Source organism: Scyliorhinus canicula, chromosome 14 (assembly GCF_902713615.1).
Source record: "Scyliorhinus canicula chromosome 14, sScyCan1.1, whole genome shotgun sequence".
In the NCBI taxonomy this organism is placed as follows: Eukaryota; Metazoa; Chordata; class Chondrichthyes; order Carcharhiniformes; family Scyliorhinidae; genus Scyliorhinus; species Scyliorhinus canicula.
In genome coordinates, this window is record NC_052159.1 from 99,176,746 (window position 1) to 99,285,905 (window position 109,160).

The window sequence follows — 109,160 nt, forward strand, 5'->3', positions numbered from 1 at the left end:
CCTCCCTGCTTGAATAAAGGAGTTATATTTGCTATTTTCCAGTCTGATGGAGCCTTTCCATAATCTAATGAATTTTGGAAAATTAAAATGAACACATCTCCTACATCATTAGCTGCCTCATTTAAGACCCTTGGATGAAGCCTATCCAGAGACTAGTCAGCCACAGCTCCATTAGCTTGCTCAGTTCTGCTTCCCTGGTGATTGTAATTTCACCAAGTTCCTCTTTTCCTTCCACCTCTTGATTTACAGTTATTACCCAAATGTTTTTGTATCTTCTTTTGTAAAGACAGAAGAAAAATATTGGTTAATTTTGCCGCCATTTTCTTATTATCTACGATTAAGTTTCCCATTGTCACTCTCTAAAAGACCAACACTCTCTTGATTTATTCTTTTCCTTTTCAAGGACCTGTAGAAATTCTTGCTATATATTTTTACATTTCTAACTAGACAGCACTAATTGGTATATCATCTTGAACCTCAAGACTAGAACTTATCTCAACCACTTACCAGGCACTTATCAAACAGCTAGCTCCTTTCCTTGTAGTAGAGTTAGAACTGGACAGCACGATGGCACAGTAGTTAGCACCACTGCCTCACAGCTCCAGGGAACCAGGTTCAATTCTGCCCCTGGTTGACTGTCTGTGTGGAGTTTGCATGTTCTCCCCGTGTCTGCGTGGGTTTCCTCCGGGTGCTCCAGTTTCCTCCCACAGACCAAAGATGTGCAGGTTAGGTGGATTGGCTATGCTAAAAAAATTACCCCTTAGTGTAATAAGACGTGCAGGTTAGGTGGAGTTATGGGGATAGGGCAGGAGAGTGTGCCGAGGTGGGATCTTCTTTCTGAGGGTCAGTGCGTACTCGATGGGGCAAATGGCCTCCTTCTGCACTGCAGGGATTCTATAGAACAAATTCCTACAGCATAAGAAAGATATGGAAGGGAAAGAGAAAGGGAAAGGAAATGGTAAGGAAAAGAAAGGGAAAGGAATGCCTCCTTCCATCAGCCTGACTCCCCAAACTCTCAAGTATGCACTCAGTTTCTGAGCTGCACTCATTACTGTACTAAATAATTCTGGATCTGTCATCAATGGAACTGGGTCTGGTAAACCAGATTCAACTAATTAACTAATCATCCTCTTAGCTGAGTGTGTTTACTTATCTAAGATTGGGAGAAGGAAATTTAGTCAACTTATACAGTATTTTCCAATTACTGCTAATTACAAACAAAACTGGATATTTCAAAACTTCACCAAACTCTCATGGCTGCACACAGTTCCTCAGCTGCATTTGATTTATCAATTGAATTTAATTATTACTGAATAAAAGAGTCAAGCTATCAAAGGTTTACATCTTGAACTCATCAACATAGCTCACAAGAACTTTCCAACAGTAACAAAGAACAGCCATCCAGCAGAGGGCAGCAGAGCAGAGCTGCCGATTGGCTGTTGCGGAGAAAATTTGCATCAGTGCATTGTGGTCACTGTATCTAGAAGGTGGTTTGTGGAGGAGCTGTTGTCAAGTGAATAACAGGTAAGCTCTTTCTTTCTTTTTCTTGTTTTATCTAGAGGGGTTGGCAGGGAAGGCAGTGTAATGTTCCTCCTGCAGAATGTTTGAGGTGAGGGACGCCATCAGTGTCCCTGCTGATTTCACCTGTGGGAAGTGCACCCATCTCCAGCTCCTCAGAAATCACGTTAGGGAACTGGAGCTGGAGCTGGATAAACTTCGGATCATTCGGGAGGCAGAGGTGGTCATAGATAGTAGCTTCAGGGATGTAGTTACTTCAAAGAATCAAGATATATGTGACAGTGAGAGGGGCTAGGAGGAAGCAGTCAGTGCAGGGATTCTCTGTGGTTGTTCCCTTCAGTAACAAGTATACCGTTTTGGATACTGTTGAGGGGGAAGACCTATCGGGGTAAGCCATGGTGAACGGATCTCCAGCACTGAGTCCATCCCTGTGGCTCAGAAGGGAAGGAGGGAGAGCAATAGTTATTGGGGACTCGATAGTTAGAGGGACAGATAGACGGTTCTGTGGCAACAAAAGAGACTCACGGATGGTATGTTGCCTCCCGGGTGTCAGGGTCCGTGACAAATCGGACCGTGTTTTCAGAATCCTTTAAGGGGAGGGGGAACAGTCACAAGTTGTGGTACACATCGATACTAACAACATAGGTAAGAGAAGGGACGGGGATTTAAAACAGGAATTTAGGGAGCTAGGGTGGAAGCTGAGAGACAGGACAAACCATGTTGTTATCTCTGGTTTGTTGCCGGTGCCACGTGCTAGTGAGGTGAGGAACAGGGAGAGAGTGCAGATAAACACGTAGCTGCAGGGATGGTGTACGAGGGAGGGTTTCAGTTACGTGGATAATTGGAGCACATTCTGGGGAAGGTGGGACCTGTACAGACAGGACGGTTTGCACCTGAATCAGAGGGGCACCAATATCCTGGGAGGGAAATTTGCTATGGCTCTTCGGAGGGGTTTAAACTAATTTGTCAGTGGGATGGGAAAACGAGCTGTAGTCGAAAAGCCAGTGTTGAGAGTAGTGAGGTACTGAGGAGGGTATCAAGGTCGCAGGAGTATACCGGCAGACAGAAAGGTGGGTTGAAATGTGTCTAATTCAATGCAAGGAGCATCCGGAATAAGGTAGGTGAACTTGGATGATGGATTGGTACTTGGAACTACGATGTTGTGGCTATTACGGAGACATGGTTAGAACAGGGACAGGAATGGTTGTTGGAAGTTCTGGGTATAGATATTTCAGTAAGAGTAGGGAAGGTGGTAAAAGAGGTGGAGGAGTTGCATTGTTAATCAAGGATAGTTTAACGGCTGCAGAAAGGCAGTTCGAAGGGGATCTGCCTACTGAGATAATATGGGCCGAAGTTAGAAATAGGAAAGGAGCGGTCACGTTGTTAGGAGTTTTCTATAGGCCCCCAAATAGTAATAGAGATGTGGAGGAAGAAATTGCAAAACAAATTATGGATAGGTGTGGATGTCTCAGGGTAGTTGTCATGGGTGACTTTAACTTTCCAAATATTGATTGGAATCTCTATAGGTCGAACATTTCGGATGGGGCAGTTTTTGTACCGTGTGTGCAGGAGGGTTTCCTGACACAATATGTGGATAGACCGACATGAGGGGGGGGCACATTGGATTTGGTACTGGGTAACGAACCGGGCCAAGTGTTAGATTTGTTTGTGGGAGAGCACTTTGGAGACAGTAACCACAATTCAGTGTCTTTCACTATTGCAATGGATAGGAATAGGCAGGGCAAGGTTTATAATTGGGGGAGGGGTAATTATGATGCGATTAGGCAAGAATTAGGGAGCATAAGATGGGAACAGAAACTGTCAGCGAAAGGCACAGATGAAAAGTGGAGCTTGTTCAAGGAACAAATACTGCATGTCCTTGATAGGTATGTCCCTGTCAGGCAGGGAGGAAATGGCCGTGTGAGGGAACCATGGTTCACAAAAGAGGTTGAATGTCTTGTCAAGAGGAAAAAGGAAGCGTATGTAAGGATGAGAAAACAAGGTTCAGTTAGGTTGTTTGAGAGTTACAAGGAAGCAACGAATGAGCTTAAAAAAAAGGGATTAGATGAGCTAGGAGGGGGCATGAGAAGTCCTTGGCGGGTCGGATCAAGGAAAACCCCAAGGCCTTTTCCTCATGTGAGAAATAAAAGAATAACCAGGGTGAGTTTAGGGCCGGTCAAGGACAGTAGTGGGAACTTGTGCATGGAGTCAGGAGAGATAGGAGAGGCATTGAATGAATACTTTTCTTCAGTGTTCACCAAGGAGAGGGCCATATTTTTGAGCATGAGAGTGTGATACAGGCGGGTAGGCTGGAGGAGGTAGATGTTCTGAGAAAGGATGTATTAGCAATTTTGAAAAACCTTAGTATTGACAAGTCCCCTGGGCTTGATGGGATATATCCTAGGATTCTTTGGGTGGCAAGGGATGAGATTGCAGAGCCTATGGCTTTGATCTTTGGGTCCTCACTGTCCACGGAGATAGTGCCAGAGGACTGGAGAGTGATGAATTTTGTTCCTCTGTTCAAGAAAGGGAATAGGAATGACCCTGGTAATTATAGGCCGGTTAGTCTTACTTCGGTGGTAGGTAAGTTAATGGAAAAAGTCCTGAGGATAGGATTTATGACCATTTGGAAAGATGCAGCTTAATCCGGGATAGTCAACACAGATTCTTGAAGGTAAGTCTTTCCTCACAAATTTGATTAAATTCTTTGAGGAGGTAACTAAGTATGTAGATGAAGGTAGAGCAGTTGATGTCGTATACATGGAATTTAGTAAGGCATTTGATAATGTTCCCCATGGTCGTCTTCTGAAGAAAGTAAGAAGGTGTGGGATCGAGGGAAATTTGGCCAATTGGACAAGTAATTGGCTATCACATAGAAGACAGAGGGTGGTGGTGGATGGAAAATTTTCAGACTGGGGACCAGTCACCAGCGGTGTACCACAGGGATTGGTGCTGAGTCCTCTGCTATTTGTGATTTTTATCAATGACTTGGAGGAGGGGGCTGAAGGGTGGGTCAGTAAATTTGCTGATGACACCAAGATTGTTGGAGGAGTGGATGAGGTGGAGGGCTGTTGGAGACTGCAAAGAGACATTGATAGGATGCAGAGCCGAAAAATGGCAGATGGAGTTTAACCCTGATAAGCGCGAGGTGATTCATTTTAGTAGAAAAAATTTGAATGCGGATTACAGGGTTAACGGCAGGGTTCTGAGGAATGTGGAGGAACAGAGAGATCTTGGGATTCATGTCCACAGATCTCTGAAGGTTGCCACTCAAGTGAAGAAGGCTTATAGTGTGTTAGCATTTATTAACAGGGGGCTTGAGTTTAAGAGCCGGGGGGTTATGCTGCAACTGTACATGACCCTGGTGAGACAACATTTGGAGTATTGTGAGCAGTTCTGGGCACCTCACTATAGGAGGGATGTGGAAGCATTGGAAAGGGTGCAAAGGAGATTTACCAGGATGTTGCCTCGTTTGCAGGATAGGTCTCATGAGGAAAGGTTGAGGGAGCTAGAGCTTTTCCCTTTGGAGTGGAGGAGGATGAGAGACGACTTAATAGAGGTTTATAAGATGATGAAGGGGATAGATAGGATGGACGTTCAGAGACTATTTCCTCGGGTGGATGTAGCTGTTACAAGAGGGCATAACTATAAGGTTCAGGGTGGGAGATATAGGAGGGATGTCCGAGGTAGGTTCTTTACTCAGAGAGTGGTTAGGGTGTGGAATGGACTGCCTGCTGTGATAGTGGAGTCGGACACTTTAGGAACTGTCAAGTGGTTATTGGATAGGCACATGGAGCACACCAGAATGATACGGAGTGGGATAGCTTGATCTTGGTTTTGGACAATGCTCAGCACAACATTGAGGGCTGAAGGGCCTGTTCTGTGCTGTACTGTTCTATGTTCTATGTTCCATACTGCATGTGAAGTGAAGAGAGTGCTGATTGGCTGGCAAGTGGACTCTGATTGGTGAGGGCAGAGCCTTGAAAAATGCAGCATGGACCAGTTAACTGTCCAGTTTTGTTCAAATTCAAATCAGACAGGTTCACTCTGATTGGTCAAGACATTGTCCTGGGGAATGACCATGAGAATGGCTGTTGCCTAAGCTTTTGTTTCATTGAAAAAGGTGCAAGGTGTGGACATTTTCCTTCCTTCTGCTGGCAAAGAACAGGGCACTGTGTGTGAAAATATGTGGCTTATAGCATGCATTAGTGAGCTACACTGGGCGGCTGGCTGTCAATCTTAAACTGGTTTGCAGTGTAATTCTTAACATAATCAGGATTATTTAGTGGGTGTTGTCCAATTGCAGAGTCACATCTAATGTTGGATTACACTTGGGTTTTGCAAGCATAGGCTGGTTGGGTACAAGTATTTTGGCTGTTGCTAACAGCCAAAATGATGCGCTCCTTGATATGATGTACATTCTCTGGGATGTATGGCCTATGTTCCAGGCATCACATGAGTACTGAAATTCATATACCATATTGCTTATTTGATGATAGACAGAGTATCTTTTTGGTTAGATGGCTGCATCCTGTTAGTTACCACTTTTGGTTGATGCTGCGCAATGATAGTGTGAAACAGCTAGCTTCACCTGTTGTTCAAATTTTTGAGACATCGTGCCCTTCCTTTTCTGGTTCAAAAGTGACGGCCTTATGCCCATTCATCAGTTTGTGAAATATACAGCAAGCAATGAACTGATCGGAGTAGCCATTATCCTACTAAATGGTTTTGATGTGCCCTACTTCAGCCTCAAGCTTGTATGGTGAACAAATGGCTTGGACCCTGTTTACAAGATTGTCAATAAGGCCAGAAACATATTGGTAAAGAAAACAAGCTGGTCAAAACGAATAATTGGATAATACAACACAGGAGTCTATTCAGCCCATCGTGTCGTTGCCAGCTCTTCAAATTAATAACCCAATTAGTTCAATTCTTCCCATAGTTCAATTCACCCCACAAATGTTTTAGAAACATAGAAAATAGAAGCAGGAGAAGGCCATTCGACCCTTTGAGCCTTCTCCTCTATTCATTATGATCATGGCTAATCATCAGGTTCAATACCCTGATCCTACCTTCCCCCCATATCCCTTGATCCCTTTAGCCCAAAGAGCTATATCTAATTTCTTCTTGAAATTATATAACATTTTGGTCTCAACTATTTTCCGTTGTAGTGAATTCCACAGATTCATCACTCTCTGGGAGAAAAAAATTCCTCTCACCTCAGTCCTAAAAGGTTTATCCTTATCATCAAACTATGACCCCCAGTTCTGGACTCCCGACCACCGGAACATTCTTTCTGAATTTTCCCTGTCTAATTCTGTTAGAACTTTGTAAGTTTCTATGAGATCCCCTCTTTCACTTCAGATAATTATTTAATTATTTTTTGAATGTTCTTGTTGAATATGCTTCCAACATCTGTTCAGATCATAACAACCCACTGCATCAAGGAAATCTCCTCACCCCTTCTCTGGCTCACCATAAATCTGTCTCCTCTGGTTGCCAACCCTTCCACCACTGGAAGGAGTTTCTCCTTGTTAGCTTTATCAAAGCCTTCATGATTTTTAACACCTACATTAAATATCTCCATAACTTTCTCTGCTCCATGATGACATCTGATGAAAAGTCACATTCCTGAAACATTGATCCAAATTTTTAGAATGCAGGGAACACATCCCCGCCAGCTCCATCAGCGCTGATGCTATATTGCGCTCTAATTTTGATTGGCATTAGGCGGAAGTTAGAATTATAGAATCCCTTCAATGCAGAAGGGGGCCATTTGACTCACCAAGTCTGCACTGACCCTTTGAAAGAGCACTGTACCCACTCTACCCTGCCCTATCCACATAACCCCATAACCTAACCGACACACCCCTGCAAACTAAGGGGCAATTTAGCATGGTCAGTCCACCTAACCGTCCTGCCCTTGACGATTGGCTGGCAGCTCTTCAGTCCCTCCAGGCACAATGCTGCAGTTGTTGGCAGAGGCACATTACGGAGTTACCTGGATCTAAGTCCCGGGATACGGTCAACAGGTAAGTGGCAGGGTCCTGGGGAGTGGAGTATAGGATAGGGTTTTCCAAATTGCAGGTCACGGAAGGGTGATGGGAGGGATGCGGAGAGATGAGTGATGGCATTCTGGCAGTGGTCCCAAGCACGGGAGGAATGCCCAATGGCTACTACCACCATTTTTATTGAGAATGGCAGCTGCTGTGGGTAGTCTTCTGCCCAGCAGCAGCAGTGAGCAGGTCATGTGCTCTGCACGTACGCTTGATGTCAAGCGCCCTGTATGTACGTGCTTTTGGTGCCAAATCATGAAGGAGCAATTCTTCCATTTCATAGCTGCTGGCAAGCAAGGCAAGAGGACTGTGAAGATGGATCATTTTCTTACAGGAAAGAGAGGACCAGAGAAGCAAATAGGTAGTGTACCTACTGGCCAGGATTTCACATCTAAATCTGCTGGAGAGAGCTGCACAGGAGAGTCCACAGCAGGGCACAGCAATGCTAGTGGTAGCTCTGTGCAAAGCTCCAGGGCTTCTGGTTAACAGCATACAAAGAAGTAACTTAATTTGGGAACAAAGCAGTATAAAGATGATTTATTGAGGAATGGTTTTGTCAATTGTGCCAATGCAAAGTCGATGTGTGTTATATGCAGAGAAGTACTGGTAAATGGGAGAAGTGAAACCTATCCCTTGAAAACCAGAAAGGATTAGCAAAGACCTTGAAGGCTAGTTTAAAGCAAACTGCATTGGAGCTGTCAGCAATGACAAAAACACTCCCTGATACAAACAAACATTTGAAAGAGCAACTACTTGTCCTTCACGGGCAGATTCAAATACAGTGCATTCCCCTTCAGCAACGCAATGAAATGGCAATGAGGGACAGAATGGCAGGACAAGCTCAATGAGACTGCTAAATTACAAGAAAACTCAAGACAAAGCACTGAGCTGCTCAAGAGAAAGGAAAACCTGCTGAAGGATTTGCTGAGTGCTAAAGGGATCGCTCAGTTCTGAGTTTGTTCCCATGTAACATTATAAAGCGAGACACAACAAATTTGCTGTCACACTGATGAACTGATGGCCCAGTTTTCATGGAAGACTCAGGAATGTTCATTATTCTGGGAAGAAGTCAAGAGAAACAACAGTGAGACTGCAAGGTTGAAGGAATCGGTTGCACATCTACAAGGAAACTTGGCCGGGATTCTCCCCTACCTGGTGGGGCGGGGGGTCCCGGCGGGACGGAGTGGTGAGAACCACTCCGGTGTTGGGCCTCCCCAAAGGTGCGGAATTCTCCGCACGTTTAGGGACTAAGCCCTCACATTGAGGGGCTAGGCCCGCGCTGGAATGGCTCCTGCTCCACCTGCCGGCGCGAATGGCCTTTGGCGTCCCACCAGCTGGGCCCGAAAGGCCATTGCCGGCCGGCGGAAGTCTGCACATGTGCCGGTGCGTCAGCGGCTGCTGATGTCATATCTGCGCATGCGCAGGAAAGGGGGTCTCTTCCGCCCCCGCCAAGGTGAAGGCCATGGTGGTGCGGAAGAAAAAGTGTGCCCCCACGGCGCAGGCCTGCCCGCTGATTGGTGGGCCCCGATCGCGGGCCAGGCCACTGTGGGGCACCCCCCAGGGTCAGATCGTCCCTTGCCCCCCCCCCCCCCAGGACCCCAGAGCCCGATGGCGCCACCAATCCCGCCGGAACCAGAGGTGGTTTAAACAACGTCGGCGGGAAAGGCCTGTCAGCGGCGGGACTTTAGCCCATCGCGGGCCGGAGAATCACCGCGGGGGGCCTGCCGGCCGGCACAGCGCAATTACCGCCCCCGCTGACCCCAGGGGGGTCGGAGAATTCTGCCCCTTGTAACAATATTGCATTCCCAAAGAGATCTAAAAACAGCTGAAGATGAAAAACATCGAATCCAAGCAAAGGTTGAAGTTTTCACTCTTGAGCTCTTGCAAAACTCAATCGACACGATATGTGCATTTGAAAGGTTTCTGAAAAGAATGCCAATGAAGGCAGCATGGTGGCGCAGTGGGTTAGCCCTGTTGCCTCACGGCGCTGAGGTCCCAGGTTCGATCCCGGCTCTGGGTCACTGTCCATGTGGAGTTTTCACATTCTCCCCGTGTCTGCATGGGTTTCGCCCCCACAACCCAAAGATGTGCGGGGTAGGTGGATTGGCCACGCTAAATTGCCCCTTAATTGGAAAAAATTAATTGGGCACTCTAAATTTTTTTTTTAAAGTTTTAAAAAAAGAATGCCAATGAAGAACCTAACAATGGGGAGAAAATGTCATGGGGCAGTAGCCAGCACTAAGTCATATTGCAGCCGGAATGGCATCCTCCAGAAGGCTCAAGCACAAATCTACATTCCCGTATTGACTTTGTTTGTAACCTCTCTTCCCAGTTTGCCATTTGTTCTTCTCCTTCTCAGGTCTCCGACCAAACCAAGGGCTGGACCGGCCCACAGCACAGGAGGCTACCACAAAACACCAAGTGGAGATGACAGAAATGCCAGAATGGTGTCCAGCAGTACCTCAGACCGCCAGTGACCACGGTTGTCAGTTGAGGTGACGACTAAGCAACTACCAGCCAGTATGATGAAACCACAGAGCGCACTGGAACCAGGTAACAGCCCGACACAAACAGTACTCAGTGAAGGTGAGCTGCCTCTCCATTCTTCTCTCATCCACAGGACGGCTCAGCCTCAACCCCAACATGGTTTCCAGAAGCAAGAAAAAAAGGGATGCAACCGACAACTGGATGGATACCACTTCCATCCTCCTAGAAAGAAACAACCACTACGCACGATACCAAATTACCACCGCAGACAGCCCACTGAACAGGTATGGTGCATCACACACCAATGGAAGAAGTACACAAAGCAATGCCTGTACCTAGCTCCAACCAACGATCTACCACCAAGATCAGCAGTCTCTGGAGCCTACCACTCCAATTAGAAATAGAAACAAAGAAACATAGAAAATAGGCGCAGGAGGAGGCCATTCAGGGAGACCCTTCAAGTTTGCTCCGCCATTCATGGCTGACCATCAAACACAATAGCCTGATCCTACTTTCCCCCCATATCCTTAGATCCCCTTCGCACCAAGTGCTATATTTAACTCCTTCTTGAAAACACGTTTTGGCCTCAACTACTTCTTGTGGTAACAAATTCCATAGGTTTACCATACCTTGGGTGAATAAATTTCTCATCTCTGTCCTAAATGGTTTACCCCCTACCCTCAGACTGTGACCCCTGGTTCTAGACATCCCCACCATCAGAAACATCCTCCCTGCAACTACCCTGTCTCGTCCTATTAGAATTTTATAGTTTTCTATGGGATACCCCCTCATTCTTTTGAATTCCCAACAAATACAGTCCTAACCAACTCAATCTCTCCTCATATGTCAGTCCCCCCATCCAGGAATCAGTCCGGTAAACCTTTGCTGCACTCCTTCTAGAGCAAGAACATCCTTCCTCAGATAAGGAGACCAAAACTGCGCACAATATTCTAGGTATAGCCTCACCAAACCCCAGTATAATTGCAGCAAAACACCCCTGCTTCTGTACTCAAATACTCCCGCAATGAAGGCCACCATACCATTTGCCTTCTTTATACTTACTGTGCCAGCATGCTTACCTTCAGTGGCTGGTGGACACCCAGGTCTCTTTGCACATTCCCCTCTACTAATTTATGGCTATTCAGATAATAGTCTGCCTTCTTGTTTTTGCTACCAAATTAGATAACCTTGTATTTATCTAAATTATACTGCATCTTCCATTCATTTGCTCACTCAACTTGCCCAAATCACACTGGAGGATCTCTGCATCCTCCTCACAACTCACCCTCCCACCTTGGTGTCACCTGCAAATTTGGAGATATTACATTTTGTTCCCTCATCTAAATTACTAATATATATTGTGAATAGCTGGGGTCTTAGCACCAATCCTTATGGTATACCATTAGTCAATGCCTGCTAATTTGAAAAAGACCCGTTAATTCCTACTCTTTGTTTCCTGTCTGCCAACTAGTTTTCTATCCATCTCAATACACTGTCCCTAATCCCATATGCTTTAATCTTACACAAACTATCCCTGATGCAGGACTTTGTAAAAAGCCTTCTGAAAGTCCAAATAAACCACATCCACTGGCTCCCCCTCATCAACTCTACTGGTTACATCCTCAAAGAATTCCAGTAGATTTGTCAAGTATGATTTGCCCATGCTCACTCTGTCCGATCCTATCACTGTTTTTAAGTGCTCTGCTATAAAGTCTTTGACAATGGATTCAATCGTTTTCCCCACTACCGACATCAGGCTCAATCGTTTTCCCCACTACCGACATCAGGCTTACTGGTATGGGAACAGAGGGACAGAGGAATTAGGAGCAAATTAGGCAATCCAGCCCTTCGAGCCTGCTCCGCCATTCAATCAGATCATGGCTGATCTCTTCCTGGTCACAAATCGATCTCCCCACCTTTTGCCCATATCACTTTAACCTGTTTTTTATTTATCATAAATATATCTATATCCTTCCTGAAACCATACAATGACTCATATTTCACTACACTATGGGGCAGTGAGTTCCACAAATTCACCACCCTCTGCAAGAAGTAGTTCCTCCTCATCTCAGTTCTAAATCTACTGCCCCTCAACTAAGACCTCTCATTATAGATTAACCCACAAGGGGGAACATTTGGTCTACGTTTACTTTATCAATCCCATTTAGTATATTCTGCACCTCGATTTGAAATCCTCTCATCCTTCGAAGCTCCAGCGAGTATAAGCCCAAACTGTTTAATATCTCCTCATATGTCAACCATTTCATCCCCGGAATCAATCTGGTGAACCCCCTCTGAACTGCCTGCAATTCCACCACATCCTTCCTCAAATAAGAATACCAAAACTGGATACAATACTCTCGATATGGTCTCACCAATACAACACTTTTCTCCTTTTATACTCCAGTCCTTTTGCAATAAATGCTAACATTCCATTTGCCTTTTTAATTAAATGCTGTACCTACATACTGACTCTGTGATTCATGAACAAAGACACCCAGATCCCTCTGCCCAGGCCCATCTTGAATCTGCTTTCCATTTAGATAATAATTTGCCTTTCTATTTTTTCAGCCAAAATGGATAACTTCACACTTATCTACATTAAACTCCATCTGTCAAACTTTGGCCCAACGTCCTAGTCTATTTATATCCGTCTGTAAAATCTTTATTCCTCTTCATTGCCTGCTTTACCACCAATTGTAGTATCATCCGCACATGTTGCTATGTTACATTCTGTTCCTACTTGCAGATAATTTATGTAAATTGTAAACAGTTGAGGTTCGAGGACTGACATCTGCAGCACCCCGCTGGTTACAGTTCGCTAGCCACAGAAGATCCCATTTATCCCGACCCTCTGCTTTTTGTCAGTCAGCCAATCCTCAATTCAATCTAGTACTCCAGCTCCAATCCCCTGCAATTTCATCTTCTGGATCAGTCTTTTATGCGGCACCATATCAAACATCTTCTGTAAGTCTAGATATACCACATTCACAGGTTCCCCGTTATCCAACTTGATGGAACTCAATCAAGTTTGTCAAGCCTGACTTACCTTAATAAAACCATGCTGACAATGGTGGATTGAGTTTTATCTTTCCAAATGTTTAGTCATCGCATCCTGAATGATTGATTTCAGCAACTTCCCCACCACAGAGGTCAAGCTAAATGGTCTATAGTTTCCTACTTTTTGCCTCTCTCCCTTTTTGAATAGGGACATCACATTAGCATGTTTCCAATCCACCAGAACCCTTCCAGAATCCAGGGAATTCTAAAATATCATAACCAATGCATCTACTATCTCCACTACCACCTCCATTAATACCCTTGGGTGCAGGCCATGAGGTCCTGGAGACTTATCTGCCCTTAATCCCATTAATTTATTCAATACCGTTTCCTTAGTGATGGATATTGCACCAAGTTCTTCTGCATTAACTGTAATTTTTGGAAAAAAATTTATATCTTCTACCGTGAAGACAAAGGCAAAATATTGGTTCAGTGCCTCCGTCATCTCTGTGTTCCCCATTATTACCTCAGCTGTATCATCTTCTAAAGGGCCAACATTTACTTTAACTATTCTCTTCCTTTTTATATATTTATAGAAGCTTAAGGTATCAGTGTTTACGTTTTCTGCTAGTTTCCTTTTCCTTTCATAGTTCATCTTAGCTTTTTTGATTTTATTTTTAGTATCCTTTTTCTGAACCAGCTTACCACTAGCCTTTGCAGTATAGTATACGCTAGTTGTTGCCTTTATGGATTCCTTGACTTCCTTGTTTATCCATATACTGTTTCTCTCCTTTTTACAATTCTTCTTTCTCTCAGGAATATACTTTAACTGAGTGGTATTTAATATCTCCCTGAACATCTGCCATTGTTCCTTAACTGTCTTGCCCTCAATTATCTGTGCTTGGGCCAAATCTTTCCTCAGCCCTGTACAATTACTGCTGCCGAACACTAAAACTCTAGTATGGCACTCTGTCTTCTCTTGCTCACTGTTCCGGAGTCTATACAATCCTGAAAGATGACCACCAATGCATCCACTATTTCTACAACCATTTCCTGTGATGTAGATTATCAGACCCTTGGGATTTATCAGCCTTCAATCCCATCAATTTCCCCAACACCATTTCTCTAATAATACTGATCTCCTTCAGTTTCTTTCTCTCACTAAACCCTGCGTTCCCCAACATTTCTGGTATTTTATTTGTGTCCTCCTTTGTGAAGACAGAACCAAAGTATGTATTTTGTTGCACAGCCATTTCATTGCCCCCTATTATACATTCCTCTGTGCCTGAATGTTTCTGATATTTGCCTCCACCAATCTTTTTCTCTTAATAATAATAATAATAATAATAATCGCTTATTGTCACAAGTAGGCTTCAATGAAGTTACTGTGAAAAGCCCCTAGTCGCCACATTCCGGCGCCTGTCCGGGGAGGCTGGTACGGGAATTGAACCCTTCATGTACATATAGAAGCTTTTACAGTCAGTTTTTTTGTTCCTCGCAAGCTCACTCTCGTACTCTATTTTACACTTCTTAATTCTAAGGTGTTTCCAATCCTCAGACCTGTTGTTTTTCTTGGCCAATTTGTATGCTTTATCCTTGTATTGAATATTATCTCCAATTTCCCTTGTATGGCATGGATTGGCCACTTATCCCGTTTTACTTTTGTGCCAGACAAGAATAAACAATTGTTGCAGTTCCCCATGCGCTCCTTGAATGTTTGCCATTGCCTATCCACTGTCATCCCTTTAAGTAACGTCCCCCAATGAGATGGGACAGGGGTATGAGACCTCCAGACTGCCTCAAAACCATGATTTTAATGTCTTGAAGAGGGGAGATGGGGTAGTATGAACCATGGTAATGCATGCTGTTAATGCTGGAATGTTAGACATAAAGTAGCTTAGAGCTTGAGCAATTATAGTTACAACACTGGCATAAAGTACAGAAACCTTATGACAACAAAAGACTTGATTCAAACTGTAAGTAACAATTGTCAGGCTACATCCAGGGGACAAAGACTTGGGGGCAAGTGTAGAGATTTTGGTACTTTAAAGGTTAACCTGGGACTGAGTACAGTACCACTTACCAGTGATGTAAAAGGCACTTGACCTAGACCAATATAGAGATAGGTAGCAATGTGTAAAGACATGACATGGAGGCCTCTCCACACCTGTACCCTCAACTATAAATATGTACATAGTTCAGTAATGTTAATAAAGACTCCTTAGTAACTTCTATAAGACTGCTTAATGAAAAAATGAAAATCGCTTTATTGTCACGAGTAGGCTTCAATGAAGTTGCTGTGAAAAGCCCCTAGTCGCCACATTCCGGCGCCTGTCCGGGAAGGCTGGTATGGGAATCGAACCGTGCTGCTGGCCTGCTTGGTCTGCTTTAAAAGCCAGCGATTTAGCTGAGTGAGCTAACCCAGCCCCTGGTAATGGTGCCTAAGCAGGTACACACCGCAGGTAGCAACAACTCAACAAAACACTATCCTCCACACTGCGTACTACATTTCTAATTTGTGTCATTGACTAACTTACCAGGGATATTTGTTTCTGGAATCGTTGCTGTTTTCTGTGGGTTGGGGTTCTAGCACAAGTTATTTCAATCTGTTCACAGGTCACTCCCCAGGCTGAAGCCTCATCTTCCACGCAAATCACTGTTTTTATCTGCTTGATGTCGAGACACATGTAAGAAAATTCAAAAGGTTGAACAAAGAATTTTGGCACTATACTCCAACTATTGGAACATATCACGTGTTTCTATGTGGTCCATTTGCCTGAGGAAGGCAGAAAATTGTACATGCTATCGGACCATAACTTGAGCTCTAAGTGTCTGAAAATAATTATTAAGTATAAAAGGTCAGTACTTGATACAAATGGCATGTTTACAGTAATTACAAACTTCAACTAATTTCAAATTGCCAAAAACAACAAACATCTCCTGCCCTAACTCCAAACAACAGACAAAAAATACAGCCTCGTATAGATTACATAGCTACTTTCTTGCCCACATTTCATGATTCACAACGTTAGATTAACTGATCTCTGGCTACAACCTGGCTAAACTATAGTCAAAATTCCTTTGAAGACAAACCAAAAGAAAGAACATTAAAACTGTATTTCTCATAACTACATGTAGCGAGACACGCACATAATTCAAAACAGAGAGCCGCTTTCAAAATAACAGAACTTTTAAAAATAACCATGGGTCTTTGAATTGACCGCCTTCAGTCTGTAAGAAAGTGTCTTGTTCCACTTAAATGCTGCTGAAAAAATCCAATTAATAAATTTCAGTAGCTACATTGAACACAGTGGACCAAGCAATTAGGTAAAGAAAATCGGTATAGAAATATGTGTGTGTATATTAATAATTGGAAGACTATTGCCTAGCTTCATCAAAAAGCATGCGCCTTTTTCTTTCAGTGAACATTTGTTTTGAGCTTGTTTGTACTTTAGCCAGCATGACAGAATCCAATAAATAATCCATCAAAGACAAAAATTCTTCATTTTTGTCACATAGCCAAACACACTTTTCTAATCATAATACAATTGAATTCCATATTAAATTTGAGTGTGACATATTTGAGAAAAAACAAAAATCTTAAACTTAAACAAAGCCAATTATCAGGTTGTGAGGGGAGAAATGCCTCAGGTTGATTGGATACATAGACTAAACAGTGTAGCAGTAAATAAATAGTGCAAAGCATTTCAAGAAATTATTCAAAATTTAAAACAGATATATGTTTAATTAGAGAAAAGGAAGTCAGTGAGAAAAATTAACAGGGAAGTTAAGGATAGTATTCAATGAAAAGAAGAGATTAATAAGATTCCAAAGAATAATAGTAGGCATGATGATTGGGAACATTTTAGGAAGCAGCTAAGCGTGCCCAAAAGGTTGATTAAAAGGGGAAGAAATGACAGTAAACTAGCCAGGAATATAAAACAGATTGTAAACAAGTTACAAGTTAGTTACTTGCAGCCTCTTCTTACCAGAAGAGATTTTTTATAGAAGGGCTTGGAATAGGAATCAGGCTGGGAACCATTTTAGATGGAACAATCTCCAGGTTTAAAAAGGAGAGTCTAATGTCTTTGCTGCGCAGATTTCCTGTAGCTGGTGGTTTGGGTGGACTGATTGTTTATTCTGGTGCTGGTAATAGATTTGTTACCTGTAACCAGCACATGACCAATGTTTCTATTGTTCACATAATGTGTTGAGTCAGGGTGATTGATAGTTAACAGGGCATGATTGGTAACCCACCAACATAACAGCTATGATTAGCTCATTGTTAGACTTTATTTGATATTTTATCCTCATGGCTCCAACACGTCTGGCAGCTATTGTTCAATCTCTTCCATTGAGCTCAGGAGGGTCCCTTTGCTCCTCAGAAACCCATTTACGTTTGAGAGCTTTCCAAAGGCATTTTCAGAAATATATCAATCCTTTGTTTGTGCAAAAATTGCAAAGGTCACTTGATCCTTGACAGCCATCTTATAAATAAAAGACAATTATATACTGAGTGACAGTCCACATTTGAAGTTACAAATAGAACATGCCTTCACTGCATGACACAGTCATCAATAAATGACGGAAGATGTTATCAACACCTACTTGTGGTGTAATCATAACTATCAGCATTCAAAGGGTTAATGTAGTATCAAGGGTAGCCACTAGAGGGAACTGCAGATACAACTATATAAGGCAGTGATGCTGGGCCTTATGGGAGGAGTGTATGCAGGAGAAAGCTAGTGAAGGTCATAAGAGCAGATAGTGTGAGTTAGGTTAGACTATAGTTTATACCAGTAGTGAGATTAGCAGTAGATTAGTGTAGTTTGAGATTATTGATCCATTGTGTATTCTTAAGGACTAAGTGCTGAATCTCAGTTTAATAGTATAAATAAAATCATAGCTTTATTTCAGTTAAAAGCTATTCTGTGGTATTTGTGAACACTACGCCAACCAAGCAACACAAAGAACACCACATGGCACCAGGGGTCTATTCCTTATATGAAACAGCAATTAGATTAGGTTAAAATAACATTGGAGATTGAAGAAGCAATCCAGAAGCTACAACTCAGAAAAAATATACGGTAAAGACTGATCAGAAGATGGAGGTCTCAAGAAGCCTGACCACTTCAAGACACATGATAAACTACGCAGAACTGGGCTTTCTTTGAGCAACAGTTTGAAGTTTTATTTCTACCTCCGCGCTTGAATATGCCACAGACCAATGGAAAATAGCACTCTGAATAAATTTGGCTGGACCGCAAGCATTGGAGCTTTTTAATTAATTTGAATTCAGTGCTGATGAGGATAAAAATAAACACAACGTGGCGCTCTAGCGATTACTAATCCTGAAAAAATTCTTTGAGCACTACATGTTAAAGAAACGGCTGCAGTTCAGAGGAGTGTCTGTAGATTCATTCATCACAGCTCTAAAGATGTGAGCGCAGTCTGGTAATATTTCCTCAGCCTTCAAGTCTATGCTGCAAGATAAAGTTGTGTTCGGAATAAATGATGAACGATTGTGCAAGACAATGTTAAGAAGACTGGTTTTATCGATTGAAGACGCTATAAATATGTGTAAGGCCAGTGAACAGGCATTGAGCGAATATGCCAAGCTTGTGGCAAAGGAATAGAGCGCGAAATTGGAAAATGTGGCTGATGCCATTAATGCTGTGTTGCAGCATAGAAAACTGCGTACATCGGTCAGCGGCCATTTTTAAATTGACACCATGAGCGTGATAACGTGCACACGCTGTGGCCACGCCCACAGTCAAAAGAAATTGTCCGGCTAAAGGAAAATATTGTTCCAATTGTGGCAAACTGAATCACTTCACAGCACAGTGTGATTATAAGCAACTGTTCCAGTAACCAAATTTAAACAGTTCTATAGTGATTGCAGACGGATCCAATGTGTACAGAGTGCAGAGAAAAAAATCCAACATCGTAGCGGATAGAGAGGATTGCTCACCATATTCACTTTCGGATACCTTCATGATAGAAACTATCACTAGAGTTGATTTACTCGATCAGTAAAAGCACTCTCAAAGATAATTATGGAGTGGACTGTCTCATTAGAAATAATTGGAGAAGGCAGCACAGTGGCGCAGTAGTTAGCACTGCTGCCTCATGGGGCCGAGGTCCCAGGTTCGATCCCAGGTCACTGTCCTTGTGGAGTTTGCACATTCTCCCCGAGTTTGCATGGGTCTCACCCCCACAACCCAAAGATGTGCAGGGTAGGTGGATTGGCCATGCTAAATTGCCCCTTTATTGGAAAAAATTAATTGGGTACTCTAAATTAATTTTTTTTAAAGAAATAAATGGAGAATTGATCCCCTTGAAGATTGAAACAGAGCGCATGCAATTATTATCACGTACCGATCTTTAACGCAAGCAATTGTAAAGCCTCTGATAAAGCATTCCGCTTGTAGGCTTACAGATTACAATAGTAACATGATAGCCACAAGGGTGCCATGCTGTCTCGTTGTGAAGAATGGGAAGATTGTGATACCAATCGACTTTGAGGTGGTAGAGGGTGAGAAATCATCATTGATTGGAGTTGATGTTTGTGAAGGATTGCAGCTAATTGAAAGGATTCACTCAAACAGTACTTCAGATGACCAAGATGACGAGTCCAGGGAAGACTCAGGTGTTGTGAACAACCTCTCTAAAAAAACAGGGCAACCACTGATGCTGAAACATCAGAATCCAAGTTAATCCGAAGAGTGGAACCTCAAGCACATTTAATTTCTGAGATACTACCAGTATCTGATCGCAAACTACAGACCATAAAAGCCAAAACTGAAAAGGACTTGATGTTCCAGAAGGTGAAACAATACCTAAAAGAAGGATGGCCTGCTGGATGCAAATCACCCTTTCGAGATAGAAGAGATGATCTTGCTACGATTAATGGTGTCCTACTCAAGGGATCAGTTTACGTTTAGGGATTCTGCAGCAGATTCACGAGGGTTATCAAGGCATCAAAAGATGTAGTAGGTGAGCCAGACAATCGGTGTATTGGCCGGGAATAAACAGAGATATCGACCAGTATGTTCAAGCAAGCCCAATTTGGCAGATGCATCAGCCTGCACAGAGCAAAGAAACCATGTAACAGAGGGAATTCGTCACTAGTCCATGGAAGAAAGTGGGCCTGGATCTATTCTAATTCCAGAGTCATGACAACTTGATAGTCATAGACCATTACTCCCAACTTCCCAAAGACAATGCTGCTGAAAGATTTGACTGCCAGATCAGTAATAAAGGCAACAAAATCTATTTTTGCATGCCATGGGATATCTTTTCACGTTGTCTCTGACAATGGTCCATGTTTCTCAAGTCAGGAGTGGACACAGTTTGCAGAGCGATATAATTTCAACCATGTAACATCCAGCCCATGTTATCATCAGTCTAATGGGAAAGCAGAGAAAGGAGTAGGGATAATTAAGAGCTTATTCCGCAAAGCGAGTGAAGATGGTCAAGTTGTGTCGTTAGCGTTGTTAGCACACTGTGCAACACCAATATCTCTCACCTGCTCAAATGTTGATGGGGAGAAGACTAAGAACCACTTTACCAGAAGTCATCAGTCAAGAAACTATTAATAAAGAGATGCGTGAAAGAATCACGACATCAATAAAGAAGCAACAAGAGGTCTACAATAGACATACAAACCTGACTGAACTCCAGGAAGGTGACTTTGTGAGAATTCAGAATCCAGCAGGTTCTGAAACAGGTAGCACCTAGGTCCTACTTAGTACAAATAGAACTGGCATCGCAGTTCAGGAGAAACAAATGAGCATTGCTGCATGTCAAGCATAAGGTTCAACCTCAATGTTCTAATGTTGTACCGCGTGGCGGCGTATTCAAGGACATTGCCTTTCCAGATCCTTACTTAGTGCAGACACAGCGAAGAATGGGGATGTGGTATTATCATAAGAAGAGGATGTGGTATTATCATAACTATCAGCATTGCACGGGTTAATGTAGTGTCGAGAGTAGCCACTAGAGGGAGCTGTAGATAAAAGGCAGTGATGCTAGATCTTAGGGGAAAAGTTTATGCAGGATATAACTAGCGAAGGTCACAGGGGCTGGTTTAGCTCACTGGGCTAAATCGCTGGCTTTTAAAGCAGACCAAGCAGGCCAGCAACACGGTTCGATTCCCGTACCAGCCTCCCCGGACAGGCGCCGGAATGTGGCGACTAGGGGCTTTTCACAGTGACTGCATTGAAGCCTACTCGTGACAATAAGCGATTTTCATTTTTCATTTCATTTTCATAAGAGCAGGTAGTGTGAGTAAGGTTAGATTATAAATTATACCAGTAGTGAGATTAGCAGTAGATGAGTGTCGTTATATGTTATTGATCAGTTGTGTATTTTTTTTTAATGTTTTTTATTGAGTTTTCATATTCTATATCCAACAAATTACAAATTATTAGAAAAAAAACACGCAAAAATTAACATGTATATTTACAGGTAAGCATCTTCATAATAACAACTGTGGCCGCCCCCTTTAGCCGGCATACATAATTTACATTCCCCAATATGGCCGAGGCACATGTTTATAGGCATTTATTTACAGTTTGGTTTTGGGCCTTAGCTAGCCATCAAACCCCCATAACGAACCCGTAGCAACCCCCCCCCCCCACCCCCCCCCCACCCCCCCCCACCCCCCCCCCCCGCTACCTTCCCCCGATTCCCGTCCATTTTCCCCTGATTCCTGGCCACCCGACTATTCTTCCTCTTCTTCGTTGGCCACAAACAGGTCCCAGAACAATTGCATGAATGGCTCCCACGTTCTGTGGAAGCCGTCGTCTGACCCTCGGATGGCGAATTTGATTTTCTCCATTTGGAGAGATTCCGAGAGGTCGGACAGCCAGTCTGCAGCTCTGGGAGGTGCTGCTGACCGCCAGCCAAACAGGATTCTACGGCGGGCGATCAGGGAGGCAAAGGCAAGGGCGTCCGCCCTCCTCCCCAGGAATAGATCTGGCTGGTCTGAAACCCCGAAGACCGCCACTATCGGGCATGGCTCCACCCTCACCCCCACCACTTTGGACATAGCCTCGAAGAAGGCTGTCCAGTACTCCACAAGTCTGGGGCAAGACCAGAACATGTGGGCGTGGTTGGCCGGGCCTCTTTGGCACCGTTCACATCTGTCCTCCACCTCCTGGAAGAACCTACTCATACGGTTTCTTGTTAAGTGGGCTCTATGTACCACTTTTAGTTGCGTCAGGCTGAGCCTTGCGCACGTGGAGGTGGAGTTGACCCTATGCAGTGCTTCGCTCCAGAGTCCCCACCCTATCTCAATCGCCAGGTCGTCCTCCCATTTCATTCTTGTTGCGTCCAGTACGGTGTCGTCCCTTTCTACCAGTCGGTCACATGTCGCTACAGTTCCCTTTCTCTAGGATACTTGCGTCCAGTAGGTCTTCCAGTAGTGTCTGTCGTGGCGGTTGTGGGTACGTCCTTGTCTCCTTTCGTAGGAAGTTTTTGAGCTGCAGGTACCGTAGCTCGTTCCCCCCAGCTAGCTGAAATTTCTCTGTCAGTTCGTCCAGTGTTGCGATCCTGTCGTCCGTGTATAGGTCCCTGACTGTCAGTGTCCCCCCGTCCTGCCTCCACCTTTTGAAGGTGGCGTCAGTCAGTGCTGGTGTGAACCTATGGTTGTTGCAGATGGGAGCCTTGTCCGACATTTTGGTCAGGCCAAATTGCTGCCGCAGTTGGTTCCAGGATTGGAGGGTGGCTGTCACCACTGGGCTGCTGGAGTGTTTTTTGGGTGGGGATGGGAGTACTGCCGTGGCGAGGGCCCGGAGGGAGGTCCCCATGCAGGAGGCCTCCTCCGCACGCACCCACTCGGCTTCTGGCTCCTGGATCCATCCCCTTACTCGCTCGGCTATTGCCGCCCAGTGGTAGAATTTTAGATTCGGGAGGGCTAGCCCCCCCCCCCTGGATTTTGTTTTTTGGAGGACCTTCTTTGGGATCCTAGCATTTTAACCCCCCCTCCCCCCCGCAAACGAACGCCATGATAAGTTTGTCCAGCACTTTGAAAAAGGCCTTGGGGATGTAGATCGGAATGGATCTAAACAGGAACAGGAACCTGAGCAGTACGTTCATTTTGATCGTCTGGATTCTCCCCGCGAGGGAGAGTGGAAGTGTGTTCCATCTTTGCAGGTCCTTTTTTACTTCCTCCGTCAGGCTGGTGAGGTTCCATTTGTGGATCCCTTTCCAGTCATGGGCTATTTGGATCCCCAGGTAGCGGAATTTGTGTCGGGCGTGTTTGAATGGCAGCCCCTTTAGTGCTGCCCCCCACCTTGCGGGTGTACTGGGAAGATCTCACTTTTGCTCATGTTGAGTTTGTAGCCCGAGAAGGCTCCAAACTCTTTCAGGAGCGCGATGATTCCGTCCATGCTGCTTTGTGGGTCCGAGATATAGAGGAGCAGATCATCTGCATAGAGTGAGACTCTGTGCTCTCTGCCTCCCCTTCGGATCCCCCTCCAATTTTTTGCTGCCCTGAGCGCAATTGCTAGCGGTTCGATTGCTAGTGTGAACAGCAGCGGGGACAGTGGGCATCCTTGTCTGGTGCCCCTGTGCAGCTGGAAGTATTGGGAGTTGGTATTGTTGGTCCGTACACTCGCCATGGGAGCGTTGTATAGGAGCTTTACCCAAGCGGTCAACCCTGTTCCAAGCCCGAATCGCTCCAGTACCTCTATGAGGTATTTCCATTCGACTCTGTCGAAGGCCTTTTCTGCGTCCAGGGAGACGATCACCTCTTATGTTCTCTCCCCGGAGGGGGTCATTATCACGGTCAGCAGGCGCCTGATGTTCGAGGTAAGCTGTCTACCTTTGACGAAGCCCATCTGGTCCTCTGTGACCACTTCAGGTACACAGTCTTCTAGCAGAGATATGGGTCTGTTTGACCCCCATTCCGTTGGGTCTTTGTCTTTCTTAGGTATCAGCGAGATTGAGGCCTGTGCTAACGTGGGTGGCAGTGTGCCCCTAGCTAGCGAGTCCGTGAACATCTCCCACAGGTGCGGGGCCAGCGCTGTCGCAAATTTTTTGTAGAAGTCCGCCGGGAATCCGTCTGGTCCCGGCGCCTTCCCCGTCTGCATGGAGCTAATGCTGTCCATGATCTCTCCCAGTGCTAGTGGTGCTTCCAGGTCCCGTTTTCTGCCCTCTCCCACGACTGGTATGTCCAGTCCATCAAGGAACCGGTTCATCCCAGCCTTCCCCGTTGGGGGCTCTGAGGTGTACAGCTCTTGGTAGAAGGCCTTGAAGGTTTTGTTAATCCTCTCTGGTTCTGTTTCCAACGTGCCTCTGGTACCCCTGATTTGCGCAATTTCTCTGGTGGCTGCCTGCTTTCTCAGCTGGTGTGCCAACAGGCGGCTGGCTTTGTCTCCGTGTTCGTACAGGGTCCCGCGCGCCTGGTGGAGTTGGTGCACTGCCAGTTGTGTATTCTTAAGGACTAATTTAGTAGTGTAAATAAAATCATAGCTTTGTTTAAGTTAAAGTTATTTTGTGGTCTTTGGGAAGGCTACGCCAACCATCCTGAAATAAGCAACACAAAGAACGCCACACTACTCACCAATAACCTCATAGTTGATGTTCATTTGGGTTACCCATAGGGTCATAGAAGGAGGCTGATCGGCCCATCATGTGTATGCCAGTTCTCTGCAAGAACAACTCACCTGGTGCCATGCCCTCACATTTTCCCACACCCCGCAAATGTTTCCTCTCCAGATAATAATTGAATTCTCTTTTGAAAGGCACGACTGAATCTGCCTCCTCCACACTCTCAAGCAGTTGCTTTCCAGATCCTAACCACGTGCTGTGTAAATAGGTTTTCCTCGTGTCACAATTTGCGTCTTTTGCCTTAAATCGGGGTCCTCTGGCTCTGAACCCCACACCTTGTCACAGCTTTGATCCAGACATGCACACATAAGATAAATGCAAGAGGAGAGGTGGGAAGAATTTTTTCTTTTCAAAGTTCACCCATCGTTTATATTGCTGGTAAGACCAATATTTATTCCCAATTCTGAATTGTGCTGAAGGAACTAGTGGTGAGCACCTTCTTAAATAACTCTGGAGTCCATGTGGTGAAGATACATGCACAGTGCGATTCGGTAAACACTTCCAGGGTTTTGACATGGCAATGGAAGAATGGTAATATATTTTCAAGTCAGGATGGAGCATGATTTTGAGCATGACTTGTAGGTGGGGGCATTCCCATACCCTTCTTAGCTTTGTCCTTCTAGGTGCCAGAGGTTGTGGGTTTGTAAGGTGCTGTCAAAGAAACGTTGTCAGTGGAGCCATTGTGCACTGGTGGTGGAGGGGGGGATGTTTAAGCTGGTAGATGGGATGCTTTGTCTTTGATGCTGTTCAGCTTCTTCAGTGTGGTTGGAGTTGTATTCATCTAGGCAAGTGGACAGTATTCCATCATACTCCTGACTTGTGATTTGTAGATGATGGAAAGGCTTTGGAGATTCAAGTGAGTTACTCAGCGCAAAATACTCAGACTTTGATCTTCCCTTGTGACCACAAAATTTACATGGCTGAATTCAGACCTTTGGTAAACTCCAAGATGATGATTGATGGTTCAACAATGGCAATGCCATTGAATGTCAAGGGACAATGTTCATCCTCTCCCTTGTTGGAACAGTCATTGCTTATCACGTCTGTGGCACAACTTTTATTTGCCACTTATCAGTGCATGGCTGGATGTTGTCTAGGTCTTGCTGCATGTCAGCATAGGCTACTTCATTATTTTATGAATTGCATTGGAACTAAATACTGTGAAATCATCAGTGACCATCCCTACTCCAGGCTTTATGATGGAGGTAGGCACATCGACAAAGAAACTGAAGATATTTGGGCTGAGGACATTCTCCTGAGGAACTCCTGTAATGTTGGCTTGGTATTCAGATGATTTGCCTCCAAGAATCAAAACCATCTTAGGAATGACTCCAGCCTGTGGACAGACTTACTTTGGATTACCATTGACTTCAATTTTGACTCCTTAATGTCACACTCAGTCAAATGCTGCCTTAATGTCAAAGGTCATCACTCTCCCCTCAGCTCTGGGATTCAGCTCTTTTGTCCATATTTGCCATCAGCATCAAGGAAGCATTCAATCCTAATCAAAACAAGTTTAGTAAAGCATCAAAGGCACAATGGGCGAGATTCTCCGACCACCCGCCGGGTCGGAGGATTACCAGGGGGCGGCGTGAATCCCGCCCCTGCCGGCTGCCGAATTTTCTGGCACCGGGGATTTGGCGCGGGCGGGAATGATGGCATGTCAGTCGGCGGCCGCTAGCAGCGGCCCCCCCCAGCAATTCTCCGGCCTGCGATGGGCCGAGTGGCCGCCCGTTTTAGGCCGGTCCCACCGGCATAAATTAGAGTAGGTACATACCGGCGGGACCTGGCTGTGCAGGTGGTCTCCGGGGTCCTCGGGTGGGGGCGGGGGGGGGGGGGGGGGGGGGGGGGTGCGGGGTGGCCTGGCCCACGATCGGGGCCCACCGATCCGCGGGCGGACCTGTGCCGTGGGGTCACACTAGTCCTCCACGTCAGCTGCTGTGGACCTCCGCGATGGCCAACGCGAAGGTGAACACCATGCATGCGCAGGGATGACGCCAGCACACGCTGGCGCTCTCGTGCATGCGCCAACTCGCGCCGGCCGGCGGAAGCCCTTCGGCGCCGGTTGCCGTGGCGCCAAGCCCCTTCCACGCCGGCTGGCGCACGCAAACCACTCCGCCGCCGGCCTAGCCCTTCGCGCCGTAGTTGCCCACCCCGCTAATTCCCGCAGAATCCCGCCCAATGTCTTTATTGGCTGGAGTCATAACTAACAAGCAGGAAGGTAGGCCTGCTTGTTAGGAGCAAAACAGAGTAGCCCCGGACTTAACTACAACAATTTTTCCTCATCTCAACCATCTTCAGCTGCTTCATCAATGATGTTCCCTCAGACATGGTCTGGGCCGGTAATTCTGCAGTGTTCATCCAGTCAAACTCCTCGCATAATCAAACAAGACACACTTGCCTATAGTAAGACCTGGTGATCATTGAGCTTTGGGCTGACAATTCAAAAATAATGGTCGGAATTCTCCATTTTGGAGATTATAGGCTGGATACTCCGTCTCATGATGTCGGAAAATCGAATTGCAATCAGGCAGAGAATTGAGCATATGTCCAAAACTATGGTCCATGCCATGCACCGGCCCCTCACTGTTGCAAAAATTAGGTTTGCATCCTGCATCGTCAGCGTCATGCAAAACCAGCAATTGCATGCATTTAAATGTGATGAGCGCATTTGACCCACGATGTTCCAGCCTCCACGGTGTTCCGCCCCTCTCAGGCGGAAGACAAGACGGCCCAATTTACGACAGGTATTTACAAAAGGTGACAATGGCTACTGAGGGGGAGAGAGAATGTAAGCAAAGTTTTAAAAAGTGTTCAAAATTGTCGTGCTTGCTGCAAGGTGGCTGCTAGGGCCGGGGGGAGTAGTGGGAACGACTTAGTGACAGCTGCGTGGATTTGGGGTGTTCCCCCTTGGGATCGAGGTGGCCTGGCTCAGGCTGCCATTGCCGCAGTATTTGTTTTAAATGCACCCATTTGGTCTAAGATACAAGTCCCTGGCTTCACACTCTGCTCACTGGGTCCTGTAAATGTTCACAGAGCCTCTGGTCATTAGGGAGCCCACCCAGGCCGCTCCTCTGGAAACCCTCAGAGCCCAGCTGACCCATCAAAGGGATGGGCGTGGCCAAGCTCAATCAGTGGCCCACCAGGTGCTGACACTCCTCAGTGCACTCATCAGAAGCACAGCCTCACTGCAGGGGATGCTGGGAATAGCAGAGCTCACCTCCAAAAAAGGACATGTTCACCGTGGCCTTTGACACCCTCCCTGGCACACTGACCCTCTTGGGACAGAGGCCTCAGTGACACTATCAGCTGTCTCACTCCGCAGGACCACCAACTGTTTCCAAGCCATGTCTGCCCACTATGCCCCTGCTTCCATCTATCCTGCCCCATCACAACGTGTGTGTCGCACCCAGGACCCACATCACACTGCAGCTAAGTTCCCGGCAGGCGCACACATCCCTCACTCACCCTCATCTGTAGGCTGCCCATACACAAGCCTCTAAGCATGGAGGTGATTGGTGACACACGGTGACCGTCTCCACCACATAACCGGGTGCCACGCTGCTGGTGATAACACACGGCCCACCCAATGTGGACACCCACAGTGGACCACACCGGGGAGACAGGACAGGGGCCACAGAGCCTGTCGCTGACACGGATTGCGGCACCCCCGCTGATAGGGGGAAGTGGTGAGGATAGAGGCTTCCTGGAGACAGGGCTGAAGTGTGGAAGGCAACATATCGGGGATAAAGGCTGAGGGGTGGGGGTAGGTTTGAATGATGGAGTGCCCTTCATTAACAGGAAGGGGTTCCACTCCCTGAATGTTCAACTCGTGTGCGAGCACCACCTCCATATTATGCTAGTGTGTGCATGCTTTCCAGGGACAGTGCATGACAGCTACATCCTGGGATATTTGGAGATCCCTGATGTCTTTGAGGACCATCCCAGGTGCTGGGTTTGCTTTTGGGGGTTAAGGGGTACCTGCTGAGGTCCTGGTTGATGACGTCAGTGCAAAGGCCGGAGACCGAGGCGGAGACACAAAACAATGAGGCCATGTTGCCACCCATACTGTCACTGAGCGGTGCATTGGACATCTAAAAATGTAGTTCCGATGGCTGGACCACTCTGGTGCTGCCCTGCAGTACATCCCAGAGAGGCTCCAGCTTTGTGGTGGTCTGCTGTGCCCTTCACAACCCAGCACACCAATGGGGTGACATGCTGGAGGAGGAGGAGGAGGAGGGACATGCAGTCTTGTCAGAGTTAGAGGAGGCAGACCAGGAGGGGATGGTGGACGGGCCAGGGGAGGGCCCCCAGGAGAAGCCGGAGGATGGAGGACAGGCGGCGGCAAAGGTCCGGCATGCTCGGACCAGGTAGGCCCCATCATCGTCCAATTCTCATAGGGTGAGGCTTTGTCCATCAACACACCCCTTCCCCCCACTCCCCTCCTTTCCCTCCCACCCTCCCGCATTCCCCTCCTTACCCCGTTATAACCTGCACGGATCTCACTGGGTAAGGATGATTCACTACCCGAAGTGGCTGGTTTAGCACAGGGCTAAATCGCTGGCTTTGAAAGCAGACCAAGGCAGACCAGCAGCACGGTTCAATTCCCGTACCAGCCTTCCCGAACAGACATCAGAATGTGGCGACTAGGGGCTTTTCACAGTAACTTCATTTGAAGCCTACTTGTGACAATAAGCGATTTTCATAAGGGAGCACGGTCCCTTTGTATGAATAGAGTCAGCCAGTCAGGAAGACCCAGTAGGGAACTACTGGAGTTGTACATAATAGTTAACGTGTTAAATAAAATAAGTTTTGTTTTTCTCATTAACTCGGTCTGGACTAATTTTGTTGCCCTCACAAACCCCCCTCATTCCCCTCTTTCCTCACCCCCCCCCTCTGCTCCTTCCAAGCCCATTCCCCTCCTTACCCCCCAATCCCCTCCAGCACCTGATTCCCCATCACTTCCCCCCCCCCCCACCCCCACTACCTTGTTCCCCCCTCCAATGGTCTGTGTAACATCACCCCAGGATGACGGGCCTGTGGTGACGCTGTCAGCGAGCGGGTCAGTGTACAAGGCAGGAAAGTGAGGAAAAGCTGTGAGGAAAGCTCTGGTGCCCCTCAGTGCCACGCATTGTCAGCATCACCTCCTGCACCCGCAGCCTTTGGAACTCCTCCAATCGGCTTTGGACTCACTAGAATGTCACTGAGATCCCCTCCTGAATGTCATGGCCGTGGCCTAGCATTTGCATCAGCTCTGGAATAACCTTGTCCAGAGATGGGACTCAGCTGAGTCCTGGGTTCCAAAAGACCTCTGACTGCAGACTCCCTTGGACGTTCCTGCCTCCACCTGATGTGCATCAGCAACTGTGTGAAGGTCACCAGGTTGTGCCGCAGAAGCCTGACCACTAACGTCACCCACTGAGGTGAGTGTCTCTGCGCTGGTGGAAGGTGGGAGTGATAGCTGTGTGGTCTCCTCAGAGCTCTTCTCCAAGGTGGCCTCTTTTTTTAAAATATAAATTTAGAGTACCCAATTCATTTTTTCCAATTAAGGGACAATTTAGCGTGGTCAATCTACCTACCCTGCGCACCTTCGGATTTGGGGGTGAAACTCACCCAGCATGGGGAGAATGTGCAAACTCCACAGGGACAGTGACCCGGGGCCGGGATAGAACCTGAGACCTCGGCGTCATGAGGCAGCTGTGCTAACCACTGCACACCCGTGCTGCCCACTGAAGGTGGTCTCTTGGGCGGCAGGGAGGAAATAGCTCCAGGTGGCCTGGCCTTATCAGATAGAGATCTTGTGAGACATTGGACATGTAGTCATTGAGAGGGAAAGATCATTTTGTCCGACATGAACAACTCACTTGAGACAGGTCATCTGGGTGAAGGCATCTTCACTTCTGTGACATTGGCCAACATCTCGTCTCCACAGCATTCAGAAGTCTGGCCAAGTTGGCATTCCCAAAGCGTGGAGCAGGCCTGCATGTTGCAATAGTTGTCTGCTGACTGGGGGTGAGTGGTGAGGGAGCGTTTAAAAGCAGCTATCCCTTGTTAGCAGCGATACGCTGAGGGGCGAGCCTGGCGAATCAGACAGAGGCAGCCAGTAATGGTGAGAAGCTCGTAGGGGCTCATTTCCCCTCGTGATAGCTATTTCCACCCTGGGGAAAAGTCTCTGACTATTCATTCTATCCATGCCTCTCATCACCTTGTACACCTCTATCAAGCCATCGCTCTGCCTTCTTCGCTCCAATGAGAAAGCCCTTGCTCCCTCAAACTTTCTTCATAAGACATGCCCTCCAGTCCAGGCAGCATCCAGGTAAATGTCCTCTGTACCCCCTCCAAAGCATCACATCCTTCCTATAATGAGGTGACCAGAACTGGCACAATATTCCAAGTGTGGTCTAACTAGAGTTTTATAAAGCTGCAGTAAAACCTTGCGGCTCTTAAACTCAATCCCCCTGTTAATGAAAGCCAACATACCATATGCCTTCTTAACAACCCTCTCAACCTGGGTGGCAACTTTGAGGGATCTATGTACGTGGACCCCAAGATCCCTCTGTTCCTCCACACTTCCAAGAATCCTGCCTTTAACCCTGTATTCAGCATTCAAATTTGACCTTCCAAAATGAATCACTTCACATTTCTCCATGATGTGGAGATGCCGGCGTTGGACTGGGCTGAGCACAGTAAGAAGTCTTACAACACCAGGTTAAAGTCCAACATGTTTGTTTCAAACACTAGCTTTCGGAGCACTGCTCCTTCCTCAGGTCTCACCTCTTCATTTACCTGAGGAAGGAGCAGTGCTCCGAAAGTTAGTGTTTGAAACAAACCTGTTGGACTTTAACCTGGTGTTGTAAGACTTCTTACTGTTCACATTTATCAAGGGTGAACTCCATCTGCCACTTCTCAGCCCAGCTCTGTATCCTGTCAATGTCCTGTTGTAACCTGCAACAATTCTCAACACTATCTACAACTCCCCCAACCTTCGTGTCATCGGCAAACTTACTAAACCACCCTTCCATTTCCTCATCCAAGTCATTTATAAAAACCACAAAGAGCAGAGGTCCAAGAACAGATCCTTGCGGGACACCACTGGTCACTGACCTCCAGGCGGAATACTTTCCATCCACTACCACTCGCTGTCTTCTTTTGGCCAGCCAATTCTGTATCCAGACAGCCATATTTCCCTGTATCCCATACCCCCTAACTTCCTGAATGAGACTACCATGGGGAACCTTATCAAATGCCTCACTGAAATTCATATTCACCACATCCACTGCCCGAACTTCATCAATGTGTCTCGTCACATCCCCAAAGAATTCAATGAGGCTTGTGAGGTATGACCTGCCCCTCACAAAGCCATGCTGACTATCTTTAATCAAACTATGTTTTTCTAAATAATCATAAATCCTATCTCTCAGAATCCTTTCCAATATTTTGCTATTCCCTATTTCCCTATTCCCTTTCTTGAACAGGGGAACAACATTCACCTCCCTCCAATCATCCGGTTCCACCAACTGTTCTGGCTTGAGACAATTCACACCTCTTTAACCTGTGATTATCCCTCTCTCTGCATCTGTAATGATTTGATTACCTGCAACTTCTCGCATTCCAAGCATTGTCCGGCATCGCTGACTTTGTCTATATAAATGTTTCTGGATCATACCTCTCCAGTCACCTGAAGAAGGAGATGCGCTCCGAAAGCTCGTGTTTGAAACAAACCTGTTGGACTTTAACCTGGTGTTGTAAGACTTCTTACTGTGCTCACCCAAGTCCAACGCCGGCATCTCCACATCATGTACTCCAGTGGAGAGTGAGGACGCAAAGATCATCGCCAACGGCGCAGCAATCTCCTCCCTCACTTCCTGTAGTAACCTTGGGTATATCCTGTCAGGCCCAGGGGACTTATCTATCCTCATGCTTTTCAAAATTTCCAGCACATCCTCCTTCTTAATATCAACCTGTTTGAGTCTATTAACCTGGTTCACACTGTTCTCATGGGCAACAAGGCCCCTCTCTCTAGTGAATACTGAAGCAAAATATTCATTTAGGGCCTCCCCATCTCCTCAGACTCTAGGCACAAGTTCCTTCCACTATCCCTGATTGGCCCTACTCTCACTCTGATCATCCTCTTATTTCTCACATAAGTGTCGATCGCCTTGAGGTTTTCCCTAATCCTTCCCGCCAGGGCTTTTTCATGCCCCCTTCTCGCTCTCCTCAGTCCATTTTTGAGTTCCTTCCTGGCTACCTTGTAACCATCTAGAGCCGAGTCAGATCCTTGCTTTATTAACCTTATGTAAGCTTCCTTCTTCCTCATGACTAGAAGCTCCACTTCTCTTGTCATCCAAGGCTCCTTCACCTGACCATTCCTTCCTCGTCTCAGTGGGACAAAACTATCCAGCACTCACAACAAGTGCTCCTTAAACATCCTCCACACTACTGTTGAGCATTTCCCCAGGAACAATTGTTCCCACTTTATGCTCCTCTTACTAATCAGCTCCTGTCTAACATCTGCACAATCCGAACTTCCCTCATCCACTGGCAGATCAAAGAATAAAGAACAAAGAAAAGTACAGCGCAGGAACAGGCCCTTCGGCCCTCCAAGCCCGTGCCGACCATGCTGCCCATCTAACCTAAAATCATCTACACTTCCGGGGTCCATATCCCTCTATTCCCATCCTATTCGTATATTTGTCAAGGTTCCCCTTAAATGTCACTACCGTCCCTGCTTCCACCACCTCCTCCAGCAGCGAGTTCCAGGCACCCACTACCTTCTGTGTAGACTTCTATCAGTTCGCCCCTCAACCTCCGTCATTCCAGTGAGAACAAACCAAGTTTATTCAACCGCTCCTCATAGCTAATGCCCTCATACCAGGCAACATCCTGGTAAATCTCTTCTTCACCCTCTCTAATGCTTCCACGTCCTTCTGGTAGTGTGGCGACCAGAATTGAACACTATACTCCAAATGTGGCCAAACTAAGGTTCTATACAGCTGCAACATGACTTGCCAATTCTTATACTCAATTCCCCGGCCAATGAAGGCAAGCATGTCGTATGCCTTCTTGACTACCTTCACCACCTGTGTTGCCCCTTTCAGTGACCTGTGGACCTGTTCACCTAGATCTCTCTGACTTTCAATACTCTTGAGGGTTCTACCATTCACTTTATATTCCCTACCTGCATTAGACCTTCCAAAATGCATTACCTCACATTTGTCCGTATTAAACTCCATCTGCTATCTCTCCACCCAAGTCTCCAAACGATCTAAATCCTGCTGTATTCTCTGACAGTCTTCATTGCTATCCGCAATTCCACCTACCTTTGTGTCGTCTGCAGAACATACTAATCAGGCCAGTTACATTTTCCTCCAAATCATTTATATATACTATGAACAGCAAAGGTCCCAGCATTGATCCTTGCGGAACACCACTAGTCACAGTCCTCCAATTAGAAAAGCACCCTTCCATTGCTACTCTCTGCCTTCTATGACCTAGCCAGTTCTGTATCCACCTTGCCAGCTCACCCCTGATCCCGTGTGATTTCACCTTTTGTACCAGTCTACCATGAGGGACCTTGTCAAAGGCCTTGCTGAAGTCCATATAGACAACATCCACTACCCTACCTGCATCAGAGCTGTGACCTCTTCGAAAAACTCTATCAAGTTAGTGAGACACGACCTCCCCTTCACAAAACCATGCTGCTTCTCACTAATACATCCATTTGCTTTCAAATGGGAGTAGATCCTGTCTCGAACAATTCTCTCCAGTAATTTCCCTCCCACTGATGTATGGCTCACTGGCCTGTAGTCCCTGGATTATCCTTGCTACCCTTTTTAAACAAAGGAACAACATTGGCTATTCTCCAGTCCTCTGGGATATCACCTGAAGACAGTGAGGATCCAAAGATTTCTGTCAAGGCCTCAGCAATTTCCTCTCTAGCCTTCTTCAGTATTCTGGGGTACATCTCATCAGGCCCTGGGGACTTATCTACCTTAATATTTTTTTGACGCGAGAGCGAGGTCAGTAATCAAAGGCTTTAATATACAGAGAACAGGACTGCATTCGAGAGAAGTGTGCTCGCCACATGGAGCTTTATCCTATATACTGTTTCCTGAGGGCGTAGCCAGAGGCGGAGTCCCCCAGGGTTCCAAGCCTCTTAAAGGGGCAAGGTATTAAAGGTAAATACCGATCATCACATTGACCCCCTGTTTTAAAAAAAACACATAGTCCGTCGGGGGTGAAGTGTTTTAAATTATAAGTTCAGTCTTTGTGGCGGTCTGATCGTCCGTGCTGACTTTCGCTGCTCCGGTGGTGGCGCCGTGGATGCGGTCGGTTCCGATGGTGGTCTATCCGGGAGCATGGTTGACTGAGCCTTTGCCCGCCTTGGAGGGGTAGGTATCAGGGGTGATTAGGGTGGTCGGTGCCGGTGCCGGCTGGGGGGCAGGGGGCGCTATGGGGGGGGCGCTGTCAGAGTCGGCGGTCGGTGCAGGGCGGGGAGCGTCGCTAGAAGGGGGGGGTCGGTGGGGAAAATGTTGGGGTCGGTGGGAGAGTCGGTGGGGTCGGTGGGAGAGCCAGCGGGTGCCAGGTCTCGCAGGGAGACAGTATCCTGCCTGCCGTTGGGGTGCTCGACGTAGGCATAACGAGGGTTTGCGTGCAGCAGGTGGACCCTCTCGACTATGGGATCCGTTTTATGGCTCCTCACGTGCCTCCGGAGTAGGACTGGACCCGGAGTCGTCAGCCAGAGTGGAAGCGAGACCCCAGAGGTGGACTTCCTGGGGAAGACAAACAAACGATTGTGAGGGGTCTCGTTCGTGGCCGTACAGAGGAGCGACCTAATGGAGTGCAGGGCATCGGGTAGGACCTCCTGCCAGCGGGCGATAGGGAGACTCCTTGACCGTAGGGCTAGGAGGACAGCCTTCCAAACTATCGCGTTCTCCCTCTCCACTTGCCCGTTTCCCCGCGGGTTATAGCTCGTCGTCCTGCTTGAGGCGATGCCCTTGCTGAGCAGGTACCGACGCAGCTCATCGCTCATGAACGATGTACCCCGGTCACTGTGGATATAAGCGGGGAAACCAAACAGTGTGAAGATGCTGCACAGTGCCTTGATCACGGAGGCCGAGGTCGTATCGGGGCAGGGGTCAGCAAAAGGGAAGCGGGAGAATTCGTCGTTGACAGGGAGGAAATAGATGTTGCGGTTGGTGGACGGGAGAGGCCCTTTGAAGTCCACACTTAGTCGCTCAAAGGGCCCAGAGGCCTTTATCAGGCGGGCCTTGTCTGGTCGATAGAATTGCGGTTTGCATTCCGCACAGATCTGGCATGTCTTAGTCATGGCCTTGACCTCCCCTGTGGAGTAAGGTAGGTTGCGGGACTTGATGAAGTGGGCAAGCCGGGTGACCCCAGGGTGGCAGAGGTCATCGTGGATGGATCTCAGGCAGTCCAATTGCGCGTTGGCGCACGTGCCGCGAGACAGGGCATCTGGGGACACGTTGAGCTTCCCCGGGCGATATTTAATATCGTACGTATAGGTGGAGAGCTCTATTCTCCACCTCAGAATTTTGTCGTTGTTTATTTTGCCCCGTTGTGCGTTATTGAACATAAAGGCGACCGACCGTTGGTCGGTGACGAGGGTGAACCTCCTACCGGCTAGGTAGTGCCTCCAGTGTCGCACGGCCTCCACTATGGCTTGTGCCTCCTTCTCGACTGCAGAGCGACGAATTTCCGAGGCGTTGAGGGTTCAGGAGAAGAATGCTACTGGTCTGCCCGCTTGGTTGAGGGCAGCAGCCAGGGCGACGTCTGATGCATCGCTTTCTACTTGGAAGGGAATGGCTTCGTCCACCGCGTGCATGGCGGCCTTGATGATGCCGGCCTTGATACGGTCGAAAGCCGACTGGGCCTCATCCGTCAGGGGAAAAACCGTGGTCTTAATGAGTGGTCAGGCTTTGTCCGCATATCGGGGACCCACTGGGCGTAATAGGAGAAAAGCCCCAAGCACTGTTTGAGTGCCTTGAGGCTATGGGGGAGGGGGAGTTCCTTAAGGGGACGCATGCGGTCGGGGTCCGGGCCTAGGACCCCGTTTTTCACGACGTAGCCGAGGATGGCTAGCCGGGTTGTGTGGAACACGCATTTCTCTTTGTTGTACGTGAGGTTGAGGGCCCGGGCAGTCTGGAGGAACTTCCTCAGGTTTGCGTCGTGGTCCTGCTGGTCATGGCCGCAGATGGTGACATTGTCCAAGTACGGGAAGGTAGCCCGTAAGCCGTACTGGTCCACATTTGATCCATCGCCCTCTGGAAAACGGAGACTCCGTTTGTAACACCTGATGTACCATCAATTGAACGCGAGAAGTTGCTGGACAAAAGTATGGCTTTAATCAGCTAGATGTTAGCCATGCAGTCGATTACAGTATAAGGACGACCGCCGGGAGTACTGGGTATTTATAGCCCGCCCTGGAGGCGGGGTTAACTCAGCCTCTCGACCAATCGGGGAGCCGTCACATGACTGGTCTCAACCAACCGGTCGAGAGGTATATGACCTACCAGGGCCAATGGTAAGCCGGTGTTCTGCACCAATGGCATGCAGCTATGCTAATCATACCACCACAACACCAAAGGGGACCCTGAGGAAGTGAAACAGCCGACCGGCTGCTTCAAAAGCCGTGTAGGGGCGGTCCTCTGAGCGGATAGGGAGTTGATGATAGGCCGATTTTAGGTCAACCGTGGAGAATACCCGATACTGGGCGATTTGAGTCACCATTTCTGCTATGCGGGGAAGTGGGTAAGCATCGAGTTGTGTAAAGCGGTTTATGGTTATTGGCTATAATCCACTACAATTCGTTGCTTTTCCCCGGAGCGGACTAGGAATACTTGAGCCCTCCAAGGGCTGTTGCTGGCCTCTATGACCCCCTCTTTTAGTAGCCGCTAAACCTCTGACTTGATAAAAGTCATGTATTGGGTACTGTACCGGCGACTCTTGGTGGCGACAGGCTTACAGTCGGTAGTGAGGTTCGCGAAGAGGCGGGGTGGCGCCACTTTGAGTGTCGCCAGGCTGCATACTGTGAGTGGGGGCAGGGGTCCGCCGAACTTCAGTGTCAGGCTCCGGTGGCTGCACTGAAAGTCTAGGCCAAGCAGCAGGGGGGCACAGAGTTGAGGAAAGATGTAAAGTTTAAAACGGGAGTATTTAGGGTCTTGAATTGCGAAGTCAGCGACACAATAATCCGTGATTTGAACCAAATGGGACCCTGAGGCGAGGGCGATAGTTTGGGAGGCGGGGCGGGTGCACAGGGAGCAGCGCCTTACCGTGTCTAGATGGACAAAGCTCTCCGTGCTCCTGGAGTCGAATAGGCAGGGAGTGTCGTGGCCGTTGATTCGCACCCGCATCATTGAGTTTCGCAGGTGTTTCGGCCTCGATTGATCGAGTGTGATTGCTCCTAGTTGCGGGCCGTCAGAGTCGAACTCCCAAAATGGCCGCCCGGAGTTACAAGATGGCTGTTGCCGCCGGTCGAACGTGTCGGGTTTCGAGGATGGCCACCGCCAAGATGGCCGCTCCCATGACTCGCACAAGATCGATGACGCGTCGGAAGTGGGCGTGCCCGGCCGTAGCGTGGCCGCGTTGCGGGGTCTGTGAGGCCGGGAGCTTGATTTCTGGGCCTGATGAGGGTTTTGTTTGTGGCCTTTGGGCCCAGCCAGGCAGACTTTCCGGAAGTGCCCTTTCGTCCCGCAGTCGTTGCAGATCGCGGATCGGGCCGGGCAACGCTGATGTGGGTGCTGGCCTTGCCCACAGAAATAGCATAGGGAACCCCCGGAGTGAGTGGATCGTCGCGTGGCACAGGCCTGTAGCGTGGCCGAGTCTGGAGGGGATCGAGAGGGGTTCGCAAGGTCCGCGGAGTACGTACGGAGGTTACGGTGGGCCGTTTCTAGGGAAGAGGCGAGCGTTACCGTGCCCTGGAGATCCTTTGCCCCGTCTTCTAGGAGCCGCTGCCGGATGTACGAGAACCTGATACCAGACACAAAGGCGTCGTGGATATGTAAGTTCCTATGTTCTTCTGCCGTCACTGCTTTATGGTCGCAGTTCCTCGCGAGCGCCTTGAGTCTTTCCACGAACTCGTCCAGCGTTTCCCCGGAACGCTGGCTGCAGGTTGAGAGCAAATGTCTGGCGTGTACCTCGTTAGTAGGTTTTATGAAGCGTTTCTTCAATATTTCGACCGCCGCCTTATAGGTCGTAGCGGTTTCGATCACGGCGGAGAGTCGGTGGCCCACCCGGCCATGTAGTAAGCGCAGCTTGCGAGCGCTGTCGGCGTCAGTCGTTGAGGAGTCCAGATAGTCCTCGAAACACCGGAGCCAATGTTTAAAAATTTCCGGGTCTTCCGGCGACCTGCCGTCCAGGTTGAGTTTCTCCGGTTTTAGAGCGCTGTCCATCTTGATGTGTCTGTATATTAAATTGAGGCACCCTCAATTACGACGCGAGAGCGAGGTCAGTAATCAAAGGCTTTAATATACAGAGAACAGGACTGCATTCGAGAGAAGTGTGCTCGCCACATCGAGCCTTATCCTATATACTGTTTCCTGGGGGCGTAGCCAGAAGCGGAGTCCCCAGGGTTCCAAGCCTCTTAAAGGGGCATGGTATTAAGGGTAAATACCAATCATCACAGTAATGTATCACAGAACAGATATTTTTAACTTAGTCAGCCAGATGACTAGGCCGCAGTGTCGACAGCGAGGCCATAATAACAGCCTGTATGTAATGTTGCAGGCACATGTGAGCATGGCAGAGCTCCAAAATCTTGAGACAAGAGTGGGAGCTCCTGGAATGTCAGGAGCATGCTACCCAGTATTTCCCAACTAGACAGAACTGGGAACTCAGAAAAGTCATGCTGCCTTCAATAGGTTGCAAAAATATACAGATCAAGTTTGTCTTTCTCATCCCTCTCTGGTGCTTTCACTTGAAGCACAATATGATCACTGTGTGCTGCCATTAATTGGACATGTTTACTGGCATTAGAAATATAGGTTCTTAAAATTGCCAGTAAAGTTGCAAATGGGTTGCACATGTTGCAGGTGCCATACCCAGGTACGCAGCTACACACACCCATTGTAGTGGCTTGCCAAATAAGTTGCACCTTTATCACCTATACTTCAGAGAAAGTTTCCTGTAGGTTGAGTCATGCTCTTCGTGTGCCACCTTGCACAAGTACCAGGTTGCCTTAAACACCAGGTTAAAGTCCAACAGGTTTGTTTGGAATCACTAGCTTGCGGAACGCAGCTCCTTCCTCAGGTGAGTGAAGCAATGGGTTCCAGAAACACATATATAGACAAAGTCAATGACACAAGGTGATGCTTTGAATGCGAGTCCTTGCAAGTAATTAAGTCCTGAAGGCACGCGACAACGCAGAATTGCCAAGCAGAAACTGATAGCCAAGTTCTGCACACATGAGTACGGCCTCAACCGGGACCTTGGATTCATGTCGCTTACATTCACCCCTCCCCCGCCATCTGGCCTGGGCTTGCGAAATCCTACCAACTGTCCTGGCTTGGGACAATTCACACCTCTTTAACCTGTGATTATCCCTCTCTCCAGTTGCTCCGTCTGGACCTGTAAAGACTTAATTACTTGCAAAGACTCACATTCAAAGTCTCGTCTTGCATCATTGACTTTGTCTATATATATATATGTTTCTGGAACCCACCTCCTCATTCTCCTGAGGAAGGAGCTGTGCTCCGAAAGCTAGTGATTTGAAACAAACCTGTTGGACTTTAACCTGGTGTTGTAAGACTTCTTACTGTGCCCACCCCAGTTCAACGCCGGCATCTCCACATTTTGTACAAGGAGAGAGTAATTTGCAGATGGTGAAGATACTTGTATAAAGAAAGTTACATTCACCAGTTGGACAGAAACCTAGGTTCAGACACTAGCTGTGTGTATTGCAGCCAGGTTGTTTAACAATGATTTGAGGGTGCCAAGCTATCAGTGTTTGGACTGGATTTTTCAATACCCCAGGATCCCCCCCGCCCGCTACCCTGGTGGAAATCGCCCCTGTTCTTCCACACAGAGTTTATAGCTATTTGACCATTTTTAAATATATATTTTTTATTCTCCTTTTTCACATTTTCTCCCAAATTTACACCCAGCAATAAACAATAATCAGTAACAAATGTAATGTCAATACTCATATCAATAACAACGATCCCATCCTCCCACCAAACCCCAAACATTGGCCCGCATGTTAACATAAACAAATGACAAAAAGGAATCAGGGATCACCCATAGTCACCATTAACACATACAGTCCCTCTCCCCACAACCCTCCCAGTTCCCCCCCCCCCCCCCCCCCGCCCCCCGGCTAATGTTCGATGTGATCCAATTCTCGAAAGTGCATAATGAATAATGCCCATGAATTGTAGAACCCCTCCATCCTTCCCCTCAATTCAAATTTGAACTTTTCAAGCATCAAGAATTGCAGCAGGTCCCTCCGCCACGCCAGGGCACTGGGTGGAGAGATTGATCTCCACCCTAACAGGATCCGCCTTCAGGCGATCAATGAGACGAAGGCTACAACATCTGCCTCCGCACCCGTTTCCAACACCTCGAATATGGGGCAGGATTCTCTGGTAAAGAGGTTAAGTGTTGATGCCGTTGTAAACGCCGGAGCGTTTTATGGTAACGTCATCTGGCCGCTAGGAGCAGCAATCCCCCAACACACAGGGGGCCAGCATGGCACTGGAGTGCATCATGCAGCTTCAGCTGCCAATACGGGCCCCAGTACGGGCGGCACTGGTCCGCGCATATGCACCACTGCCGGCGCGGGTCCACGCACGCGCATGGGTTGCCGTCTCCGTGCTGGCCCCCATGTAACATGGCAAAGACCTACAGGGGCCCGGCGCGGAGGACCATAGGCCTCCGCCCCGGAACTAACCCGCCCGCCGTTCGGTAGCCCACGATCGCGGGACTGGCCACCATGGAGGCCCCCCCCCCCCCCAAGTCGAATCCCCCCTCTCCCCCACCTGGATGGCTCCCGCAGCCAGAACGCCGAGGTCCCACTGGGTAGGACCACACGCGAATGACGCCGGTGGGACTCGGCCGAATTTGGCGGGCACTCAGCCCTTCGAGCGCGGAGAATCGGCAGCCCAAAGTTGGAGTGACGTCACGGGATTCACCCCCCCGCCCCCCCCCCCGGCAATTCTCTGACCCGGCGCAGGATCGGAGAATCCCACCCATGGCCTCCCGAGGGCTCTTCTACCCACTCAAAGAGCCGGCTCATCCTCGCCCTTGTAAAGTGCGCTCTATATACCACCTTCAGCTGTATCAGCCCCAACCTCACACACAAGGTGGAGACGTTCACCTTCCGGAGCACCTCACACCAGAACCCCTCCTCCATACCCTCTCTCAACTCTTACTCCCACTTTGCCTTGATCACTTCTAGCAGCGCCTTCTCCTCCAAAAAAGCCAGGTAAACCACCGATACTACCCCCTTCTCCAGTCCCTCTGTCGTCAGCACCTCCTCTAGCAAGCCATTTGACCATTTTTTGGTTTAAAGCAGGATTTCTGATCCCATCTGGGAAGGTTAAGTCCCACTTCTGAGAACTTCCAGACAATGAAATGGCCTGCAGATCTCTGGTCCCAGAAATGTTACCGCGAGTGGTAGCCATTGCTGGGATTGGATCAGGTGAGGAACCATGGAGTGGGAGTTACAGGTAAGTGGGATGTGACAACCCTCGATAGGATCATGAGGAATCACTCACTGATCGCACTGTTGAGTATAAGAATTATCCAGATGGAACCCGTTATCAAGCCTTTTAAATACTGTAGCAGACCAGGACTTGGAGATCCTGTTAGTCCCAGGCTTTTCTTTCGAGTTAAAATCATTTTGATTTAACCTTTATCTTCATGTCTCCTGGATTACTACATGGGGGAAGGTTTTTGCCACGGCCAGAATGACAGGCCCGATGCTGGGAGGGACAATTTAGAGGGAAAATGACATTTGGGGGAGAGGGGGCAGTGTTGGGCTCACTGGGCCCTTTAAGGAGGCACCCCCAACCCCAACCCTCAGCTATCACTAGTTTGCACAGGGCAGACACTTGGTGTGGGCCTCTTCCACTGCTGGTTAAATCCGATGGCATATTACAGACCATGGGATCTAAAATTAGATCAGCCAGGATCGTATTGAATGACGGAGCAAGCCTGAGGGGCAAAATGGCTTATTCCTGCTCCCAATTCATTTGTTCATATATCTAATGGGCATTAATTGAGCAAATTCAACAAGTTCTTAAAAATAACATGGAGGTTACTGGTGTGACACTGTTTGGGTGAAACAAACGGAGAAGCTATACATATCGATAACCATGATCCGGGTGGTTTTGCTTGGCATGGGCCTCCTTTCTCCTCTTCAGAGTAAAGGCTGCAGAATTGGGCTCCATAATATCTAAACATTCACTGCCACAGGCACTGTTTTTGGTGCAAAATAGGCTGCAGGATTCACAGCTGGTGGGATTCTCCGCCCCACCAGCAGCGCACCCACGCCCGTGCATTTCCCGACAGCGTGGCATGGCCCACAGTGATTGGTCAGCTGCGGGAACGGAGAATCCTGATGCCAGCGGGGACACATCGCACTAGAAAACGGGGCTGACGGGAACGGAAAATCATGCCCCCTTTGCCATGTGCATGCATTTCTAGTGAGGCCCACAACAGTTGCCAGTTTGTAGGGTGTGTAACCTAAAGTAGGCAGAATGTGATGCCAGTCTGCATGTATTGCTAATTTGACTATAGTGGTGTCACTTTTGACAAAGTCTAGCTGGCATCCTCTTAAATACAAAGTTGGACATGTGATCAGCAGCAGGAAGGATCCCATCCCCACCCCCATCCACCAATGCCATTTAAAAGGATAGTCAACTATTTTTAGCCATGATGTGGAGATGCCGGCGTTGGACTGGGGTGAGCACAGTAAGAAGTCTTACTTCTTACAACACCAGGTTAAAGTCCAACAGGTTTGTTTCAAACACGAGCTTTCGGAGCACGGCTCCTTCTTCACCTGAGGAAGGAGCAGTGCTCCGAAAGCTCGTGTTTGAAACAAACCTGTTGGACTTTAACCTGGTGTTGTAAGACTTCTTACTGAACTATTTTTAGGTTAGCTGTTGATTGATTTTTACTGGAGTTAGTAGAGTGCCTTGAGTTCTACTGTTAGGTAAAGTTTGTGACGTCTTCTGGCCAGGGAGAAGCAGGTGGATTGTGCATGTGTCATTGGGGGAGCAATGGCTCAGCATTCACGTTGCGCCCCCTGCCAGTAACCAGGCTTGCCCGGGGAAGCGAATGATCCCACCAGCAGACTAAATTCCAAAGGAAGCTTCATGAGAAGGGTCCACTCAAGGAATCCTCATCGAAGTCCCAAAGCCAAAAGAAACACTGAAAAACTGCCCCAATTGCAGTAGCGTCCACTCTCCAAATCTTCCAACTCAATGTTGAAGGCCAGTCAACAGCCAAGCAAAGTCACATCGAAGTCCTTTGTCCTCAACACTCCATTAATATCATTTGCCTGCAAGAAACCCACATTAGAACAGAAGAAACAGGCCACTGTTCCATCAAAGGCTACAACCTCCTGTGCTATCACTCTCATGCCAAAGCTGGACATGCCACCGATGTCCAAACTGACATTGCTCAAGCAAACCATCTGGCAATGATGACTTTCTCTGACATCCTAGCAGTTGGTGCATTCCACATAGCCAATTCAAGCCCCCAGCTTCCAAGAACCAGCTGGGCAGCAAGTCTTATCCTCCCTCCCCCACACAGTCATCTATGTGGGGGACTGTAACAGTCACCATTCAGACTGGGGTTACCCAGCACTTGACAGCGATGGTGAAGTGCTTGCAGAGTGGGCATGAAGAAATGGTCTGACACTTATACATGTCCCCAAACAGCAAGGAACATTCCATTCAGCCAGATGGCATAAGGATTACTCCCGCAACCTGCAGTTCTTAAAGAGATTCCGCACCCTGCGCAGCCCCTTGCCTTAGATAACTTCCCTAACAGCCAAAACCACCCTCTACTCATTCACAAAGGACTATTTGTTTCAGTAGTTAACAGCACAAGAAGATGTGTTGGAACATCTGGAAAATCAACTGGACAAGATACAGTGAAACCTTGGAACACAGCATCTCAACAATACCACTATGAAATATCACTGTTGATGAAGCATATAACTGTCTCTGTGATGACATCTATAAATCAGACAGCATGGCAATTTCCCAAGGCTACGAACCCATCTATATCCTATGCATAGATGAAGAGATTGCTGCTCTCCTAAAGACACGTAAAGCATCAGAGGACTCAGAGGTACGAGACCATCTGATCAATTCACTTATTGCCACAACTGCACCAGGTGGGAGGAAACGGCAACAGAGCTAAACTTCACACACTCCAGCAGAAGTGCTGAAGCCTATAGCAGCCCAAAAGTCACCCATTCAAAACCACCCCTCAGGTACTTCCAATCATGTTTCCAGTCACCTGCTTGCCATGGCTAAGGCACCCCTGGACAAAACACCAAAAGAAACATTCAAAAGAAACATTTCAGACAACATCATCAGCAACAGTGAAAACATTGGCCCTGCCCCTTTTGAGGTAACAGAACCAAAGAAATTCCAACAGGGCTTGAAGTATGGCAAGGCAGCAGGGTATGAAAACATCACGCCAGAATTTATTAAACGTTGGGGCCCCAAGCTCTTGCATGTTGACATGGTTTTACATGGTCATATATTCCAGGGGCAGCACGGTAGCATTGTGGATAGCACAATCGCTTCACAGCTCCAGGGTCCCAGGTTCGAATCCGGCTTGGGTCACTGTCTGTGCGGAGTCTGCACATCTTCCACGTGTGTGCGTGGGTTTCCTCCGGGTGCTCTGGTTTCCTCCCACAGTCCAAAGATGTGCAGATTAGGTGGATTGGCCATGATAAATTGCCCTTAGTGTCCAAAATTGCCCTTAGTGTTGGGTGGGATTACTAGGTTATGGGGATAGGGTGGAGTTGTTGACCTTGGGTAGGGTGCTCTTTCCAAGAGCCGGTGCAGATTCGATGGGCTGAATGGCCTCCTGCACTGTAAATTCTATGATTCTATGAACACCATTCCAAAGAAATGGTGAACAGCAAAAGTCATCGCCCGGGGGTCACATGATGTGAATGCGAGAGTGGCTGCGTTTTTACAAACTCTAGCTCTGCTCGTCTTTTAGTCCATTACTTTATCCTTGTGCACATTTCATAATTGTCTTTTCATGGGTATATGCTTGGTAATATATCTCTGGATGATCCTGATTGGAATTTTGCGCTGAGGAACCAAGTTGAATCATAAAGAGTCCTTGTGTGATTGAGGCGAACAGAGTTGGGTGGGGTGGGGCCCAGCTTTCAGTGGCTGTGTTGCTGATGGGCCTCTGCCTCGGTGGTGCCGTGGACATTGGGATGATGACCGCCTCTGAGAATGTTGTTCTGGCTGGTGATCTCGGCTCCATGTTTCTGGTCTTTGATGGTCAACTTGAGGAACAGCAAGATATCCTTGGGAGAATCCATGCATTTGATAGAGCACTTTCATCTGGTTAAGACCCGCCTTTGGTTTGATGAGAACCTGCTGCATGGTGTGTCACATATCCTCACGGATTTGGGAGGCGGGGCTGGACAAGAAGTTGTCGTGTGTTTAGTTTCTGACGGGAGGTGAGAGGCCAGCTCCCGACTGATTTTGAAGATTGGCTGCCATGCATTAGTAATCTTGATTTGGAGTTTGGGTGTATCAGGTTCGACAGAGCCCCATGTATCTGATCTTTGAGGTCTGTGGTCGGCTGGGGTCCCAATCCACTGGCCTTATGTTATTCTGTTTTTGATAATTGCGGTGAGAGAATGGAAGTGGCCAATTGTGTGGAGTAAACCCCGCACACCAGCCAGGGGCTAGACTGTTTGTCACTTGGACGTCGGGGCGATGACATGGTGGAAATGAAGGTGCTTTGTTCAATACAATCTTTGAGAAATCCTGAGAAATGTTTGATGATCCCGTCATGGCCTTTTTCAAGCAACCTGGATGGTGTTATTATCCTGCGATTCTTCAATAATCCTGAATGCTACTCCCTTATAATGATGTTGCTGATTATTTGTTGTTGTCTTTTCTCCTGAAAGGGTGTGAAGGTGTAAACACCAGGGCTAAAGTGGCCTATTTCCTGTTCTCTCCAATGATGTGAATCGTGTTCTGTGCACAGTTATTACTCCTTTCCTTTTAATGTGCTGTTATCCTTGTGGTTATGGGAAGGGAGTGTATTTTGGCCTCCCCTTGTCTTGTTGATGGTGAAGATGAATGGAGTCATGGCAGGGTAATGGGTGGGTGGATGGTGTAGAGTTGGCTGATGGGGTTAGTTTAGTCCTCACTGAGATAGAGGATAGTTCCCTGGTTAGAGTTAACCGTATTAGTTTTTTATTTAGCTTTTTGTTATTTAAGAATCCTTTCCTATCTCCGTCGATACTCTGGGCATCCTATATATCCTGGGGAGGATTGGGTTCCTTCTGACTTTTCTATCAGGCCGCTGTTCTTAGGAAATATGTAGTGTAGCCATCTCAGATGGCCACCTGCAAAGGACCATGGGAATTATGGCCAACCCAGGACTTAGAGAGACTCAGAGCTTGTGTGTGTATTTGCAACCCAGATAGCTAGACGCGATCGAAACCTCCGCTCATTTGCATTCTAATGGCCCATTTCCCCAGAACAAAAGAACTGTACTCAGGTAACTGATACAGATACAGACTAATCGGCGTCACTCCCTTTACTCAGGGAGCCCAAACAGCCAAGGTCAATGACTGCTAAGGACACGCCCAGCCATCAAGGCACCCGCCCCTTTATTGGCCAAAATCGAAGGCAGTGATCGAAGCCTGTCGAATTATTGGGTCCAAGTTAAGGGCCGCCCCAAAGAGCGCAAAATCCCAGAAGGATAAGAAGAGACGCAGCCATGTGCTCGGTCTCTCTTGGATCCGGCCTATGCCAACCCAAGTGCAGCATAATGACGAGACAGACAAGTTCAAGACCAACGATTGCTACCAGACAGAAGAGCGCAGCAGAATCAGAGGCACTTCATCCACCCAGCCACGCAAGATCTGGACAAAGGCCTTGTCCATCTGCATAGAGCCGGTTTCCCTGAAGTTAAATATAGGTTATTGTGGTTATTAGGTGTAGTTTAACTTGTAGTGTTTTGTGTTGCATGTTGAAGTAATCCTTGTGTGTAAATAAACCATCTTTGAACTTGAACTGACTAACTAGTTGTGTGGTCCTTTGATCGATATCCGGTAAAACTTTGTGATGGTATCATTTGATACCTGGTGCCTCTAAAGAACATCATTATTAATTGGCAACATTATTGGCGACTCCGGTGCCGATTGGCAACAGTAATGGCACACACCAAGGTGGGCTTGGTTAATCCTTGATTGATTTGTTGATTATTCCTAAACCATTTGAGATTTTCTTTCCTTAAGAGTTTTAATTTCTGCTCTCCATCTGGGTGAACAGTATGCTGTTCAGTGGGTGAGCAGCACTGCCCTAGGTGTGGTTGAGGAGCTGCAGGGCCAGCTGGGGTATAGGTTTTGGGATGTGCTGGGCGTCCTGGGGGTGCTGACTTTTGTGTGTCAGAGTGTGCTGGGCCAGGCCAGGCCAGGTGCAGCGGTTATAATGTTCTTGCGCCCTGAAGCTTGGGATGTTCAAAGGCATTTATTAGGGATGCTTTTTTATTTGATTGAGTAGGTTTTTCTGCTTTTCATTTGGTCCTTTTTCCTGCCAATACAAAAATGAAATGAAATGAAAATCGCTTATTGTCACAAGTAGGCTTCAAATGAAGTTACTGTGAAAAGCCCCTAGTCGCCACATTCCGGCGCCTGTTCAGGGAGGCTGGTACGGGAATTGAACCGTGCTGCTGGCCTACCTTGGTTTGTTTTAAATGCCAGCTCTTTAGCCCTATGCTAACCAGCCCCTACCAAGCATCTCATTGTAAATTCCTATCAGCTTTTCCCTGCATGCCATCCCATTGAATTGTTCATCTGAGTCTTCTGCAGCAGAGCTCATGTGCAAATCTACTCTCTGGGCTGCCTCTTCTTTGCGAATCTTTCTCCTTAGCTTGACTGTAGTACATTTGTGCATGGTGACTTTGATGCACGATCAATCACTACTGAAGCGAGATTATATTCCAATTGAAGGCTTTAATGAACAAGTAGTTACTCCGGTACAGAATGACTGCTGTGGGTGAAACACAGACTCTTATGCTCCGCCTGCTGGGCGGAACCAGCAGGCAAGTTCTACCACTCATACTACAGTATAAGGTACATCCCACCTAGGTACCGCGATACCCCTAGTATAGCCTACCACAGACTCATCGTGTGCAGACTTTACCTCTATAAAGAGCTCTAAAATACATGCAATGCCAGGATTTAAGATGGTTGCTGCAAGTGTGAGATCGAATGGAGGCATTTCATCATAATCGCCAGTCTCTCCTTTCTCTTTCACTTCACAATCCTGTCCCACAGCCTGTGGCCGTTCATCAGTATCTGATAGGAGAATGGTGCAGAGTACGCTTATGGTGAAGGAAGGGACAGGAAAGCAAGAGGTGTAAATCATCTGCTGTTGTAAATCAGATTGTATTTTAGAATGAGGGGAAGTGGGATGTGAGGAGGATTAGGTTGTGTTGTAGAAGGGTCTGGAATGTAAAGAGCTAATGTGGGACTGAGTACAGTACTACCCACATAGTGATGCAAGAAGAGATAGGGTCAGTCTGGAGATGAACAGATGGGGTACCACCTAGAATGGGTCAGTTCCATATTAGTACCTTCTATTGTGAATATATACATAGTTATTAATAAATACTTGCTGTTAACATATTCCAGACTACAAAACCTATTTCATGGTGTGCAAAGCAGGATTCTTCAGAAAGAGTAGTCATTTTGAATGGTTCCAGCTATGCTGCTGGCTAATGACCTCCATCATAGCTGCTCCAATGACTGAGCACTGCCTCCCTGTGGTGTTGAGGACATACACCCATGCCTGCCCCCAGCTGCTGCCTACAGTTATGTGCCAAAGAATTATCCCACAAGACAGAAGGAAGTACGTCAATGAGTGAGGTGCAATCTGTTTAGGTGTTGTGGCTGTCAATTTAAATCCAGTAAGAAGTCTTACAACACCAGGTTAAAGTCCAACAGGTTTGATTCAAACACGAGCTTTCGGAGCGCAGCTCCTTCCTCAGGCTGCGCTCCGAAAGCTCGTGTTTGAATCAAACCTGTTGGACTTTAACCTGGTGTTGTAAGACTTCTTACTGTGCTCACCCCAGTCCAACGCCGGCATCTCCACGTCAATTTAAATAGTTGACAGAGGTTGTAGGGTGTGAGGCTTGTACCAATGCAAAGTGTGTGAGGGTGAGGTGAAGCAATGAGTGCGAGGTATGAGTCATGATTGATGGATATTGACGTTAGGTGTGTTGCATTGAGCAGTGTGTGGGATTAGTGCTGATGTTGAATGTGCAATTTGAAGATGCGTCACTTACCTTGATCACTTATGTGAGATCACCGAACATTTTTAAAATTTCATTTCTACAGGATGTGGGCTTTAGTGGCTTGGCCAGCATCCCCGATTGCACTTGTGAAGGTGGTGAGCTGCCTTCTTGAACCGCTGCAGTACATGTGGCGTAGGTACACCCACTGTGCTATTGGGGAGGGAGTTCCAGGATTTTAACCCAGCGACAATGAAGGAACGGCGGTATATTTCCAAATCAGGATTATGAGTGACTTGGAGGGGAATTTCCAGGTGAAGGTTTTCTGAAGTATCAGCTGCCCTTGTCCTATATGGTAGTGGTTGTAGGTTTAGAAAGTGCTGTCTAGGAGCCATGGTGAGTTCCTGCAGTGCATCTTGTAGACGATACACAGTGTTGCTCCTGTGCTTTGGCGGTGGAGAGAAGGAATGTTAGTGGAAGGGTGTCAATCAAGTGGGTTGCTTTGTCCTGGATGGCATTGAACAGGCAGCAGAAAGTTTGCCTTCTGTATCAGAATAAACACGAGCAGGAAAATCATGCTCTGCGATCCCCACTCTGTATTTTGGACCTTATCCAATCCTTTACCATCTCAAAACGAATTTGGGGCCAGATCCAATTCCTACCCCCAAGATTGCCAACTGAGTTTAAACATAATCCTGGAGGTTTCCTCACACGACTTTCCCCCAAGCCCGAGCCATTTGCCAGCCAACATGTCCTTCCTCATGATGCACTGCCTTCTTCTGGCAACTGAAAACCAAATGATTCATCACCCAATAGGAGGATTCTTGACTGTCAGCCAAACAGCCTCCCCCTCCCCTATTTTTAATTTAAAAAAAATAAATTTAGAATACCCATTCCTTTTTTCCAATTAAGGGGCAATTTAGCGTGTTCAATCCACCTACCTTGCACATCTTTGGGCTGTGGAGGGAAAATCCACGCAAACACAGGGAGAATGTGCAAACTCCACACGGACAGTGACCCAGAGCCAGGATCAAACCTGGGAACTGGGTACCATGAGACTGCAGTGCTACCACTGCGCCACCATGCTGCCCTGTATTTTTAATATTTTTATATCTCGTAAAGGTTCAAAGAAAATTTTAAATATATATAATTTTTATGTCCCTATGATTTCTCAGTGTCCTGGAGACTTAAGGCCAAGCCTGGGGAGTTGGTAACTGTACACTCTTGCCCCCCATCCAAGAAATGTGCACATTATGTGTGTGTGTGTGAACTTTCCCACTCCCACTCTCCCGATTAAAACAGCCTCCTGCAACCCAGGAACTGACAGCAACCGGCCACAGCAATCCAGGGAAGGGGTTGAGGGCGGCAGGGCGTTCCCTAGCAACCGATAAACACTGGCGAAACAATGGCGGCAGGAAGGGGGGCGAAGGCAGCTTTTACTTTCAGACACCTGAGCAACAAGAAGATCAACTTCCTGGGAGATGGTCACATCAGGGATCTGTTTGTTAAATGGTACAGCGTGCGGTGACGGGGTGGGCGCTGGGCCCAGGCTGGGATCAGAGTGCTGACCCCGAGGGCGAGAGGGTGAGGGACGGAGGGTGAGGGTGAGGGAGCTTCGCCGCCTCATCCATTTACCCAATCGTCCGATCAATTATCGTTAGTGACCGTCAGCAGGCGGCGGCCTTTGGGTTTGAAGTTTTTTTGTTTAATACTTGAGCTATAACTCGGCTGCTGTAAAAAATAAAATCACCGGTGTTGGTGTTCATTGCCAGAAGCACAACTAATTTGTCTTTTAAAAGCTAACGTTGAAATAATATCTTGGCACGTGTGTTCTAATGAAGATTTCTCCCTTTTTGCATGTTCCTTGCTGTTAGGTCAATGCATGGAAGGATCACGGTGCAGGTCTTTAGTTTTGATCAATCCTTCCAGGCTTACGAAAAGGATAACTTCGTACTGGTAGGTGCTGTTATATTCACACTCGCGTTGTTTGTCCATAAATTACCGGACTACCTGTTTGGGCAGTGGTATTTTCGACATTATGAAATGAAATTAAATGAAAATCGCTTATTGTCACGAGTAGGCTTCAATGAAGTTACTGTGAAAAGCCCCTAGTCGCCACATTCCGGCATCTGTTCGGGGAGGCTGGTATGGGAATTGAGCCTGCCCTGGTCTGCTTTAAAAGCCAGCGATTTAGCCCAGTGTGCTAAACCATAATAATGCATATAATTTTGTTCCAACTATCTGGCCACCGAATTTTGCTTCGCCTTCAGGTAATTTTGAAGAGCTTCTTTGATTTATAGATCTTGGGCGCGATTCTCCGCAAATGCGACGAGTCGTTAAGGCTGCCGTGAAACTGGCCGTGTTTCATGGCAGCCTCCGCGCCCCCTCCCGGGACCCGATTCCCCCCCCCCCGGGCGGGGCTAGCAGCGGGGCCCCGTGAACCACGGCATCATGGCCTTAGCGACCGTCGCTAAGTCCGCGCGCCAAGCGTCACGCCGGCTGACGCGCACGATGACATCAGCCGCGCATGCGCGGATTGGACGGCTCCAACCCGCGCATGCGCGGGGCTGTCATCTCCCTCAGCTGCCACTGATCCTGCGGGGTGGCGGAGGGAGAAAGAGTGCGTCCGTTACGGACGCATTGCCCACGATCGGTGCCCACCGATCGCGGGCCCATGCCCCCCCTTGGCACGGCCGTGGTACTGTCGTGCCAATCGGGGCCCTGGATGCCTAGAACGGGCATGTTGCAGCCGTTTTTACGACGGCAGCAAGCTGGTGTGTTTGCTGCCATAAAAACGGCCGTAAAGGCCTGGGAACTCGGCCCATCGGCCTGGGGAGAATCACTGTTCGCCGTAAACAACGGCGAGCAGCGATTCGTGTCGTGGGGCGGCCGTGGTGGGGGGGGGGGGGGGGGGGGGGGAGAATAGCGGGAGGGCGTGAAAAATGTCGGGGACACCCTCCCGCTATTCTCTGACCCGTCGTGGGCTTGTTTTTGGCTCATCCACCAGAATTCAGCAAAATGTACCCTTTTAAACCTACCTTTTTAAAATCAGTTGTGGATAAGGCAATCCCATCCTGAATGTTCTCACAAACATCAGTTTATTATGAATGTCTTAGAGCTGTGGATCGCAAACATTTAGGTTGAAGGGCCCTTTTCAGACAGATTAAGAATCATGGACCCCCGCCACACAAACACACACCACCTAAATTATAGTACTACAGAATATGAAAATGTTGCATGTAATGCGCATTTAATAATGTTTTAAAGTAAATGGGTAAAGGATGTTAGTGAAGTGAATGTTATACTCCTGAAAGCCAGTTGATGAAGCGTAGAACTAGAGCCAATCTTCACACACAATTTTATGAATATTTATTGACGCAGTTACACATTACAAGAATGTACCTTCTAACCCAACAATCACAGTTTCAGTCAGTCTATTTATTTGGGCACATGTAGATGCCTGGTTCTTAACCTCAGTTCCATAGTAAGAAGCCTTACAACACCAGGTTAAAGTCCAACAGGTTGGTTTAAAATCACTAGCGTTCACCAGATAAGGATGCTCACTGTCCCCGCTGCCGTTCGCACTAGCAATCGAACCGCTATCAATCGCGCTCAGGGCAGCAAAAAATTGGAGGGGGATCCGAAGGGGAGGCAGAGAGCACAGAGTCTCACTCTATGCAGATGATCTGCTCCTCTACATCTCGGACCCACAAAGCAGCATGGACGGAATCATCACGCTCCTGAAAGAGTTTGGAGTCTTCTCGGGGTACAAACTCAACATGAGCAAAAGCGAGATCTTCCCAGTACACCCGCAAGGGGGGGGGGGGGGGGGGGCAGTACTAAAGGGGCTGGGGTTCAAACAAGCCCGACACAAATTCCGCTACCTGGGGATCCAAATAGCCCATGATTGGAAAGGGATCCACAAATAGAACCTCACCAGCCTGACAGAGGAAGTAAAAAAGGACCTGCAAAGATGGAACACACTCCCACTCTCCCTCGCGGGGAGAGTCCAGACGATCAAAATGAACGTACTGCCCAGGTTCCTCTTCCTGTTTAGATCCATTCCGATCTACATCCCCAAGGCCTTTTTCAAAGTGCTGGACAAACATCATGGCGTTCGTATGTGGCGGGTAAAAATGCTAGGATCCCAAAGAAGGTCCTACAAAAAACAAAATCCAGTGGGGGGCTAGCCCTCCCGAATCTACAATTCTACCACTGGGCGGCAACAGCCGAGCGAGTAAGGGGATGGATCCAGGAGCCAGAAGCCGAGTGGGTGCGTGCGGAGGAGGCCTCCTGCATGGGGACCTCTCTCCGGGCCCTTGCCACGGCAGCACTCCCATCCCCACCCAAAAAACACTCCAGCAGCCCAGTGGTGACAGCCACCCTCCAATCCTGGAACCAACTGCGGCAGCAATTTGGCCTGACCAAAATGTCGGACAAGGCTCCCATCTGCAACAACCATAGGTTCACACCAGCACTGACTGACGCCACCTTCAAAAGGTGGAGGCAGGACGGGGGGACACTGACAGTCAGGGACCTATACATGGACGACAGGATCGCAATACTGGACGAACTGACAGAGAAATTTCGGCTAGCCGGGGGGAACGAGCTACGGTACCTGCAGCTCAAAAACTTCCTACGAAAGGAGACAAGGACGTACCCACAACCGCCACGACAGACACTACTGGAAGACCTACTGGACGCAAGTATCCTAGAGAAAGGGAACTGTAGCGACATGTATGACCGACTGGTAGAAAGGGACGACACCGTACTGGACGCAACAAGAATGAAATGGGAGGACGACCTGGGGATTGAGATAGGGTGGGGACTCTGGAGCGAAGCACTGCATAGGGTCAACTCCATCTCCACGTGCGCAAGGCTCAGCCTGACACAACTAAAAGTGGTACATAGAGCCCACTTAACGAGAAACCGTATGAGTAGGTTCTTCCCGGAGGTGGAGGACAGATGTGAACGGTGCCAAAGAGGCCCGGCCAACCACGCCCACATGTTCTGGTCTTGCCCCAGATTTGTGGAGTACTGGACAGCCTTCTTCAAAAGTGGTGGGGGTGAGGGTGGAGCCATGCCCGATAGTGGCGGTCTCCGGGGTTTCAGACCAGCCAGATCTATTCCTGGGGAGGAGGGCGGACGCCCTTGCCTTTGCCTCCCTGATCGCCCGCCGTAGAATCCTGTTTGGCTGTCGGTAAGCAGCACCGCCCAGAGCTGCAGACTGGCTGTCCGACCTCTCGGAATCTCTCCAAATGGAGAAAATCAAATTCGCCATCCGAGGGTCAGACGACGGCTTCCACAGAACGTGGGAGCCATTCATGCAACTGTTCCGGGACCTGTTTGTGGCCAACGAACAAGAGGTAGAATAGTCGGGTGGCCAAGAATCAGGGGAAAATGGACGGGAATCGGGGGAAGGTAGCGGGGGGGGGGGGGGGGGTGCTACGGATTCGTTATGGGGGTTTGATGGCAAGCTAAGGCCCGAAACCAAACTAAATAAATGCCTATAAACATGTGCCTCGGCCATATTGGGGAATGTAAAATATGTATGCCGGCTAAAGGGGGCGGCCACAGTTGTAATTATGAAGATGCTTACCTGTAAATATACATGTTAATTTTTGCGTGTTTTTTTTTCTCTCTAATAATTTGTTGGATATAAAATATGAAACTCAATAAAAAACATTTTATAAAAAAAAAATCACTAGCGTTCGGAGCACTGCTCCTTCCTCAGGTGAATGAAGAGCTAGATTCCAGAAACATATATATAGACAAAGTCAAAGATGCAAGATAATGCTTTGAATGCAAGCATTTTCAGGTAATTAAGTCTTTACAGATCCAGAGGGAGGGGTAATCCCATGTTAAAGAGGTGTGAATTGTCTCAAGCCAAGACAGTTGGTAGGATTTCGCAAGCCCAGGCCACATGGTGGGGGGTGAATGTAATGCAACATGAATCCAAGGTCACGGTTGAGGCAGTACTCGTGTGTGCGGGACTTTTCTGTTCGGCGATTCTGCGTTGTCGTGCGTCCTAAAGGCTGCCTTGGAGAACGTTTACCCGGAGATCAGAGGCTGAATGCCCTTGACTGCTGAAGTGTTCCCTGACTGGAAGGGAACATTCCTACCTGGCGATTGTCGCACGATGTCTGTTCATCCGTGTCGCAGCGTCTGCATGGTCTCGCCAATATACCAAGCTTCGGGACATCCTTTCCTGCAGCGTATGAGGTAGACAGCGCTGGCCGAGTCACACGAGTATGTACTGCATCGATGATCTGGCACGTCTTGCAGAGATTGCTGTGGCAGGGTTGTCTGGTGTTGTGATCGCTGTTCTAAAGGCTGGGTAGTTTGCTGGTTCCATAGGGCAGCACGGTAGCACGAGTGGATAGCATTGCGGCTTCCCTGTGTCAGGGTCCCAGGTTCAATTCTGATCAAATGCATTGGCCCTTTTCACCCTGGTTACAGCCGAGATAAAAGTCTGTGACAGAGTGGATGGGCCCATTAAGCCTGTTCATAAAAACGGTGGAACGCAGGAGGAGGCCATTTGGTCCATCGAGTTTGTACTGGTTATTTTGAAGAGTAATCCAGCAAATCCTATTCCCGACGCTCTTTCCCATATTCCCGCAGATTTTGCTCCTTCAAGTATTTATCCAAATCGCTTTTCAGAAGCTAGTATGGAATCTATTTTGATCAAATTGAGTAAAGAACCTACCTCTGACATCTGTCCTATATCTATCTCCCCTCAATTTATCAATCTCCCCTCAATTTAAAGCTATGTCCCCTCGTGCTAGCCATCTCCATCCGAGGAAAAAGGCTCTCACTGTCCACCCTATCTAATCCTCTGATCATCTTGTATGCCTCTAAGTCACCTCTTAACCTTCTTCTCTCTAATGAAAACAGCCTCAAGTCCCTCAGCCTGTCCTCATAAGATCTTCCCTCCATACCAGGCAACATCCTGGTGAATCTCCTCTGCATGCTTTCCAATGCTTCCACATCGTTCCTATAATGCGGCCACCAGAACTACACTCAATACTCCAAATGCAGCCGCACCAGAGTTTTGTCCAGCAGCAACATGACCTCATGGCTCCAAAACCCAATCCCTCTACCAATAAAAGCTAACACACCGTACGCCTTCTAGTAGTAGGGGCGTGGAATGCCCTGCCTGCAACATTAGTGGACTCGCCAACATTAAGGGCATTTAAATGGTCATTGGATAAACATATGGATGATAATGGAATAGTGTAGATCGGCTTTAGATTGGTTTCACAGGTTGGCGCAACATCGAGGGATGAAGGGCCTGTACTGCGCTGTAATGTTCTAATTCTAATTCCCCGCTGTCTCACTGTCTGTGCAGAGTCTGCACATTCTCCCCGTGTCTGCGTGGGTTTCCTCCGGATACTCCGTTTTCTTCCCATAGTTCAAAGACGTGCAGGTTAGGTGGATTGGCCATGATAAATTGCCCTTAGTGACCAAAAACAAAGGTTAGGAGGGGTTTATTGGGTTATGGGTATAGGGTGGAATTGAGGGCTTAAGTAGGTCGCTTAAGACTCGATGGGCTGAATGGCCTCCTTCTGCACTGTATGTTCTATTGTCGTGAGAATGTCACTTTAAGAAATGTTTGTCTGCTCAAGTTACTGCAGTGATGTCAGAGTGTGGGTGGAGCTGAGCTCTGGCTCCATTTTTTAGTTTCACTTTGAGAAAAGCTTGGGTGTGTCTGTTTTTTGATTTTGTTTTAGTGTTGGAGCTGCAGCCAGCCAAAGAAGGTGTAATGTTGTTCTCTCTGCCATGTAAAGACTATCTCTTGACCATTTGGTGAATTCAGAGTGATAACTGTTCTCAGTAGTGAATTTAAATCTGATGTACTTCTGTTAAAAGTTTTTTTTATGACTTATGGATGTTAAAAGGAAAGTTTAAGGATTACGTAATGTTGTATTCTTTGGGGGTTGTATTTGAATTGATGGTTGCTAAGATGTTCACTTAATGTTTTAAAAAGGTTAACTTGAGTTCATAGAATAAACGTTGTTTTGCTTTAAAAAATACTTTTCGATGCTGTAGCACACCTGTAGAGTGGGCCGTGTGCTCCCCATACCACAATCTAATCAAAGTCGTGGGTCAGGTGAACTCCATGATCCACTTTGGCATTCTCTAAACCCTGGCCCATAACACCATATCTATGTATGTAGAATTTACAATGCAGAAGGAGGCCGTTTGGCCCATCTAGTCTGAACCGACCCTTAGAAAGAGCACCATACCTAAGTCTACACCTCCACCCTATCCCCATAACCCAGGAACCCCACCTAAACTTTTTGGACACTAAGGGGCAATTTAGTACAGCCAATCCACCTAACCTGCACATCTTCGGAATGTGGTAGGAAACCGGAGCACCCGGAGGAAACCCATGCAGACACAGGGAGAAAGTGCAAACTCCGCACAGACAGTGACCCAAGCCGGGAATTGAACCTGGGACCCTGGAGCTGTGAAGAAACTGTGCTAACCACTGGGCTACCATGCCCCCTTGCTTACCAACTGTATACAATTAGAGTACAATTAACAATGGGCAGCACGGTAGCACAAGTGGATAGTACTGTGGTTTCACAGCGCCAGGGTCCCCGGTTCAATTCCCCGCTGTGTCACTGTCTGTGCGGAGTCTGCACGTTCTCCCCGTGTCTGCATGGGTTTCCTGCGGGTGCTCCGGTTTCCTCCCAAAGTCCAAAGACGTGCAGGTTAGGTGGCTTGGCCATGACAAATTGCCCTTAGTGACCAAAAAGATTAGGAGGGGTTATTGGGTTACGGGGATAGGGGGGAAGTGCGGGCTTAAGTGGGTCGGTGCAGACTCGATGGGCCGAATGGCCTCCTTCTGCACTGTATGTTCTATGTTCACTTACAGTTTATAATGAAAACTTCTGCTTGTGCAAAGGAGAAATAGTTTAAAATATAATGGGTATGCTTCATTCTCACTGCAAAATCTGTCCATCTTGACAGGAGCAGAATGAGCATGAATCCAGTTAGAGTAGAATTCCTAGTAGAACAGTGTGTGGAGAGCATGGAGAAAGCATTGGTGGAACAGTGAGAGGTGCACTGGGAAAGCACAGCATGGAGAGAACAGTGGTGGTCAAGAAACAGAATGTAGGGCACAGAAAAAGCAGGAGGCTGGAGAAAGCAAAGCAAAGAGAAAGTACCAAAGGAGCAGAGGAAGAGCAAGACCATGTCAGAGCTGAGCACAAAGATATTAGAGAAGGAGGGCAGGAGCATGGGGAAAGCAGGAGACTCTGAACGAAATTGATGATTGCGTTCAAAGCAGAAACTCTATCCTAAGAATTTGAAAAACATCAGTAGGGTACAGTGTAAATGGCTACTTGTTGAAATTTTTCAGACTAAAGGTTCCAGGATCAGAAAGGAGTACCACAAGTAATTGAACTAGAGCAGTGGAATATATGAATTTCTATAAATATCATGTTCTGTGATTTGCTGGCTTGGTATAACACTGCATTGACATGGCAATAGGCTGTGAAAATGCCTGTTTCAGAACAAACCTAAGCCAGTGGTTCTCAAACTGTAGACTGGGGACTCCTTGGGGTTCACAGACACCATGCGGGAGCTCATGAGCAAAGAATAATACAGCACAGGAACAGGCCCTTTGGCCCTCCAAGCCTGTACTGGACATGATCCCCCCCCCCCCCCCCCCCCCCCCCCCCCCCCGGCCAAACCACTAAAGAACAAAGAACACCCGTAGGTAACCCTACAGAACACCGGCAACCACCCAGATCATTCTGGTCAAGAGAAACTGAGTGAGCAATGGCCAGCAACATGCTCTGTGCCCCATACTCCTACTCTTTCCATCCCCCCGATCCTCCAGTGCTCTCTCCTCATGCCTGTTTTCCCCACACTCCTGCCTCATTTCCTTCTGCACCGTAGGAATTGTATTATTCTTCTCTCCCCATGCTCCTGGTGGGTTGATCTTGTTTCTTTTTTTATCCCATTTTGTTACTTTCGGATGGTTTTTATGTAGCCATCCACACCTTGTTTGGGCAAATCCTTTGTTTCCTTACTGTAGCCGTTACCAGCTTCTTTGGCTGTTACTTCATGAAATCATTTGTTGTCTAGCCTCCCCCCGCCTCGCCCTCCATTCCATCAAAGGCCTTCTCCTTTGTTCTTCCTGGCCCCTTCCACTGGCTTAAAAACTTATAGTTTTATTTTCCTTCAGCATTTATGAAATCTCAACTGCAACCTTTAAATAGTCATTCTATTTCTCTCCACAGATGTTGCTAGACCTGCTGAGTTTTTCCAGCATATTTTGTTTTTATTGCTGTAATCTTAGAGTGGAACTCTACACTATAATTTTTTACTGTGTGTCAAATTAACGTAAGAGATGAGCAAGATCTAAATGAATGTTTGCATGCTACTGTTTCCTAATTTTCTGGAGAATAACTGGGTGGCTATTTCAGTTTGCGAAAATCCAATAGAGTAGGACAACAAAATATTCTACAGAGTGGAACAGATTGTTAAGAAAGAAAGGCTTGCATTTATTTGTGGACTTTCACGATTTTAGGGCATCCTAAAGTGTTTGCAGTCAGTCAAGGAACTTTGCAATCTAGTTACTCTTGTAATTAATGTAGCAAATTCTGTACAGCAAACCCCCACAGACAGCAGTATTATTATGAGCAGACAATCTATTTTAACCAGTTGGTTGAGAGGTAAAAATTGGCAAACTCCCCTGCTGTCATTCAAAATAGTGATCTAACTGAGCGGGCGCTTGGAGCCTTGGTTTAATGTCTCACCTAAAAGAAGGCATCTGGGACATTGGAGCACTCTCTCAGTACTGCACTGCAATGCCAATCTATATGTTGTACTCTAGTGTCTGGAGTGGGACTTGAACCTACAGCCTTCTGCCTCAGTGGTGACAGTGTTTCCAATGAGATCAGCTAACATTAAGTACTGAATTAGCATTGACAGCAGCAAAATATTTATTTATAGAGCACCTTTATTATAACAATGGGATTCTATAACAATGGGAGGGTAGCACAGTGGGTAGCACTGTTGCTTCACAGCTCCAGGGTCCCAGGTTTGCTTCCCGGCTTGGGTCACTGACTGTGCGGAGTCTGCACGTTCTCCCTGTGTCTGTGTGGGTTTCCTCCGGGTGCTCCGGTTTCCTCTCTCAAGTCCCGAAAGACGTGCTGCTGTTAGGTAATTTGGACATTTTGAATTCTCCCTCTGTGTACCCGAACAAGCGCCGGAATGTGGCGACTCGGGGCTTTTCACAGTAACTTCATTGCAGTGTTAATGTAAGCCTACTTGTGACAATAAAGATTATTAAAACAATTCACAGCTAATGAGTTACTTATGAATTTCAGTCACTTTTATGTGAATATATTTAATGATATATGAGAAATACATTTTGCAAATAATTATTGTATCTGTTTATTGGATTAATTCATTTTATATGTTTTACCCCTATAGGCATTTTTTCAGGATCCAAATGTTATGGCTAATTTGAAGGTATTCTCACCTTTATCACCTGAATGGACAACTCTAGGTATGAATAGCATTGCTGACAAAGATGTTGGACGGAATAACAGCAATAGGTTTATTTAAATTTGACTTGATTTATGTAGAAATCTGAACTGAACAACAATTGTTGCAAACATTGCACAAATTGTTTTCCATTTTTCTCCATTTGAAAGACTAAACTATTCCATTTATATAGCTCATCAATTCTGAAGTCGAAAAGTGAAGTTCCAAAGTCCCCTCATTGAGGTATCCAATTGATGCATAAATGGTTCCATTTTCTGTTTGTATTACTGTACCTGAGAATTCATTCCACATAGTGACGATTCTATCCACCCCGGCAGAATCACCCCGGAGGGGGGGGGGGCTCAGTAATGGTATGAAAATTTATTCAAAAATGTACTCAAATTCATTAAAAGTGTGAATCTCATGACGTCGCCAGCGGGGTGCGGGGAAAATTGGGAAACTCAGGGCGCGATTCTCCGCTCCCCACGCCGGGTGGGAGAATCGCGGGAGGGCCCCCCGACAAATTTCACGCCCCCCTGGTGCCCCCAGCGATTCTCTCCCACCCCCCCACTCGGAAGAATTGCCGCTCGCCGTTTTTCACGGCGAACGCCGATTCTCCGACCCGGATGGGCCGAGCGGCCTGCCGTTCGCAGCTGTTTCACGACGGCGGCAAACACACCTGGTCGCTGCCTTCGTGAAACGGGATTGAGAAACCCGTTTGGGGCTCGTAGGTGGCCTAGCAAGGAAAGAGCACCACGACTGTGCTCGGGAGGGGACAGTCCAAATCGGACGCACTATTTCCCCTCCGCCGCCCCGCAAGATCAAGCCGCCACGTCTTGCGGGGCGGCTGAGGGGAAAGACGGCCACCGCGCATGCGCGGGTTCGTGCCATCAGCGTCATGACGTCAGCCGCGCATGCGTGGGTTGGAGCCGGCCAACCTGCGCATGTGCGGCTGACATCATTAGGCGCGCCAGCCACGTCATTCTTGGCACGACGCCCCCGTGGCCGAGAGTTACGGAGCACCGCTCCTAGCCCCGCCGGGAGGGGAGAATAGGGGGCAAGGAGCGGCCTCCGAGGCCGTCGTGAACTCGGCCGAGTTCACGACGGCCCTCCCGATTTTTCCCCGGGAGCGGAGAATTCCGCCCTCCATCTCTGGAGAAAATCGCGTTTCCTGATTTTCTACAGACTTTCTGCCTTAGTCACCATTCTCTCTGATAGCAAACGTGGGCTGAAAATCGCCCTCCACATGTCAGTTGTGGAATATATACAACAATGCTCTACTGAGCGGTATAATTATTGCTTGGCGCAACATGTGCACATCCTGGCAAAACCTCTCTTAATTAAGCACAAGGAACTTGCCAGCCATTTGTATTTACATTTATTTTTTCACCACTTCTTTATTTTCTTCTGCAACAAATATGCTTCCACCCCTCCTCCAGCTGAATATGTCCAAGCTTATGTGGTGTCCTGCCTCTGGCAGAACTGCACATTAAACATGAGATGTGTCTACTGTGGAGTGTGCCAGCTCTGATGGTACAGTCCAAATTGGAAATTTACTGAATGCAAATGTAGATGTGAGTCTGCATACATTGCTTCATGATGCAGTGTGCTGGAGCATCAGTGAAGCTCTTTACGTTACTTAAGGGTGGAGCAATTGTTAATTATGAAATCAAATAAATAACAATGTGCATTCTATGTAAACATGGGAAATTTATTTATGATATATATCTTTAATTCTGTCTTGGTAGGAACAGAAGTCAAGAAAGTAGAGGCTGAAGAGGTTCCCTGTAATCAACTTTCGATGTTATTCTTTGACTGTTTTTACACTGAAGGGATCGTGCGAGAAACGGGACATATCGCCAAATGTTTGGATGAATTTTATGAGGATTTTATTATTTCTGATCAGCTTCGACAGGTAAGACATTCATAGAAAAGAAAATGCCATTTTGTGTTGATGGCATCAACGTAACAAAAATCATTGAATCATAGAATTTACAGTGCAGAAAGAGGCCATTTGGCCCATCAAGTCTGCACCGGCCCTTGGAAATAGCTTCCTGCTTAAGCCCATACCTCCACCCTATCCCCGTAACCCAGTAACCCCACCTAACAATTTTGGAGATTAATGGCAATTTAGAATGGCCAATCCAACTAACCTGCACATCTTTGCACTGCGAGGAAACCGGAACACCCGGAGGAAACCCACGCAGACACAAAGAAACCGTGCAGACTCCGCACAGACTGACCCAAGCCGAGAATTGAACAGAGGTCCCTGGCGCTATGAAGCAACATTGCTAACCACTGTGCTACCGTGCCGCCCCCAAGTGAATGTGTTGCCTGTGTGACAAACAAAATAGTGCTGGTTTTAGTCCCAGTACTTGAACTTGCCTAATGCAGCTGAGATGAGCCTTTACCTCTTAGCTTGGCCTTATTGCAAAAGCAGTGCATTCGTCAAGTGAGAGGAAGTATCAATTTTATTGATTTTAAAGAAGCATGATTAATTGAATCCCATACTATAGTATTATTAATTATTTCTAGCAGTTACATAATTATGCAACTTATAGTGCTTACTCTGTTTCTCTATCTCCCTTTCCTCTTGTCACTCTTTAAAACCAAATCTCTTTGACCAGTTTTTTGATCATCTCCCCTTATGTGGTCTTATGTGGTTTGGTGTGGCTCATTTAAAGTGTTTCACTATATTAAAGTCGTTGAGCGGAATTTTCCCATATTTTTTCAGAGTGTCGGATCTGACTAAAAACTGGAGTATGGCTCTCCACTCTGAAAAAGAAAATTCAGGGGCGCAGTTTGCTCTGCTGAGGCAGGACCTTAGATAGCCAGCGAGATCTTTTTAAAGAACGTCCCGGTCAGCACAGAAAATAAACTCCACCCTGCCCCCTCTTACTGATGCATCCACAAGCATCGGGGGCATACCCCCATCCTGTCCCCCCACCATCCACAAGCATCGGAATCAGGGCCCTCATTCCCCCACCAGCCCCACAACCATAAACCCCATCCCCAGTGGGGCTCCCCAGAGGGTATACCCCTGGCACTGCTTCCTGGCATAGGTTGGCACTGGCAGGCCCTGTGCTATGGGTCAGTGCCAAGGCATGTCCCTCTCTCCTGCTGGGGGCTATACTTACCTTTGCACCCTCAGGGAAAACCCCTTGACTGATTCATGTTTTCCCAAACCTGTTGTAAACCTTGTTGATATGACATCACGTTGGCGAGGTTTAACTAGTCATTGAGGGCGGGAATCGTATGGTGTGTGGGGCACGGTAATGAGATGAAAATGTATGCAAATCTATTATAATAGGGTTCTTGCCCTTAGTGAACGTGAATCTTGCATATCACTGGCGAAGGGTGTGGCAAATCAGAAAACAAGATCTTGCTGGCCAGTTCTCACGTGATTTTACACCTTCGTAACAATCCTCGCTGACGGCGGACACAGGTGCACAATCACTCCATTATATGTATAGAAAATGGTTCTGTTATTACTGTTTTGACAGAGAGGAGGATAATGTTTGATAAGACCCTGTGGTGGGCACTAGGACCATGAAGCTTGATTACCCTGTGCCTGTCAGAAGTGATGCAGGCAACAAGCAAACTTAGTGCTGCTGTTCACCTCCAGGATTGTGGTCAGCAGCCCAATGCTAAAAACATTGGAGAGCGCCTGCACGCATAGCAGGGGCCCCGGCTTCAGGCGCGGCAACCGAAGTGCAACCAAAACCTGAAGAGCAAATAATGAAAGACAGTGGCTGCAACGTAAGGAACATGGCCTCCTCAAAGCCGCAAAAATTATAGGCAGCCTGGGATTCTATGAACTGATTTAATGATCGATTACATGGGACTGTTGCAAGAAGCCTCCTTCACACCAAATCCCCAATGGAAAAAGCATGGGACTGTTGCAAGAAGCCTCCTTCACACCAAATCCCCAATGGAAAAAGCAAGGACACCCATGTAGAGAGATTATTTCCAGGGGCCCCTGCCTTATCTGGATAGGAGAAGTCCCTCTTTATACTCTTTTGAGCAAACAAGAATCAGATTAACTAATTGAAAGTCTCTTAAACAGGCACTGTAACAAATACAAACGTTTAAAGGAAACTTATTAAATCAAAATGATCTTTTGGTTGGAGATAAAGTGCCCACTGATTGCCAAAGCCATCAAGTGTACTTGCAGGCACTGCTTGCTTGCTTTCCAGGTACACCTGGACTGACAATGCATTTGTGGTGCCCACTAGTCACGGATGGCCTCAAATGTACCAGTAGGCACTCAAGGTCCACTCCAGGGCCGTCAGACCACAAACATAGCAATGGAAGAGGGACAGACAGGTCATACAACACCATTTACCATCTGCTGCCAGGACGTGTTAATGACCACCCTGACCAGGCCCAGGAGCTGGCTTACAAAGAGTCCTCTTCCCTCTTTGCCCACTCCACATCAGGTAACCAAAGATCTGGGGCTGGATTCTCTGCCCCGCCGCATTTCTATTTTACCCCGCCGGCGGGATGTTCCGTTAGGCCGGCTGGTCAATGGGGTTTCCCATTGTGGGGCAGCCCCACGCCGTTCGGAAAGCCCGGGGCTGCCGGAAAAACGGAGCATACTCGCTGGTGGGCGATCCAGCCCCAGGTGTGTGGAACTGAAGTGCAACCATAGGTTGAGGAATAACCCATTCAAATAATTACAGTGCTAACAACTGTGCCACCATGCCGCCTTAGGGGCTAGTTTAGATCACTGAGCTAAATCACTGGCTTTTAAAGCAGGCCAGCAGCACGGTTCGATTCCCGTACCAGCCTCCCCGGACAGGCGCGGGAATGTGGTGACTCGGGGCTTTTCACAGTAACTTCATTGAAGCCTACTCGTGACAATAAGCGATTTTCATTTCATTTCATTTCATTAGGGCGCTGAGGACCTGGGTTTGATCCGGCCCCGGGCCACTGTCCATGTGGAGTTTGCACATTCTCCCTGTGTCTGCATGGGTCTCACCCCCACAACCCAAAGATGTGCAGTATAATTGGATTGACCATGCTAAATTGCCCCTCAGTTGAAAAAAAAAAGAATTGGATACTCTAAATTTAAAAATAAATAAATGAGGAATAAATAACTAAAGAGGCTGCAGCTTTGGATACATTGTGTGCAGCAACCCCAAAGCCAGGTGCCAAAGGGAAAGAGGGAGAGCCCTGCACTGGAGTCCTCACCTACTGCCAGCCAGCAGGACAGAATGCCACGGCATGTCTGTATGGTCGAAGATAGCCATATAGAAATCGTTCTGCGCCAAATGAAAAAGCATGGAGTGAATTTCTGCAAGACAGTTCAAATTATGAGGCAGTGGCTCCCAAGGGAGGTGTCGGAACATGGCCCTATGTGAAATTCCATCGGAATGGGGACCGTGGAAGGCGGTGGGGGGGGGGGGGGGGGGGGGGGTGGATTCTGAGGAAAAAGCCACAGACTAACTTGGGTTCAGAGTGGAGTGTCTGTTTGACAACAGCCCAATCTGTGTGTGTTACAAAAGGACTTTGTGCTAAGGAGATCATTAATTCAAATGTACTGTGTCATCTGTGTTAATCTTAAAACCTGTGAGTAATTGTTAACCTAAGGGGGAAGTAAAGGATTATTGTATTTTGATCTATCTTTTCATGTTTAAGAATTTTTTTTTCTTGTAAAAACAAATTAGTGGCTCTGTTCCTCCACGTTTGATTTTTTTTTAAAGTAAAAGTTACGGTGTTTTGAGCCAGGGTTCCACCCTGGGATCTTCCCGTTCAGTTATACCATCAACTGGGATCGTAAGAATTGTTTGATTCATACACTTGCCATTAATGCATTATGCCTGCTGATATTATTAACTGGGATGTGCCAATCACAGATATTCGCACTGTTTGGATTATTTTTTTAAAAGACAAATTATTACAACATGCTACAGGTGGTGTTTTTCTCAAGGAGGGTTTTAAGGAGAGCTTTTTAGGACTTCCAGAGAGGCAGACAGGAGTGTGTTAGAAGCAGGAAAATTGGAGATCAGATGCAAGCTAGAGGTTCACTGCGATATTCTGCATCTCTTTCTTGTCTGGCTATTGAATCACATAAACTATCAACAAACTATTAAGAAATCCTTAAATATCCAGTATTTCCGGTGGAGATGGCAGAACCTCACAGGGCAGTGGCTGTTTATAGGCAGACAATCCTTCAGGAAATGGATGAACAAAAAACAAAGAACAGTACGGCACAGGAACAAGCCCTTCGGCCCTCCAAGCCTGTGCCGATCACATGTCCTATCTAGACCAACCGCCTGTATCCTTCCATACCCCATCTGTTCCTGCGTCTATCTAGACAAGTCTTAATGATCACTAACTTATCTGCCTCAACCACCTCACTTGGCAGTGCATTTCTGGCCACCACCACCCTCTGTGTTAAAAAAAAACTTCCCCGCACATCTCCACTGAACCTATCTTGTACCCCCTTGTAATTGTCATTTCCGCCCTGGGAAAAGCCTCCAATTGTTCATCCTATCTATACCCCTCATAATTTTATAAACTTCTATCAGGTCGCCCCTCAGCCTCTGTCTTTCTAGGGAGAACAATCCCAGTTTATTCAATCTCTCCACATAGCTAATACCCTCCACACCAGGCAACCTCCTGGTAAACTTTTTTTGTATCCTTTTCGCAATTATGATGAAAGCAACAGAAATCACCTCATGCATTCTTTTCTCTAATAATATTGCTCATTGAAGTTGACAATGGGAAGCTCCATTGAGCAACTGAAGAGGAAAACACAGGACCATGAGGCATGGATAAAGGAGCAGAGGATCAACCATAAGGCAAATTATTACTATTCAGAAAGTAGCCAATGCTGAACAGCAGAACTGGCCTTAAAAAAAGTACTTGATTTGTGGAGTGTCATTAAATGTCTCTATTATGATTAGTTACTAGATTTTTAAAGCTACTTTTTAGATAATATTTTTTCAAATGTGTTTTCTCATATTTCAGCTTCTACCTTCACCCCATATGTATGTCCTAATCTTCATTTAGCTCTGTGTGAAAGTTTGAGTAAGTAATTTGATTTGGTGATTTCCATTTTCCGGGTATCTGTCTGTGAGAATTCTTTAATGTAATTGGTTGCTTGAAGAACCTGATGACATCTGTATAACTCCACGCTGAGAATTCCCTGTAAAGAATGCTATAATCCGCTGCACAGACAAATAAATTAAAATTCTCACCACATAGATTGGTAGTTCTTGCAGTGTGGCTTTCTTTGAGGTCAGTGGCAAGTGCCCTTATTTCACTGCCAACAGCAAAATCCAGGTCAATGAACTTTACACACTCACGATGCAAGTAATGTATTTTTCCTACTACGCAAATAATTTGATCATCAATAATGTAATCTACATTGATAGATAGCTGGATTTTCATGAATTACACTGTATTATGTCTGCCCGAGATTTGTTTTACCTTAACAATGCTATTATTTTATTGTCCAACAGGATCATGCTGTTTTATATTCTGTTACAAGAAAAATTGATTCTATCCTAAAAATGTGTGATTCCAAATCAATGTAATTGATTATTTAACAACATCTTTGGAATTACAGCAACATGTAGCTTTTATCTCATGATAGTGGAACATTTAAGAAGCATTGTCTAGTTTGACATTGAACAAGTGAGCCAACTCTTTAAAGAAACAAGGAGCCAAAATCAAATACTGTATTTTATATCGTGAAGTGACGGAGAAAGATGACGCAAAAAATAGAAAAATACTGTTGAGAAATGTGCTGAATAATGTCATGTGTTCACCATTAATCATATGGGCAGATGAGTGAGATTTTATTTATTAATTTTCCTTTTAGTTAACCAATTCTATGCTAAAGTGTACCATACTTACTTTAGGTGTTACTGTTGGAAGAATCTGATAAATATCAAATATTCAGTAATACAGAGCGTGAGGAATTTGTCTTCCGCATCTTCAAACATCTCTGCTTGGGTGGAGTCCTCTGTCAGTTTGAAGATACAGTTGATCCTTACCTGGAAACCACCAAGGCCATATACAAGGAATTAGTCAGGTGTGTATAATGTGTTCTCAGATTATTTTCTTTTAATACAACAGTAGGAAGACCTCCGGTTGCTTATGTTTTATTTGTTATGGGGATGTGTATTTCACTAGCTGGGCAGCATTTATTGCCCATCCCTAATTGCCCTTGAATTGAGTGGTTTATTAAGCCATTTGTCACAACACCCAAAGCTAGTGCGCGGTCAATTCCAGCCCCACTTGACCCGGGTCAACACAGATGAGATTAGATGTCATTTTAAATATCCACAGTTTTGGTTGAGTTAAATTGACTACAGTCATCAGGTTTGTAACTAAAGTGATCTGAACTGCCCTGAAGTCCTTTGGGATATGACAGGCTCATGCTAATGTATCACCAGCTCCTTTACTTCTTTCGTGCTCACCATACAAGGGCCTAAATACTTTTTTTTCAGATGAGGTAGACTGAGTAGCTGCTTTGCAGAACACCGTCAGTCCATCCGGAAGCAAGACCCAGACCTTTCTGCCGCTTGCCATTTTGTCTCCCTGTCCTGCTTTCATGCCCACATGTCTGTCCTTATTCTGCTGCAATATTTCAATGAAGCCCAGCACAAACTGGAGGAACAGCACCCCATCTTCCGATTTAAGCACATTACTGCTTATCGGACTTGGCATTGAGTTCAACAACTTCTGAATGTATACTCCCTCCTCCACTTTCAACCCATTTTTATTTCTATTAATTCATTTTCATTTCTTCTATCCATTCGTTTTCCCCTCACCGTGGTCCTCCCACCCCGCCCCATTTGAGCCATCTGTTCCTAGTTGCCCTTTGATACACTGCTTACCTTTGATCTGCCATTACCACATGCTGACCTCTTAATGTGACACTATCAGCACCCCTCTTAGCCTTCATCACCTATATTTATATTCCTTTTGCCTTTCTGTCTGTAGCATCTTTGTCAACCTCCACCTATTGCTGAACCTCTATCCAGCCCCAGTGGGTCATGCCCCATCCCCACTACGGTATAAATCTGACCCCATTTACAGTTCTCTAGCTTTGACGAGAAGACGTCCAGACCCGAAAAGGTGTCTCCCTTCTCTCCCCACAGATGCTGTCAGACCTGCTGAGATTGTCCAGTATTTTCTGTTTTCATTTCACATTCCCGCATCTGCAGTAATTTGCTTTTATCCAGTGATTTGAGTGGTGTGGGCAGTGCGTGGGGAGGCCAGCGAACCATGTCCACATGTTTTAGGCATGTCCGAAGCTGAACAGGTTCTGGCAGGGGTTTGTGGATGTGATGTCCGAGGTGCTGAGGGTGACGGTGACCCGGAGTCCAGAAGTGGCGATATGTGTGTGGGAAGACCGAATTCAGGGGGCGAGAGAGGCTGACATTTTGGCCTTTGCCTCCCTGGTAACCCAGAAACAAATTTTGCTGGAATGGAGGGATTCTGGGCCCCAGCAGGGGCTGGTTTAGCTCACCAGGCTAAATCGCTGGCTTTTAAAGCAGACCAAGCAGGCCAGCAGCACGGTTCGATTCTCGTACCAGCCTCCCCGAACAGGCGCCGGAATGTGGCGACTAGGGGTTTTTCACAGTAACTTCATTTTGTCCTACTTGTGACAATAAGCTATTATTATTATATTATTATTTACAAAGTTGTAACTGAAGACTCCAATAAACTGGAGGAGTGGACCTTGAGCAATTTAAAGTAATCAGAAGGTCTTTAATTTTTGTTACAAAACACACTCCCACTTTTTTATTTTATAGGTTATACATCTGAATAAATTCTTCTGTTGCAAATTTGTACATTATTAAAATCTCTTCAGCCTATCGGTTATATATTGGCAATTAACGCTTCAGAAAAATTCTGTTTCTGGTTATTTGTAATCACGGTTTATTTTTATTTGAAGAAGAGATGGTGGGTGTTGGAAGATATGGTTGCAGCAATGATGAAAGTAAACCTGATATTGAGGTTCAGTGAATGAAAGGGAAAATCTAATTTATAATTAATTCACTGCATCTCACTAGAGTTTTGCATATCATATGCACAACTGTAAATATTTCAAAAATAAAAGGTAATTAAAAGTTTTTTACTTTTTTCATGTTGTTACATTACTAACAAAGCTTACCAGGATATAATACAGTATTGGAAAGTGCTTTGCAACAATGACAAAGTGGGAAGTGTAGCTAAATGCATTTTGTTCTGTTCCCTATTTATAAATTCTATTGTGTATTAAGTTCAATATTGAAAACTCATTGTAAGTTCCTTCAATAGCTCATAATCTTGCAGGAAGCATTGCAATCGGCATGATCATGGGGTATATGTGGTGTGTACTTGCAATCACATACGTATTACAAAGGTTATGGCCAAATTGTGGAAACAGCTGCGAAATGGGTGCTGTGCTAATAAGCCACGTCTGTTTGAAAATTTGGATTTAGTGCCCGGTTTTGCTGATTACCAACATTTAAACTCACTTGAAGGTGCCCAGCCAGGTATCTGTAGGTTTAAACTCAAGTGCTGATCAGATCCAATTTTTGTTGAGCAGTATATGTGTTGACTGTGTTGGATTTGCTCTGCTTGTGGACAGGACATACCTGGGCACTTTACCACATTGCTGGGTCGATGCCAGCAAAGCTAGGTACAGTTAATTCTGGAGCACAAGTTTTCAGTACTATTGCTGGAATGTTATCAGGGCAGTATCCAGTCCTTTTAGCCATTTCTTGATATCACATGGAGTGAATCAAATTGGCTGAAAACTGGCATCTGTGAAGCTGGGGAGGTGGAGAACACCAAGATGGTTCATCCATTTGGCACTTCTGGCTGAAGATTGTTGCAAATACTTCAACATTATTTTTTGCATTGATGTGCTGGGCACCCCCATCATTAAGGACGAGGATATTTGTAGAGCCTCCTGCAGTTTGTTGTTTAATTGTCCACCAAAGTTCACAACTGGATGTGGCAGGATTGCATGGCTTATATCTGATCCATTGGTTGTGGGGTTGCTTAGCTCTGTCTTTTGCATGTGGTTGCTGTATCTTCACCAGGTTGTTCGGAAGGAGGACATTGCAGCATCAACAGGGTTGGGTTTGCCATTGTTGTTTCTGGTGCCTAGGCCAATACAGATGTTCCAATTTTTTTTTGGATTTCTAGCAGTTTGATACAACCGAGTGGCCATTTCAGTTCATAAGATATAGGAACAGAATTTAGGCCATTTAAACCATTGAAAGAGCTCTGATGAGGGGCGGGTGGAGATTGCTGTGGTGACAGATGGGGTGGGGAGCTCCTGATGTCCAGGGTGGTGGTGGGGTTGGGGGGGGGGGGGGGGGGGGGGGGGAACAGTGGGACGTAGGAGGGCCTGTCTCTCAACTTTGAGATCAGAATGCCCTTTAAAAATGGAGTCTTGATCTCCGCGGAGCCGGGCCTGCCAGCATATTTAGGCCTCGCCCCTCAAGAATGATGCCACAAATCACGCCCCCTGCTTTTTTGACACTTTGTCATTTTGGGGGAAATTTCCTTGGCCTCTGGATTACTCTGGACATTGCCACTAAACAGCCACTTGAGGACCTTATCTCACGCGGCCTCAATTTTAAGGCTGGTGGGAGTGTGCGTGGATAAGGTGGTAAAGTGACATTAAACCTTTTCCCCATCTCGGGCGGGAATGGTGGAGGAGGCCTCACACTGAAGGCTGCCCATGTTGGGGTGCCACCCCAAGGACATTGGACCTCCGATATATATTTTTTAAACCATTGAAGTGAAGCAACTAGCAACAGATCGATAGATTCGACAGATCAATAAATCAGCAGATTATCAGAAGGTCAAATTTTGCTGGCATAGGAACCGGTAACGTTTTGCTTTGCGCAAGTGAAGGAGACACAGCCGGACTGAGACACATCCAGAGTGGGAATTTGGAACTTGGTAATTTGGGGCAGTGGGGTAATTCAGTGCTGAGTGGCAGAAGGTGCTTTTTCCCTACTGTTTTGTTCTCTTTCTTTCTTTTGGCCTGTAACTTTTAATCTACAGAGAGAGCATCTGAGAATCTGGGAAGGTAAGTGATTTTTATTCACTTTTATTTTTATTACCTTTTCAAATTGTGTTGGGGGGGAGGGGGGGAACTGAAGTGACATCACAGTAAAGCTGTGACCTGATTGGCTGGTTGGGAATCTACACTAAATTTAAAAATTTAGCACTGTTAAACTAATTAAACATAATTACTAAATTATTATTTAGAGGGGTATCTAAGCCAGAGATCGGAGAGTACTGTATTTAGCTTCCACATTTATAGTAGAAATCTCGTAGTAGAAAACATATAGTTAACTAACTTTTGAAAAAAAAATTTTTTTTAATTTAATTTACTAATTAATTGATGCAATGTCAATTAGAGGGGTGCAGTGCTCTGACTGTGAGATGTGGCAGGTGTAGGAGGCTTCCAGCGTCCCGGATGACTTCATCTGCAGAAAGTGCACCCAACTAGAGCTCCTCCCAGACTGCATGGTTTGGTTGGAGCAGCAGTTGGATGCACTTAGGAGCATGCAGGTGGCGGAAAGCATCATAGATGGCAGTTATATAAATTTGGTCACACCCAAGGTGCAGGCAGCGAAATGGGTGACCACCAGAAGGGGCAGGGAGTCAGTGCAGGAATCCCCTGTGGTTGTCCCCCTCTCGAACAGGTATACCCCTTTGGATACTGTCGGCGGGGGATAGCCTATCAGGGGAAAACAGCAGCAGCCAGAGCAGTGGCACCATGGCTGGCTCTGATGTTCAGCAGTGAGGGTCAAAGAGCAATAGTCATAGGGGACTCTATAATCAGGGGCACAGATAGGCGCTGCTGTGAACGTGAAAGAGACTCCAGGATGGTATGTTGCCTCCCTGGTGCCAGGGTCCAGGATGTCTCCGAACGGGTAGCAGGGATCCTGAAGGGGGAGGGCAAACAGGCAGAGGTTGTCCTACATATTGGTACTAACGACATAGGCAGGAAGGGGCATGAGGTCCTGCAGCAGGAGTTCAGGGAGCTCGGTAGAAAGTTAAAAGACTGGACCTCTTGGGTTGTAATCTCAGGATTACTCCCTGTGCCACGTGCCAGTGAGGCTAGAAATAGGAAGATAGAGCAGCTAAACATGTGGCTAAACAGCTGGTGTGGGAGGGAGGGTTTCCGTTATCTGGACCACTGGGAGCTCTTCCGGGGCAGGTGTGACCTGTATAAGAAGGACAGGTTGCACCTAAACTGGAGAGGCATAAATATCCTGGCCGCGAGGTTTGCTAGTGTCACACGGGAGGGTTTAAACTAGTATGGCAGGGGGGTGGGTACCAGAGCAATAGGTTAGAAGGTGACAGCATTGAGGGAGAAACAGGGAATAGGACCAGTATGGCTCTGAGGAAGAGTAGACAGGGAGATGTTGCTGAAAACAGCGGGTCTAGTGGCCTGAAGTGCATATGTTTTAATGCAAGAAGTATTACGGGTAAGGCAGATGAACTTAGAGCTTGGATTAGTACTTGGAACTTGGATGTTGTTGCCACTACAGAGACCTGGTTGAGGGAAGGACAGGATTGGCAGCTAAACGTGCCAGGATTTAGATGTTTCAGGCGGGATAGAGGGGGATGTAAAAGGGGTGGAGGAGTTGCGCTATTGGTTAGGGAGAATATCACAGCTGCACTACGGGAGGACACCTCGGAGGGCAGCGAGGCTGTATGGGTAGAGATCAGGAATATGAAGGGTGCAGTCACAATGTTGGGGGTTTACTACAGGCCTCCCAACAGCCAACGAGAGATAGAGGAGCAGATAGGTAGACAGATTTTGGAAACGAGTAAAAACAACAGGCTTGTTGTGATGGGAGACTTCAACTTCCCCAATATTGACTGGGACTCACTTAGTGCTAGGGGCTTAGATGGGGCAGAGTTTGTAAGGAGCATCCAGGAGGGCTTCTTAAAACAATATGTAGACAGTCCAACTAGGGAAGGGGCTGTACTGGGCCTGGTATTGGGGAATGAGCCAGGCCAGGTGGTAGAAGTTTCAGTAGGGGAGCATTTCGGGAACAGTGACCACAATTCAGTAAGTTTTAAAGTGCTGGTGGACAAGGATAAGAGTGGTCCTAGGGTGAATGTGCTAAATTGGGGGAAGGCTAATTATAACAATATTAGGCGGGAACTGAAGAACCCAGATTGGGGGCGGATGTTTGAGGGCTAATCAACATCTGACATGTGGAAGGCTTTCAAATGTCAGTTGAAAGGAATTCAGGACCGGCATGTTCCTGTGCAGAAGAAGGATAAATACGGCAAATTTCGGGAACCTTGGATAACAAGAGATATTGTAGGCCTCGTCAAAAGAAAAAGGAGGCATTTGTCAGGCCTAGAAGGCTGGGAGCAGACAAAGCCTGTGTGGCATATAAGGAAAGTAGGAAGGAACTTAAGCAAGGAGTCAGGCGGGCTAGAAGAGGCCACAAAAAGTCATTGGCAAATAGGGTTAAGGAAAATCCCAAGGCTTTTTACACGTACATGAATGACCAATGATGCCTGTACACCACCCTAATGGGCAGCCGGATCTTCAGGGTGTGTGGTCACCGACTGCACATGGGGTGGCCGGTTCTGGATACAGAACTTGCCCTAGTAGTGCTGGTGCTACACGATGCAGCCTGATGCCGGAGAAGGCGGCAGCAGCAACATCTGCAAATCCTCAAGGTAGCAGCCCATGTGCTGGACTCCACCCCACACCTGGCCGCCTATCAGGCCACGGAGGGACCCAGAGGGGGAGTCCCGCGACTGCCCAGGCTGTACAAGCCTGTCGCTGGTCCTTTGAACAAATGACGGACAGCGCTTGCCACAGTAGGCTCCGCCGCAACAAGGAGGCGGTGCAGCACCTATGCCATATCCTCGCGGACTTGTCACCACATGGAGGAGGGGGACACCCGCTCCTAGTGGTCATCAAGGTCACTGCAGCCCTGAATGTTTACATCACTGGATCATTCCAGGGCTCAAGCGGGGACCTGTGTGGTATCTCACAGGCCACAGCCCACAGGTACAACCGCGAATGCCCTGTATGGCCAGGCGGAAGACTACATTATCTTTGGCATGGACCAAGCCCAGCAAGATCCCTAGGAAACGGGTTTCTTTGCCATCGCCGGGCTGTCCTAGATGTCAAGCATGTAGCCCTGCGCTCACTGGGCCATCTTGGGGTGCCTTATGTTAGCAGAAAGGGGCTCCACCCCCTGAACATACAACTCGTCTGCGACCACCAGATGAAGATAATGCACGTGTGTGCACGCGTTCCGGGGAGTGTGCACAGCAGCTACATCCTGGAGCAGTCTATCATCCCTGCCCTGTTCGAGGTGCACCCCAGGATGGTCGGCTGGCTCTTGTGGGATAAGACATATCCTGAGAACCTGGCTAATGATGACAGTACGGAGGATGCAGACTGAAGTGGAGACCCACTACATCGAGGCCCATGCAGCCACCCGGGGTGTCATTGAGCGGTGCATCAGACTCCTCAAGGTGCCGTTCCGATGCCTCAACCGCTCCAGTGGTGCACTCCAGTACACCGCCCAGAGAGTCGCCCACAACCTGGTACAGCAGCTGGGCAATGAGCTGGAGGTTGGTGACGAGGAACATGAGGCCACCCTGAGGAAGAGGACTCGGATGAACCACCAGATGAGCAGGAGTTGGAGGAAGACGCCGGGAAGGAACCGGACAGACAACATCGGGGAGGGTCTGACAAACCCAGAGGGCCAGTGAGGCTGTCATACTCACCCGCTTCACCTAGAACATGGCCTGGTCCATCATCGCAACCTTACCCAGCCACCACCTGCATTTCCCACCCTCCCTGGGTATTGCCGCATCACTTCAGAGTGCTGGGGCTGTGTTGGCACTGTCAACGGGTCACTGTCAAGGGCAGGGGGGTGATAAACTGGGTGCTGGTGCTGCTCAATCTATGTCCTAGTCTGACACCTGCCTGTCTGCTGACTGCTCGCTCACGCCCGAGGCGATGCATTGCGGAAGAAAGTGACAGAGGCTTCCTCCTGATTGCGCACAAGGGTGTTTATTGTTCAATGCAGGTCCCCACTCTCCCAATGGTGCTGCCCTACCCAACCCCACAAACCCCCACCCTCCACACCCCTCTTCCCCAGTGCCCTCCATGATCCTCGATATGCTTGGTTCTCCTAGCTCTACCACTAGTCTAGATGTCTCCTGAGGATGCACATCTGAGGTGGGGGCAGCCAGCTGCTGGCCTCGTCATATGGCCTTCGATGCCCCAGGCAGGCATCCTCTTGGGGGCTCTGGGTCCAGAGAACCCAGGCTCACCTGGTGATGGCACATGCACAGCCGTGCCGCCTTGTCCTGTGTGCTGACCCCGGGACGCGGCCTCATCAGAGGGGTGAAACTCTGGAGAACTGGTGGCCACCTTTACAGCCCCATGGCATGGGTCCAGGTTGGGACTCAGCATCGCCCTCCTTTGAAGGGAGGGTTGGGAAGAAGGGGAAGTGGGTTGAAGGAGTGTTGGGGGTTGCTGGGGAGTTGGAGGGGTGGATGCTCCCTTGGGGGGTGGGGGGAACATTGGTGTCTACTCACTCTTGCTGCCCGGTGTAGGTTGTTGACCTTCTTCCGGCACTGGAGGCCAGTCCTCTTGGTCACATTGCCTGAACTGACTGCTGCCACCACCTCATCCCAGGCAGCACTGGCTGCCTTGTGTCTGATCCTCTGGGTCCCCCAGGGAACAAGACATCCGTCCACCGCATCCAGGAGCCTCCCCAGGTCAGTACCCCGAATCTAACGGCTGGTCCTGGCGACACCATTATTGCGAGCTGGCTGGGGTTGGCCAAGCAAGTGCAGTTTAAGTGCTGCTCGACCTTGTTTAGCGGGGGGGGGGGGGGCTGGCAAGTGCGGTCCCTGCGAATCAGCTGGCGAGCCATCATTTGGGGTGCAAAGCCCGTGAGGCCTCGTTAAGTGGACCAATTAACGTTGAATAGCATTGCCGGCCTTGCTGGGCCGAGCGCCAGGAAACACACGGCGGTAATTCCCACTCGCTAGTACAGTTAACATTTTTTCCAGAGAATCGCACCCATTATTTCTGTCATGTTAGAAGGGGCTGGTTTAGCACAGTGGGCTAAACCGCTGGCTTGTAATGCAGAATAAGATCAGCAGTTTGGGTTCAATTCCCGTACCGGCCTCGATGAACAGGTGCCGGAATGTGGCGACTAGGGGCTTTTCACAGTGACTTTGTTGAAGCCTACTTGTGACAATAAGTTATTATTATTATATTATTATTTTGCTTGGGTTTCCCCACTTGACATTTAAGACAGATGGAGTCAGACTAATGGACATCTCAAAGTGACTGGCTGTGCATGTACAGCCTCCTCGGGCTAACTAAATTTTGATCTCTTCCTCTTGGGGTTGCACCAGTTCCTGAAATCCAGTTGCAAATTATTTTAAATAACGTGAAACAGACATGTTAACATTTTTAAATATCGATAATCATTATTTTTGTAACTGCTAAAGAAACTTTAACACCAGTTCCAACTGACCTGCAAGAACTGGCTTTTGGTAGAATGGAGTATGTGGTGATTTATTACTGGACTTTTCCACTATAAGGAGACCTTTGTCATTTGCTTAGAATTGCTTGTGGTTTAAATAATACAGTGCTTTCCATAGTGGTAAAGTCCTATTGATGTTTAATTCTGGGCAGAGAGGGGGACCCCAACCCCTGGCACTGTCCTAAATCTGCCTGCACCTTCCCTCTGATTCCACTCCATCCTATTATTTTCAACACCTCATTTCGGTGCACATGACTTTGTCTCATTCCCACTACATTCTATTGACCAGCCATGTCTTTTGCCATTGCTCCTACTGGTTTTCAATGCGCAGAATACACTTGTCTTTCCCCACTTCCTTATCCCATTCTGACCACAAGCACCTGATCATTTTCCTCCTCACCAATTCACACTTTCTGCTGCTACCTCTTGTTCTTTTAACACCAAACATCCATTCCTTACTTTCCCATCACTGCATTAATGATTTAGTAACCTGTATCACCATGCTACTCCCTCTATATGCCAGTGCACGTTACTCCTAAATTTCTCTCCAGTTTCATGTTCCCAGACCTGACATTTCACTATCAGTTCTACAGAAATGCTGACAAGTCCTGTGAACCACCTCTTCGTTTTGCAATGCCATTATATTCAGCTGAATGCTTCCAGACCCTGACCTTCCAGTACTCCAGCATTTTATAATCCCTTCCCAGTACTCTTGAAATTCAAATGTTGTAATCCAGCCCCAGCCTTCCAGCAGTGTCACTGTTTTATGCTTTGGCATAAACCAACAGCTGAGTTTGAATTAAATGCTTTAAGAATAGCAGATACTGCCATTTGATTTAGCTGGATACAAGTTGGAATTGTTCAACCAACAATATGAAACATAAAGAAATAAGATGAACATAGATAAGTATACAATGAATCTGAGAAACCTTGTGTAATTATCATAACTACTCACAATACCAATCATAATTATAATAACTAATATATAACTAATCACAAAAGCATGCATACATCACTAAGCTGGACAGTTTTATGTCTCTGCATGAGTCACAGTTCTAATGCCATTGTTTTTATATGCAGGTTCTACCAATAACTTCAGATTTGTTTAACCCCACGCAATGCTTGGTACTTTTGAAGTCTAGTTAAGGTCAACGCTAATTGTATCTTGCCTTTGTATTTTTACATCAATATCTGCCTGAAAAGAATAATTCAGGGTTCTGATATTTTTGAGCTACAGCATGGAATATAAGAGCAGGGAGGCTAGGCTAGAATTGTACGACACACTAGTTAGAGCACAGCTGGAGTACTATCTGCAGTTCTGGTCACTGCATTACAGGAAGCATGTGATCATTTCAAAGAAAACTTTAACAACGAGGAATGATTTAATACGCTGGAGTTGTTTTCTTTGGAACAGAGGAGGTTGAGTGGACATTTCATTGAGGTGTAATGAACTATGATAGGCCTAGCTAGAGTGATAGAACCCATTTCCCTCAACAGTGAGATCAATGTCAGTGAGTATTAATTTAAAGGAATTGCTTTAAAAGTAATGGATGTTGGGGAGAAATTTTTTCGTCTCAAGGGTGATATGGGGTGTGGAACTCGATGAAAGGATGGTATAGGCAGAAATCCTAGTTGCATTTACAAAATGTGGGGAGGTGGAGGCATAATTGTCTGTGCGGAGTCTGCACATTCTCCCAGTGTCTGCGTGGGTTTCCTCCGGGTGCTCCGGCTTCCTCCCACAAGTCCTGAAAGATGTGCTGTTGGGTAGTTTGGACATTCTGAATTCTCCCTCAGTGTACCCGAACAGGTGCCAGAGTGTGGCGACTGGAGGATTTTCACAGAAACTTCATTGCAGTGTTAATGTAAGCCTACTTGTGACACTAATAAAGATCATAATTATAATGGTATTGTTAGTGGACTAGTAAACTAGACAGAGACCAAGAGTAATGCTCTGAGGATCCAGGTTCAAATCCCACCACTGCAAATGGTGAAATTTGAATTCAGTAAAAGTCTGGAATTAAAAGTCTAGTGATGTCCAAGAACCCATTTTGTTCACTAATGTCCTTTAGGGAACAAAATCTTCTGCCATCTTTACCTGGGATGGCCTACATGTGACTCCAGATCCACAATAACGTTGTTGACTGTTAACTGCAATTGGGGCAATTAGGGTTGGGCAATAAATGCTGGTCCTGCCTGTGGTACAAATTTGAATCTACAAGAGGCATGACCAAGTGATAAAAAATTGCATTAGGTTGTCCAGCTATTTTTCAGATTCCACAGATATAATGGCCAGAATTTTACACTCTTCCCCATACCCTCGGTGGATTCTGTGGCGGGGGCGTGAAATTGCATGGATGGGATTCCGTCCAGGTTCACGCATACCCCAACCTGGTTGCGATTTCACGCTGGGGAAGGCAGTGCCTCAGATACAAAGCCTATCCTTCCCCAATTAAGGCCCTTTTCCCACCCAGCCTCAATTTTTAGACTGGCAGGCGGATTGCATTTCCGGAGGGAAGGCCAGAAATAAACGACGTTTGATTCCAGAAAAGAGTGGGCGGGCATCTCCATCAGAATCTCTCTTCTGACTGGGTGTCATGTGAGAGTACCTTTCAGAAATGCGGGTTTATAAATTACCTTTAGGAAATGGGTGTTCATCAGTGATGTCAGAGTGTGGGTGGGGCTGGGCTATCTGTCTGCTTTTATGTTAATTTGGTGATTTCAAAGTGATAACTGCTCTCAGTAGAGAAGTTAAACCTGATGTCTTTCTGTAAAAGGGTTCTTTTTTGTCTTATGGATGTTGCAAGGAAAGATTAAGAGTTACTTATAGAGTACTGCATTGTTTGGGGGATATATTGGTGTTGATAGTTGTTAAGATGTTCACTGTGGGTTTATAAAATGTTACCTGGTTTCATAAATAAACATTGTTTTAATTTAAAAGTACTGTAGATCTCTATTGCATCACACCTGTAAAGTAGGCCCGTGTGTTCTCCATAACCACAATCTGTTAAAAGGTGTGGGTCAGGTGAACTCCATGATACACTTTGGGGTTCTCTAAACCCTGGCCCACAACACTGGGGCACCCTTGCCTAAAGGCCAGGAGACCTCCAGACCACCCTCCCGCCCCCGGGTGTTCCCTACCGTCGCCACCCTTGGATCACTCCACTTACCTGTTCTCAGGGTCCCAGGATTTAGTTCCTGGCAACTCCCTGCAGCGCCTCTTCCGGCCACTGCAGTGCTGTGCCTGGTGCGACTGGAAAGTTGTTGGTCAATCAGATTGACCAGCAGCTCTCCAAGGCAGAATTTCCTCCCAAATGAGGACAAAAATCCTGTCTTATGCCACTTAACGCTCATTAAAGCATAATATGACATCAGGGCTGCTGAAGTTGGCCGGTTTTCCCGATGGTGGGCATCCTAAAAGTTCAGGCCAAAGCTTAACACAATAAATTAATTATGATTCAATAACATGTTTTTTTCACAGCAATAACAAAACTGCATTTGGTTCACTAATCAGGACTTGAACACAAAAATCTAGTTGTCAGTCCAGTGCAGTACTGAGGGGTTGCTGAACTGTTAAAGGTGTCATCTTTTGGGTCAGATATTAAATCGAGATGTCATCTGCCTTCTGGATGGATGTAAAAGATCCACGGCACTATTTTAAAGAAGAGTAGGGCATTATCTCCGATGTCCTGCCCAATATTTATCCCCAAATCTACACACGAAAATAGATGATCTGGTTGTTATTATATTGCTGAAGTAGGATTTTGCTGTGTGCAAGTTGGCTGCTGTGTTTTCTACATTACAACAGTGACGGCACTTGAGAAATAATCCATGAGCTGTTAACTGCTTTGCAATGTCCAATGGTTATGAGAGGAACTATATAAATACAAGTTATGTAACATGCCAACATCACCACCTAACATATGGTGGCATTGTATGCCAGAAACCTACTTTGATTAGTTTATTCATACTAGGCCACTATTCTAATTTTGTATTGCCAAATATATTTTTGTAACCTATTGACATTAGCATAAAGGCAAACATAACCGATTAAAATATCGGGCACGATTCTGTGGCTGTGTTGCGCTCAAGCGAGAGCACAACATGGCCAGTAGATCCTGGGTGAAGTCTCACTCAGACCTCCCAGCAGCCTTCGCTCCTCACCAGACCAATCCAACTCCCGCGAGGCGCAGAATCGGATACTCGGCCCAGAAGAGTCCGGGCTTGAGAGGGGCCATGCCCATGAAAGGTGGAGGGGAGGGGGGGTTTGAAGGGTGGCGGTGTGCAGGGCAGGTAAGAACATTGAACATAGAACATACAGTGTAGAAGGAGGCCATTCTGCCCATCGAGTCTGCACCGACCCACCCAAGCCCCCACTTCCTCCCCATCCTCGTAACCCAATAACCCCTTTGGTCTAACCTTTTTGGTCACTAAGGGCAATTTATCATGGCCAATCCACCTAACCTGCACGTCTTTGGACGGTGGGAGGAAACCGGAACACCTGGAGGAAACCCACGCAGACACAGGGAAAACGTGCAGACTCCGCACAGACAGTGACCCAGTGGGGAATCAAACCTGGGACCCTGGCACTGTGAAGCCACAGTGCTATCCATGTGTGCTACCGTGCTGCCCTATGCTACCATGTTGCCCAAGGGGAGATAAGAGGGGCCTCTGGGAGGGTGGGGGGGGTTGATGAGTGGGGGCACTCTGTAAGGAGGGGGTGGCTGAAGAGGGCCCCCCCCCCCCAGCGACCCCATAATGAGGTGTCCTCACTTGGGGGAGGGGGGGGGGGGGTTGGTGTGGGGTAGTGCTCATGTGCGTGGAGCATGATATTGCCCACGGGCGGAGGTGGACCCACATGTTCACTTTGGGCACCCTTTCAAAATGCCGGCCCGATCTCCGAGTTCAGCTCCCCTGTACTGATAAAAAATTGTGGGCTAAAGCAGTGAGAAACTCTCCATGGCCCAAAAAAGTGACTAAATGTCATTGGATAGCGGTGGGGAACTCACTGACAGCCGGTGGCAAACTCCTGAAAAAGCCGCCGCAAATGAACGTAGAAATGTTTCCATTGAATGCGCCCATAGCCCTTGTGAGGGCCAAAACATTTGCAGCTTTGGTATATGTTATTTTCTTTTCCACTAGGTAGCAGATGAACAGATTAATGGGGAGGGAGGGGTCTTCTTTCTGCTGATGGTAAAGGAAGCTTTACCTGTGCTCACTATGTCACAACTACCTGGAAGTACCCATTGCCAACATCTGGTAACCAATATGGAAAATGTTGGAACTAGAAGAAGTTAAATCACTCAGCTTGCTTCACAAATATCCATCCCTTTCCCAGACAAGAATCCTCCTTATATTTCATACTGCAAGTAAGGCTTGCAAGTTTATCGTTTGAAGGTCCCTTGTTGCATTTTAGGAAACGGGAGTCACATTTGCTATTTTCCAATTGTCTATATTTTGGAACACAGGAACCCCCCCAAAAGTAAATCATTAATTACTCGAACCCGTTCCACTGTCTGGTGAGATCATCTAACTCCACGGGCCGGATTTACATCATGGAGGTGGGAATTAACATTTGAAAACTTTCCTGGCATCACAATGCCACCTCCATCCCGGCAGTGCTGGCTGGTAGGATTTTTATCTGAGGGAGGTGGAGACGACCGAGAGTCAGGCCTGCCGCCAGAGCCTGAGGCAGGCTGATGCCAGATCAGTCAGGTTAAAAGGCCTGGCTGTGTTCACAGTAGAAGCAGTCTTCTGGCCACAGACCCATAGATGTGCAAGTGAGAGGGGAACAGCAGAGAGAAGAGCAGCAGAGGGGTGCAATTTTCAACCAGGATTACTAGTGAAAGAGTCAACAGGCAAAGGGTGAGTTTTAACTGAAGCAGTGTCTCAGGAAGTACAGATTGTCACACCTGATGGTGACAGACATCTACAATGTCCAAGAAAAAGACCCGCTTCCTGCTGGAGTTGGTGGTGATGCATTACTGGTGGCTGTGAAAGGCTACTGCTGCTTTCAATTATTTTCCTTCTAGATCCTTCCAGGACTCTCCGGGGGTCATATCGAGAATCTCCCAATCAACAGCCCACAAACACCTGAGCCTGTTTACTCGGGCCAGCAATTATGCTGACTTTGCTTGTGATTAACTACTCTGAATGAGTGAATGGTCAGATTTCCGGCTCCGGCTGTCTTCCACTTGTGCAGGGTGTCATTCACTTACCTGCAGCAATCTGTGCACCTCCACACCACCTAGGTACTTATCAAATGTAAGGCCTTTCACTCCATCAATGTGCAGTTGGTATTCAATGTGAGAACAGTTCAGCCAGAGGGAAGATAATGGGTCAACCAGGGCAGTCCTGTTTATGGATTTTGGGAAGAAGGAGCTGTTTTGGGGTTGGTGGACTACAAGGTTGCAGGTTGTGGAGAATAGATCTTCAGAGGAAATGAGGTTAGTGACAGTCCTGAATGTAATGACTTGATGTTCGGTGGTGGAGTTAAGGTCCAGAGGGAGGTAGAGGAAATACCTCTATTTGAATCTGTTGGGAGTAATTATGGTAGTTGAGTCATTTAAATACTGCTTTAAACCTCAATTCTGGACATCCCAGCCATGGAGCCTGTTTCCTGACCTGCTAGGAGCTCGCCAGGGTCACTGAGGTGAGTGCACAGCAGGAATAGCATCTTAGTGAAACTGACGAGCTGGGAATGGTTTGATCACTGAAATTGAGGAACTCCAGTCATGATCGAGTGGGAGGTTAATGTTCAAAACACTTTACCTGCCAAGTACTTCTACGTTACTTCCTGTTACCGGCATTCGAGGGTTGGGCAGATTTTGCAGCTGCACCTTCCACTCTTGGTGAGAGGCAAAAGAAGAAGCAAAACCAGCAGCAGCGCCAGCCTCAATTGCACGCCCTTCCACAGGAAATCCAGGTGGAAGCAAGTAAGACCCCCATCACAGGTAGTGCCGTACTGAAGGAGTACTGCATTGTCAGAGCTGCTGTCTTTTGGAACAAATCTGCTTGGGTGGATGTAAATAATTCCATGGCATTATTTTGAATAACAGCAGAGTTAACGCTGATGTACTGGTCAATATTTATCCCTCAATTAATATCATGAAAATATAGGGGTGGCATGCGGCGCAGTGGTTAGCACTGGAACTGTGGCGCTGAGGACCCGGGTTCAAATACCGGCCCTGGGTCACTGTCCGTGTGGAGTTTACACATTCTCCCCATGTCTGCGTGGGTTTCACCCCCACAGCCAAAGATGTGCAGGTTAGGTGGATTGGCCACGCTAAATTGCCCCTTAATTCGAAAAAAATAATTGGGTACTCTAAATTTAAAATAATATATATCATAAAAATATAGAATACCTGGTCATTATCGCAATAATGTGTGTGGGAGTTTCCTGGGTGCAAATTGGCTGCCCTGTTTCCTACATTACAGCAATGATGACACTTCACAAACTATTTAATTTGCTGTAAAAGATTTTGAGACATCTGGTGGTTGTGAAAAGTGCTATATAAATGCTAATTTTCCTTTCTTTGAATGGAGCAGCTGAGCACACATTGACAGTGGCTGATAAGGGCAGCATGGTAGCATAGTGCTTAGCACTGCGGCTTCACAGCTCCAGGGTCCCAGGTTTGATCCCCGGCTTGGGTCACTGTCTGTGTGGAGTCTTCACGTTCTCCCTGTGTCTGCGTGGGTTTCCTCCGGGTGCTCCGGTTTCCTCCCACAAGTCCTGAAAGACGTGCTCTTAGGTAATTTGGATATTCTGAATTCTCCATCTGTGTACCTGAACAGGTGCCGGAATGTTACTTTTCACAGTAACTTCATTGCAGTGTTAATATAAGCTTACTTGTGACAATAAAGATTATTAAATTATTAAGGTATAAGCCACCGGAGGGATACCCCCAACACCCTACCTCCCCATGCCTCTCGGTCTGTTCCTCGCACCAACTTGTGTGCTCTCTTCAAAGAAAGCAGAGAGATAGAACATAGAATTTACAGTGCAGAAGGAGGCCATTCAGCCCATCGAGTCTGCACCGGCCCTTGGAAAGAACACCCCACTTAAGCCCACAACTCTGCCCCTTACCCGTAACCCAGCAATCCCACCAACCCCTTTGAGAACTCACAATGGCTTGCTTGGAGAGGAGGGAAGGACACAATTTGTGAGGTTGGCTATGAAGTGTAAGTGTGAATGGAGCATAAGATGAGTATGAAGGGGATGTGAGGTGTCTGGAGAGAGAGGAATGAGTGGAGCTGCAAGATATAGGAGAATGCTGTTTCCTGACCTGTTAGAATCTCTCCAGGGCCACTGAGGCAAGTGCAAAGCAACAAGAGCCTCTTCAGTGAAACTGACAAGCTGAGAAGGCTTTGATCAGTGAAATTGAAGAACTCCAGCCATGGTCAGGTGAGAGGTTGATGTTTTCTGACCTTTAGTTTAAAATGTCTTTGGGCATTTTTCTCAGCCAGCCCATCCTTTCAGAGTTAACCAATCAGCTGCATAGGCAGCTGTGATGTTTAAAATTGTTACACTGGTTTAAAACGTCACAGGGAACAGAAGCAAATAGAAAATGGCAAGCCTGTTTAATCGATCACCTAGATCAATGGTTCTCAACCGGGGTCCACATGGACCCTGGGGGTCCATGTAACATTACTGGGGGTCCACACAAGTAAAATACCGAATTGGGGGTCCACGGTGATATTTTAGTGGTCCATAGAGCAATTCTACTTCAGAACAAATTAGACTCTCTCTCTCTCTCTCTCGCACTGACAAAGGTCAAAGAGAGATTATAATCTATCTAATTTACCTTGAGGGCTGAAGGAGTTTATGAAGGACCCAGAGAGGAAATGCTCTTTGCCAGAAGTCTTAGGACAGACACAAAAGGTGAAACAATTTTTAATGAAGTTGTTACTTATTTCAAGGAAAGCAATATTCCACTCAAAAATATAATTGCATGTGCTACTGATGGTGCACCATCCATGACTGGCAAATACAAAGGTTTTATTACACTCTTGAAAAAGGCTGTCCCTGAAGTATTTTGCATACACTGTGTGATACACCGTCAACACTTAGTTGCAAAGCAATTGGGCGGACGTCTGCATGATGCCCTTAGTGTTGTGATAAAAGTGGTTAACCATATTAAATCAAATTCTCTTCGAGATCGCCTCTTTCGTGAATTCTGCAGAGAAAATGGAGAAGAGTTTGAACGCCTTGTAATGCATACTGAGGTGAGGTGGTTATCAAAGGGGAATTGTCTTCATCGTTTTACTGTACTTTGGGACTCTATTGTCTTATTTCTGGCTAACACCCAGCTTGGAGAACAACTGCTTGCAGCTAAATGTGATGTATTTTACTTATCTGATATATTTGAAAAAATCAATTTACTTAATAAACAGCTCCAAGGAAAACATTCTGATCTCATATCCAGTAAAGGTGCTATTACTGCTTTTCTGAGAAAACTGCCACTGTACAAAATTAATATCAGACGTCGTGCATTTGAACAGTTTCCTTGTTTGACCTCGATTAGCAGCGATTTGCACGATGATGACCTTGCATTGTATGCTGAATATTTGGAAAATTTGCATGAAAATATGCAAGCTCGGTTTAGTGACCTACTCATGATGGATATACCAACTTGGGTGGCAATTCCTTTTGAAGTTAATGCTGCCGATGTAGACATTTCTTTACAGGAGACCCTCATTGAATTACAAAGTGATGAAATATTGCACGCAAAATTCAAAGATGGGAAGCATAATATATGGAAAACAAATGACACTGCTAAAAAGTACCCACTACTCTGGGATAAAGCACAGCTCTACGTTATAGCTTTTCCATCATCTTACCTTGTTGAATCAGGATTTAGTCGTGTTCTTCACTTATTATCCAAAGCTCTTAATAGACTCGGCATTGTGAAAAAGGGTGATCTTCGACGATCATTGACCGCGATGGAACCGAATATTAAAAGACTCGCTGAGCAGCATCAACCACAGGGATCTCATTGAATAAATCTGCATTTTTTTTCTTAATTACTCACTTAGGCCTATCTTAAAATGGTTTATTATGAATTATTTACTAGTGTACATAATGCTCTATAGAATTTAATTGTTAAATATGTTTATTTGCAATAAATTAGTTTTCCTTCAAAATAAAGCATAATCATTTACTATTTCTTTAATATTTGATACAATTCCTTTACTTTTTTGCTAGTGAAAAATATAAGAAGCTTTTTTTTCTGTGGAATGGCTATGGGGCTCCACAAAAAAAAATTAAGAGGAAAAGGGGTCCATGGGTTAAAAAAGGTTGAGAACCACTGACCTAGATAAATGAAAGGATTTTGCTGACAAGTAATAACCTATTGATTTAAAAGGGCTCTTGCACCAGCCTCCTCCAGAACAAATCCCTCACAGAACTAGAGCAGATACCTATACTATAAAATATTGAACTATAATTATTTTCTTGTAGCGTACAGAAAGACCCTGAAACAAAAGATATACATGTCATCTCTACGGTATTCAAGGTTACAGCCAGTGTAAGTACCGGTTTAAAAACAAGAATTATATTTTAATTTCTTTGAAATGGCTGAAATAGTGATTTCAATGCTGAAGCTTAAATATTAAATTAGTCAATATTTATCAATGAACAATGAATTTCTACATATAACATTGCTGTCCACTACATGAATGGAAGCATTAACCATTTAAAATAAGAGTATTAACATCTGAATTACAGTAGCAGGCAGAAGAATGTGTTAACTATTTGTCAATTGTTATTACCAATGAATGATTATTCATGTTTTACCAGACCAAACCACTGGAAATAATTTGTGATGTAACATTCCATAAAAACAGAAGAAATAGAAGCAGGAGTACACCATACAGCCCATTGACTCTGCTCTGGACTTTTAGTACAATCATGGCTGTTCTTTGGTCTTGACTCCAGTTACCTGTACACTTCCCATATCCCTTGAAAGACCAAGAATATATTTATCTCAGCCTTGAAAATATTCAACGATGGAGTGGCCACAGCCCGCTCAGACTATGCCCCAGTGTTCTAGATTCCCCAGCCTGGGGAAATAACCTCTTGGGTGGGATCAGGGTTGGTTTAGCTCAGTGGGTTAGACAGCTGGTTTGCGATACAGAACAAGGCCAGCAGCATGGGTTCAATTCCCATAACAGCTGAGAATTCTGAATACTTCCTCTGTGTACCCGAACAGGCGCCGGAATGTGGCGACTCGGGGCTTTTCACAGTAACTTCATTGCAGTATTAATGTAAGCCTACTTGTGACAATATAAGTTTTTTATTTATTTATTTATTCTCCGTTGGATGACGCCGAAATTGGGAATCGCAATTGGGCGGAGAATAGATTCCGATGCCAAATCGGAATTCTTCGTCACTTTGACAGCGCCATCAATGCATTCCGGAACGCACGTACAGTAAACACTCGGCCCATCGGAGGCGGAGCATCGTGGATGCCCTGGAAAGTACTGGCTTGGGCCTGCTAATAACAGTAAACATTTACTGTTATTAGCAGGCCCAAGCCAGTACTTTCCAGGGCATCCGCGATGCTCCGCCTCCAATGGGGCGAGTTCCCAACGGCGCGGTTCACTTGTGCTCTTAAAAATCGTGAAATCGGCATCCTAGCTGCTGAGGGAAAGAGAGGTGGTTACGAAAAATGTCAAACTTTGCCATAGTTTGCTGACGATTGTGCCGCTGGCTGGGGGCTTCTACCAAAGCCAGGGGAAGTAGTTGGGGGTGGCCCAGGAGGTGGGCTATGGAGTCGGGGTGGACGGAACACCACTGTCGCAGCCGTCAAGGCAGCCATGTAGCTGTGCACACCGCTGACTGCCCACTGTGAATTTAAGGCCACGGGTCATTTAGATCCCCCCCTCAGGCAAACCCCCTATGTGCCCTCAGGCCCCAGCTGACCCATCAGTTGTGTGGGCACGCTCCAGCGCAAACAGTGCCATCTTGTTGGCTGGGATGGTGTGTGTGGGGAGTGAAGTGTGTATATGTGGCTGCAGCTTGTCACCCTTCCGAGTGTCAATCACGGACCCGGCGAATTGCGCACCGTTTTTCATTGGAAACGATGGTGTTCCATGTGGCGCCGGTGCTAGCCCCTCCACAGTTGCTGAATTGATCCAGGTTCGGCGCCAGTTTTGCTGTCATGAATGTCCACAAATCTTGTGTCGGCGTCAACACTTATTCTCAGAAACAGAGAATCCTGCCCCTTATATCTACCCTCTCAATCTTGTTTGTTTCACCTTTCATTTTTTGAACTTCAGAGGGCGTGATTTAACGCACAAAAAACAGACTCCCATTTTGCACGTGTATAGCGGGGTCTTTCTCAGCGCTTGTAACACCAAGAACGATCTCGCTATCAAACAGGACTCTTTTTTTCTGGCCTCGAATGGGAACTCCATGCCGAGGCCACACTTTGAGCTCGTCAGTGCAGAAAGAGATTGGGATGCCATTTTTAAAAGTTGCTCCGATTTCTTCCCCCCCCCCCAGCCCTCACCAAACCTCTTAAGGGTACCTCTGGGTCTGATCCCTGGCATGGACAACCTGGGCACCTTGGCACTGCTGTCCTGGCATCTGGCAGTGCCACCTGGGCAGAGTGGCACTGTCATGGTGCCAGCCTGTGTAGCAGTGCCAATGTGCCTGAGTGCCAGCAGGAGTGCCAGGTTATCACCCTGCCCAGAACCCAACCACCCAAGGGCCCCTGATGGCAGTGGGGACCTCCCAGGTGCCGTTACTCCCAGTCCATGTTTCTGTGGACCAGTGTTAAATGGCACCATGGTGAGATCTCCCAAGCATGGGTGTTTGTTCCCAGACCTCAGGAGAATCAGGCAACATATTGAAATATTGAAAGGCTCACTTAAAAAGATCCAGATCGCAACGAGATCTTGTAAGGCATTCTGAGCGTCACAAATCACTTGAGACGCCTCGCGTGAGATTTGACGGCCTCATCGCGTCACTGAGCCGGGCACAACGAGGCCATTTGATTGCGCCCAGAGATGTTAGGCCCAATGTACACATTATCTCATTATAGGACAATGCTCTGTATTCTGCAATAATCCAGGCTAGGTTCTGTTTCTGCACTCTCTGGCCTACCTCTGCTCATAATAAATGTATCCGCTTCTACCTTCGTTGAGATCAGTTACTCAGTATAGACTGCTCTGTATAATGGTGCTACACCAGGCAGTGTCTTTGGCCCTTGCAGAATTTATTTTAGTGAATTAAATACTAAATTATAACAATTTTGAAGATTATAATGACTGCCATTTATTTGGGCATTATGTATGTGCAGTAAATATTTCAGGATTAATATTACCTTCCAAAATGAAATTGCTTTGTTATTTTATTTGTGAAAATGTGACAAACTGGGATACTAATTATTCACTACTGTCTTTTTAACTAGGATGATTATGGCCCATGCTACCCTTCCACTAAGAAGCATGAACAGACTTTTGCCTATCTGATTGTGGATCCCCTAAAACGTCATGTGCATGTGCTATACCATTGCTTTGGAGGAGGATTATTCTGCAATTAATATTTACAATCGCCGTCTTTGTTGGAATGTTATTACTAATGGATTATTTAGCTGAAGATGCTCTGCGGTGAAAAAATTCTGTGTAAGAAAGAAAACAAGGGATTATCTTTCAATATTTGAGACTTTCTTTGTATTTTATTAGAATTTGTCGTAAAGGGAAAATGAAATGTATGCAGCTTCAGAGAATCTGCCATGTACAGCTGTTTAACTTAAATAAATCACATTGGTTTTGCTGTGAGAAAATTTGTGAAGTTATGCATCTGGAATTTCTGAATATTAGTCATTATAAATATGGTGTAACTTACCTGTTTGTTGCATTTGTTAAATTATGTGAATGTAACTCAGTTTTATGCAGCTTAAAGCTTTTACATCTGCTTTTTATCTTGACCACTTTTACAATAGTATTTTTGGATCCTGATTCCATTGACATTTATAACGGGTAACATCATAAAATATTGTTGATTTCATGACCATTATCCCGAAGCTGTCAAGTGCATGGTGAAACTCTGAACCACAAGACCTAAATATGGCCCATTGGAAGCAGAGACAGGATATGATGGGCAATGAAGAAATGGCAGAGGCATTGAACAAATATTTTGGGCTAAATTTCACTACCAAGGTGAGTAGCTTGAGTTGGCGAATTTCCTGACTCACTGAACTCGTCTCGGTGGGAAGGCCCCTGAATGTCGCAGTATTCGCTCCAGCAAGAGAGGTAGCCACAGGGGTGGCTGAGTGCCCAGGGAGGCTGATTAGAAGGCCTGCCTGAGCTCTGGGACTTTATTCCAGTGGTATTAAAGGCTTTTAGACCTCTAGCTATCGCTCTATCTACCAATTCTCCATGCCACTTCCATACTATCTCATGTCCCAAAGAACAATACAGCACAGGAACAGGTCCTTTGGTCCTCCAAGCCTGTACCAGTCATGATACCACCCTTGGACAAAACCCTCAGCACTTCCTAGTGCCCTATCCCTCTATACCCATCCTATCCATGTATTTGACGAGATGCCTTTTGAATGACGTAAATTTTTCTGCTTCCACAACCTCCCCTGGCAGAGCGTTCCGGGCACTCACCACCCGCTGTGTAAAAAAACCTGCCTTGCGGGGCAGCACGGTGGTGCAGTGGGTTAGCCCTGTTTCACTAGTTGCAACAGTGGGTTAGCCTTGTTGCACCTCACGGCACTGAGGTCCAAGGTTCGATCCCGGCTCTGGGTCACTGTCTGTGTGGAGTTTGCACATTCTCCCCGTGTTTGGGTGGGTTTCACTCCCACAACCCAAAGATGTGCAGGGTAGGTGGATTGGCCACACTAAATTGCCCCTTAATTGGAAAAAAATAATTGGCTACTCTAAAATTTTTTTTAAATATGCCTCGCACATCTCCTCTAAACGCTGCCCCACTGACCTTAAACCTATGCAATCTAATGACTGACCCCTCCACCCTGGGCAAGAGTGCCTGCCCATCCACTCTATCCATGCCCCTGATAATCTTGTAGACCTCTATCAGGTCACCCCTTAACCTCTGTCATTCTAATGAAAACAGTCCAAGTCTCTTCAGCCTCTCAGCATAGCTATCACCCTCCAGCCCAGGCAACATCCTGGTAAACCTCTGCACCCTCTCCAAAGCCTCCACATCCTTCTGGTAGTGTGGCAACCAGAAGTGTGCACAATATTCCAAGTGCGGCCTTACCAAATTTCTATAAAACTGCAGCATGACTTGCCAGTTTTTATACTCGGTGCCCCATCCAATGAAGGCAAGCATTCCGTATGCTTTCTTGACTACCTTTTCCACTTATGTTGCCAGTTTCAAAGATCTGTACTCCCAGATCTCTCTAACTTTTTCTATATTCCTAAGAGTTTTGCCATTTACTGTATATTTCCCCTCTATGTTACACCTATCAAAATGCATTACCTCACATTTGTCCGGATTAAACTCCATTTGCCATTTCTCTGCCCAAGTCTCCAACCTATCAATGCCCTGCTGTATCCTCTGACAATCCTCAACACTTTCTGCCACTCCACCAACCCTGGTGTCATCTGCGAATTTACTAATCAGACTAGCGACATTTTAATCGCTTATTGTCACAAGTAGGCTTCAATGAAGTTACTGTGAAAAGCCCCTAGTCGCCACATTCCGGCACCTGTTCGGGGAGGCTAGTACAGGAATTGAACCCGCGCTGCTGGCCTTGTTCTGCATTGCAAGCCAGCTATATAGCTCACTGTGCTAAACCAGTCCCTATGTATTGTTTATGTATACTACAAGCAACAGGCCCCAGCATAGATCTCTGTGGAACATACTGGTCACAACCTTCCATTCAGAAAAACACCCTTCTACTGCTACCCTGCCTTCTGTGACTGAGCCAGTTCTGTATCCATCTTGCCACCTCACCTCTGATCCCGCGTGACTTCACCTTTTGTACCAGTCTGCCATGAAGCACCTTGTCAAAGGCTTTACTGAAGCCCTCCCCTCATCAATCATCTTTGTCACCACCTCAAAAAACTCGATCAAGTTAGTGAGGCGTGACCTCCCTGTCACAAAACCATGCTGTCTTATCGCTGATGAGTCCATTTGTTTCCAAATGGGTATAAATCCTGTCCCTGGGAATTACCTCAAAGAATTTACCTACTACCGATTTGAGGCTCACCGGCCTATATTTTCCTGGATCATCAATGCTACCTTTCTTAAACAGCGGTACCCCATTAGCTATTCTTCAATCCTCTGAGATCTCAACTGTCGCCAATAAGGATTCAAAGATGTCAGTCAAGGCCCCAGCAATGTCCTCCCTTGCTTCCCTCAGTATTCTGGGATAAATCCCATCCAGCCCAGGAGACTTATCTACCTTAATGTCTTTTAAAACACTCAATACCTCCTTTTTGATGTCAATATGACTCAGACTATTCACACACCCTACCCAAGAATTATCTTCCACAAAGTCCTTTTCTTTGGTGAACATTGATGCAAAGTACTCATTTACTACCTCATCCATTTCCTCTGGCTCAACACATTTCCCCCACTGTCCTTAAGTGGTCCAAACCTTTCCCTGGCCACCCTCATGCGTTTTACATATGAATAAAAAGCTTTGGGATTCACCTTAATCCTACTTGCCAAGGACTTTTCATGAGCCCTCCTAATTTCCCATTTCAGCACCTTCCTACTTTCGTTACTTCCTCTACTTCCTCAAGTGTTTCGATTGTCCCCACTCTTCTAGACCCCATTCAAGGGCCTCCGTTTTTTTTTGACGAGGTTCACAATATCCTTCGTTATCCAAGGCTCCCTAAACGTCCCATGCTTATCCTTTGTTCTCTCAGGAACGTGTCTTTTCTGAATCCTAATCAACTGTCACTTGAAAGACTCCCACATGTCCGCTGTTGATTTACCCTCCAACAGCTGCACCCAATCCAAATTCTTCAATTCCTGTCTACTGTTATCATAATTTGCCTTTCCCCAATTTAGCACCTTAATGCGAGGGTTACCCTCATCCCTATCCAAAAGTACCCTAAAACTTACGGAATTATGGTCACTACTCCCAAAATCTTCCTCTACTGAAGCCTTAACCATTTGTCCATGCTCATTGCCCAATACCAGGTTCAGTACAGCCCCTTCCCTAGTCGGACTATCTACATATTGCATCAAGAAGCCTGCCTGAATACACCTTACATACTCTGCCCCATCCAAGCCCCTAGCACTAAGTTAGTCCCAGTCAATATAGGGGCAGTTAAAATCTCCTCATACTCTCCATGTTAACTGATGCCCATCAACCCACTATACACAATGGATGCAAATTACCGGCCTCGTCGTGCACAACGTGGTAACGCGATGAGGCCTCGCGCAAGATTCGCAACGCTTGATTTGTCTCATGAGATTCAACATTCAGCTCATTTAAATATGTCTGTGCCGGATTCTCCCTGAATAGGAGGCCTAATGACCTCGCCTGGGTCACGTCACCAGGGCACCATTTTGCATTGGTCTACACAAACAGGGACTAGGCATAACGGCACCCAGGCCATTAGAAACCCCTGGGTGGTCGGGCTCTGGGCAGGCTGGTACCCTGGCACTGCCAGACTGGCTGGGGTACTGCCAGGGTGTCGGACCCAAGGTGCCTTGCCCATGAGAGGTGGGGTGAGAGGGGGGCCTCGAGGGCCACGTAAGAAATTTGTTGGGAGCAGTGGGATGGTCCAGATGCCGTGGTGGGGATACAGAGAGGTAGAAAGATTGGGCACCCCGATTCGCGAGTACTCTTTCTGCACTGGAGAGCTGACCTCGACAATGCAGAAAATGATATACAAGTGTGGCCATATCAGGCCATTCTTCACTGAGGCCAAAACAAAATGGCAAAGTGCCGTTGAATAGTGGGTCTTTAGCATTGAGAAACACCCTACTAAATGTGCCTGAAACAGGACTCTGTTTTTGTCCTGTTGAATCACGCCCTATGTGCAACACCAATTAACTATATGGGAATAATGGCATATGCAGAATTCAAAAATACACCCATTCACAAATCCTCTTTTGCATCAAAAACTGCTGTTCCCACAGCCTTGTAAAAGTGTCAATCAAACAGACAATTAAATTATCAATAACACTTCACACCTCTTAATCTTTTGAAAATAAATATTGAGGCATTGATAAAAGGTCACAGAAGGAAGAACTTATTATAACCCCTGTTATAATAAGCACCCAGAGGAAACCCATGCAGACACAGGGAGAACGTGCAAACTCTGCACAGTGACCCAAGCCGGGAATCGAACCTGGGACCCTGGCGCTGTGAAGTAACAGTGCTATCCACTGTGCTACCGTACTGCCCACATTATGGAGGGAAGGAGAGTTTGTGATGGGTCCATGGGGAATGGGCAGGAGGAGAATAGAGTGAGTGTTGTTTGAAATCCATGATCAGAATTACAGCCCCAGGTCCCTGGTGCTGTGAAGTAACAGTGCTAACCACTGTGCTACCGTGCCACCTATGTGTGTGTTAGTTCAAAGATGTAAAGTATCTGGAAGTTTACCCGGACGCCGTCGATCCCCTCCATCATCTGCTCCATGATCAGGACGCAGAAATGATGCCGAATGGCATCCGGTTGTAGCAGAACCTGCCAAAGGGTGTGTTGAACATACACAGCTTTCTGCTTGACTCATCTAGTTGGATCTGCCAGAAACCCTTCGAGGCATCCAGTTTTGAGAATAGTTTGGCGTGGGCCATCTCAGACGTGAACTCCTCCCGTTTCGGAATCGGGTAGTGCTCCCACATGATATTCTGATTCAGGTCTTTAGGATCAATACAGATCCGCAGCTCGCCGGACAGCTTCTTGACGCAGACCATGGAGCTTACCCAGTCTGTGGGTTCCGTGACCCTAGAAATGACTCCTTGGTCCTGGAAGTGCTGGAGCTGTTGCTTGAGGCGGTCCCTGAGGGGCGCTGGGACTCTGCGAGGTGCGTGAACGACAGGCGTGGCGTTGGGCTTGAGTAAGATTTTATACCTGTACATGAGCGTGCCCATGCCTTCGAAAACATCACGGTATTGCTGGATGATGGAGTTGTGCCTTGAAGTCTGTGTCAGAGGAAGCAGACAGCAGGCATGGAAGATCTGCACATTGCAGCGTCCGGACTTGGCGGGACATTGCTGCTTTAAGTGGGCAGAGCCGCCGGAGTGTCGGGACATTCGTCGCGCCACCGCACATGCGCTGGGCGATCCAGCGTAGCGCGCACCTGCGCGAAGCGGTCGGTGACGTCAGCACGCTCGCTGCATGTAAGCGCAGGACTCCGCGAAAAGCGCCATCGTTCAGATCCAGAGCCTGAAAAGACTTAATCATTTGGACCCGTTCTGCCTCGTAAGGGGCTTGCCGCACCGTTTCAGCAGCCTGGATGCAGGAGTAACGCGTGGAGGCGTGTTCATGAAGTACACAGGTCTCAATGGCCATGGAGAGAGTGAGCTGCTTTACTTTTAGTAGCTGCTGGCGCAGGGGCTCAGATTGAACACCAAAAACAATCTGGTCACGGAGCATGGAGTCGGAGGTGGACCCGTAGTTGCAGGACTGCGCAAGGACGCAGAGGTGGGTAATAAAGGACTGGAAAGGCTCATCCTTACCCTGAATTCACTGCTGAAACATGTATCTCTCGAAGCTCTCGTTGATCTCGACTGCGCAGTGACTATCGAACTTCAGAATTATGGTCTTGAACTTTGATTTGTCCTCCCCCTCATCGAAGGTGAGTGAGTTGTAAATGTGCAGAGCATGGTCACCGGCTGTGAAGAGGAAGAGAGCAATCTTTTGTGCGTCCGAGGCAGCTTGCAGGTCCCTGGCTTCGAGGTACAGCTGGAAGCGCTGTTTGAAAAGTTTCCAGTTCGAGCCCAGATTCCCAGCAATGCGGAGAGACGGCGGCAGGCGAACGGAGTCCATTCTGTAGGATGGCTGGAGACTGGTGGAAGGCAGATCACTGAAAGGTAGGTCTCAGAAGTGCGAGCATCCCTCAACTTCTGGTACCATGAAGTGTTGGCTAGTGTAGACTTGAGAGATGAACAGACACTTCCAACATTGATGAAGGTTCAACTCAATTTTATTAACTACTTCTAACTAACTAACACACGATGACTGTGGGTCTAAATGATGCTAACTTAAACTAGAGACCTAAGCCTTGTCCGAACCAGTTGATTCTCTCAGCACGTGTTGTGAGTCCGTGCTGGGCTGAAGTTCCTGTTACACTCAGAGGCAGCACCCAGAATGAGTGGGAACCGTGGTGCCCTCTGCCTTTATAGTGTGTGTATTCTAACTGGTGATTGGCTGCGGTGTTTGTACATGTTGATTGGTCCCTGTGTGTGTCCATCCGTGTGTGTGTCTCACCATGACATACGTATATTATGACACAGTGGTGAGGCTGTCACAAATACTCTGTATTGCAAGGCAAGTGAGGGGTAAATACAAATAAGATTTTTGTTCCTGATGCTGTCTCAATGTCCACTGCTGGAATGTGTAGATGAAGACAGGAGATCACTCAACCATAATGCCTCTGGATATGCAAAACCACTTACTAGGTCCATATACAAATAGAAACTGCTTGAGAAAGATACTGAAGGGCTACAAACACCTGCAGAAATATATTTAAGCAAGAATTTCAAGATTCTGGAAAGAAAAGAAAGTTGGACTATATAAAGTTGGAAGCATTGTGTATTTGAACATTACTTGGCACATCAGTAGCTGGGGAGGACAGATTGAATCAGTGGCAACGCTACAGTTTGTTACAAGTTTTTACAATGGTTTTAATCTTGCCAATGTTTAACTGTGGAAATTGAAATTCGTTAGAACCAAGTAAAAGATTAACGATTTAAGTAAAACAGTCGTTATGCTCCCTGTAGAGTCCTATGTCTTTTAAAGAGATTTGAATTTCCAGTGAACAACTTGAAATCTTGTCATGCAAACCCTTTACGTTTGGAGGCTTTTACTGTAACAATAAATAACAATAACAATAAATTATTTACTGTAAATAAACATATTTAGTCAGCAATCGATACTCTAAACCAGTGTTTTTCAAACATCTTTTTTCCCGAGAACTACATTTTCCAACCAGCTGACCTTTGGCACTCATGCTGACTGACCTTTGTGACAAATGCCACGTTTGTTAACCTTTAATGCGAAAGTGGAGTCTGCTTGGTCCTCATGATCACACTTGAATCAGGTTAAAGGAGAAGAGGGCAATATACATATCAGGTGCAGACTTCAGCTAATTTCTTCAGCCGTCTTCACCTTTATGAAAAGATATAGGTTGGCATGAAGGACAATAGCAACAAAATGTCTGCTTTACTCAGCACTGGATACTCCTGGGAGATGCTACTCCAGAATGCTGACAACCTTAGCGGCTTCTGCCGTGTTTTGAATGAGGTATTACAGGTCAGCTACAGCAGCATTGTCTTTTTATTATAATAATAATCTTTATTGTTACAAGTAGGCTTACATTAACACTGCAATGAAGTTACTGTGAAAAGCCCCTAATTGCCACATTCCAGCGCCTGTTTGGGTACACAGAGGGAGAATTCAGAATGTCCAATTCACCTAACATCACGTTTTTTGGTACTTGTGGGAGGAAAACAGAGCACCCGGAGGAATCCCGCGCAGACACAGGGAGAACGTGCAGACTCCACACAGACAGTGACCCAAGCAGGAATTGAACCTGGGAACCTTGCGCTGTGCAGCAACAGTGCTAATCACTGTGCCAGCATGGTTATGTGCCATAGCAAACAAGTGAAATTGGCTTATAGCCATTAGAACTGGTAGGAGTTTACATGCTCAGTTTTACCATAAATTTTAAAAGGCAGTTGAAAACGTAACTATCTTATAAACTGTCACATTTGTAACATGGTGCACAAAGAAACTTTATGTACACATGCTCAAAAGTGCATTATCAGAAGAAATTAAACCTCTTAATGTTATAACTACGATATTAAAAGTTGTTATCACACATTAACCTGAATAACTTCTAGTCATACGACACTGGTTGCGAATGGACTTAAACTTGGGATGCATACTATAACGAGAGGTTACATGATAGGAATTATATTTTACTGGGCAATTAAAGAGTAAGTAATCATACATGTTGTAGCTGCAAGTATACTTATGGAGCTTACTCACAAGATACTATATCCACGTAAACCATTTATCTAGCATGTTTATGGACACATAGCTGTGCTGTAAAACCAAGAAAATAAAATTAGAATTATAGACTTTCAAAATGAATATTTATCTTTGTTTTTAATACGCTTACATAGTATTATTGAGATCCAGATCTGTGTGTTTTGATACCCAAGGTCTGTTGCGTGACAATGTCCTGAAGCTACAACCTTCAATTACAGCTCAGATTCTGTGTGGTCTATCTGACTCTGATAAGAAAAGATCAAGAGAGCAATAAGTGAGCCTGAAAACATAGGAAGGAAATGCAAGTCAGAGAAGCAGAAGCAGGGCCATATTTCTAGCGAGAGCCCTTGACAAAGACAGTATTTGTTGTTGCTGGACTGAGAAAATGGCCATTTGGTCAACAGTAGCAAAGCCTGTTGCCTCGCAGTAGCGCTGCATATACAGTTGCTGTGGAAACCTTGTCCTGACTTTGCTTGGTAAAAATAAATTCCTACTGAAAAGTTTTTTGCCACAATTGTGGGGTTAACTGTTTTTATATAATTAAAACTGCTATTTTTACACATTGGTCACTGAACTTGTGGATAAATTATTTCTGTTTGGAAAACTAAATGCACCAGTTGTAGGCATACACCAAATGTATTTGATTTGTAGCTATAACCAAATTATCTGCACATAATTGTGTACACCAGTGCCAGCAATAAATCAACTTTCTATAGTTAACAGAATCTATGTATACAGTGGACAGTGTTTTAAGTACCAGGAGGGGTGGGTTTGGGTGGACGTAGAAGGGTTGACATGCAGCACAGCGGCACAGTGGTTACCACTACTGCCTCACAGCTCCAAAGAGGACCTGGGTTCAATTCCGGCCTCAGGTGCCTGTCTGTGTGGAGTTTGCACTTTCTCCCCATGTCTGCATGAGTTTCCTCCGGGTGCTCCGGTTTTCTCCCACAGTCCAAAGATGTGCAGGTTAGGTGGATTGGCCATGATAAATTTCCCCTTGGGGTTGGGTTATACCATAGAATTTACAGTGCAGAAGGAGGCCATTTGGCCCATCGAGTCTGCACCGGCTCTTGGAAAGAGCACCCTACCCAAGGTCAACACCTCCACCCTATCTCCATAACCCAGTAACCCCACCCAACACTAAGAGCAATTTTGGACACTAAGGGCAATTTATCATGGCCAATCCACCTAACCTGCACATCTTTGGACTGTGGGAGGAAACCGGAGCACCTGGAGGAAACCCACGCACACACGGGGAGGATGTGCAGACTCCGCACAGACAGTGACCCAAGCCGGAATCGAACCTGGGACCCTGGAGCTGTGAAGCAATTGTGCTATCCACAATGCTACCGTGCTGTGGGGATAGGATAGAGGCATGGGCTTAAGTAGGGTGCTCTTGCCAAGGGCCGAATGGCCTCCTTCTGCACTGTAGGGATTCTATTCTAATCTAAGTCCTGAATAGCGGTGTACTGTTAATGAATCATTGTTGTGGTTTAGCCTTGCTGATCCCAGCAAGTTCCACACAGCTTAGGAAACCCCTGAGATTGATGTTCAAATCAGAATGCTGTGCCAAACTGAATTTCTATGCTTTGATCAGTGACCTGCTGGTGTCTACAAGCCCATGGAGGTTGAACTTCTAGATGGGCATAATCATGCCCAACTGCAGACAATGGCCTATAACTTCCGGGTGTCAGGGCTTCATAACTGGAGATGATCCCACAGGTGCACTGGGAAACCCTCTGGGTGGGTCCTCAGGTAAGGATCACCCAACAATACCCAGGATGTTCAATCTTCCATTGGGCAATGACCCTGCAGTTGGAACCATTTGAAAGTAATATTTAAATTGCAAATTTTGGATAGAACCAATTGCCTTACTAAAATAATTAACCAGGAAATGTTTGAAAAATTAAAACCACTTCGAACTCCTGGGTAATTATAGTACTGACCAGCATCCCCACCCGCCGACATTCCACAGAAATACCCCGATCTCCTCTGACTACCTGATCCCTCACACCCCACTGATCAGCGACCCCCCAACCCCCCCCCCCCCCCCTCACTGCTCTGCACACCTGGCACTCAACCCCCCCCCCCCCTCCCCCCCTCCTCCCTCACTGCTCTGCACACCTGGCACTCAACCCCCCCCCCGACTGGCCACACAACCTGTCCCCACTGACCCCCAATTAGCAAACCGCCCCTACTGACTACCCTATTCCCTGACCACTCCCGCTCTGACCACCAAACCCCTCATCCCACCACTGATCACCTAACACCCTGAACCATCAACTTCCACAACCCCCACCACTGACCACAAAACCTCTCCCCACTGTCCACTCAAGCCCCCTGCCCCATTCACCAACCAAACATGAAACAGCTCCTTGACCAACCAATTTCTCACCCCCCCCCCACAACCGATCCTCCCCCACTGACCACCTAGCCTCACCCCCCCCCCTCTCTATTGATCACCCGAACCCCTCCCCAGCCCCCCAGTGCCACCTTCTTACCATGCAAACGCACCTTCACCCTGGTTCCTGAAAGTGGCTGGACCTTTAAACATACTTGATGTTATGAAAATGAAATGAAAATGAAATGAAAATCGCTTATTGTCACGAGTAGGCTTCAAATGAAGTTACTGTGAAAAGCCCCTAGTCGCCACATTCCGGCACCTGTTTGGGGAGGCTGTTACAGTTAGTGCTGTAAAATAGAGGGTGTGTCTTCCTTACCACTGACTCTGCAGCCCTCGACTGAAGGCCTCGCGAACCTACTGCACTGCATACTGTTCTCTCCCGGGCTGGGTCGGAAAGTCAGGTGAGAAAGGAGCAGGTGGATTTCCAGCTAAGAAGTTAGGAGCGGAGCGACAATTCACCTCTGAATATCACTCCACGGACATTCAGGTCCGATGTAACCAATGTGCTCAGGCGACTTTAAACAGAGCATCACAAAGCTTGTGACCAGCTGGATTTGCTCACAGGATTTACCCTGAGGACCTCAATTCAATGCTTTGAAGGTACTTTCTCTGGAAATGAAATGAAATGAAAATCACTTATTGTCACAAGTAGGCTTCAATGAAGTTACTGTGAAAAGCCCCTAGTTGTCACCTTCCTGTGCCTGTTCGGGGAGGCTGGTATGGGAATTGAACTGTGCTGCTGGCCTGCCTTAGACTGCTTTAAAAGCCAGCGGTTTAGCCCAGTATGCTAAACCAGCCCCTAAGCTTGCCCAGGACTTTAGTCAGTTTGATTTCAACTTTCTTTCAACTGTAATCATTTGCCATCATTAGATATTACTTACACGGGGAAATCATAGCCTACAAAGCGCAAAGAGATAGGGAGGAAAGGGTGGCTAGGCAGAAGCTGGTCGACTCCATACTGGAGGTAGACCATAAATACTCCGAGGCCCCGACTGTAGAACTCCTGGCGGAGAGAAAAGAATTACAAAGGAACTTTGACCTGCTCTCCACCAGGAAAGCAGTACACCAACTCCGCCAGGCACGCGGGGCCCTATACGAACACGGAGACAAAGCCAGCCGCCTGTTGGCCCACCAGCTGAGAAAGCAGGCAGCCAGCAGAGAAATTGCGCAAATCAGAGATACCAGAGGCACGTTGGAAACAGAACCAGAGAAGATTAACAAAACCTTCAAGGCCTTCTACCAAGAGCTGTACACCTCAGAGCCCCCAACGGGGAAGGCTGGGATGAACCGGTTTCTTGACGGACTGAACATACCAGTTGTGGGAGAGGGCAGAAAACGGGATCTGGAAGCACCACTAGCACTGGGAGAGATCATGGAGAGCATTAGCTCCATGCAGGCGGGGAAGGCGCCGGGACCGGACGGATTCCCGGCGGACTTCTACAAAAAATTTGCGACAGCGCTGGCCCCGCACATGCGGGAGATGTTCACAGACTCGCTAGCTAGGGGCACGTTGCCACCCACGTTAGCACAGGCCTCAATCTCGCTGATACCTAAGAAAGACAAAGACCCAACGGAATGTGGGTCATACAGACCCATATCTCTGCTGAATGCAGACGCCAAAATACTGGCCAAAATCCTAGCCAAAAGGCTAGAAGACTGTGTACCTGAGGTGGTCACAGAGGACCAGACGGGCTTTGTCAAAGGTAGACAGCTGACCGCGAACATCAGGCGCCTGCTGAACGTGATAATGACCCCCTCCGGGGAGAGAACACAAGAGGTGATCGTCTCCCTGGACGCAGAAAAGGCCTTCGACAGAGTCGAATGGATATACCTCATAGAGGTACTGGAGCGGTTCGGGCTTGGAACAGGGTTCACAGCTTGGGTAAAGCTCCTGTACAACGCTCCCATGGCGAGTGTACAGACCAACATTACCAACTCCCAATACTTCCAGCTGCACAGGGGCACCAGACAAGGATGCCCACTGTCCCCGCTGCTGTTCGCACTAGCAATCGAACCGCTAGCAATCGCGCTCAGGGCAGCAAAAAATTGGAGGGGGATCCGAAGGGGAGGTAGAGAGCACAGAGTCTCACTCTATGCGGATGATCTGCTCCTCTATATCTCGGACCCACAAAGCAGCATGGACGGAATCATCGCGCTCCTGAAAGAGTTTGGAGCCTTCTCGGGCTACAAACTCAACATGAGCAAAAGTGAGATCTTCCCATTACACCCGCAAGGGGGGGGGGGGGGCAGCACTAAAGGGGCTGCCGTTCAAACAAGCCCAACATAAATTCCGCTACCTGGGGATCCAAATAGCCCATGACTGGAAAGGGATCCACAAATGGAACCTCACCAGCCTGACGGAGGAAGTTAAAAAGGACCTGCAAAGATGGAACACACTCCCGCTCTCCCTCGCGGGGAGAGTTCAGACGATCAAAATGAACGTACTGCCCAGGTTCCTCTTCCTGTTTAGATCCATTCCGATCTACATCCCCAAGGCCTTTTTCAAAGCGCTGGACAAACTCATCATGGCGTTCGTATGGGGGGGTAAAAATGCTAGGATCCCAAAGAAGGTCTTACAAAAAACAAAAACCAGGGGAGGGTTAGCCCTCCCGAATCTACAATTCTACCACTGGGCAGCAACAGCCGAGCGAGTAAGGGGATGGATCCAGGAGCCAGAAGCTGAGTGGGTGCGTGCGGAGGAGGCCTCCTGCATGGGAACCTCCCTCCGGGCCCTCGCCGCGGCAGCACTCCCATCCCCACCCAAAAAACACTCCAGCAGCCCAGTGGTGACAGCCACCCTCCAATCCTGGAACCAACTGCGGCAGCAACTTGGCCTGACCAAAATGTCGAACAGGGCTCCCATCTGCAACAACCATAGGTTCAAACCAGCACTGACCGACGCCACCTTCAAAAGGTGGAGGCAGGACGGGGGGACACTGACAGTCAGGGACCTATACACGGACGACAGGATCGCAACACTGGACGAACTGACAGAGAAATTTCAGCTAGCTGGGGGGAACGAGCTACGGTACCTGCAGCTCAAAAACTTCCTACGAAAGGAGACAAGGACGTACCCACAACCGCCACGACAGACACTACTGGAAGACCTACTGGACGCAAGTATCCTAGAGAAAGGGAACTGTAGTGACATGTATGACCGACTGGTAGATAGGGACGACACCGTACTGGACGCAACAAGGAGGAAATGGGACGACGACCTGGGGATGGAGATCGGGTGGGGACTCTGGAGCGAAGCACTGCATAGGGTCAACTCCACCTCCACGTGCGCAAGGCTCAGCCTGACGCAACTAAAAGTGGTACATAGAGCCCACTTAACAAGAACCCGTATGAGTAGGTTCTTCCCGGAGGTGGAAGACAGATGTGAACGGTGCCAAAGAGGCCCGGCCAACCACGCCCACATGTTCTGGTCCTGCCCCAGACTCGTGGAGTACTGGACAGCCTTCTTCGAGGTAATGTCCAAAGTGGTGGGAGTGAGGGTGGAGCCATGCCCGATAGTGGCGGTCTTCGGGGTTTCAGAACAGCCAGATCTATTCCTGGGGAGGAGGGCGGATGCCCTTGCCTTTGCCTCCCTGATCGCCCGCCGTAGAATCCTGTTTGGCTGGCGGTCAGCAGCACCGCCCAGAGCTGCGGACTGGCTGTCCGACCTCTCGGAATCTCTCCAAATGGAGAAAATCAAATTTGCCATCCGAGGGTCGGACAACGGCTTCCACAGAACGTGGGAGCCATTCATGCAACTGTTCCGGGACCTATTTGTGGCCAATGTACAAGAGGAAGAATAGTCGGGGGAAGGTAGCGGGAGGGGGGGGGGGGGCTACAGGTTCGTTACGGGGGTTCGATGGCTAGCTAAGGCCCAAAACCAAGCTAAATAAACATGTTGAGGGGGGGGGGGGGGGGCGCAGTTACTACTACGAAGATGCTTACCTGTAAATATGTATGTTAATTTTTGCGTGTTTGTTTTTGTTTGTTTTTTTTTTTCTCTCTCCTAACAATTTGTAATTTGTTCAATATAAAATACGAAAACTGAATAAAAACATTTATAAAAAAAAAAAGATATTACTTACACTCACAAGCAATCATCTATGTGTCATTCTATTTCATTTCTGGGGCTGGTTTAGCACAGTGGGCTAAACAGCTGGCTTGTAATGCAGAACAATGCCAGCAGCGCGGGTTCAATTCCTGTACCGGTCTCCCCGAACAGGCGCCGATGTGTGGCGACTAGGGGCTTTTCACAGTAACTTCATTGAAGCCTACTTGTGACCATATGCGATTAAAATGTCGCTAGTCTGATTAGTAAGTTTGCAGATGACACCAGGGTTGGTGGATGGCAGATAGTGTCGAGGGTTGTTAGAGGATACTGCAGGACATAGATAGGTTGGAGACTTAGGCAGAGAAATGGCAAATGGAGTTTAATCCTGACAAATGCGAGGTAATACATTTTGATAGGTGTAACATAGAGGGGAAATATACAGTAAATGGGAAAACTCTTCGGAATATAAAAAGTTAGAAAGATCTCCCCGAACAGGTGCCGGTGTGTGGCGACTAGGGGCTTTTCACTAACTTAATTGAAGCCTACTCGTGACAATAAGAAATTATTATTATTATTTTCTCTCAGAACTGACTGTTTAGCTAGCATTGTCACACAGAACCATATTTGCAATGTCAAATAAATTTGTTGTCCTGCAGTGGTCACAACAAAATGTGACTATTTACAGCTGAATATATGCTAAGTCCCAGCTGAATATCTTTGCAGTGTGTACGGTCACTCATCCCACACCCACCCCCCCAAACCCGCGCTATCCTTCCTCCCTCTCTCTCTCTCCCCGCCCTCCCATTAAACCCCTCATTCTGCTCCCCAAACCCCTCTTGCACCCTTCCCCTTCTTCCCTTCCCTCCTTTCCCCCTCCCCTCCATTCTTCATTCCTTTTCTAACCTCCTCTTTCCCTCCTCTGCTTCACACTCCTATCTTCTCCCCTTCCCTGAAAAATGTGAATTAAGAGGCTGACGGGTGGGAGAAGTTGAGTGTGGAGTCTGGGGTTCAGAGAGGCGAGTTTCGACCTTGAGACTGGAGAGGAGGGGCACATATTAGACCATGAGGCCTGAGGAGTGTGTGGGGTGGGAAGCATAGACCCTAAGGCTAAAACAAATTAAGCACTGATAGGAATCAGGTGGTGCTCTCAAGCTTTTAGCATGTAGCAGTACATTTTGTTTCATATTATTGAAAACTTGAACAAATGCAGATATTATTTAATTAATTTCCTTGTATTTTTCAATGCAAGTTGCTGAGAATATGGGATAGTCTTAAGCGTGTGGGAATAGCTTTGAGTGTGTTGGGATGGTTTTGAGTATGTGGGGATAGCTTTGACCATGCGGGGATAAGCTTTGAGTGCACGGGGACAGCTT

The 109,160-nt window shown here is 47.0% G+C and overlaps 1 protein-coding gene across 2 annotated transcripts; it reads left to right on the forward strand.

The window, feature by feature from the left end:
* The first annotated feature begins 51,505 nt into the window (after positions 1-51,505).
* On the forward strand, positions 51,506-92,967 carry cfap300 (cilia and flagella associated protein 300). 2 transcript variants are annotated; one of them, XM_038818576.1, is made up of 7 exons: positions 51,510-51,662; positions 52,025-52,106; positions 61,602-61,677; positions 63,404-63,570; positions 69,527-69,699; positions 89,637-89,703; positions 92,593-92,967. In XM_038818576.1, the coding sequence occupies exons 1-7, from the start codon at positions 51,556-51,558 to the stop codon at positions 92,722-92,724; spliced, it is 804 nt and encodes a 267-aa protein (XP_038674504.1). In that variant the 5' UTR covers positions 51,510-51,555; the 3' UTR covers positions 92,725-92,967. The 2 variants fall into 2 exon arrangements, with proteins under 2 accessions (XP_038674505.1, XP_038674504.1); XM_038818577.1 differs by lacking the exons at positions 89,637-89,703; positions 92,593-92,967 and adding an exon at positions 88,571-89,259 and having other exon boundaries at positions 51,506-51,662.
* The last annotated feature ends 16,193 nt before the right edge of the window (positions 92,968-109,160 follow it).

Coding starts and splice junctions, on each gene's coding strand:
- cfap300 (XM_038818576.1), top strand. CDS start 51,556: ATGGCGGCAGGAAGGGGGGCGAAGGCAGCTTTTACTTTCAGACACCTG. Junction 63,571..69,526: donor TTTCTGATCAGCTTCGACAG/GTAAGACATTCA, acceptor TACTTACTTTAG/GTGTTACTGTTGGAAGAATC. Junction 89,704..92,592: donor TATTCAAGGTTACAGCCAGT/GTAAGTACCGGT, acceptor CTTTTTAACTAG/GATGATTATGGCCCATGCTA.